The sequence below is a fragment of the Papilio machaon genome, chromosome 25, assembly GCF_912999745.1.
Source record: "Papilio machaon chromosome 25, ilPapMach1.1, whole genome shotgun sequence".
In the NCBI taxonomy this organism is placed as follows: Eukaryota; Metazoa; Arthropoda; class Insecta; order Lepidoptera; family Papilionidae; genus Papilio; species Papilio machaon.
The window spans coordinates 2654878-2794934 of record NC_060010.1 but is presented as its reverse complement, the minus strand read 5'-3'; the positions used below and the strand labels follow the sequence as shown (position 1 = coordinate 2794934).

The following is a 140057-nucleotide window of genomic DNA, read 5'->3' as shown; positions in this document are numbered from 1 at the left end:
ATGTTATAGATAAAAGGTTAAATTTAATACTCAATATATTTCTGTGTTTTTTGTTATCTTACTTCTTAGTTTTACTATAATATTATAAATGCGAATGTTTAGATGGATGGATGGATGAATCATGAGTGTTTTATTATTTATTTAAGCTTTATTTTCCACTTAACAATGAAATAAATATAAAACAGATTATGTAAAACTAGTTTGTGTGTTTTGTTATGTGGCCCCTTATTGGGTAAAAGCCTCCTCCATCCTCTTCCATTTTTCTCTGTCCTTGGCCAAATGCATCCAACTTGTTCCAGCAGTCATTATGATATCATCGGCCCATCTTTTCTTTTGTCTCCCCACACTTCGTTTTCCTTTTGGGCCCACCCATTTAGTATTTCGGTAAGTCCATCTCTCATCTTTATCATGAGTGTTAGCCGTTCTTAATTAAAAAACACAACTCACACCTGTAACCCACAGGGGTAGGCAGAGATCACGGACATTCATTTGGTCAGGCCAAATGAACCTCCGCAATCCACTTTTCGCCATTTCTGGAGACGGAACGTGACGGGTGGTGAGCCGAGTCGCAGTCTTTTTCTCCCGGGAATTCACAAATATGAGCGGGTTGAATCATGATGCTTTCCTTCACTGTAAGAACGTCGGATAAATGTACATATGTAAATCGAAAATCGAAAAACACATTGGTACATAGCGGGATTCGAAACTATTACCTGCAGATTGCAAGTCAAGTGTTTAACCTCTGAGCCACCGACGCTCAGTTCCATTCTTAATTACTTTATAATCATAAGTCACATAATCTAAAACCGTAGAAAAATAAAAAAAACTTGAGAGGTGTCAAGGGACACCCGGATGGAACGAAGTTCCTTTCGATTAATTAGTGAAGGAACCAATGTTTATTCTATGAATAAAAAACTCAAGTCTTCACAAGAAGTACATTTTATTTCTAAGAATTTTTGTTATATATTGTCACGTCGTTGCCATGGTGAAGTAGCGCTCATTCGTCGTTAACATACTTACTATAGCAAAAAGTGTCGTGACAACTTTTCGTAAGAATTTTTTCCGTCTAGCCCCCTTTCACAACGCGCGATAAGGAACTTCGTTCCAAAAATAATCGTCCTAAAATACTATATCCATTTCTACACGCCCATACATAATATTGCTAAATTCACAATTCAACTTGCTGACAAATCAGATCTTTAATTCTATGACAGTATCTTCCATATATTTCTTTATTATTAGACAATAGTTTTCGTGGCTCATTTAATATAACGGAAAAGGGACCAAAAACAATAACGTAAAATTGTTTGTTTCACTTAGGGGAAAATATTTCTACAGCAATGTTTTTCCCACAGTCTACCCCCCATTGATAGCTAGTAGATATAGAGCAGTTGCAATAAGCAGTATTTGGCAATGCTTTGAATATGGTGAATATATACTGGCTTAGTTTATGTGCAAGTTAGTATACTACGAATTGTATTGATGATAAAGTTTTCTCTGATTATATGATATTCCTTTTCTTTTATTTTCTTTTCTCTTCTCTGTACAACATGGATATTAAAATTGTTTCATTTAACTTGTTCTGTTTATTCAAGTCCAATTTTGTAGTTACTCTTGAAAGATTGATCTTAAAATTTGTAGATAACTTCCGAGGATAATACAATTTAATATTAAAAATTTAATTAAAAAGTAAATTCATCAAAATCAATATAACATCGGAACCAACCAAATCATAGCATCTTTTACGTACAAGTACTTATTCTAAAGAAATTTTTGTTCCTTTTAATTTTCAGTCATAATTACTGCGTTAAATTTTTAATGAGGTAACAACCTCATTATAGAAAAAAAGATAACATTATTTTACTAAAGCATTACAAATCACAAACACTCTGGTAGAAGAAAATTTATTACAGTCAAATATTTTTTGCCATACAAAACTGGTCTGATCTATCTACGTTTGTACGTAGTTTCCGACTTCGAAAATAGGTCGACGTTTGGTAGATATTTTCAATATTACCTGCGATTGACATACTCGATGAACGGAACCCTTCATGACGCTTCACAGAAAGATACATTTTCATTCAATAGAATAAAAGACTTTTGCTGCGTGAACATTTTATATTACCTACATTTTTGAAAGTATTTTTGTAAGGTGTCGAGTGGTTTTTTTTTTAATTGTGTTAAAAAAAATTATTACGCATTTTTTTATAGTTAACTGTAAGTGATGTAAATTTGAAAGCATTCGTTTGTAATTTTACTCCTAGCAGTTTTTTTAAACAATAATATTTGAAATTATTGTTTATCGGAGTTTATTGGTTTGTTAACAATTTGCTATCAGTTTAAATCGTTGCTAGTAGTTTTATTAACTAACGATTTTCACAATTAGTTGGCAACACATAACTTATTCCCTTTAACATTAGAAATACTTCATATAGAATTAACCGGCAAAGTTTTAATTAACCGTAACTTAGTTAAATTTGTATTGAAATTTCTCTTCTCAGTAATTCCAGTGGGTCTGAGAAACATTTGGATCGTTCCCTTTTAATTGTGAAATGTACGTTTGTTTCGCCTCAATTCAAACGTAAAATCGTACGCAATATAATCTGGTTATATTATTTTACACGCGTTTAAATATAATATTACTTGACTGATTTATGCTAAGTATTATGTTAAGAGTGTTCTTAAAAAATGACATAAATTGAACATAATTTTTGATAAGTATAGTAAAGTATTTAATTTTGTAGTGTATTTAAAGCAACGTGTATAAAAGCAACTTTTTCGCGTGGTTGTCTTTTGTTTTTACTTATCTTTTTCTTTAAAAGGCGTCGCATGATTGTGGCCTATTCAACCTTCTGGGTAGTTGCTATAACCGTTTCGTTACTATAATAGGTTCATGTTTGCAATGAATTTTTACATAAAAACTTGCTATTTTCACAATTTTTTAAGATAATGAGATCTACATTGTTTATCTTAATTTCAGTTTGAATGTCAACCGTTATGTCTACAAACCATTTTCAAAGTCTCCCTTTGGCAATCATTAAAAGTTAATTCATTAAGGACAACTCCGCACCGCAGATGTCCTCGCGCTACATTTTAGGCTAGTCACCCGCTTTGTTAAGACATGATTGATCATCTAAAATGAATTCCTGATAAACTTTACTTAGTCCTCATTCTCCGTAGAAAACTAATTATCGAGAAGTACTAGTAAATTAAATTATCATTAGGAAAATAAAGACTTGTTTTGTTATATGTTAAGCAATCAGTTGCCTTAATGGCATATGACTAACGCGGATATTCGCGACACCAGAAGCACTGCAGATGTATTTCTAGCATTGGACGTTTTTGTAATTTCAAATAGTTGTAATTTATCAGTTTAAGTTTAATACAGTATTTTTGTTAGGTGAACGCTGCGTTCAAGTGTCGAGGCACGTAGCCGATTTATCTCGCTTTTCAATGTATCACTCGTATCTGTTCCGTTGCCTTTCTGTGCCAACTACACATCACAGTTTGCCAGACGTTTGGCAAGAGCACACGTTTTTATCTACGTTGCGGTATGTGAATTACATTAAAGTTTAATGAAAAATGTATATCATAATGGAATTTACACATTTTTAAGTTTATTTCCAATATATAAATATGGATTTATTTAATCAAATTTAAATACACAACATTATACAAACTCAACAAGACCATTACGTATTTTAAACACACTATTACCTTAATACAACATTTTCCAGTATGCAAACAAACTGAATGATGTAATTTTAAATGGAATATGCTCCACGAAACTGGAATTAAAGACTTAAAATATAATCATTCTTTTGTTTATCTTACTAATATTATAAATGCAAATGTTTAGATGAATGGATAGATGGATGGATAGAAGGATGGATAGATGGATGGATAGATGGATGGATGTTTGTTTGAAGGTATCTCCGGAACGGCTCAACGGCTATTGATGAAATTCGGCACAGGTGTAAAACATTGTCTGGAAGAAAACATAGGCAATTTAATATTTTTTTTATTATTTTGCACGGACAGTATCGCGGGCGACAGCTAGTTCATTAATAATTTCGAACTTGCGTTGGTGCCTCTCCTCTTTCTGTTCGTCCCCCTCTCTGTCGATTAAAGGTCTAGGACTATCAAATAAAGATGTTTATGGAAAATGAGCGCTTCGCTATTTTGGCGTATTCAAATGGCCGTTTATTCGTTTGCTATCTTTTGCTATAAAACAAAAAAGAAACTTAGAACTATCAAACTTAAAATTATAAATATTTACTAAGAAATCCCTTTAATATAAAATTGTTTTAAGTAATCTACACTAAGAGGAAAATAAGTGACCGTTAAGCCAGTTAATATTCTACACGGAATCATTGAAAAATCCGTCATATGTAAACTTTCATAAACAACTTCAAAGAGGAAACGACTTTCATGATTAATGTTTAGAAATATTGTTTGTACTGTACATTTTTAAGCAACAGGCTAACATGTTCATATTCAAGTTACGAGAATGTAATGAAAGAAAAATGTAAAATATATCAAGCGCTCCGCGTCACAGATGCTTTGAACGAGCCAGTATTAAAAATTCAAAATACCATTCGGCGATTCTAAGACTAAGCTAAATCCGATGTCGTATTATATTTTGTATACAAAATTACTAAAAACTTGTATTTATAGACTTCATAAAAGCCAATTAACACAATGCAAGTTTCTTGCCTGCTGCATACAATTAAATTGAAGTAATAAATGTTTTATATATTCTAAACCAGGGATTGTCAAAGGGGTCGATATCGACCTCCTGGGATCGATATTCAACTTAAAGCATTCCTAATTCTCACTCTGTCTTCTTCTATTGACCTAAGTCAGAATGAAAAATAATAATAATAATTGATCCTAAAAGTAGATGCTTCAATTTGAGTATCTTATCGCGGATTCGAAGTACAGATAATAGTAGTCGGAACTAAGGTATTTAGTTATTAACCACTAATTTATAAGTTTAAATTTTGTCGCCTTAAAGAACAGAACTCTGCGGAACTCAGTATTGATTTATAAATGTGCTACTGTATTATGCAACTTTAGGAAAGAAAGTAATACAGAAATATTTTATGCTTGGAACTTCGATGAACAAAACAAAATATTATTTAAAAATATACATTTGACTGATTTATACAAATAATACAATTTTTAATTTTAAAAAGGGTGGGAAGGGAAAGAGGCCTAATTTTAGTCCTCTTTCCCTTCCCACCCTTTTCTTATTAGGAAGGGATGGGAAGGGGAAGTGGATTTGGCGGAGGAGGGGACGCATAGGAAAGAGAAATATCCTCTTTCTGTGCATCCTCTTCTCCGTTGATTAAAGGTAGGCAGCGCATCTGCATTTGCAGATGTCTATGGGCAACGGCCGTTTGCTCGTTTGCCACCTTATGATATAAAAAAAAAAGTAAAGATTTGTAATAAAATAAATTTTTATCACACCACTCTCATAATTCATGCATTTAGGGTTAAAAAATAAAACACCCAACAATATTAAAGGATTACTATTATTAAATATATTTTTTTTAACTCTACTTCTTTTATTTAAGCTTTGATTTTGGATTACAAAATATTCTTATTTTGTAATCCACACTCAGAGCTCATACATTATTCATGGCGTAGAAATTGCTTTGATTTCGTAATCCTATTTTGCGGTTTCACCAAATATTGACATAGAGCATTGAAATGTATGAAACTAACGGTTAAATAAAACTTCTTATGTCACATAAAAATTTACTATATAATTTTGTTTTTAAAGATGTAAGTAAATAATATCGTTATTGCAAATTAATAATTCTCTAGATTCGTCCTTGAAGTTTAATAATATCAACTAATTTGAAAGCAAATTATTAAAATTTAAAGATAAGTCACCTTTTGAAGACTTAGGAATAATTTACAACTTTCCTAAACTAAGTTCGTCGATTACAGTTAAGAAACATCGTATTTTCGTTTTGAAATCACCAAAGGGTTTAGCTAAGACTTTAATTATCCACAATTTTAACCTAATATACAACTTTTGCTAATAACTTAATTTAAGTCATTTTTATTTTTTGACGTCGTATTTTAGTTTAACTTAGGAACTACTATTGTAATATTTAGTGTCACGGAACACATAATGTTGTCAACCGATTCATTCTGCATGCAAATACATATATGCCGATATTTTGAATATGGAAATTCAACGTAAAGGTCACACGTAGTTTCTTTTTTAATTTCAATACATATTATGTCGTAAGTCTTTTAAAAATATATGCATTCAGACAATATAATAATCCTTATTACATTATAAATTATTATCAAAACTCAAACTTTCTCGTTATGTTTATCTACAATAGTACAAATTGTTTTATAACAGGTCAAGTGCGAGTCGGACTCGTGCACAGAGTGTTCCGTACAAACCAGTAACTTATAAAAGTAAAATTTATGTTTTTTCCTTTATCTATGCTATAAGACGTTGTTTCGTACAAAATATCAAGATTCTGAATTCACGGGAAGTACACTGTAGGCTTTGTGTCCCTTGCGAGTGTCGGAAATTTGGGGAAATTTGCAGCATTAACGGCTGTAACTTTTGATTACATTAGCTTAGAAGTTTGCACACAGTTCCAAGGGACAATAGACCTGAGTTTTTGATATAAATTCCAGCTTGATACCTCTTCGAATTAAAAAGAGCCTTGACAAATAGTCAGAAGGACGGACAACATAATGATAATGCTTCCGTTTTTCTTTTTGTAGTACGGAACCCTAAAAAACCAGTACAGTTCCCGTACCATCGTACCCCCACACCCCCACAGTATCGTATAAATACAAATATAAGACAAGAGTTCCTGTTTTATAACTGTAGTAATTAATTATCAAAATACAAATTAATTCTAACGAAACAAGATTTTAAGTGAGCCCATTCTCCTCACGTTCTCGTAGGCTATGCATAATTTTATCATTCCCAACTACTTCAATTAAGCAATGCTTGCGAACTCTTGGGAAATTTGCTATTATCTCTCATTATTTTAATTAAAACAACTTTTCAATTATAACAATTATTAATACAATTGGAATGTATTTGTAACTAATAACGAAAAATCAATCACATTTCGCGAACATTTGCGTTGTTTATAACGAACCTCCAATTTTTTGTCTGTCTGTCTGTACGTCCGCGTTTATTCCCGATAATCTCCGTAACAGCTGGATTTATTTTGACGGGATTTTTACTGAAGTATCGCCAATGTATTCGAGAATAGCTTATGTTAGTTTTTATTTTATTTATTATTATTAATCTGCGCTGACAAAGTTGCTGGCCACAGCTAGTTTAGATATAAAGTCATAAATTTCATCTTTGGATTATATGCGTTTAATATATATAAAAATGAATAAACAGTAAAAGTTCTGTTTAACTTCAGCATTTAGGGTCGTTTACTGGTCAATCTGTGCGGCGGTAAATTTTTAGGATCGCGTGATTGCATTATTATTCTTTTGGGTTCCATTTAGATCAAATGACCTCGATACCTTTTTAGTCCACCGTCAAAAAGCTACGCTGCTTTTCAGACTATTGTGTTTCCATTAATATTACTACCTGCCATAAGGTAAAAGTGAATTTTATTGTGAAGGTTTTCTTCTTTGTATTACAATTTATTGTCCAGTTGTGTAAGCCCGACTGTGTTCCTCTGTAGTCGAGGACATTTATTTCCTACCCAGTTCCGTGAAATGTCATTCATTGTTCATAATGTAATTAGGTTGAAAACTTGTAGCATTGTACACTATTGCCAAATTATTGATTATGATTTGACAGTTTGCTATCGATCCTAAAGTGGGAAGCAAATTTATTTCTCTGCTTATGTGAAAATTATTATAGCTTACCCCTCAGTCGGGCAATGATGATTTCTTGTAAGTATCATAAAACTCTTGTACGCAATTTTGAACTTGTAGTAAAAACGAACTTCAATTCCGAATGAAAGCTCGAGAAAAGTTTTAATTAGTCGATGAGAGTCTTGACTTCCGTATCTGTAGGGCGGTGGGTTTTTCATTAGTGCATATGACTTTGGGTTCTTAAAGTAATCAAGGCATATTATACGTCATCATTTGTTTCGTATCCTGCATTTCAATCAACGACCGACATAGAAAAAATTTAATTCCTCTCATTTACTTTAAAATAGAAGAGATAATAATGTTTCTGTATAGGTGTTTTGAAACTCGCTTTACAAATTGAAACCATTACAAAGGAAAAACATTGATGTCGAGCAATTAAACTGTTGAAAAGTTAATGAACACAAATAAAACAATTATCAAACAATTCAGTATTTTACGTTTTATTCGATGTTTTATTGTTTTTCTTACATTCATTGTTAAATGAACTTTGATGGTATTTGATGGTTACAAAATTGTTCCTATTGATGGTTTAATCCAGGGATCCCCAAACTATTTTGGACAAGTGACCCCCTTTTCCAAAATGAACCGTTACCACTGACCTCCATGGCCAAATTATCTACTTTTAAGATCAATTTTTGTTATTTTTATTATTTTTCATTCTGACATAGATCAATAGAAGAAGACAGAGTGAAAATTAGCAATGCTTTAAGATCGTTATCGACCCCTTTGGGAGTTCCTGTTTTAATCTATACCAATAATTTTAGGTGTCAGTATGTAATATAAAAATGAAATTACGTAACCGTGATATATTTGCGTTACTTATTAATATCTCTTTGTCTGTTGTTAGTACATATTTGTTCGGAGTAGTATCCGAAACGGCTGAACCGATTTTGACGGAACTTTTAATAGAAGGTAGCTAATGCATTCGGGAATACACATTGGTTTATTGTTTTTTTTATTTTATTATCCGAAGAAACACACAGAAAGGGGAAATAGTTAGTTACTTTGACAAAAAAATAACTTACAATAGTTCTCAATAAAATTTGATACTACAGAGGAATCAATACGTGTTATATTATCTATAAATAGATTACAGTAATATAACACGAGGCAGACAGCCAACAACAGTCATAACAACAATTTTTGAATAGGAAAATTAGTATATCTCGTTGAATACAATTCGTTATCACAACTTATTTGTCAAATTATCAGTATTCATTGCTTGTGCGCCGTCGAAAGATTCCATGATATAAATATTAGGTCCTTACATATGAAATTGGTGTTTTGTATGGGAGGAACAAAAAGTCGAATATTTTTTAATATAATATATTTAATTAATCAAAGTATGAACCATTATTTTCTATGCACTTTTGCCATCTCATAGGTAGTTCATTGATTCCTTTACTAAAAAAACCAGTCGGACGGGAATCAATAAAATCTTTGAAGGCGATTTGGACTGCCCCATCGGAGTTGAATTTTTTCCCTTGCAAGAAGTTATCCAAATTTCGAAAAAAATGGTAATCTGTTGGAGCAAGGTCCGGGGAGTACGGAGGATGTCTTAGACTTTCCAATTGAAGCTCTTCTAATTTAGTAGCCGTCTGTTGCGCAGTGTGTGGTCTAGCGTTGTCGTGAAGCAGCAGTGGCGTGGAGCGATTGACCAGCCTAGGTTGTTTAGCCGCTAGCTTTTCCATCATGGTTTGCAATTGCTGACAATAGACATCAGCCGTAATAGTCTGGCCAGATTTGAGAAAACTGTAATGAACAATACCGGCACTAGTCCACCAAACGCTTACAAGTAACTTTTTTGGGGTTAATTTTCGCTTGGGGCAGGATTTGGCTGGCTGGCCAGGATCCAACCATTGCGCTGAGCGCTTCCGATTATCGTAAAGAACCCATTTTTCATCACAGGTAATGATTCGGTTTAAAATACCTTTATTATTGTGCCGGTTTAGTAATGTAACGCAACAGTCGACGCGCGTTTGCCGGTTTGCTTCAGTCAATTCGTGAGGTACCCACCTTTCAAGCTTTTTAATCTTCCCAATTTGCTTCAAGTGAATTAAAACAGTTTTATCACTAACATCGCAGCCTGCAGCTAACTCGGACGTGGTTTGCGATGGATCCGCTTCCACAATAGCCTTCAACTCTTCATTATCAACTTGAGTCTCTGGCCGTCCACGGGGCTTGTTCTGCAGATCGAAATTTCCAGAACGAAAACGTTGGAACCAAAAACGAACTGTGTTTTCTTTTGCAACACGACCGCCATACACATCATTCACCCTTCGAGTCGTTTCCGCAGCACTAGTGCCACGGCGGAACTCGTACTCGTAAATAATGCGATATTTTAAGTTTTCCATTTTGTAAAATGAGTGACGCAAACAGAAAAAAACAGAAGAAAAAAACAAATGAATGACGGTCATCGAACCATAAATACTTGAGTCTATAGCTGCACAAATTTGAATTTGGAATTCCTTACCAAAGAGGAGAAATTCGTGATTAAAGTGACCAGTACGAAAAACGCCAATTTCATATGTAAGGACCTAATATTTGTCACTCTCAAATTTCGGGTCATTGACCGTTTTCTATAGAATTATTATCTCGTTGCTAACTTGTTTTCATCAGTCTAAAATATATTTTGAGGTCATGTAATGATGTGTTTTTTCGATTTTCGAATTTCATATGAATGCGACGTTTTTACGGTGAAAGAAAACATCGTGATCTCATCTGCGCATATTGTTGAAGAAATTCCACAAACCTGCACAGGGCAAGCGTTGATGACTATGGCTTAGTCACCACTAGAGCCTAAGCGTGAGGGCACAGACGACGACGTATGGTTTGATTTGGTCAATTTGGAGTAGTGATCACGATAAACATATAATTATTTTCAATTTGAAATAATAATCCAGCTAAATAAATAATACTTGTTAGGGTTCGTGAATTTACATTTTTATTTAATTAAATTAAAGCGCAAATAGACTAGCTTTCATACCGATAACGTGGTAATTCTTTTAATATCTTGTACTGACAACACTTTGGGATGTATGGGATAAACAAATTAACGAGGTGGAAGAGAGAAGGCGGTCAGTTGAACATTCGAATATCGGGCTGTCGAAGAGGAAGGTTGTGTGAGAATAAAAGGAGTGATTTTTAATACCTGAGTTTTCTTCAGCATATTTACTTAATATCAGTATCACATAATTCATTATTACTTAATATCAGTTCAGTTTATATATCAGAAGTGACACGCTAACCAAACTTAAATCGTAAGTACACGCCCATGGCTATTATTATTTAAATTTTGAATTATATTTCTTATCGTGTTACATATGAATAAAAATTATTATTTTACATGAATCTAAAATTTGTTTAATGCTTGTGTTGTAATGTAACCTGTAATTTATATATTACCAATAAAATTGTAATTGTGTAATTGTAATTGTAACCTACTAGGAGTGGGCGATACAAATCGTATACAGATACGGAATCTAGATATTGGTACAATATCCAAAAATCGCTTACTGACTCGTTCGAAATCTATGTATTACAATATCTGATATTTTAGATTCAACGAATACTCGCTCACTCGATTTACCACTACGCGATACGATACGCGTCGGTCGCATGCGAGTGACAGAGCGCGTGAGACACAAATATTACACTAGTTAGAGCAGTATAGCAATACACAATATCAGATTTTTGAACGGATTGTATTATTATTGTTGAATGGACAGACCAAATGTCAACAAAGCTTAGTTTCAAATAAATATTAATCATGGTATCGATATCCATGATTTGTTTAGATTTTGTTTATTTACGCTTGAACTCGAGCGCATTGTTTTAGCAATATTAAATATTCATTATTTAATTGTGTCGGAATAGTTGCCGAAGTAAGTTTCCTTCGCGACTTTTTATTTACGAATTTAAACGCAAGCTCGACCCTGTAGGACTCACTGGTGTTAAAAACCTGACTAAATAAAGCAACAATAATTATCTTACACAAATTCTTCAATTATATTGTAAACTTAAAAATAAATAAAACCGAATACATTTTGTATTGCCCGCCCAACCGTATAACTCAACAATAAATTGATTTGATACTAAAAATGAACCTTTAAAGTAATTAGTATAGAAATAACTTCTAAGAATACGCTATTCGCAATTGGCTCTTCAAAATGATAAATACAGAAATGACCCCTACCTATCCTACTTAGATATATACAATACCGTATTTTTTCTGGGAATTGTTATTAACCTACCTTCTTTTTCTGCGAGTTTTAAGATCATGGACGAGTCACCAGGACGCTCGAATCGAGACTCCAGTCGGCGTACACTGGAGACACCCAGTCGAGAGGATCGCTGACGAAGCGGCTTAAGTATTCACAATCGGAATCGACACGGAGACGAGCAAAACCTTCTGCTGGGTCGACAGAGGGCACAGATGCTGGAGCAGGAGTTACGCCGAGAGCGTGAGCGACTCCGTGCGACGGAGGACCGTCGTCGATCATCGACACGATGAGTCAGCGAGCGTCGCGAGCCCTCCGGACGTCGGGAAGCCGAGCGTCGAGTGGAGCTACGTGCCAGCGCGCGCCGTGAGCTCTCCAAACGTCGGGAAGCTGAGCGTCGGGCAGAGCCAGGTGCCGAGCAACATAGCAACGCAGAAGAGAATATAAGGTCACGTAGTCCATCTTTTTCTAACAATGATCTTGTTAACGTTTTAAAATTGCTGACAGAGGATCTGTCGTCACAGCCACATAAGCAAAATGCACAGTCGTCTCAAAAGATAGAAACATATTACCTAATTTTGACCCTTCAACTAAAAATCAACGTATTGATATATGGCTGAAAAAGATCAACGAATGTGCATCCGTATATGGTTGGGACGACAGAACTACTACTCACTTTGCAATGCAGAAACTCCAAGGCCTGGCTAAAATGTGGTACGAAAGCTTAAACTCTATTCTTTTCAGTTGGAACGAATGGCAGGATAAATTGATAAATGCATTTCCTTGCGAACAAAATTATGGCCAGACCTTAGAAGATATGCTAAAAAGAAAGAGTAAATTCAATGAGCCTATTGAGGTTTATTATTATGAAAAGCTTGCTCTCGTGAATCCATGTGATATAGTAGGAAAGCGTGCCGTGGACTGCGTTATTCACGGCTTGTCAGACAGGACTCTTAGATCAGGTGCTTTGGCATTACGTTGCAATCACCCTGACCAACTTTTGCAGTTCTTAGTGAGCAATAAAGATACTTTTCAGCCTTCAGCGGACCGCGGTCATTTTCGTAATAAACTTTTAGACAGTACACATCAGACTTATAACCAAAACCAAAAACCTAAAGTTATAGCTAGATCGGGTCAGCCTATTGGCTGCTATAATTGCAAGGAAAACGGGCATACCTTTTTACATTGTCCTAAACCTATATTAAAGTGCCAACGATGCAACAAAATCGGTCATACTATAGAAACCTGTTTTAGCAAGTTAGGGGAAAAGCCAACGAATACTAGCGCTACTATTTCAAAAACAATGCGTATAGATTCTGTCGAACAAGATACTAGAAACACAACCTCCAAGTTTATAAAAGAGGTTATTGTTAATGGGGTGCCCCTACAGGGGTTCATAGATTTTGGGAGTGAGGTTACTTTAATTAAGGAGTCGGTAACCATGGAGTTAGGCTTGTTTCATGATAACACGTCGTCTCAAATGAAAGGTTTCGGTAATAGTGTTGTACAATCTCTTAGAGAGTTGTCGTTCGATTTGAGTATAGACGATGTCAACGCCAGAGTTATTTGTAAGGTAGTGTGTGACGACTTTTTGGAGAAGCCTTTGTTAATTAGTCAGACTTATACGGAACTTCCCCATATAGTTGCTCATAAAAATGCTTCGGAATTGAAATTCTTTGATAACTGCGATAAATTACCTTTTTCTGATGTTGAAATTGAAAGTGGAAACTGTTTAAAGGTTCGCGCTTTAGGAGCTGTTAAATTTTGGGGTCCTATTTCGATCAGAGCCAGCGTTGATTCTACCATTAGTGGCAGTATTTTTCTGAGAAATAGTGTAGCAGGAAAACCCAATCAACAATTTTCAGTTTGCGGAGGACTTTATAATGCGACAAATGGTCGTGTAAGTATATTTGTAATTCCCCATGATAATTTCTGCTTAATTCCAAAGGATAGTATCTTTTGTAGAGCTGAAAAGGCCTATTTAGTTAATAGGGTTGTTTTTGAGACACTTGAACAAGTGAGTGATCCTGCTGATAGTAAATTCGATGAAAGTCAGGTTCGCATTTGCCAAAATATACCTGTTGATACCAGGAACCGATTGCTTTGTTTGCTCCGAAAGTACAAGTATTGTTTTGCGTCATCTTTAAGGGATCTAGGTTGTACTAACGTTGCCCAAATGAAAATAGAGCTTAGCAGTCAACGTCCTGTTGTGTACCGCCCGTATCGATTGTCACATCATGAGCGCTCTCAAGTCCGTTCAATGGTAGATGAAATGTTAGAAGCAGGTATAGTGCGCGAATCATCTGATTATGCTAGTCCTATTCTGCTTGTGCGTAAGAAAGATGGGTCCCTTAGAATGTGTGTAGATTATCGCATACTATAGCAGGCAAACATCGCCGGAAGAGAAGAATTTCCATTCATATGAATTAGAAACTTTAGCAGTAGTTTGTTCCCTACGAAAGTTTCGAGTTTATTTGCTAGGGAAAGACTTTAAAATTGTTACAGATTGTAGCGCTCTTCGGTCTACTTTTACTAAACGGGATTTTATTCCTAGGATAGCGCGCTGGTGGCTGCAATTGCAAGAATTTAATTGCACAATTGAATATAGGGCCGGAACAAAAATGGGTCATGTTGACGCGTTATCCCGTAATCCTGTCGTCGATCCCTATGAGGATCAATCTGCTAATCCTCTAACAGTTATGGCTATTTCAAATGAAGCCTGGTTACATACCCTCCAGCTTGGAGATTCAGAACTTAGAAGGATTAGGGATATTTTGGATAGTAATCTAGATCAGAAAGGCTTGCAAAATATTGAGGAAAATTATTTGGTCAAGGACAACAAATTATTTCGTTTTGTAGGTGAAGACAAGAAAAATGTGCGCTAGGTAGTACCTAAGGGTGCGAGATGACAATTATGTCGAATGAATCATGACGAAATCGGTCATTTTGTAGTTGAAAAGACTTTGGAGCGATTAAAGAAAAGCTATTGGTTCCCAAAAATGACACGATTCGTTAAAAAAATTCGTGAGCGCCTGTATAGAATGCGCATACGCTAAAAATAAGCAAAGTGGTAGGAAAAGTTTTCTTCCTATAACAAAAGTGGAGGTACCTTTTCATACACTACATATTGACCATCTCGGACCCTTTGTTAAATCCAAGCGAGGCTTTTCTTACCTATTAGTGGTCGTAGACGCTTTAACAAAGTTTTGTTTTATCAGACCGGTTCGAAATACGCACACTCAAAATGTAATAAGGGTGCTAGAAGACATATTCAGGGTATTTAGAACTCCTGATCGCCTCGTGAGTGAGCTGCTTCACGTCACATGTGTTCAAAAGATTTTGCCTAGATGTAGGTATTAAACATGTCCTGAATACTGTCTCTAGTCCCCGTGCAAACGGGCAAGTCGAGCGGTATAACCGCACAATTCTCGACTCTATGAAGGCTTTCAGCGTAAAATATGGCGAAAAAGAATGGGACTGTCATTTAGATTTCCAATGAAACCCGCGAATTTACTGATTTACCCACTATACGCCAAGAAGTTAAAAGTAGGACTGACAATGAACAAATTAAGCAAAAACGGTATTATGATAAAAGTAGGAAACCTGCGCACGCATACGCGGAAGGCGACCTTGTAAAAATTACTAAAACGTGCCATTATAATGAAGGGCAAAGTAAGAAACTCATGCCGTCGTATATCGGGCCTTACCGGGTTACAAAGATCTTGGGTACTGGTCGATATGTAGTAGCTCCGGTACCTGGTTTATGCAATACTCAGGGCAAACGCCCAACTACTGTTGCTGCGGATCGCATGATGCCTTGGATCCATATGGCTGCGCTTGATGTAAATGAGAACTCTGAATCTGCTTCCGACACATATAATGATTAGATATACTTAGTTTATATTTTGTTGGCCCTTGAGAGGCATGTAACTACAGAAGGGTTTTATTGTTTCAGATTGGACGCGAGAATCGATTGGTTCGCGTCTGATCAGCTACGAGAAGACTAACCGTTCCTCTTGCTTAATCGATCGGCTTGAGCGAATGGATAGTAAAGTATCCCTCTATTCATCGATCATCGACGGATGCGAGAATCGATTGGTTCGCATTCAAACTGCTGTGACAGAGCTACTCGTTCCTCTTGCTTAATCGATCGGCTTGAGCGAATGGTTAGTAAAGTATCCCTCTATTCATCGATCATCGACGGATGCGAGAATCGATTGGTTCGCATTCAAACTGCTGTGACAGAGCTACTCGTTCCTCTTGCTTAATCGATCGGCTTGAGCGAATGGTTAGTAAAGTATCACTCTATTCATCGATCATCGACGGATGCGAGAATCGATTGGTTCGCATTCAAACTGCTGTGACAGAGCTACTCGTTCCTCTTGCTTAATCGATCGGCTTGAGCGAATGGTTAGTAAAGTATCACTCTATTCATCGATCATCGACGGATGCGAGAATCGATTGGTTCGCATTCAAACTGCTGTGACAGAGCTACTCGTTCCTCTTGCTTAATCGATCGGCTTGAGCGAATGGTTAGTAAAGTATCACTCTATTCATCGATCATCGACGGATGCGAGAATCGATTGGTTCGCATTCAAACTGCTGTGACAGAGCTACTCGTTCCTCTTGCTTAATCGATCGGCTTGAGCGAATGGTTAGTAAAGTATCCCTCTATTCATCGATCATCGACGGATGCGAGAATCGATTGGTTCGCATTCAAACTGCTGTGACAGAGCTACTCGTTCCTCTTGCTTAATCGATCGGCTTGAGCGAATGGTTAGTAAAGTATCCCTCGACTAATCGATCGTTAAGGTAATTTTGAAGTTTATCGCCTAATCGATAGTCGATCACCAGGTATCCTAATTAATCGATCGTTGTGATATGTATCTGACCAAAATTTAATTTAAAATCTCAAAAGCAAGTATTTGTTATGATTTCTAAACTATGTCTAATTTGAAGTTGCTTTTTTATTTTTTATTTTTTTAAGAAGTATATACATACTTACAAGGCATTTAATTTTGTAAATTCTGTTAGTATCAACAATAGTTAATTTATAAATAATCAACGAAGGAAAGAAAATTTGTGTATAATATTATAATTTATAATACTTCTAAGTAAATAGTCAATATAAACATTTCCAGTGTCAAAATTTTTCTATGTTATTAGCATATAATTCGAATTCATTTTGAAATGTATTTGTGTACATGATTTGTGAAGTTTGTTCAACTAACCGAATTCCGAATGTTAGGGTTCCACCGGGTACCGTATGCGGGGACGCACACGACATCAGGATGGTCGAATGTTAGGGTTCGTGAATTTACATTTTTATTTAATTAAATTAAAGCGCAAATAGACTAGCTTTCATACCGATAACGTGGTAATTCTTTTAATATCTTATACTGACAACACTTTGGGATGTATGGGATAAACAAATTAACGAGGTGGAAGAGAGAAGGCGGTCAGTTGAACATTCGAATATCGGGCTGTCGAAGAGGAAGGTTGTGTGAGAATAAAAGGAGTGATTTTAATACCTGAGTTTTCTTCAGCATATTTACTTAATATCAGTATCACATAATTCATTATTACTTAATATCAGTTCAGTTTATATACTTTAGTATTAAAATAGAAATGATTCAAAATGCGTTAAGCATTAAGCAGATACGTTATACAAAGTTTTAATGTCTTTGAACACGCGAGCTTTCGTTCTGAAAGATATTTTAATGAGAAAGCTTTTAGAAATATGCGGCTACCATAATATTTTTAAGCATTCGCATTCGTTGTTGTTCTATACTCTAGTGTATAATGTTCGTGTCTTAATTAAAAACATGTTTTAAACATTTCACGTGATTTATTATATTGAATTAAGTATTTTATTTTAACATTTAAAGATATAAAACCTATTTCTATTATTCTCCTGTTTCTTAAATAATCGTATTAAAAATGTTATTTAATTTTCAATTATTATTATGTTTATATTAATATATACAGCTAAGTAAGTAAGTTTACTCATCAAAAACAGTAGAAGCATTGTCTTTGTACCCGTCTATAATAATAACATAGGTATATATATATTCATATGTTAACACCACAAACCGCTGATCCGACGTGAAGTGCTAATCAGTAATTTGCGGTTGTTTGGGTTTTGGAATTTGATTAAATGCTAAAATAAATAATATAAAACTGATATAACTAATTAACACATTAAGTACAGATTACAATTCGATAGATGGCGTTGTTAAATATTTTTATCACAAAGCATAATGTCACCTATTTTTTTTCCTCTTACTGACTTTGTATGGATCTAAATTGCATTAATGTTGTCAGTTTTGCTAATCAGATAAATAATAAACATATTATGATAATAAAAATTGTCCTCGGAAAGAAACAGTTCGTCTTTTGTTCCAATAATATCAACGATAGGGGCTAAAGTTGTCGAAGGTCCCGGAGCTTATAAAACCAGGGGCTATCTCATCCTAACGAGAGAAATTAGTTTGACAAAGTTATAAGGAACAAGTTATGCCAAACTTTCTCTCAAACTCCGCCTTTTGAATAAATTTTCAACGAATTGTCAAAAATGAGTTTTGATCACTTTCCGTTGGTGACATTAAAACTTTGTGAAGAATTATTTTCTTTGTTTTATTTACACCATTACTGGTGTATGTCATCGACCAATTGTGAAATTTGTCAATTTATTATCGGACCAGTCATAAACTGTCTATAATTTTTTGGCAACCAACCGCTTTACTTTTTTTCTTACACAATTTCAACAAGATATCTTACAATTTAACGATTTGACTATTTGTTCGTATTTTATATTAATATTTTTTTAAGATGAAGAAATTATATCTACTAGCTCTAACACATGTAACTTTATAACCTTAAGCCTTTTGTGTTGGCAAATTTAATTAGAATGTCATAGCATTGAAAGGGCCGATGACGCATATATTTTTTCTTTAGCATTTTTTCCTTATAGCGACGGAAATTGAAACGTCCTTCTGTCGTTTAACAAAGCGCACCCTTTTCACGTTTGGTGCTATCTTTTTAATTCAAAAAACCGTATTAGACCGACCCTAATCTTTTTAAAGAATTTCTTAACGCTTTCATATAGTTTAATAAAAAGAGTAGTTGGTCGACTGACGTGATCGTAATTTTCATGTGGATAAGCATATCATTTATATTATGTAAACTAGTAGTCGCCCTTTTGAGGGTATTCGAGCATGATTCCTATTTTTATTTTCTATTAAAATATCCGATCGCGCAATTTCTTTAAAAAGATATAAAAAGTTTTCGATTCAGGTAATATAATTATATAATTTCATATATGTATGCATGAAGAAATATTTCTGCGTTTCGTCTTTTGAGTTTTTTGTTGAAAAGTTGTTTCAAATTCTATTCCTTCCTTACTTTTCCATCCGTTTTTAATGAGGTAAATATAGATAAAGGATGACTCGACGAATTAATGAATTATTAGCATCAGAAAATCTCTTTTTACTTTAACTTCTCTTCTGACAAATTCTGTTTGAATTTGTTCTGTTCAGAATTTTCTCATATTTTTATCGATGTGTATAAGTAGCGGTCACTTAACTTACGTGACCTACTTACATACAAAATAATAATAATAAAATAAAAAACAGAATATAAGAGAGGTCTTCTACAAACGAGTATTTTAATAAAAAGTGTTTTGTATTTTCAATAACCCGTTTCAATAAAACCCTCTCGATTCTCGACCGCTAACTTCGACGACCGATCTAAAAATAAAAATCTTTTATTTCCATCACCAAACTCATCGAGCGTTATGAGACCGCTTTTAAATTCAATTTCTATTGTTTAACCGCATTCGTATTTTTTTTCTCCTTATCTACAAGTTGCAGGCTCTCTGTCTCTCTCAAAGAACAATTGTTCATTTCACTTGTTACTTTTTAAATTAAAAGTTATTTTTTTTTCAAATATATTTTTGGATCGTTAATTTGAATACCAAAATTTTTGGTATATTATGTATACAAGAATTTTTAAATCTTGTTTGTGATAGAATCTCTTACGTTTTAACAGAGCTAGATACTACAACATCATTATCTGCTCGAAACGATTATGATCAGTGAGCAGAGTTCACTTCGCTATATTAGCGAAATAAGGTAGTCCGTTGCTACTTTGCCACCTAATAGTAAAAGAAATTATATTTCTATTCTATATATGCAATTATTAAAATTAAAGTTTCTTTATATTTTATCGGAAAAAAATCATATTTCGTGAATACATCTTCTACTTGCGTTCCTAATAAAGAAAAATATTTTTTGTACGTCTATTTGCAACTATACGTTTGTTCCGGGTAATCTCTGAAACAGCTGGACCGATTTTGATGGGACTTCTACTGGAAGATAGCTTAGATGTGCGGGAATGTCATTGGCTTTATTTTATTCTGCGCCGACGAAATTGCAGGTGACCGTTAGTAATTAAATATTATATTTTGGTTGGTGTATTTTATCTAACGGAATATCTCTTCAAAGTTTCTGTAATACAGCCTAATTAGGATATTGTAACACAAAATCTACACAATTGTTAAATCTCCTTAACTCCAGTTACTTGAATAAAGAAATTAGGGAACCAACAGTGAATTCGGCGGGAGTTTGCGAGTATTATTTAATTTAGACAGGGATGTTGGTATAATGAATAGCGAGCCCAACGAGAAGATAATGGAGGAAATTGTGAATCTACATTTCCGTATACAATGCTTTAAGTTATTGCTATGAACTGGTTAAATGTATAAATAATACTTTATATAATATAATGCAATACTAGCTGTCGCCCGCGCGGAATAAAAAAAAACAACGTAATAAGTAGCCTATATGTTTAACATCAGTGCCAAATTTGATCAAGATCCGTTGAGACGTCCCGGAGATACCTTCAAATAAATACCCATCCATCCATCCAAACATTCGCATTTATAATTGTAAGATATATCCAATGACTTACTTTTTAAGTTTTTTGTTCGTGTTAAATTACAAATCTTTAACATCACTGTTTTTTAAATAATATATTTTATAATAAATTGAAAATGTATTCAAGTTGAATAACAAAGTAACCTTTTCAGTGAATTTTCTAATTGATTAATTCTTTTGAAAGGAACAATAACAATTCAATAATTAAATTAATACACGATGAAAGACAAAGCGAGATTCCAAAAGTGTGTTTAGTTTAATTGACCTCGTATCAACGCTTGATAATTCATTTTATTAATTAAAATAGCAATTCAATTAAATGAACTGTTCATTTAATTTAGATTTTTATATAAAGTTTCATTCAAAACAAAAATGAACTAGGTTTTAAATATTTTAAATCCGATGAATAATTTACATTTAATCTAGAAAACACGGAATTGCTAATGCTATGTTGGAGATTAAGTGAGACTCCAAACTTTTTTTATAAAAAATATATTAAAGATTATAAAAAGATTACAAAATTATCAATTACGTGCGCCAAGCGCTTTTGGAGGGTAGCTGAACGAAGTTAAGTTTTGCGCGAGCCGCTCGCAGCTCGCGCATCCGCTGCTGTGTTCACGACATGCGACTATCGCGCTCCGCCGTGGCGCGAAGTTCAAGCGTGAACATGCTAGATGAAACACGAAGGGATAAACGTATTACAGTATGTCTGAAAGTAGCACAAGAAGGAACAAATTGTTATCATGGTGCGAGAAGGAAAGAATTACATGTGAAAAGTAGAAATTTAAATTTAGAGAAGATTACTTGAGGAAGGCATGCGTTGGTAGAGATGGAGATCCCGTGAACCCTCGTTACAGATGTGGGTGACCACCATGGTGTTTTAGTCTATGCAAGCCGGACATACATAACTGATCTTAACCCCTATAAAAATTAATATACGTAAGGCATTTCCCCACGTAAAAAGGTAGACATGGATTTCGTGAGAATGATTTAATTAAAGAATGACGACTTCAACACGAATTATTGGTGTATTTTGAAGTGGTAAAAGGACAGGAAAATAATTACTATGTTCAAATTCTTCCACTTTTTTAAATAAAATAGAGAAATTCGTTTATGATCAGGTAACCGCAAAACCGATATCTGTATTTCCTAACAAAAGTAGTTAAAAACCATTTCATAATTTTCAATAGCTAACTAACTTGAACTTTGAGTTGCATTCAACCGTATTTAAATTTCATTTCTTTTGTTAGTGGGAATCCGTTTCTACCTCATATCTTTTGCTCGCAGCCCCGCTGTCAATAAGCCAACATAGAACAATCAATGGCTTAATTCATTCATTTTTAATTGATATTATGATGCACACACAAACAAATACAATTTCCTTTGAAAATTAAAACTTTACTAAGACTCGTCGTAATGATACTCGCTTAAAGTTGAATATACATTTAAAATATAAGACTAAGATAATTTAAGATCTGATTTCTTTATATTTATACTAGCTGTCGCACGCGACTCCGTCCGCGCGCAGTTAAAAAAATGAAAAATAGATGTTGGCCGATTCTCAGACCTACTGAATATGCTCACAAAATTTCATGAGAATCGGTCAAGCCGTTTCGGAGGAGTATGGCAACGAAAACTGTGATACGAGAATTTTATATATTAGATTCCCATTACCGTCACTTAACCATTGTTGATTATCATTTTATTTAAATTAAATGGTTATTACAGATAATGATTATATTTTACCCGCCTAGGTTTAAATTCTCTAGGCTAGTAAGCTCGGTTATACTAACATTTTTTAAACTGAACTACTAATTTTTTTTACCTTAGTAAAATGAGCATTATATTATAAGAATAATTTTTCATCGCATTATCTTCAATATTTCCACGTTAGTTTTTTCGCGATTGTCTTTTGTCCGGTAATAAATACATTTAGGTCAGTCATTACGGTGATATTATATCCGAGAACCCTCATCAAAGTCACAATGAATACTTGACTAGAACAGATTGATTATTATAATATATAGGGAAAAATATACCACTTATCTTGTAGCCCAAATAAAGCGAAACCAAATAAAGGCTTAAGCAGTAGTAAGTATTGTTCTTGACTACTGATTGACTGATTATTGATTGGTCTACATTACAATAGATAGGGTTATTTTATTAAAACATATTTTAAATGTAATGAAAACGTGTTTCCGATGTTTTGTTTTCGCTTCAAATACTTATTGATATAATTAATTCAAGAACGAAAACATAACAACTAAGCGTATAGATTTATGATTATAGACATGGTTGTGAAGGAGACAAATAAAATCGTAAAATTAGTTCCACATAAAATTGTTTTTAACGATGAGTACAATAGTCTAGTCTGTTACTAACTACGAGTACATAACAAAAACCAATGTAGGTCGTCTCGAATAATGACTGGCATTGATTATTGCTTTTAGAAATGAAGTAGCTTATAACACAGCTTAATTTTTTAAGTTGTGAATTGCTATATTGTTGTTATTCTTCAAGGTAGAAAAGCACGAAGCTTACGTGGTGATAAATGGCCACCGTGTATGCGTTTCATAGACTTCAGAATAATCAGACAGTACAAAAAAGCATGTAGATTCTTTAATACGCTACTTACTAAACGAGTAAGCCATTAACAATAGTCCGATGCATTGCTTACCTTTAGTATGTAGATAAATCCGATAAAAATACTTCTACATCACGTCTGCATCAAGTAAGTCGGTCCATTCGTGTTTGTTCTTAAGTCATATAGGAGGTATATCCCATAAAAATTGATATTGATAAATGTGTATAGACAAACATTTTTTTAAGCCTTAACGAACAATACACAATAAAAGGGAGCATCAATTAACGAATTCCAAAAGGAAAGCGTCACCGTTTTAATCGAGTTGCAGATATAAATTACAAAGTTAGTTTGTTTCTCGCTCGTTTACAATTTATTGGGAAATGGGAAAGAAACTTCGGGTCGTGTCTTCACAAATTTACAAGAATAATTATTTCTTTGTCTAACAAGCAGTGAATGGTCCTCATTGCTGTAAGGAATTTCTCTATCCTCTAATACAAAATAACGTAACCAAGATAACGCGAAGATGTACTTTACTAGTTTATGAGCTTCAATAAGGTAATGTTAACAACATCACAATAAGATGAACGTGGGGTAAGACGAATGGATACAAGTAGGTGTAGTCGAGGGATTCTGAAAGTAGGAACAGTGATAAAGAAATTTAGAAGTAAAAGGTTACCATGGGACGGGGATGTTAGGAGGAGAGAAGAATTGTATGTGATTAGGAGAAGAATGGTTTTCGTGAAAGATAACATGATTGAGAAGGGGGTGAAGACAAATGCCGAATGATAGGTCGATGTGCAGAACAAAACCCCAGTGCGAGTTCCACGTAGAGTGGAATAAGGACAGGAGATTTTTTTTTAAATCATAAGGTGGCAAACGAGGAAGCGGTCACCTGAACACGCCTTAATAGCGAAGCGACCGCTGCCAATAGACGTAGGAGGGAACGCACAGAAAGAGGATAATATATTCTCTTCCTTTGCGTCCCCTCCTCCGTCAAATCCACTTCCCCTTCCCATTCTTACAAGAAAAGGGTACGGCACGCACACTCATCAGACGAAACGCGGAATTGCTTCCACTTCACGCCTGTCTTCTGTGTGTATGATAATAATAAAAACAGACAACTGTATTTTACTGATCTAGACTCAAATCTAGACATTTTAATAAAATTGGAAATGTATGAAATAAAAGTTAGCAGTGTATCTAAAAATCTGATTTAAATTTGTTTTTTTTTTCAATCTGCATGAATGAACTTGCGTTGGTTTGGTTAAGCGGTTTACGGACGAATGGCATTGCATAGATCTATCAAAAACTATGATGATTGAAAACAAAATCACTTTAATATATTTGTACTAGCTTTTACCCGCGACTCCGTCCGCGCGGAATAAAAAATAGAAAACGGGGTAAAAATTATCCTATGTCCTTTTCCTGGTTCCAAGCTACCTGCCCACCAATTTTCAGTCAAATCGATTCAGCCGTTCTTGAGTTATAAATAGCGTAACTAACACGACTTTCTTTTATATATATAGATAGATTTTGTATAACACGTGCTTGTATAATGATTTTTTCACATATTTATTTGGATTTGTAATCAAATGAGGGATGATACAAGGAATGTTATACAGTAAAGGAACGTTTATCGATCTTATACGAGTATGTCACATAAAGATAACCTAAATAACCTTTCTTTTGAGGCAGACACCTTTTCGTTGCTTTCGAAATTATTGTTATAAAATTACTAGCTGTCGCACGCGACTCCGTCCGCGCGCAGTTAAAAAAAAACTAAATGGGGGGGGGGTTATGAAAAATAGATGTTGGCCGATTCTCAGACCTACTGAATATGCTCACAAAATTTCATGAGAATCGGTCAAGCCGTTTCGGAGGAGTTCAAGTTCGAACCCCGTGACACGAGAATTTTATATATAAGATAAAATTATAACATAAAATTTTGTTTAGTCATTCTTTAGTTAACATAGATTAGAATTTTAATTATTCAAAAACAAATAAGGTGTATGTAAAAGTACGTAACAACAGTAAAAATACTTGTTTACTGTTGTTTATAAGAAAGTATTAATTAATGGTATTTAAATACTAGAGATTTCTAGAATGTTTTGTATTCAAAATAAATTTGTAACGATTGGAGTAAAAAATGTAAACTATAAAATAATGTAAGAAAATAAAGTTTCCACAAAAGCACAATTTTGTGAACATAATTTATAGGGAAATGTGTATGTCGAGACATAAAGTGTAATAATTTGGCCACTATTGGCCAATTTACCGTCCACCCTGAGATAAATATTCGTGGAGCATACGAGCGGCGGGCATTCAGCCAGCCCTGTTACCTCGCGTTATTACAATCATATTCATTACTTTGCTTTGATTAATCTTTGAAATCTACAGAGTCGTACATATTTAAAAATAGTACAGTACTAAACAGTTAAATCTGTCGAATTTTTTTTTAAATCAGGTTGTGATTTATTAGGTTTTTAAGGAGCGCATTATGGATACAGTACTTTTTATAACGTAGTCTATTAGCCTACGAAGTATGTAGCACGTAGTAGATTTGCTACGAACGTAAATACGAGTATATCTAAGAAAATATAAATATAAAAATAAAATAAAATATATAAAATTCTCGTGTCACAGTTTTCGTCACCGTACTCCTCCGAAACGGCTTGACCTATTCTCATGAAATTTTGTGAGCATATTCAGTAGGTCTGAGAATCGGCCAACATCTATTTTTCATTTATTTTTTTTAACTTCGCGCGGACGAAGTCGCGGGCGACAGCTAGTTATTTATAAGAAACAAGGGCTAGTAGTTAAAGTAGTAGTAGTAATAGGGGATTATAGTTTGCGCAACTCCACGACTAAAAACAATCTCAAACAAAATACACTAAAAAGAAACAAAATAATGTCATGAAAACTTCTTTCTTTCTTTCTTCTCTCTTTCAAAAACCCTCTAAACTCTAAAGAAAGTGCTCTTCTTTCTTGTAACATGTCTATATTGTATAATTATTGTTATTTCGCAGTCGGTGTCGGCCGAAGTAAATAGGTGACATTTTAAATTTGAGATGTATTAGACATACATACGTTTATGTCCCTTTTTTTTTTTTTTTTTTATACAAGGAGGAATGCTTAATGCATACTCCGTGCCTCGGGGAAGACACGCGAGTTATGTGAGATTCTCTCCCCGAATGGGAGCATACCCACTAAACCTCCTTGTTCCCTCATGGCCATACTGTGGGGCGCCACGGGATCGCGTGAGCTTGCCACCGCGACGCCCCACTGACCGCCCCGGGAGGGGCCCTCTCTGCGCCCTTAGGCGCTCCTCAAGACGACACCGTGCAATGCAGGTTCGGAATCCCCGCCTCCCCCGCTGGTGTCGCCAGGGTTTATAGAGACCCACCTCTTGGCCCCCGTCTTGATCAAGACAGGGGCCCGCGGTCCCAGTGAAGCCACCGGGATTACGCGCTGGGACGCAGGATCACACGCCATCGCATAACAGTTCTGCAAGCAGAGTGCTACCGAGGTCGTGCTCCCACGTCCCGACCGACGGCCGCGACCCTAGTGGGCCGCGCCACCCACCACACTCAAGGCTCACCCTCACCTTTCGCTGCCCTGAAAAGGGCAGTTACTCAGCTCGGGTTCGCCGCCCTCTCATGTACGGACCCACAAGTGGGCCCGCACCCTAACCTACCTTAACTAACTTAACCTAGCCTACTCTAATCTAAACCTAAAAGGCGCTCGCCTTGCGGCGAGACGCCGCCCTCTCTTGTACGGACCCACAAGTGGGCCCGCACCCTAACCTAACTTACATAACTAATTAATCTAATAGACGCTCGCCTTACGGCGAGCGCCGCCCTCTTTTCTGCGGGCTCACAAGGGGCCCGCAGCCTAACCTAATGTGCGGGCTCGCATGGGGCCCGCCTAACCTAACTTAACCTAATAGACGCTCGCCTTGGGGCGAGCGCCGCCCTCTCTTCTGCGGGCCCACAAGGGACCCGCAGCCTAACCTACTTAACCTACTTAACCTAGCTTACCCTAGCTAACCTACCAGTGTTTGGTTCGCGGGGCCGAAGCCCTACCCCGGCAGAAGGCCGGGGCGTTCCCCTATCCACCACCCGGGGACGCGCCACGTCGGAGTTCACCTCTCCGCCCACTCGGACAACCGAGCAGGTCCGTGGTACGTTTATGTCCCTACTTAGGCCGAAACCGACTCCAAAATAACAATAATTATACAATATAGACATGTTACAAGAAAGAAGAGAACTTTCTTTAGAGTTTAGAGGGTTTTTGAAAGAGAGAAGAAAGAAAGAAAGAAGTTTTCATGACATTATTTTGTTTCTTTTTAGTGTATTTTGTTTGAGATTGTTTTTTTATGGTACTTTTGAATGCATTTTGTTTGAAATTGTTTTTTTTTTATGTTACTTTTGAGTGAATTTTGTTTGAAATTGTTTTTTACGTTAATTTTGAGTGCATTTTGTTTGAAATTGTTTTTTTTTTTAAGTTACTTTTAAGCGCATTTTGTTTGAGATAGTTTTTTTTTTGTTTTGAAGTCGGCTATTTTTTTTTCTTAAAATGTTTGTTTTATTTCTCAATTTTTAGTGAATTTGAAGTTTAATTACAAATTTCCTTAATACGTATAAGGACATAAATAAGACAAATAAAGAAAAGGACTTTCCTATTTAATATGTGTGTACTTCAATTCAAAAACTAATTTAGAATACACCAGATAACCACTTATCCTTTAAACAATGAAATAATTATCAAAATCGGTATACAAATTGAAAATTAACGAACTAATACATCGTAGCGTGCCTTTAATTTTTTCCAGCCGCGCGCCGCAGTAGCATTTTTCCGAATGCGCGTAGTTTTTAATAATTTAATATCTTCCAAACTATTGATCAGAATTACATAGTTTAAAGGCTAATGTAATCTGCATTTAATACTCTAGCCATCAAACATATTTATTTGGATAAGGATTCATATCGAATATAATATAATAGCGCCGTAAGCTTACGACGCTGTTTTTCGTGTGCAATTTAATCGAAGTTTGTTCATAATAACATGGTTTTTGTGAGACATCCATAGATGATAGATATATGCCACCTGAGACTTTTATTTAGCAAATTTAAGGATCTATAATTACTCGATACATCATTTTAATGTAGGTCATATAGTTTGACCTACGTAAGCCCAGAAAGCAAATTTGTGCTATAAATTGTAACGCGATGTAGCATTTTTCGTTTCCGCGTAATTTTATTCTTACGATATCTCCTAAACTATTAGACAGAATGATATAGTTTCAATTGAAAATATAATCTACATTAAATTCTCTTGATAATGAACATATTTATTTACATAAGGGTTAATACTGAACTTGAATAATAGCGTCGGAAATAGGCCATGAATTTAATTAATGTTTCTAAAGAAAAAAATGGTTATTGTGAGAAAACTATAAAAGATAGATATATGCTATCGCGGACTTTTATTTAGCACATTTAAAGAGCTACAATTCGCCATACATCATTTTTTGTAGGTCCTATAGTTTAGCCTACGTAAGCGCTGAAAGCAAAAATGTCCCTAATTTCCGCAACAAATTTTGAAGCTATATTCAAAATCTACTAGTCTTCTAGTTATTTAAAAAAAAAAAAACAAAAAAATGGGACCCACCTGCAAGCACTTCCTTTCGATTAAAATAATTTTTATCAAAATCGGACCACCAGGGACCGAGTTTCGCGGTAACACACATAAAAAAAAAAAAATACAGTCGAATTGATAACCTCCTTCTTTTTGAAGTCGGCTAAAAAGCGAGGTACGTTAGGTATCGAGTTAAATGAAAATTTATAATTGCTATCTACTACAATAAGAGGTACAGAGCGTGTTTCATTTAATTTAGTTTTCATGTAATGTTCATGTTTAATTTACTAATTAGTATATCATAATTTTAGTGTTAAGGTTATCGCCCATTGCTCCACTCCCCGTCCACCTGGAACCGTTCTGTCTCGCGGTGGCTATCGGTGTCATCCGGGCGGCGAGTAGTTGACTAGTCAGCCTTAACCCTTAAAGAATTTGTTGTTACTCACCATCAAGTATTTTTTTTTTATTATCTGCGATATGTTTCATGCGCATCTAGTATGTCATAAATAACCTCTTAAACGATTACTACGTGTTCAAGCCCGCAAAGGACAGTCATAGAACATCCAAATATGCCTTTCGCGTTGACATCACAAAGCGATACGCAATTGTATACAATGGGTATGTACCCATTTATTATACTAGAACACATAAATACCTGCGTATATCACACAAGCTTTGTCTGCCTTTACTATCTATTTAGGAAATAAGTCCTATACATTGTTGTTATTTATTACTAATGTCATCAAATTAAAATCACTTCTTAGAATAAATATTATTCAATTGAATACATAAAATGTATTTAAATGACATATTGTATACTCGTAGAACTGATTAATTTATAATCGTGACCACGATTTTCTAATAATAATGTACAATAGCAGATATTATATAACAGAAAAGTCAATAACCTCTATAACGCATCGAGAAATAATACGATCGAATGATGTCTCGCACTAAGATCGATTAATCTAATCTACGAGAGATCACGACACACCTTAATACTATAAAGTAGTCCTAGTACTAGTCTTAGTAAGTAGTACTATAAAAAGTCCTCATGTTAGCCAGAATTTTTTTTATACATGTTCTTTTAAGATACAGTCTATTTTAAAATGTTTTTTTTTGCAGTTTTTTTCATTAAGCACTATAAACGTATCGAGCATTTCAATTGGATAAGATATCTCGTGCCAACATCGTGGTAACACAACTTTCTGGCAGATACACACGCTGGCACTTTGAGGCATTTGCAAATTAAAAAGTAAATGTAATTAAAATGTACTGGGATGGTTTGATTAAAATCTTTTTAATCATGTCACCATGAAGTCCTGTCACTACGCAGACTTTTATAAAATCGTTTCGTGGTTGATATAATTAAATTAATATAGTCGAACAAATTGTACAGGACAAGCGAGTACTGGATAAGCGTGAAACCACTTTAAGCGAGAGTCATTGTTCGGTCCCGACGGACGACTTCCATAAGCTTGAAAGTCGGGTAAAAGAGAAACCTCTATAGTTAAACTTTTAAAGTTTGTACGCAAATATAATGTATTTTCCTTCAGTAGAATAACTTAAAAAATGTATAAAGCCTTTCAGTACAAATAATTTTATACGTTTTTCATTTTTTTAACTCAATAGATGAGTTAACAGGGAAGAAATTTCGTGAGCCGGCTAGTAATTATAATTTAGTATCTAATTTTAATAAAATATTGTAATAATTCATGAATAATGTTTCAAAAGCAAATTTAGAGAATAGAAAAAGTTTTATATTCCAATTAATTTAAAACGAAACAGTACATAATTAATTGTCTGCGTTCGAGATAAAGCAATTGAATTTCCAACAGAGTGATTAGGAAAATTAATATAAGTAAAATTCAATTGCTGTCTAAATTGCCCGCAACAAATAAGTCACTTTGATTATTTAATTAAATGATTTTAAATGTGAACCATAGTTGCTTAAAATATTTATTATTTTCTCTATGGTGATAATTTTCATTTTTTAAACAAATTAGAATGATGTTATTTAGTAGAAGGAAGTATGTGAAATAATATTCATAATACACCATAAATAGAGTAACGCTGGCACAAGTGCAATCATTTTTAGGACAAAAGTTATACAAATCTATATATATAAAAGAAAGTCGTGTTAGTTACACTATTTATAAATCAAGATCGGTTGAACCGATTTAGCTGAAAATTGATGGGGAGGTAGCTTAGACCTAGGAGACGGACATAGGAACATTTTTATCTTGTGTGCATTTTTTTATTCCGCGCGGACGGAGTCGCGGATAAAAGCTAGTTTTTTTATAAAAATAAAATGTAGACACAATCAAATGTACAATACATGAAATATTTTATCTTTAAAAAGTTATACATAATTTCAATGGTTATTTAAGTTGATGAAAGAAATATATTATATACATAAATATATTAACTTTAAAGTTTTAAAATCTTGTATAACGTATTACGTAATATATAATGCTCACCAAAGACTGTAGTTCTGAAAGCTTATTCAAGCTTCCATCCTACAGTTTAAGATAAGCCTCATTTACCTACATTTAGTTTGTAAGAAGGTTATTATTTGCGAAACAAACTTATTAAAAAATGGATGCACTTTATACTTGTATAGGATAGTTTTTATCTTAGTATAGCGTATTGCTAAGTTAAGGTTCACACGGTATTAAACTAGTGAACTATTGAACCATTAAATCCAAAGAGATCCTGGTGTTCACATAAAACCAGTCGGTGATGTACGGTGGCGGAAATATTGTGGTTCACAGATTGAAAAATAAAAGAAATACAAATTCATTGAAACCAGTAACATTTTGGAAGGAGTCTACGTGAAAAAGTTTGGTAATCTCTGTATGTATTCACTTCACAAATTTGATTTAAAGTCGTGCATAAACTGTAATAATACGGCTAGTGCCGGCCAATTTGCCGGCATGCGATATACACAAAGCACAGCAGTGGGCAACTCGCCAATGCTGGCCCACCTTGTTATCATGTCCATTTTCACATACGTTCTTATGAACAACCTCCTTATTCGACATAAATAATGTACTACTTAGATGTAATTTTGCCAACTGGCAGGTTCATCGATTATTAGAATACGTTCAAACAGGTTTATTGATGTATGAAATAAACTAATTTTAATTTTGGAATTGGTGTTATCACGTTCTATATAATTATAGTATGTTGTATACTTACTTAATGTATACTAACGTGATTTATACTATCTCATTGTATACTTATATAATGTATATTATCTTTTGTTTTTTTTACTTTAATACTAAAGTTAACATAACAAAAATCTATTTCCAATTAACTGTTAAGATTGCTGAAATAATCCATTTTTGGCTTATAGAAGTAATTATGGCACAAGCCACTTTATTGTCTAATATTGTAAATGATACTGTCCGAGACGACGCTTATATCACTGACAAAATCACATTTAAAGTTCTATTTTGGTATTTGAAATTAACTAACACTTTGTTAATTTTCAATTTAACTTAATTTTTACTTTATTAAATCTAGCTATTTATTCTCTATAAGTTTACCATTTAAATGTGATTTTTTTTACTCAAATTATACACCTGGAAAATATATACTATCGGGCGATTACACTGTTTTAGTTGAATTATATGTATGTATTTCTTAGTGGAAATTAATAAAAGCAATTCACAATTGGTACTTAATCCAAAGTTATAAGCAGATATATAGATTTCCATTTGGGATATTCCTAACATCCCTCTCAGGCAGAAGCCTTAAGTTAATTTCAATAGCCTTAAGTTAAATAATTAAATAGTGTTTTTATAAGTGTGGAAGAATCCACACTTATAAAAACACTATTTAATTATTTAAGTAACACTAACACTATTTTATTATTTAACACTATTTAATAAAATTATAATTTAAAATAACTACTTGTTGACAACCATATGATAAAGGAGCAAAACTTGAATAGTATTTGAACAAATTACAGGACCTGCGACTACCCTCATTTCGCCCTTCTGTAACAGCTATCCGTTCTCTAGCATTCCTATATTTTAATTAAAAGCGAAAGACAAATTTCTGAGGAATTTGTTAGTCGTCTGCTTCTCTTAAGAAAATATTATGGCTGACATAGTTTCGTATTCGAACAAATAGAATTGTTACTAAGAATAAATTGTGCTAATTAATTAAGGTATAATTAATTGTACTAAAAAATTTGTATTAAATATGTGGGTATAAAGTAGGCCAAAAACCTCATAATAATTTTGACATAATCTATGACGATACGAAATAGGTTATAACAAATTCAGTTTTTATTATAATTGTGTCCAGTATCAGTTTTACTGCCTTCTGTAAAGCTAAATAAAACGTTATATTTATTTACATATAACATAAAATCGGTATTAGCTGATGGATACACCCTTTTATACAACTTATCTGATGTTATGTAATAATCCAATAAAAGTACATTTTATATAAACATATTCAACTATATTTTTAGTATCACCATCGACATTCAATCTATTTTTTATATTATAAGGTGGCAAACGAGCAAACGTTCACTTGAATACGCCAAATTAGCGAAGCGACCGCTGCCCATAGACGCCCGCAATTGCAGATGCGTTGCCGATCTTTAATAGAAGGGGGAGGGAACGAATGTATGCTTTTTCTGTACGTTCATCTCCTCCCGTCAAATCCACTTCCCCTTTCCAATAAGAAAAGAGTGGGAAGCGAACGTGAACTAAAATTATGCCTCCGGCACGCACACTAATCAGACGAAAAGCGGAATTGCTTCCACTTCACGTCTCTCTTCTGTGTGGTCGTGGTATTACACCGGTCGACCCGGCCCATTCGTGCTAACCTAACCCAACAAATAATGTTGTTGCGGGATCGACCGCTGTTAAATGAAAAACTGTTACATGAAGTGATGAAAACTGTTACACTATTAAATGAAGTCTAAGACCGTACAGTCACCTATTTTTTTAAAAATATAAAAAAAAATATGTATACTAGTTATTCAGAGACATTAGATAATTATTGTTTGCAATTTAGTTTGTAATCCTTGAACTATCCAAAGCATAACTTTTTGTTAACTTTCCCTCGGCTCGTGCTAACTTCGTGTCGTACTCGAGGGATTTGCCACTTCAAATTGTTTAAATAACTCAGAGTTTCTTGTCTGTAGCTACTTTGAACTCATACAGTTAATAGATTTTGATTTTATTAATTACTAAATGCTTACGAGTTTCGCAATATTAGTCATTTTTTTCATATATTGTAAGGTGACATACGAACAAGCGGAAACCTGGATTCGCCGAATTTGCGACCGTTCAGGATGTATAGACAAAAGATATTTCCCCTTCCTATGTGTCTCCTCCTCCACCAAACCCACTTTCCGTTCCCACCATTTCCTGATTAGTAAAATGTTCGAAGGAAACGTGGACTAAAATTAAGCTCCCCCAGCACGAACACTCATTAGACGAAACGCGGAATTGCTACCACTTCACGCTTGTCTTCTTTGTGATCGTGGTATTGCACCGGTTGAGCCGGCCCACTCGTATACCTAACAAATATTGCTGTTGCGAGCACAACCAATGTAAGCCAAAGACTACATCATATGTAGACGTTTTTATTAATGTCTAAGGATAATAATTTTAATATTTATTGAGTTAAACACATCAGCTACATATCATTGGTTTAAGTTAGAAAAATCTTTTCAGTTAATCAGTTTTAATTCTCTTAAGCTGCATGTATTAACTTGTGGAAATAACTTAAATTGATGAGCAAGTTTAAAGTTAGAATTAGTTTATGCCCAGTTTTCTCACTTCTCTCAACGGTAAGTTTTTAATTAAAAACATTTAAGCTTTAATTGTTCTGATATTTCGAACTGTTAAGACCGTCTTGCTTTTAGTTACTCTATTATTAGTTTTATTTTAATCTTGCAATACCATAAATTAAATATGTATTAATTCATTGTCCATGATTAAATTTGTCCAGTTACTGATAGTTTATACTGGTTACAAACCTGTATAAAAAAATGTTGTCTCTTCTTTTCAAATAGAATGAATGGACAGTGGTAGATCCCAGAACAACAATATTTGTTGGGTGCACGCATGTGCCGAGTCGACCGGTGCAATACGACCATATAGAAGACAGGCATCAAGTGGAAGCAATTCCGCGTTTCGTCTGATGAGTGTGGTGCCGGAGGCCTAATGTTAGTCCACGTTCCCTTCCCACCCTTTTCTCATTAGAAAAAGGTGCGAAGGAAACGTGGACTAAAATTAAGCTCCCCCAGCACGAACACTCATTAGGCGAAACGCGGAATTGCTACCACTTCACGCTTGTTTTCTGTTTGATCGTGGTATTTCACCGGTTGAGCCGGCCCACTCGAGCACCAAACAAATATTGCTGTTGCGAGCACAACCAATGTAAGTAAAAGTGCAAATTTTGTGTAAGCAAAAATTTACCTAAAACAGTTTAATTCACTGTACCAACAATAGACTAAATCATATGTAGACGTTTTTTTAATGTCTAAGGATAATAATTTTAATATTTAATGAGTTAAACACATCAGCTACATATCATTGGTTTAAGTTAGAAAAATCTTTTCAGTTAATCAGTTTTAATTCTCTTAAGCTGCATGTATTAACTTGTGGAAATAACTTAAATTGATGAGCAAGTTTAAAGTTAGAATTAGTTTATGCCCAGTTTTCTCACTTCTCTCAACGGTAAGTTTTTAATTAAAAACATTTAAGCTTTAATTGTTCTGATATTTCGAACTGTTAAGACCGTCTTGCTTTTAGTTACTCTATTATTAGTTTTATTTTAATCTTGCAATACCATAAATTAAATATGTATTAATTCATTGTCCATGATTAAATTTGTCCAGTTACTGATAGTTTATACTGGTTACAAACCTGTATAAAAAATGTTGTCTCTTCTTTTCAAATAGAATGAATGGACAGTGGTAGATCCCAGAACAACAATATTTGTTGGGTGCACGCATGTGCCGAGTCGACCGGTGCAATACGACCATATAGAAGACAGGCATCAAGTGGAAGCAATTCCGCGTTTCGTCTGATGAGTGTGGTGCCGGAGGCCTAATGTTAGTCCACGTTCCCTTCCCACCCTTTTCTCATTAGGAAAGGGTGGGAAGGGGTAGTGGTCTTGATAAAGGAGGGGACGCATTGGACTAGAATATATTATCTTTCTGTGCGTCCCCTCCTCTGTCGATTAAAGTTAGGCAGCGCATCTACAATTGCGGATGTCTATGTGATGGAATAAAAAATTATAAATATAATCTTGATTCGTCTTAAATACGCGATGTCATTTATTCCTTAAGGTTAACACTAGAGCATTTTCTCAAGCATTTCTAGTATAGTAGAAGTAATAGTATTATACAGTTAAAAGGATAGTTTCCAAAGCATGTCTGGTTCGTGAAAGGGTAATACACTAGAAAATAACATAGAGCGGATCGTTGTTTTGTTACAAGTAAATGATCTAGTCTAAACCCACCTTTAGACTCCACGAGACGATTATTGTAGATTGCTTTTGGTTTTTTGTGAATCTCTTTTCCAATCAGTATTTTAATACTTATTGAATTAATTTCCATCTAAGAACCTTTTCTCACGTAAGCCTCTATCAGAACTAATTTGATTTTTTTAAATAGAAGCTTTATTTGTTTATTTGTTATTAGATAAAGATTGTCTTAGGAATTATTATAAAATCAGTATTAATATTTTGCTTATGACCTTTCAAGTGTTTATTTATTAATTTGTGTACATTTTATACTTTCTTATTTAATACCAGTTGCATTAAGATTTTCTAATGTTTTCAATATCACAGTTACAATATCTTACTATCTCACTAATATTATAAATGCGAAAGTTTTGATGGATGGATGTTTGTTTGAAGGTATCTCCGAAACAGCTCAACAAATTTTGATGAAATTTGGCACAGATTTAGAACATAGTCTGGAAGAACATAGAGGCTAATAACTTATTATGTTTTTTTTTTTAATTCTGCACACACAGATTCACCAGCGACAGCTAGTATATTTATAAATAGTCTACTTTATTGAAGAGACAATACTTCATGCTTGGTTAACTTTACAATTCGTATTTCTTTTGTTTCTCGAAAACAATTCTAAAAATTACACCTCGGGCACCGAGTTTTCTATGTATTTAAAGTGCTCAGAGACCTCTATAGCGTGAAACATACTGTTTGTCCTCGGAGATAGGACGTAAACAGAATTGTTTTATCACTCATTCCGTACTCGAAAAGCATACAAAACTTTTAAACAACGTATACAGAAAATAAAACTTATCTTTAAACTAGCAAACAACTTTTAGAATGTTTTTAATCCTTGACAATTAAAAAAATAAAAATAAGAAGGAGACAGGTTGTTGTTTATCTTTTTTTTATATAAAAAAAGAATAATCTTACTAATATTATAAATGAGAAAGTTTACATGGATGGATGGATATTTGTTTGTTTGAAGGTATCTTCGGAACGGCTCAACGGATTTTGATGTAATTTTGCACAGATATATAGCATAGTCTGGAAGACCATATAGGCTACTTTGTTATTAAGTTTTTTTTGACAGCTAGCGTACTATAACTTTGACTACTCGATGAATATGATATGATGCATTTGTAGATATAAATTGAAAAAAGTTCTGCTAGGGTCACTATTTTATCTAAATTATCCGTTTTGATATTTTAAAAAAGTACCTAAAAACCTGTTACAAATTTTATGTAAAACTTAAAACTAATATATACTTGTTTCGAACAACAAAACTATTTGCATTGTTAAATATCTCAAAACTCAACAAATTGAATTGGTATTTAGTAAAGGTAACAAAGGGCGGTCTGTCCGCAAGTTAGAGGATTCAATATAAACTAAATTCAAAATCAAAGAAATCGATTTGTATTAAAATAAAAATTGTTTTAACAATTCAAATGTACAAAAGACATGTGGACATTTTAGTAAAATTTCTTTCCGTTCGCACACGTTTTATAACACCATCGTATAGAATTTGAAACCATTTAAAAAACAGGCAAGAAATTATACTGCGACGGGTAGGGGACTAACATCCTTACTAATATTATAAATGCGGAAATAACTCTGTCTGTCTGTCTCGCTTTCACGTCAAAACTACTAAACCGATTTAAATGAAATTTAGTACACAGATAGTCTAGAGCCTGAGGAAGGACATAGGCCACTTACTTAGGCTATATATTTCGAGAGTAAACGATGGTACAATTCGTTCATAATGAAATGCATAGAAATTCTTCTTTAGGCTGAGTTTCAATTGGCACAATAAGAAATTGGTATTTAAATTCAAATTAGTTCAAACTACAAAGAGTTCATTGTTCTTTGATAGCATGATTTTATTTGACAGTAGAATTATTTTCAAGCTAAGAGTTTGTTTGCTTACGTAAATATATTAAAAAGAATAGCTAGAGCCGAAACTTACTTCTGTTCTCTGTTCTGTTCTTTGTTCTGTTCTTTGTTCTGTTCTTTGTTTTGTTCTTTGTTCTGTTCTTTGTTCTGTTCTTTGTTCTGTTCTTTGTTCTGTTCTTTGTTCTGTTCTTATTTCTGTTCTTTGTTCTGTTCTTTATTCTGTTCTCTGTTCTGTTCTTTATTCTGTTCTCTGTCCTGTTCTTTGTTCTGTTCTGTTCTGTTCTCTGTTATGTTCTTTGTTCTGTTCTTTATTCTGTTCTCTGTTCTGTTCTTTGTTCTGTTCTCTGTTCTGTTCTTTGTTCTGTTCTCTGTTCTGTTCTGTTCTTTATTCTGTTCTCATTTCTGTTCTTTATTCTGTTCTCTCTTCTGTTCTTTGTTCTGTTCTCTGTTCTGTTCTGTTCATTGTTCTGTTCTTTGTTCTGTTCTGTTCTCTGTTCTGTTCTTTATTCTGTTAATTGTTCTGTTCTCTGTTCTGTTCTCTGTTCTGTTCTTTGTTCTGTTCTCTGTTCTGTTCTCTGTTCTGTTCTTTGTTCTGTTTTTTATTCTATTCTCTGTTCTGTTCTTTGTTCTGTTGTTTATTCTGTTCTGTTCTTTATTCTGTTCTCTGTTCTGTTCTCGTTTCTTTTCTGTTCTCTGTTTTGTTGTTTGTTTGAAGATATCTCCGGATCGGCTCAACAGATGATGACATTTTGCACTGATGTAGAACATAGTATGAAAAAACATATAAGCTACTAATAGGTTTTTTTTTAATTCCGCGTGGAGGGAGTCGCGGGCGACAGCTATCATGTCATATCTTCACACACCGTTAAAAACATTACTCACTACAATATATTAACGTTAGTGGGACAAAAAACATACTAATGTTAGTGGGACAATAAATGCAAGTGCGGCTTTACTCAACTCTTTCTCTTGTTATTGAAGAACCCTGATTTATATTTTTTTTTAAATAATCACCCACAAAAGTACCCATTTCATCACAGAACAATAACAGTACTAGACGCCAGCGACAACAACATCTGTTGGACGAATTGGCCGGCTCGCGTGATGTTATACCACGACCACACAGAAGACAGGAGTGAAGTGGAAGCAATTCCGCGTTCCGCGCGCGCGCGCGATGAGTGTGAGTTCAGGCCTAAGGCTTTTCTTATAAGGAAGGGGTGGGAATGGGATTTATCCTATTTCTGTGCATCCCCTCCACTGTATATTAAAGATAGGCAACGCATCTGCAATTGCGGATGTCTATGGGCAGCGGTCGCCATGTTATTTCGACTTATTCAGGCGGCTGCCTGCTCTTTTGCCACCTTATGTTGTAAAAAAAAACCAACCAACATACGGGAATGACCACACTTTCCTTACAATATTAAACTGCATTCAAAAGTATTAGTTTTACAAAACTGTTGCAATTCGCTTTGTAAAACGAGATCAAAGTGAGTCGGAACTGTGCATGGTAACAGCTGCTATTGATAGATACTGCCCGGATATTTTCTTCTCAATGCATTGAATTTAACAAATAAATGTTATATGTGTTTTAAATGTATCTTCTTTTATTCTTCTGATATTCATTATTTTTTTTATTTCAATCTTACTAATATTATAACTGAGAATGTTTGGATGGTTGGATATTTGTTTGAAGATATCTCCTTAGAACGGATCTTGATGAAATTTGGCACAGATGTAGAACATAGTCTGGAAGAACACATAGGCTACTTATAAAGTTTGTTTTTAATTCTATACGAACGGAGTCACGGACAAAAGCTAGTGTATACATACTTGAAGTTTAGAAAACAAAAATTTTCATGTCTTATTTCATGAAGCGTGGAAAAAGGAGGGAAATATTGTTTAAATATGCAAAAAATAATTACCTACTTATCTATGTTCATAAAATTAGCATCGATATTACGCAATATTTTTTTTTGTAGCTAATGGTGGTAAAAAGAGCAAACGGCTACATGAATTCCAAATATCCAGAATAGTGAAGTGACCGTTGCTGTGTTGCAATATCTGCATTTGTTGAAACGTTGCCTACTTTAAATCAACATTAACGAGGACTCATAGAATGAAGATGCTTCCCTTTTTTATGCGTCCCCGACTCTGACAAATTCAACTACCCTTAATTATAAGAAAAGGGTGAGAAGGGGAAATGACTAAAATTAGACCACCGGAATAAACATACACAAAAATTAAGGTAATGACTATCTCATTTTTTATTTTCTAAAATGACATTAATTCTATAACATTTATACGATATGTTCTAAAATCGTGAAGTAACACCAGGGAATATTTTTTTCAAGTGAATTTTAATTAAACCGTTAGAATCCTTGAATAACGGATAGCAATTAAGTTAGGACAAGGAGAGGATTCTTGTGACTTGTTGGAGCGTTGTTCAAATTAGTTTCTTAATATTACACAAACTATTCGTACTGTTTGTTAACTTTCTCACTACTGTGTGATCACAACATGAAATAGAAAAATTGTTTTTCTTTTTAACATCATCACAAAACATTTTACTATTATTATATACTAGCTTTTACCCGCGACTTCGTCCACGCGTAATAAAAAAAATGCACACAACATAAAAAAGTTCCTATGTCCGTCTCCTAGTTCTAAGCTACCTCCCCATCAATATTCAGCTAAATCAGTTCGATCTTGAGATATAAATAGTGTAACTAAAACGACTTTCTTTTATATATATCGATAGATTTACGAAATATCATTTGTTTTCAATATTACATACAGACAGTCCAATTTTATTAATTGTATAGATGACTTAGTATATTTGGACAGATGTTTTAACAATTTAAACCGACAGTAAGAGTCACCGTTGAAATGGTATTATAGCAACTCTTTCGTTGTTAAAGTTCTGTATTTGCGGATCGTTAAAACATCCTATCAGCAAGATTATACCGCAATGATCGAGCCGAACCCTTTGTCAATGTTTGACCAACCCGGGAAATGACCTGAGGGTATTTAATCTTTTTTATACAAATTATATTTTTACTTCTAAAGTGTCTTTATAATATTATTAGTTCATATCATAGAAATACAGTAAGGTAAAGTAAGAAGAAGAATCTAAGTTCGAAGATTAAAATCTTTTAATGAGGATAAGTTGTAGCAACTGAGATTCGAACTCGTTTTACACTAATTTTTAATTAATTTTATTCCTTATTTCCACTGTATCTGTTTTAGGTAATACTGTCTATGAAAATCATTGGAAGAAGACGAATCTTATAACTCCTAAATAGTCAAAATAGCATCTAATACATGTATACATACAAACTCACATACATGAAAACAAACTTACATATGCGTGAAAAACATTACCTTCTTGTCAGTCGGATAATAAAATATGAAATATTCATTTCTTATTCAATGGTTACGTTGTTGTTTGAAGGTACAGATTTCCCAAGTCGATTCCGGCTTGTTCAAATATTGACAAAGAGTATTGCACTGGACTCTAGTGCGGAGACAATCGTACTTTAAGTTTTTAAATAAAGTGAAATCTTTTGTGCTTCTCTCTATTAACTATCCGAAGTATCGAATGGAGTATTTGTACCATTCTATACGAGAATAATAGCTTTAGGGCACACACATTGAATTATCCGTTGTTTTTTTTTTTCATTTCAAACACTGTCTTTTATTCAGCGAAATTTAACCAGGTTTCTTTATTCAGTGGATTGAGAAAAGTTCACAAACTTTTATGTTCGTTCCAAAACAATAGACAGATTTATTTAAATCGTTTTATAAAAAAAACAATACAATAAAAAGAATAAACTTATAAATTAGAATGTTAAATTATGTATATTTCAGAATATAAGGTATTGATTTTGGTATATTTATACATTAGATAGTAATTAAGAACATGTTCCTTCAGCAAACGTTACCCACATCAAACAGAACTGTCTGTCCACTTATCAATAGATTGACGCTTGTTAACATAACGCCTCTTAACTTGAATTAGAAGCTTGTGTCATACAAATATTGACCTTTTACTATATAATTACTAAAGGTTATTGGTCACTGTAATTTTATAGTGACAGTAGCGGTTACTCGCGTCTTCGTCAGCGCGGAATTTAAAAAAAGAAGGTTCTTATAAGCATATATCAACTTCCTTAGACTCGAAAAATAGTAATCGTCTATTTTTCTTTTAATTTCGCTCCTAAAAAAATGTTATTGCCGGTATCTAAAGATATGATAGGGTCCAATGAAATTATCCCTTTGTTTCAATTTACTTTGTTCCAAGACTTATGAATATATGAATAGATAACTGTACAATTGTATTTTAAAAATAATAACAAATCTGAAATACAGAAATAATTTTCATTTTAGTAAGAAAATAAGTTAGAATATTCTAGTAACAATGACCATAGTACATAATGCAGCTCCCAAATTGATTTATCTTAAAAGAAACATAAAAAAAAAACCTTGAGAGGTTTTAAGGGACACCCGGATGGAACGAAGTTCCTTTCAATTAATTAGTGAAGGAAGCAATGTTTATTCTATGAATAAAAAACTTAAGTCTTCACAAGAAGTACATTTTATTTCTATGAATTTTCGTTATATATTGTCACGTCGTTGCCATGGTGAAGTAGCGCTCATTCAACGTTAACATACTTACTATAGCAAAAAGTGTCGTGACAACTTTTCGTAAGAATTTTTTCCGTCTAGCCCCCTTTCACAACGCGCGATAAGGAACTTCGTTCCAAAAACAATCTTAATGTCTACTAAAGAATCTGTAATCTTCATTTGTTATTCCCAGACATCTGTACAAGAACGTAATGTTAAAAATTAATAAATTTGTAGATTAATGTAAAAATGCAATAAAATGTATTAACACAAGTAACAAGTAACAACAACAACACAACAAGTATCAAAGTAATAGTAAGTTATGTTCAACATAAACGATACAACATTAATCTCAAACAATATGAACTTGATAAATTTAACATCAATATATCGTATCACGTTAATAAACTGTCCGCATCGGCTGCATTAATAATACTTAGAGAATCGAGAGAGAGAGAGATTGTGACGTCAGCATTGGCTGGCTCGATGCCACCCTGTCACATTCCATTTAACGCATAACTTGTAAATTACCTAGTATTAGTTGAAATTTGAAACCATCCTTATTTAATGACTTTAATACTAAAGAGATAAATAATAAAACATTGCTGTAGTAGTACATACATACTTAAAGAATGGACAAATAAAACTATATCACATAATTAGCTAAACAAAAGGTTTAAATTTCAGAATCCTATAGTCTAAACAATCTTTTACGTCGTATAGAGTTCTCTGTGAATCTAAAGTACTTTTTAATCTTATCTTAATAGTCGATAGGTGTTGAATATCGATCATATTTGGCCTTCTTTATTTATATTTTGAGTCAAGGACTTAAAACCTATGTTCTCTTTTATTTATAAAGTAAATAAATGAGCAGCGCCAAATAAAAGCGGTCTCGTTTTCAACTACATTTCCGGCTCTCCACAATACTTAGCCTAGATATCAGATGGAAAAGCTTTTTTTTTTGTAATCATTCATTTCTATTTATATTGTTTTCAACAATATGTTGTCTGAATACTGATGAGGTAAACTATGTATTGATAATTTTTGGATTTTTAATAACAATCAGAAGCTACAAGTGAGATTTTATCAGAGCAAAGTTATTGTTAAGTATTTATGTGTGTGTTAAGTTTTAGATCAGCCGTTATTAGTGTGTCCCTTGTCTTATCTTTTTCGAAATAAACTAACTACATTGCCTCAAGTTCAAGTATATCCCCACCGAAGAAGCCTACTTTAAAGTTTACTGTGCTGCTCCACCACGCTGGTCCAGTGCAGTTATGATGTCGTACTTGAATTTTATAATTACTTGCTGCTTGAAAAATATAGTCAAATAAGGGTATCTGGCCGATTAGAGACACTGGTATCGCGATTAGTTCTGTCAGATATTATGTCAAACCTACGCGTGCATGGAAAAAAGGAAGGAAAATACATGACATGATAGGAAAATACATGACTTATACCCATCAGGTTAGATATCTACTTAATAATCATTTTAACTTTCTTACTAAAAGAAACATTTTCTAATCTTCTCACTTGGCTACTGGCCCGTTCGAAATTTAAAAACTTCCATCTTTATAAAATGGCAACTGCAATCCACGTTTCGTTTTAAGTTACTGCGCCCGTTAGACAAATTTATGATACGAGTTTTAATTTATGGTGTACAGCTATACAATACAGTGCTTTTCTAATCCCATTTACTTACGCGGTACAAGTATTTTAAGACGAGAGTATTTTAATATACAGTGGAATAACATCTTCTAATATTATATATGAGAAATAGTGATCATTAAGAAGTTTTTTTTTATTAAAAATTCCTTTTTAATCCACCTATTTCCAAATTTAAAGGTCTCTAATTACAGTTTCTTTATTAAAAATATAGGTAACTTTGTAATTACTCGACAAAGTGTAATAAATTTTATTTAAAAACTAGCTTTTAACCCCGACTTCGTCCGCGCGGAATAAAAAAAATGCACACAAGATAAAAAAGTTCCTATGTCCGTCTCCTAGTTCTAAGCTACCTCCCCATCAATTTTCAGCTAAATCAGTTCGACCGATCTTGAGTTATAAATAGTTTAAATAACATGACTTTCTTTTAGATATATATAGATGTAAAAACCATATCGCGATTATGAGTACATTAAATTAGTAATTCACGACTGAATAATACGCTTTTTGAAACTATTTGATAAAATTACATTGCTATCCAAAGCTAATCCTCATTTATAGTTGGTACATTAAATTAATAATAAACGCACGATATAATCTAAAAACAATTAACGATATAATAGCTATAGTGGCAGCCATTGTTCACTGTCAACAACGTAAACAACGCCTACCTCAATCGATTTGATACTATGGTTTTCGACAGCCGTTAAACTTGTATAGACACATATAGTCATCTCTCTTCTTCTCTTTGTAAATAACAGAGATGAAATGTGTCAATATAAGTTTCACAGCATTAGAATTAAACGGTTAATTGAGTGGAAGATTCAATTAATGTTATTTGTTATTAATCTCGCGATTGAATTGTCTGGTTCCTTGTTAATAGTTAAATAAACAGGGATCTCGAGAGCTTTGTTGTAAGCATTGTGTACTTTAGAAAGTATCAAAATGGGTTAGACTAAAGTGTGACGTCATATATTCAAATGTCATTTTAATTCCTATACAATCCATTCGTGTCTTATCTTTTATGCATTAAAAGTCTTAAAATGTAAGCGTAAAGTGCACACATTAGAAATACCACGAGAAATCTATACTTTGCGACTAAATCATCATCATCTCCTTGACCTTGTCCCACGGTACACCAGGTTTCCGTCCTCCAAATGAATCTGTCTGCCGTCATCTCCATTGTCACCCCCTTTTTGATCATGTCATCTTTCACGCAATACATCCATCTCTTCCTAGGCCTAAATCACCACTAACTTGTGTGTGAGTCCTTGCGTGAATTATTTCGTAGATAAATGAAACCAAATAGGTAGACGTGTCATATTGATTCATATAATATTAATTACTTGTAGCACTTTGTCCAATTCCTGACAGGAAACGTGTTAACAAGCGTGAATCTATTTACATTTGGACAGACAATTCTGCTTGATGAGGGTTATGTTTGCTGAAGAAACATGTACATTACCGTGTGAATCAATTACATCAAATTACAATCTTACTAATATTATAAATGCGAATGTTTAGATGGATGTATGGATGGTTGGATGTTTGTTTGAAGATATCTCCAGAACGGCTCAACGGATTTTGATGAAATTTGGCACAGATATAGAACATAATCTGGAAGAATTCATAGGCTACCTATAACGATTTTTATTTCGCGTGGACGGAGTCACGGGCGACAGCTAGTATATAATAAATTCTTATTAGAAACTTTGTGGTTTTTACATTCAAAGAGAGAAGATTTGTATATATTTAAATGGGTAAATTCTGAAATTTGCTGTACATTTTAACAATTATTCGCACATTTGACTAAAGTTGTCACTTTTATTATTTTTTTTATTTCATAAAATATTTTCAGAATGAAATACAAAATTTCTTTATAAATCTATAACGTGTAGCTATATATATTTATTCCTGTAGATAAAGGATGTTTGGGTTTGGTATGGAAAACAACAAAATCTTGTATTTACCACTGTAGACCAAAAAGTCAGAGCGCTATCTGAAAGCTGTTGCCAGCGTTAGTAATCCTGCTTTGCATAAGCCTCGTGCTGCGTTGAGATGCTCGTGTTTCCTAATAAAAAATGTGCATTCTACTTATTAATAATTTAAATCTCACTGCGTAAGTTAACATTACATACTTCAAATGATTTTTAATCTGTTAGATAAATAATAACTACTGAAATTAACCAGCGTGCTACGAAAAAAATATTTTTTGCCTGTCTGTCTGTCTAGTAAATAAACCAGAATAAACCAAGGAGAAAAAATTAACGTAATATATTTTTTTTTCTACTAAAGTTTAAGTTGTAACAAAAACTCGCAACTGCTCATAGAATAAAAAGGATCAAAACATTTCTATCTCCTTTATAATCTAAGTCTACTAAAGGAAAAGTCAAATGACGCCATAAAATTACTTTTACATAAAAAGCTCGTTGACAAATACGCATTGTGTAGAGATTGAGGTTAGAAACTGGCGTATTGATGACCGGACGAAGGGCATTCGAGGTCACTTCTAACGTGCCCCAGACTAACGGGGACATACTGTCGTGAAGAGTTGACAACATCCAACCGATACTTTTATACCAAAACAACGTTGACGACCAAATAAAAGTGGTATTAAATCATCTATTGTTGGATTCCAGGAACTGATCAGCGGTAACTATTGTTATACGTCGTTAGATACTTATTAATATTTTTTTATTTATAATATTTTATAGTCACAGTATACTATATCTTTTATTTCATGGAACGAAATAAAAGCAAGAAAACTAAACATGATATTTTAAACACGTTTGATTTTCATTCCTCTCTAAAGTTTAGTATATTATATTTTCTTTGATATATTATTTTAATAATTTAAATATTTTAATGTAAAATTTGACAATTTTTGTTGTATTAATTAAAGAACCGTGTGTAGCATAAAAAAGCTGCGTATCATGATAACACAATTACCTTTGACAGAGAGGCGGTTAGTGTTCTTGTTATTTTTGGTTAGCGATTGTAATAACTTTGAGATATTACATATCACTTATTATTTCACTCACATTGTGCTTATAACATTTACGAGTAAGTCTGAATTTAAAAATTTTAAAAAGAGAGAGTGAAATTAAACCAACCAAATGTTTACCCAACATGCATAAGCATATTCTTATCTCAATTTTTCAAAGAGGATAACGATTTGTTTTATCATACATATCATAGCTTTCACCCGCGACTTTGTCCGCACGGAATTAAATCATTCAAATCTATGGAGCCGTTCTGGAGATAGCGTTAACATACATTCATCCATCTAAATTTTTGCATATATAATATTAGTAAGAAACAAGATGGTTCGGCTTGGGAATCCTATATCCTAGGTACTCTTCTCTACATTATGAATATTAAAAATAATCTGATATAACTTAACCTAAGATTAAATCTGTCAAGATTGACTCTCGCAACATAAATTTAACTATCGGATTAAATAGATGATTAATATGAAATAAGATTAATTGAATATCCTTGTTTATTCCATCGATCGCACGCTGATGTTTACTGTTTTGACAGATCAAACAATGAAGATCACTATTCTTGATGAATTATTAATTTACTTAACACCTAAATAGAAATTAAATTAACGAACACTTACAATAGAAAACAGTTACATGTTTGATTTCCAATGGTCAAGATCTTATATATAAAATTCTCGTGTCACGGGGTTCGAACTTGAATTCCTCCGAAACGGCTTGACCGATTCCCATTAAATTTTGTGAGCATATCAGTAAGTCTAAGAATCGGCCAACATCTATTTTTCATAACACCCCCCCATATAGTTTTTTTTTTAACTGCGCGCGGACGGAGTCGCGGGCGACAGCTAGTACTCATATAAATATATGGTCATTTATTAACAAAAGAGATTGCAAATATCGGTATTTGAATATTTGTTTCCAGCCTTAGACGTTCTCAAAATCACTTTTGATTACATTTAGGCAATCTAAGTGCATTTTATGTACAAAAATATGAATACATTGTCAGCTCCTGATTTTATTATTGTGTATTTATAGGTCGCGTTATTTAGTAGCTTTGGTGTTAAATAATTCGTCTCAACCAGATATATATTTGGTACCTATTGATTATTTATTAATATTATTCCAAACATGCCATCAAGATAACAAAAATAAACATGCCAAAAACGAGTAAAAGACAGTTCTTTATCCGAGATTTTTCTATTTTCAATAAGATTTTGGGTCAAACTCAAAAGTTTTGTCACGCGTTTGCCAATCAGCGGGCACTCACGATTGTTTCGCGAACCTCGTACATATATGTAAACACTTAAAAAGTTTTTCGTTGTATTTTTTCGTACAAAGATAAATTGAATATGGCTCTGAGATTTATTTATGTGAAAACTTTTATTTTAAATAAATGATTCCTAAATTAGTTCGAATATAACGAAGACGCGGGGTGTACGATAGCAGAAAATAAAGAGGCTTCGGAAGTTGTCGAAAAAATGTAGCAGCAGGAGGTTCACTGAAATCAGTAAAATTTTAAAAGAGGTATAAAACATAAACGCCCACAAGACCCTAAAGAGGGACAAAATAAACTAAATAAAATAACGATAAAATAAAAACGAAATACATAGGTTAAATTGGCAAAACTCTCGAGCCTAGTTTAAATTTGCGAGAGAGAAATTTACGTAGTTCATTGACTAGAAATGAAGGTGGGAACAACAATAACAACGTCAATAAATATTTGAACTTCCGAACGGTGCTTGTTTGTTTAGTAAAATTGCAATTCGTTCAGGAATCACAACAGCATAGAAACGTCTGCACTCGGCCGCATAGTATTTTCCTTTTCAACAAGTTCGGTAAGCTAGAGTTACAAACAGTTCAGAAGCTTCTTGTTAGGTTATTTGTTCGATTGTGTTTTGTTCTTATTTTTACCTCGATTTTATGTCGTTTTTTTTTCGTTTTAACTTGTCAGATTGTTTTTAAACATCAAGGATAATTATAAAAAAAATAATAAATAATTAAAAACAAAAAAATCTTACAGGCGTACAGTGTCGAAACACCAATAAAAAATACACAGAAAACAGGCGTGAAGTGGAAGTAATTTCGCGATTCGTGAGTGTGGTACCACAGTCGTAATTTCAGTCCTTATTGCCTTCTCACACTTCTCTTATTTTAAGGAAGGGATGGAAAGGGGAAGTGGATTTGACGATCGAGGGGACGCATAGGAAGGACATATATCCTCTTTCCGTGCGTCCTCTGTCCATTAAAGGAAGACGACGCATTTGCAATTGCGGATGTCTATGGGCAACAGACGCTTTGCTATTTAGGCGTATTAATGTGGCTGCTTACACGTTTGTCGCCGTATGATTAAAAAAAAAAATTATCCTCTTTGTAACATATGAGTTCCAAGATCTTCTACATGTTCCATCAACGTTCAACATGTTTCTAACATTCTTTCAACGTGTTCCTAACATATTTCAACATGTTCCAATATTTTATCGTAATATCAAAATATCTTTAATTTCATTAAGTTCACTACGGCAACCATAAGTAGAACGTCAATTGCCAACACGCGGTCGCACATTTTGGCACGAGTTATGTGTCCTGATAAATGTATGCAATATACTGAAAGCATTTTGTAAATTACACCACTTATTTTCAACGCTCGGTTAAACAAACCTGGAAAATATTGTTGTAACTCACGTATTGATAGAGCTAAATTATTTTATTTTTAGACTGCTTTTTAGATTACAAAGATACATACTTTTAGATTTTTAACAGTGTACATAGATTCTCAAGTTCGATTAGATGAAAATCGTTGATACTACGTACTCTTCAATCACTATTATTCTCTTTGTAAAAGTACTGTAGATTTTTTACAGGAGTTAAATATTACATTAAAGTTACGTAAAAATTGTTATGCAATGATTATAATAATTCCTTATTATTTAGAAATTTCTAAACATCAATAATTATAAAATATATTCAAACACATTTTCGGAAACTAAATTCAACAAATTACACGTTATGTTCATTTAGCAATAGATTACAAGTGCAACCACAATGAGCACCATGGCGCCTGCCAAAAAGTGGTAAAGTTATCGAAAGTTGGCATATGCCACCTTATCTAGAAAAAACCTATACTTCGATAGAGCACTATTAAAACGTGACTATATTTAATAATGTAAAAATACTTTTAGTTTAAGAAGTATCCACTTATGTATTTAATATTTTATCATGAATTAATTTTTATTCTTTTGTTACACCTGTGCTATAAATAAGGAAACAGCGAATTTACTTTAAATGTTTTTTTTACCTAAACCATGGAACCGTAATCTTAATATGTTGCCATCGAATTATAAATTAAGACAATTTCTGAACTAATAATTCAAAATTAGACTTGACAGTTTGTAAAATGCTTAGATTGTCATAATATTATGATAGAGAAGTCACATATAAGCGTAAAAGAGTAATTCCAGAATTATATTAAGTCAGGAACTTTTTAAGCTTCGCATACAAGGTTTGAATACCATATAAATCTTATATTGTTGAAATATTTATGTATTCTTACATATTTTGTTGCTGTTAAGAAATATTAGATAACTTTTAAGGCACTTAACATGCTATAACTTTATAAGAAAAGCTACAATATGTCGTCTCGAAACAGAATTTCCCTGAAACTACTGATTGGCTGGCATCGAGCCAAAATTATGCTCTACAACATTTTCTAGTAGTACCAAAATAATCTTTGACTTTATAACAAAGTCTTTTACTTTAGCGGTGTATTTACAAAGACAATGTATTAGCTACGTAAATTCTGCAGAGTGTTTTATTACCAACGCATTATTTCTCTTCCAATATCTATCGTCCCACAAACTTATTTAGCCCAGTGAACGGGCGCTGTAGGAGCAGTTGGTACTGTCTGAAAATATACTTAGGCATAATTAGGTATATACATTGACCGAATTGACAATCATATAATGACAAAAAACATATCTTTTATCTGTGTTTATTAAATTGTAAGAGAGAAAATATTGAAGGCAAGTATCGTTTTGCATTTCCATTCTTCGGGCACTGATATTGCCTTTGTCAGTGATAAAGACAGGAATTATAGATTCAACAAACAATGGAGCGATGATTGAAAATGGAACCACTAAACCAAAGCCAATCTTTGAATAATGAGTTCTCTTAGAGCCCTACAGAATAATTCCTGCGAGAGTTGACTTCGAGCTTTATGAAGTGTTTCGATTGACAGGTTATTGAAAGTAAGTCTACCTTATTATACTAATATTTTGTTACAGAAAATAGTAAAAAATTAACTTATAGGACGCATGTGGACGTGATTTATAGAGGTATATGGTAGGTACTTCGTAGTTTAAAACGCCATAGCTTAACCTTTTTTTAATGTTTGTTTTGATCTTTGTGCATTTTTCATCATTTTATATTCCAAATCATTTTATCAAAAACTCGTTAAAAACGTAACGATCATTAATGCGGTTACTAACTAACGCTGTGCTTGCGAAGATTTCTATCTTATTATAGTTTGTAATATTTAATTTAAATAATGTTTTTAATGTGTAAATTATTAATATGGGATATTTATCTTCTATTCTCTTTTTATATTAAATGTTCTATTTTTCATATAAAATAGGATTTTTACAATAGTTAAAACATCTAGAAATAAATTTAAATTACTGTGCCAAAGCCAAAATATGAAAGAATAATAGTTTCTTAGTAAAGTATACCAAAATACTGTAAACATATAATGGGAATCTTCCAATGAAAATCATATTTGCATTTCTGATTTTTCATTTATATTAAGGAAATAAAATAAAACATTTTTACTTATAATAAAAATTAAATAATAAAATGAATAACTTTTCTACATCCCAAAATCTCTAAAATTAATAAATATAAATCTGTCACTTTGTCATGTAAAACGAAAAAGAAAAGAAAATTAAAAAGTATCAACTTAAAGAAAAGAGGCACTCTTTTCTTAGAAAACCTTTTAGGATAGTGCTTTTTTCGCTCGCCCTTACAAGCCATGATATTACTAATCCACTTGATAGAATGATATTATATCTACAAAATAATATTAATGTACGTTGATAGTATAGTTTGCTGGCACTGGATACAACGCTGTCGGAATCAATTACACCAAATTACTCTACATTTGTTACACTGTGCAGCTAATTCAACACATTACTCTGTGCTGAAACTCTACAACTTGTTCATAATAATGAAAATGTATATTATAATTATATTTATTAAACGATTAATACAAAATATTAGAGCAGATATTTAATTGAAAAACAAATCATATAATACAAATGTTATTTACAACACTTAATTCTTGTTTGGACATACATTTTCAATGAAAGGTAATATAAATATAACAATTAGAAATACAATCAGTCCGTTTTGAATTGAGAATTGTTTGTCAAAGATAAAAGAACAAATTATAGATTCAACGAGCAATAGACGGATAATTGGAAAATGGATTCACAAAACCAAAGTTTACCTTTGTACAATGGATACTCTGAGGACGATTGAATTGATTTTCATTCGTAGCCACAAATGAATCTCTTTTTTCTATCGTCTACAGTCAATTAAATATTGTAATTAATAATCACATACTTGACGTGCATTATACCTTTTGTTAAAGTTGGTTCAATTCAATATTATGTTTAATTTAATTTGAAGTTAACTGTCTTAAGGTTCAGTTTGTATTAACTGAATATTACATTTTCAGTAAAAGATGAGATTGAATCCTAAAATATAACAATGCTTCACTTCTGAGGGTCGTTACTTCTCTTCTTAACTACCCTAATCTGAAATACCTCACTTGTTATAAATAAACACACCGAAAAAAGCCAATTAATCATAATATTGTTAAAACAAGATTAAAAAATAGTTTAAAGTGATTATCTTTCAACATTTAACACCGCTGTAATAAGCCATCAGTGAGAATGCATGGCAAATCTGTAGGTTATTGGACGAGAGCCAACAATGAGAAATGTTGCAATCACAACGTAGGTATAGATAAATTTGTTTACAAATCTAGAGACATTCCTTGTAGACAGTACAGTACAGTAAACCAAGTAACTTTATAGTTTTGAATCCTAGGATTAAGGAACTGCGTATAGTAACAAAAGATACATGATAAGTGTAATTATATTCAGAGGTTCGTATTTGTATTGCATACCAGACTTGCCAAACATTGTCTGTTTAAATTAAATATGCTCCGAAACTACTGAACTGATTTGAAAAACTCCTTTAAAAAAGACGTTTAAAAAATAAACAAGTTTGAAATTAGCATTTATAAATTAAATAATAATAACAACAAAAACAACGACAACATAGTATTATGTTGGTTTTAGTTGTTAGATATATCTTGAGCTTGTTTTGTTACCCTTTAGTGAAGTTTACAGAATGTTCCCGCAGCACAACTTCTTCGAATAGTTTCCTACCGCACAGAAAGGGGTTCATCTTAACTTTATACTGGCTTATTATTACTCATAAGTATAACATTTTTATGTTTAACGATTCAAAGATGGCAGTTTTTTAAACTTTTTGGCCAATCACACTTGTAAAACAGGCCTTCTTGAATCTAGCCGCGTAGTAACTTATCGTGACATGTTAAATGAATAAAAATTAACTAACTACGTTAAAAATTATCAACGCTAACAGTAGAATTGGATAATATGAGTAAATACAATTAATTGAACTAAACACTATTAAAAAGTTGAAAATGAAACAAACTAGTTAGACTTGTTGCCGCAGCATAAACGAGTTTCAACTTTAAACAGTCAGCCGAAGTAATCAGTGAATTCTCCGCGGAGTTGTCTTAACTATTTGTACAGGCAACTTGGAGTACGTCAGAAACTCGAGCCAACTGAAACTTAACAAAAACCGATGCTCGACATAATTTGTGAAAGGTAAATACGAACTAGCTAAAAAGAAAACGATGTTAGCTCTAGTTTTGTGAATAATTTATTATTGTTTTTTTTTTATTAACAAATAGTTCATTCTAATTATCAAATTGCAAAACGACCTCATTAAAATAATTTTAAATGTGGGAAAAATGGGATTTTATTTAAAGCAGGCTTAATTAATTAAAATGGTTGCCATCGGTGTGTTAAACATCTGTATTTAAATTGAAATGTGAATGTCGGATATTTCTGCTCTTGGATTATTATTATTCTTTTGTATTCCGTTAGCCGAGAATTTTTATATCTGGAAACCAGTTCATTATATCATTTTATTCATAAAAAAATAGTAATAAAAAAACGAGTCTATATTTTTAATAAAAATATCAATTTCTATAGAAAATATCAGTTTGTAATTAGTGGATAAGTATAAAGTTGGTTTTTCATTAATTCCTATATTCCTATAGGTTTCTATATTTAACTAGGGTGGTTACTCTACTTTTTTGCATTAGGCGCGCGCCTGGGAATTTGATTATAATGTTTTTATCGGTTAATCTCTACTGTAGTAACACCTGTATTATGATGATTTAGCGATCCTTCTCATTATTTTTGAAACAAACAGAGATAGCAATGCCGTTCATAAAACTAACTAGGTCAAATCATCTCACTTTTCGTATGTATTTAAACTATCAAAGTAAGAGTATTTGTAAAATGAAGATTCTTTTATAAAAATATTAACAATGATTATATATTTATACGTATGTCTGTAAAACTAACGTTAATTAAAAAAAAACGACTCATTGAGGTTCTCACAGATGAAATAACGCCATTAATATATATTGTACGAGTATGCGTTTTAAAACATATTCAACATAAACTAAATAAACTGTACTGTTAAACATATGTAACACTCGAAAACGTCGAAAAAAGATATAGCACTATAAGAAGAATCTGGTGCGTGAGATTTGAACACACTCTATTTGCTATTTTTTGAGAATTTCATATCTTACGTCCACTACATGTGTTTTGTGCTGATTTAGTATACTCTATGACACTCCAAAGAAGACGAATCCAATCACCTCACTCATCAAAATCAGCTCAATTGTTTAGGCTCTAGGCAGTCACAATGGAATTTACGTACATGCAATCTCACATACACTCTCTTTGTCAGTCGGGTATAAAATATGCATATGGTATCGCCTCTTTAGCTCAGTGGTGCACTGGTCTTGTCTCAACAGTGAGTGAACTCGCGGGAGGCATAAAATTATTTTTATCTAAAATGTACCTTTTTGTAAAAGTATCTTATAACGGAGGATTTTCAATATAGTTTGTCTTTTGTTATTTCTCCTTTCTAATCCTTATGCAAATGATCCGTATGTTTTCCTATCTAAGGTGATTAAATTTGGACGTTGCTTTATCTACAATAGAGTTGTATTTCAAATGCTAAAATTGCAATATATGATATAAAACCTATCATTCTAATTTATTATTTTAAGTCTATTCTTGTGATCTTAGAGCTAATGGTTACGTTGCATCTCATGTGTCACGTGACAAAGTAAATTATCTGTATGTTACAGATCGTAGCACCCACTAATTACTTTGACAGATGATTAAGGTATGTACGTCATAACGTAACCACATCGTTATACAGGATGTCCGGGAAAGACATGTACAACAAAGTACCTCAGATTCCTTGGTCGTAGTAAAATTAAGTAGTAAAGTTTTTAATATTAAATTTGACGAACGGTTTTGCCACGGAATAGTAATTTCTAAATTCCTATACGCTTATCTAGAGTAGACTTTTATCAAATTTCATTAATGTTACCTTAGGCAATTGGAGTCGGCAGGGGAGAGGACGTATATGGGAAATACTATATTCCTTTATCCACTTACGGTAGGCAACGCATCGGAAACTTGTTGGAGATATCGATAGACAGCGGTCGCTTCACTATTATAGCGACTTCACTTAACCTTTTGCTACCTTATACCATAAAAAGAAAAAATCTGTAAAAAAAATCTGTTCCTATTTTTATTTATTCCCCTTAATTATTCCAATCGATTCTATTCTTTCAAATTTACTTTCAAAACGTATACGACTCCTATTGATCTTTACGACACACAAATTTAAAGACATTTGGTATTCAAATAAATGTTAATCTTTCCTTGAATCTTCAAATGAAATGTAAATACCTATTCTGTGTACTTTATTTGAAAACTGATGGATAATTTTATTCTATGCGTATTTTTATTATCATCATCAGCTCACTATACGTCCCCACTGAAGGGCTCGGAGCCTACCCCCAAGTTAGGGGTGACTAGGCCATAGTCAACCACGCTGGCCAAGTGCGGGTTGACTTCACATATATTATTGAATTTATTCTCAGATATTTGCAGGTTGCATCACGATGTTTTCCTTCACCGTAAGAACGTCGACAAATGTACATATGTAAATCGAAAATCGAAAAACACATTGGTACATGGTGGGATTCGAACCCAGGACCTGCAGATTTCAAGTCAAGTGCTTAACCCCTGAGCCACTGACGCTCTATTTAACGTTTATCTATTTATATATCGGGACTTAATCCATAATATTTTCATAAAAGTAGATGGTAGCGCCACAATAATCGGCACATGTTCGTAAAACGGTAGTAAAACACGCTTATCAACTTCAAAATTGCTAACCTTGGATTAAACAAAAGGGACAGGAAATGAAATTCAATGTCAAGTAGTAACTTTGGTCTCGACTGCTGTGAAACTTGTATTGGCATATGCTGTCTCTATTTTTTCAAAGAGAATGTGAGGGATGGCAACATGTTGATACAAATGTCACTTCAATCGTATCCCTATTCTATTTATATCTAGTTACTTGGAAAACCCCTCAACGAATGTCTTTAATACATAACATTGATAATATCTCAAGAAAGGTCAGTTGGAATAAAACAAGATGGAGAACAAACGTATTCAATATTTATTGATTTTTACAGTAATATTTGCAATTGCAGAATGCAAAGTGTTTACAAGGTGTCAACTGACAAGAGAACTTCTAAGGAATAACTTCCCAAGAACTTTTATCAGCAACTGTAAGTCTTTTTATGATAAAATGAAACATACAAATAATCATTTTGGTACGAACTGCCACCAATAGTTTAAATTTTACCGATACGCAATAAATCTTTTTCAATATTGGTGAAGCCGTTTACTCTCCATGGCAACTTTACTAGTTGTTATCTTAGTATCATGTACTCAGATATATTAGATGGTACCTTTTACATATACTTAGCTAGACAAGCTGTAGCCCGCTACACCTTCCGCCAGAAATTAAAAAAAACTTAAATCGTACCTTATAACAGCTTCCAGGCTATGTTTTTTTTTGTATCAAAAGATGGAAAACGAGCAAACGGCCACCTGAATTCGCCGTAATAGCGAGGTGACCGTTGCCCATAGACATCTGCAAATGCAGATGCGTTGTCTACCTTTAATTAGCGGAGATGTTCTACATCTATGCTAAGTTTCAGAGAGATCCATGACGCCTTTCTGGAGATACCATCTAACAAATAGTTATAACTTTTCCTTAGTGTGGATCAGAGAGATTTAAATCCTAATTATAGAGCGAACATTGCGAGCTTCAAATATTTTAAATGTAAACGCCATCAGTTATTAAAGAGTCATAAGCACTTCACCCCTTGGTCTGTCAAGCGAAACTGTACCTGTAGTACATCTTTGCTTCGTTCGATTTGCTTCGTGATATCCGAACTTTTGACATATGTATCTATATTCTAATTGTCTTTGATTTGGATTAAGTTTGAGAAATCTACACTAAAAGTGCTCTCAGACAATCTTAAAATTAAAATGATAATATTTCAGGGGTGTGCATGATAGAACATGAAAGCGATAGAAATACCGCGGCAGTTGTTACTAAATCTTCAAGAAAGAAATTTTACGGACTGTTCCAAGTACGTAGTTAAAAAAGTTTTTATTAGATACACCAGTCCATACCTTTCTTCGTTCTTTTTGAGTCACATTAGTATTTTTAGTAAAACCAAGTTACAAACATATTAATTTTCAATAAGTCATCTTTCTTAAGATAAAAGTGTAATAAGTATTTTTTTGTCTTTCAGATAGGAAGCGAATTTTGTAAAGAGGGTCGAAAAGGTGGAAAATGTGATATTACTTGTGAAGGTGTGTCTAATTCATAATAATAAGTAGCTAGCGGTTGAGTTAATAGCCGATGTGTTCGTCCAAACTATGTTCTACATCTATGCTAAATTTCAACGAGATCCGTGCAGCAGTTCCGGAGATAACTTCAAGCAAACATCCATCCATCCGCATCCAAATATTCGCATTTATAATATTAGTAAGATGTATGGCTGCTTATGTCAATATTTAAAAAATTCTATAAATAAGTTTAGACCGTAGTCGTCTTTTGTTCTAAAATTATTTAGGACTATTTTCACTAAGAAATTATTTACATCTAATGCTCGCCTGCTCACATCAACTAACTTCCATCAAAATTAGTCAAACCGTTTGAAGATGACGATCACGAATTATGATTTTTTTGATATTACAAACAGACAGTCCAATTTTATTTTTTGTATAGTTCAAAAAAAGCTACTATCTCTTTTTTAATACAAGCTTTTATTGTCTCAACCTATCTTTAACTTACAGCTCTCCTAGATGAAGACATTAAAGAAGATAGCTTGTGTGCACAAAAAGTTTTTGATCAGGAAGGTTTTAAATATTGGTCCAAATGGGGGACAAGGTGCAAAGGACAGACTTTACCCGATGTTGAAAAGTAAGTTCTTCAGTCAGTCAATCAGAACAGTAATCTAAAATAGTCTACAAAATTAAAGTTAAAGTACACCCGATCTTCTTAAATGATTTGCTTATCATTTACTTCTTGTAAAATATTTCATTATATTTGTTAATTTTTTCCAGATGTCCAGAATGGCTTAATCTGTAAACAATTTATCAAACACAATTTTAAATATAAATATTTTTATCATTATTAAAAACACAATATTATTTTCATGTGCAACTCTTTTACCTTAACAGGTTTTTACATAAAATACGGAATTTCGTTTAATTTCAAAGAATCGCAAAAATTTATGCACCTTATTAATTTGCAAAATATACTAGAGCATAGTAAATGAAACACAAGACTAAAAAAAAACAGCTATAGACCAATAAGGATATCTGACCCGGTGGGCATAAGTCAAACTAAATCATTATAGCTCACTAGCGGCCTCCTGACAATGTCAAAGTTCTTTTCGTACTATAGCTGCCCATGTGAGTTTTATATAGCATTTGACAAAGCTAACGCGACAGCAGCGCCTCTCACATCGGGCTAAATATCTTTGTTCCACTATACAATCGACAAAGATGTAAGTACACTTGAAATTAACATTACGGCTAAACAGTGAAACAAAAGTGAGCTTCACTTTTCCCACCAGGCCACATAAATTTATCGCATTACAAATGAAATTAAGTTTACCTATTTTACTCATATTGAATTCTATGTACATAGAATAAAATTTATTTTAACATATCACTAATGATAAATTATGATCCTAGAAAATGTTCTTAAAGTGATATGCCTCATGCAGAATGTAATTTGGCAGTAGGGAGGAAAGGAATGCCTTGATTAAAGTCATAAAGTATCTAAATGACAAACCAATATAATATGGCCCACGAGAAACTCATAAAAGACTTTGCCAAAGAAATCTCTCGTAATTTCTTACGTTCAATTACATGTAATCACATATATTTGTTCTAATAATATTATGAAGGCAATAGTAATGGATTTGTTTGTACATTTCTTTGTGCAAACTAAACTAACTAAAAATCTTTAGGATTGGTCTTGTACTTGTACAACTATTAGTTATCTACTTACTGTACGTTTTTAAGTTTAAAGATAATATAGTTTTAGTTTTAGGCACTAATAATTAATCGTTGGTTTCTGAGAGCAAAATCCCTGTATAAAACATATCGTCATTGCTCTTATTATCTTTGGCAAAACAGAGATAACAATATGTTTTATACGTAGCTCTTAGTCTCAGAAACCAACTATAACTCAATGTTTTTCTTTCTTAACCTAATAAGATTGCTAAAATGACACTTCTAAGAATAGTTTTTTTTATTACTTTAGTTTTATACTGTGCAAACGAATCATGCGAACAACGCCCGGCTGTAAACCTAGCATAAGAATAAGTTAATAAATATATTGTCTAGATTTATAATAATTAATTTCATTATCTTAATTGGATTTGTAATAAAACTAGCGATTGCTGTGGAAACATTCGTGGAAATTATGATAAGGCCTTTATTTATAGTCGGTAGATAAGAAAGGTCATCATTATGAATACCAACCGAACTATTGTAGAGTTACGTTTATTTTGATTTAATAATCGCCGATTCCCGCGATTTCATAAGAGCAGATTAAAAAAATTACATGTTACACGTAAGCTCCTACCTGTAATCATCATCAGCTCACTATATGTCCCCACCGAGGGGCTCGGAGCCTACCCCAAGTTAGGGGTGACTAGGCCATAGTCAACCACGCTGGCCAAGTGCGGGTTGGTTGACTTCACACATATCATTGAATTTCTTCTCAGATATGTGCAGGTTGCATCACGATGTTTTCCTTCACCGTAAGAACGTCGGATAAATGTACATATGTTAATCGAAAATCGAAAAACACATTGGTACATGGCGGGATTCGAACCCAGGACCTGCAGATTGCAAGTCAAGTGCTGAAACCCCTGAGCCACCGACGCTCTCTGTTATGTTCCCTACCTGTAAATGTTCCGTTAAAATCGGTTCAGCCGTTTCGGAGATTATCCGATCCGATATCGGCCGGAACAATCACGGATTCGCGGACAGAAAGACAGAAAAGTTTTGTACATCACTATGTTTTTCTTCCTCGTAAAAACGCGTTGCATAAATGGACAAATTATATTCTAAAATCAACAAACACATTGGTACGTGGCGAAGATCAAACCTGGAAATGTTGATTACAAGTCAGGTGCCTAACCACTGCGCCATGGACGCACGACGTGTGGATCCAAACCAGATCTGTATCGATTACAAGATTTCGCTCCAAAATGTAGAAAACAAGGTAGAAAGAAAATAAATCTAATTTTTAATCTTACTAATATTAAAAATGCATATACATACATCGTTTGGTAGAACACAAGTCTACAAATAAGTTTTTAAATTGGCGCGGACGGAGTCGCGGGCGACAGTTATCTTACTAATTTTATAAATGCGAATATTTAGATGGATGGATGGATGTTTGTTACAAGGTATCTCCAGAACGGCTCAACGGATCTCGCTGAAATTTGGCATAGATGTAGAACATAGACTGGAAGAATACATAGACAACTAATTACGTTTTTTTAGTATAGCTAGTTTAGTAATAAATTTAAATGTACCAGTTTTGTTATTGATTGAAACAAAACATTATTTCACCTCGTTCTCAAAACTTGCTTACAATTAATTTCTATAAAAAGTTAATAACCATTTAATTACAATAAATGTTGGATAATTAAACACGATATCTTATAAACAACGCTTAAATGATAAGCATTAAGTACAGAGTTGTAATATTTATGCTAACTTATACTAGTTTTAAATGGGGAAGAGTTGCATTGAATCTTCATTCATTGAAATAAACCATAGACTAATAAGAATTTCAATAACTCTTACTTCGTTGTAATATTAAGAAATGCATAAGTTTAGATGGATGAATGGATGGATGTTTGTTATGAATGTCTTGCTGAAATTTGGCATAGAACACCGTCTAGAAGAACACATAGGCTACTAATTTGTTTTTAAATCCGCGCAGAGGTGGTCGCCGGCGACAGTAGCGTCCAATATATATGTAATAGTGAACTAAAGTTAATTAATCTAAGCAAAAATGGAAAGGGAAAAAGGTAAATAAATTATTAATTAAAATTAATTTACTTGTACTAAAATGTATAAAACAAATAACAATTTATAAAAACAATACTGTATTACTTTTTGGTTTGCTCCAAATGTAATGTGAAACGTTTTCTTCTTAAAGCTGATCTTCGACCTCTTAAGGTACGTTTATCTCTAGGCGGCGACGAGCGATTAGATGGGTACTGCCAATCTGGACATCTAAAGAAAAAAATTAAATTAAAAAAAAACATCATTTAATGAAATACTAAAATTAAGGCTAACTTAAGTCTTCTAGTGTGAAAGTAGATGGCGTTGATTTCAATCCGAAATCTTTTATCGTCTTTAGTTCATAGTCATAGTTCTTGGTTCTAAATATGATAATTAGAAATAAATTGAAGCATTGTAATCTTGTTCTTAACAACGAGGTCAAAGATAAAGTGTTCTGTGTAAAGATTTAATCTATTTTGTATCTCTAATCGTTGATTTCAGAGACCAAAATCTCTGTATAAAACATATTTCATTATCTTTGACAAAACAGAGATAACAAAATATTGTAAACGGGTATTTATGTCTCAGAAACCCAAGGTAAAAGAATCTCCAATTATTAATATTTTTAGTTACTTTTCGATATCAGGCAGCACTTGTCCTTTACACCGCGCCTCCCAACGCGACCAGTACTTGAAACCCTCTTGTTCGAACACTTTCAATGCACACATGCCGTCGTCACGGATGTCTTCGTCCAGTAGGGCTGTGTAAAAATAAAATAACATCTTACTAATATTATAAACTAGCTTTTACCCGCGACTCCGTCCGCGCGGAATAAAAAAAAAATAGAAAACGGGGTAAAAATTATCCTATGTCCTATTCCTGGTTCTAAGCTACCTGCCCACCAATTTTCAGTCAAATCGATTAAGCCGTTCTTGAGTTATAAATGGTGTAACTAACACAACTTTCTTTTATATATATAGATTAGCAATTAATAAAATATTAACTTAAAATGTAAACGTTAATATCTAGTCTAAATAGGTTAGTCTCTTTTGTAGGCTATTATTTTATGTTGTATTTTGCCTATTGACAGAAGAGTATTTTATTTGTAAGAGTATTTTTCATTGTTATTCATCTATATATATAGTCAGAAAGTCGTGTTAGGTACACTATTTATAACTCAAGAACAGCTGAATCGATTTGACTGAAAATTGGTGGGCAGGTAGCTTAGAACCAGGAAACGGACATAGGATAATTTTTACCCCGTTTTCTATTTTTTATTCCGCGCGGACGGAGTCGCGGGAAAAAGCTAGTATTTAATAAGTTCGCTTATCGTTCTTATTTGTGTTTACGCATGTCAATATGTATATTATGACATCCGAGGACTCACCTTCGCAAGCTATATCGCACTTGCCACCTTTCCGACCTTCCTTGCAATATTCACTTCCTATCTGAAATAATTGACAAAATGTAAAATATTACGCCGACTTTACTGTGTAATTCCACTGCAGTCAAACATGTAGTAGAACATATTGTTCTCTTTATTATTTCAACGAGAATCAGAGCGATGACAATATATTTATTACAATTCTACAATGGAAAAGCACATTAACTCTAGAATTGCTAATCCACCACTTTCTTACCTGAAAGAGTCCATAGTACTTTCTTCTTGGAGTTTTCACATGATAAGCCGATGTGTTTCTGTCACTTTCCTGTTCTATCAGGCATACCCCTGAAATAAAAAAAATAAAACGACATGTAAATTTAAAAAAAAAAACTTAAAAAAAGATAAGCAAGCTAGCATTGATATTATACTTGTCCATATAAACATAGATAGCGTTTAAACAAGCTTTATATAAGCTATAGCAAACTAGAGAATAGTAGACTAATACAATATGACGCATTTCCAGTGTCTGCCACAAAAAATAAATAATTACAAGCGAATTGACGTATTACACGGATACATTCTCAAATATTGTCTTTATATACTTTCTGTGTCAAGAGATAAGATAAGATTTTATATAATGTTAAAAATTTCTAAACAAAGGTTATTGTAAAATTTAATTAAAGTTTACTTTAAAAATATTATCAATATAACAAAGTAACCTCTAAAGACTTGAAATTTTCTTTCGCTTAGAAAAATAATAGATTGTACATTATTTTTCACTTTTTAAATTTTAATAAAGACTAGCTTTTACCTGCGACACCGTCCGCGCGGAATAAAAAATAATAAACGGGGTAAAAATGATCCTATGTCCGTTTCCTGGTTCTAAGCTACCTGCCCACCAATTTTCAGTCAAATCGATTCAGCCGTTCTTGAGTTATAAATAGTGTTAGTTACACTCATCTATATATATAAAAGAAAGTCGTGTTAGTTACACGACTTTCTTTTATATATATAGATGAGTAGTATAAATGTGAGATTTTATTTCGAATGACGAAGCACATATAGAAAAATTTTGTCTTTTCTATTAATTTCGTCATTCATTGTAATTTCTATAGTCAGTTAGACATAAGTTTGAACAGTCTAAGAAGCATACAATTCCATATTTTATACTTTCAATATTCGTAACAGATCTTTTTAACCATATAATTGAATTCAATGGATATGAGAAATTATATATACACATGTCACTAGTCTTTTGGATTTATTTCGGATCGTTTGCGTGTCTAAATTATTAATTAATTATACATAGAGATATATGTTTTCAATAAATCTGTTATTATATCATTATAAAGGTAATTTCATAGGTTCATTTGTGAATTTTACCCGTTCAAAAGCCTGTGTTTACTCTACTTTAAAACTGGTCTAAATTCTTAATTTATTAAAATATGTTTAGAATCAAATATACTGTATTTTGTATAATGTGACCTTGTTCGGGTTGATTTAAATGTCATGTCACCTACGCACACGGAGTGGCATTTCCAACTGGAATTGTAATACAATAGCTAGACAAACAATACGCTATGTGATGCAATTTAACACAGTGTAAATTGTAGAGAAAATTTAACATAAACTTCGGTATATCGAATAAGTAATAGTTAATTTAAAAACCGAAACTCATGACTGATTCCGTCTTCATTCTCCAGATTATTTTGACATGCTCATAAAAACGTGAACTGATGGAAACAGGAGCCGTTGATATAACTCAAATTGTGGGTTTGTTAAAAATTAAAAAATATATCCTTATGATAAAATGACTTATGATACATTAGATCGTTAGTTCTAATTTGGTAACATAACTAACGAATACTTATCAGCATTTTTATTTGCTTTTAATTGGCTCTAAGAATATTAAAAATTTAATATGCAAATAATTTGTTGTCATCTTTAATTCAAAGCAATTTATCTACAAGTATGACAAAAATACATCTAATAATCGATAACTATGTATGTTGTTTTAAAGATGTTAAAGCATGTTTATGATAACTTTAAAAATATCTTGATAAGATAAAATGATATTGATAAGTAATAGCTAAGTAAAATGTTAACAACCGTTAAATAAATGATCGTAAACTAACTTAATCTTAAGTTAAAGAACAAACAATTGACGAACTTGTATGCACCATTGTATAGATTAAACGTGATTATGTAAATAACATATAAAATGTAATAATATCTATCTATATACTATTGAAAAATGTATTTTGTTTTTATGTATTAAAGAATGTAAACTCACAATTACTAATAAATGTCCTTGAGAATCCATTCTTTAAGAGTTCGCGGGTTAATTGACATCTTGTAAACACTTTGCATTCGATGATCGTAAGTGATAATGCGATTAATAGAATAACTACGACACGTCCGTTCGCCATCGCGGTGTATTTATCACTGACAATCATTAATGTTTGTTGTGAGACGCGTGCGCATGTCAGAGGGAAAATCCCAGCACTCGTAAAACAGACTTCTAATGAGGTAACATTACCTTTTTGTTTTATTTTTTGGTACTGCTTTATTTCTATTATATTTGTTTTGTCTTAGACACTATGAATATACTAAGAGAATATCGTATACTATTAGGTTTTTACACGTTAAGTTATAATAAATAATGTTACTTACCTAGTAGATGCCTAATAGTACCTTTTAATGTAGTAACCAGATGTAAATAATGAAATTCTTAAAAAAATTACATTTTATAAATATTAGCAGATTTTTGTTCGTAATATTCCTTGTAACTATTTCAATGAAGGTTTGCTAACAAATAGGGTGATACAAAGCCTCGACCTTGAGATAGCGTATGGCGTATAAAGTTCTGTGTTGTAATTTTAAATAAAACGATGAATAAAAAGTTAATCTTTATTTATTAAAAAACATAAATTAATTATTTACATTATTTATCGACTAATTAAAGCAGAACCAAAGTTCTTTCGAATCATGTACAGATAAGGCGAAAAATGTCTAAAAAGTATACGCCTTTTTAAATATCTTGGCACATTGCGCAGTGCCTTCTCCGCATCCCTGTACACATAAGGGTCCGTTCACATAGACCGAGTCGGAGAGCAGACCAGATTTAATCGTAATTAAATTATGCATTAAAATGGAGACAATTTTTTTTTCAAATCTTTTTTTACGCTTGCTATTGATAAAAAGACGTACGAAGTATACAATTAAACCATGTTTCAATGGGATAAAGCTCTATTTAAGTTGCGATAAAAAATCTGCTGAGCTCCTCGCCCCGGGCTGTCTGAATGAATTCTAAGACATACTTAACATTGTGTTTTTTGCTGCGACACGTACGATGTTCCGAGCCGCCAAGATATTTGACAACCTCTATACAGTAAATGCTCATTAAATAATTTGCTTATTTACCTTAGTATTAACAAAACGCAAATATATAAAAAAAAACTAACTCGCTATGACTTTGTCATTAACAATTATTTGTTTCGCTAGTCAGCCTCGTGTTATTATATTAATCAAATTAAATAATAAATCTTCACAGAAGATTTTGTTAGTCTAAAACACTCCAAACACATTAACTGTATCACTACAAATAAAAACAGTTAGATTTATAGTTAAACACGTGTTACGATTTTATGGTTAGGTCCTAAGAACCTCAGTCATTTTTCTGACTATCACCATTATTAATTTTAATAATTATTTAATAATTTCAAACAAACAGTATCAAAATAGTCACTTATTTTATAAATAACATATTACATCTAGAACACATTATGTAACATAGCTCAAATTATCGTGTGATATTTTTTTATTATTTTAAATTCCGCAATATTGTCACACATACAAAGTCCATGGAATTACGCTTATTTTAAATTTTACTTAATCATTAGAATATAATATAAAAAATAAACTGTACATAAAAATTAATATAACAAAACAAAAACACAAATAATATAAGCCGAAATGTTACGAATAACGCTTAGGAAAATAAAGCCTTACATTTTGAGGAAGAAACGTTTAAAAAACATTACAAGTTGGTAAAACCCTTTCAAGAACATTGGTATAAAATTCTAAAGATAAGCATTTTTATTATGTTTTACAACTTATGAACAAATACTAGGAAAAACCAAAAAACCAAACAAAAAGTCTTTAAATGCCTAAGATGTCCTGAGATGTCACACAAAAAGTTCGAAGAGTATTGTAAAGTATGTTTAATTTATTAGTAAACGCTTTTTATAGTTATTACGAATGTAAGTTACTTAGTTTTATATACCTATTTGTAGTACAATAAGACATAAATGATTTCAATAATAGTTGACACTTCTTATCAAAGTTCATAGAGGTGATGAGTTTAAATTATGTTCCGGAAAATTTGCCGATACATGAGTTTCTACGAAAACCAAATTAAAATAGATAAATCTATTTTTGTCTTAAACAATATTATTTATAAGATAAAAACACAAAAAATATAATACAAATAAGACACATCCAATAACTTAAAAAAAATATTATAAAACATGAAACAAATTTAAAAAACCAGGTAAATGTATAATTTTGACAAACTTGTAGAACCTAATGTAGATAAAAAAGAGTTGCTTATCCTTAAAGAAAAACCAAGTTACAAAAAATAAGGCAACTACATCATAAATACCTAATGTGCCTCTTGAATTTTAAATAACAAAACTTCGTTTTTCTTTTTATTATTGTACGTTGAAATTTAATATTTGCTAATAGCAAATATTAAACAAAATAACAAATTGCTATTTCGTTAATTATAAGTTAAATTTAGTTTTAGTTTAGCATTTTAAATATAAATCCCGTTTACATAATAAATATTTAAGTTTAAAGTATATTTATATAAAAAGTATTTACAAATATTTATTAATATTTATTTAAGTTGTTCAATAAAATTGGTGAACGTTTTGCTTAAAATGCTCACATTATAGGCAAATTATGCTTAATAATTTTTACATAAATAAAACAATAATTCTAATTAAAAAGACTAGCAAATTATTATCATATGGCATAACTTAAAACAAAAACAATTTAAACTTTAGAAGTAGCCGTTAACATCACATAACTAGCTCTGACATTTTCCTCCGCCACAGGTTCCGGTCTAAAACATCTGTGTGGTTCAAAATTGGCTGGTTTCTTCAAAACCTTCCTTACAAACCATATCAGACAAATAACAATAACCGTTAAACTTAGAGCCACGCCAACTAAAGCAGAATTCAATCCCTTAATTCCAGATTTGATTTCCAACGAACCTAATGGTTCTTGTAATTGAGGCACAACACAAATCGGACGTAATTCATCCAGTTTATTCTTCGAAATCTTTGCACAGACTTCATAAGGTCCTCTTACGAAACCTTCCATCGATATTTCCAAAGTACTCTGACATGGCGTATCTTTTTGAGCTACTAACGATCCTTTCGATAGAACTGCCAGAATTACATAACAATTGCCTATAGCTAGATATCTATTGTCAGGAGAAAGTCTTTGAGAACGTGGTAATACGAAAGGCGAGCGCGGTGAAGGTAAACCCATAACTGATATCAATACAGTTAGTACTCCGTCACTGGTCACGTTGGAACGTACTTCCGAAACCCTGTGAAAGATATTTGACAATTTATCTGCAGAACTCTAGGTTCTAGTTTAAGAGTTTGTTTTTAAAACTTCACTAAAAACAAATATAAAAAAGGAAAATATAACTAGGAGTCTCATATATATGCTGTTAGCCTTTTTCGAAATTTACTTATGTCCAAGTTTATTGCATCAGGTGTCTCATTGGTTATCCATAAACCTACTTTATGCTGTATGTCATTCAAATCAAAGGTCCAAATTAATAATCTATTCGAAACTTACCTGAACATAGGTCTTGTGGGTGGCGTAGTGACGGGCAAGGTTGAGACAGTTATGTACTCAGCGCGTTGTCTAACAAGTTGAGGTAAACTGCAGCCTAATACTAGGGCCATCGGCATATCTTTATTGTCCATTTCTTCTAATGCGATACAAAATCTAAAAGTATTTTTTTATTAATTACAATTTGAATAACCTCTAGTAGTTTAAGCGAGCTCTTTAAATGGTAGTGAGAATCACAACCAAAACTAAACGTTCAATGTAATCTTTGAAAAACAAATTAACTAAACAATGATTAGTTTTTTCCACCGCTAAATTGTAGAAGAATAAACGTTTCGTCTTTATTATTTTTTTTTTGATTCCTGACAATCTTAAATCTAAAGAACTGTTTGACTTATTTTCCTTTCATTTTAGTTTTTTTTTTTCAACAAGCTCCGAAACTCCGCTTAGGTACAGCTACAGTATCATAAATACCACCTTCTAGTCAAATAAATATAAAAACCAATTTAAAAACTCACGTATAATGTTCAAGGGGATCAATTTTGAAACCTCGCAGTACAACATTAGCAGGTGGAGCTCTGTGGCATGCCACGTGCTTGGGCAGACTGCCGCCTCTTGATGCTGTAACACCGGTACAACGAAACCGACGCGTTGATGGTGGGTCCAGCGACCACGATAGATGCACTTCTTCCTTATCATACCAAGCGTCTTCCAACCGCACCTATAATATGAACTCTTTGTTAATCATGATCTCCTGGTAGAATTGGTAGATTAAATTTGTGATCAAATGCTTTAACCAACTCTTTGGTAAATTTTACTTTTTAAATTAAACTGAAATCAAATCAGAAAATAATGTGAATCGAGACAGTATGTTGAGTTTCAGTAGATTGTATTTCCAACCAAACGAATTTGAATAGCAGCCGATTTGATGTAATTTTGCGGAAAACTGCAGCAATAAGAAATATTTCACATCAGTTTTGAATATTTTTAACAATAATGTTTTTTAGGAAATGGGACGAATAAACTGCAACGGCCATAATAATTTAGTGTTACGAAATTAAATTTGTAATAAAATTATATTGAACCTAAATGAAAAACAAACAAGGTCTTTTATTTATTTCAAAGGTATAACAAACTCAACAGCTTGATTCTAAAATAAATAGTTACTAAAACAATCTTACTTTGGTCTTAGATATCGGCAAATCTTCTTCCCCTGGTACTTCTAGTTCTTCATCATAAATATCATCATCTAAACCTTCAGCTTTATCAATATAAATATCTCCATCAACTACTGTTTCATCAACAACACTTAGCTTATCTCTTACTACATCATCAACATCGTATATTTTATTATAATCATAGTTAGCATCCTTTTTTGATTCTATATGTTCGAAATCATCACATAATTTATTTTTCGATAGTCTAGATAGCAGTGCTCCTTCTAAATGAGGTGGCGTGGCGCAGACCGCTGCAGATTTATCAGATTGGGACAAGTTTTTTGCTTCCCGCAACCACCTCGCAAAGCCGGCCATTAAGCAATCACAATTGAGAGGATTATCTGCAATGGATAGGGTATTTATCACTCTAATTAGTGTAACATAGCTGTGGATATTTCAATTAGATTAAGGTCGTTATAGGTAATTATCTAGTGTTGTTGTAGTCATTACATGTCTAAAAAGATCAAATGAATTGTACATCGTAAATGAAATTTACCTTCAATAGTAAAACGACTTAAATTTTTGTGCATTGTTAAAGCACCATCGTCTATCATAGCAATATCATTGTCATGGAGAAGTAAATCAGTGAGTTTTCTGAGAGCCTTCAATGGCTCAGCTGAAAGTGATCGCAGAAAGTTGTGCGACAAGTCCAAGTGAACTAAGTTCGTAAGTTGAGCCAACGAAGCGCCTGTAAAAAAAATATAGTTAATACTTCGATATAAGTTTTTAATATTTGGTAATGTAAGGAAATTTGTATACTATAAAGGAACATTATTATAAGTAATTAGTTAAAAGTGGACAGTGACAGGCCTTTAATAACTTTCATTTAATGACAACGCAGGATTATAAATGTTTGTATTTTTTTATATGTACATTTTCTTCGTTTTTACATATTCATTCGTGATTCGTATCTTTACGCAAGAATTTTAATAGAAAGGTATTAAATAGTAGTGACGCAACACTAAAGATTGTAATTTCTATCAAAGTAAGGTTAGATGTAAAAAATGACAAACAATTTTTCATTTAATATTTCTTACCAGAGACGGCCACAATTTCATTATGCGAAAGATCTAAATGCGTCAAATTGGTGAGATGTCTGAAAGCGTAGTCCTCCAATACATCAACCTGATTATTGTGAAGGTTCAAGTGAGTCAGATTTGTGAGCCCTGTGAATGTAATTTTGTTTATTAATTTTATTCAGTTACAAATGATGTAGCACATAAATCTTTGAAATTAAACGTTTGATACTTATAAATTTATTTTTAATTTTTTTTTATTTATTTAAAAATTGAATGTAATCGACATTAAAACAAAGTTTTAAACACATGTTTTAAAATATTATTACCTTTATCAAATAAAATTATTATAAAAGCTGACAAATTTGCCATAAAACATGCTTTATATTGCTTTTAATTCTAGCTTTTAAACGTTAGAAGAAATTGGAAAATTAAAAGTGTACTACTGATTTTTGACATTGAGTATACTTATATTAATATATATTTAAATTACATTCACCTGACAATGCACCTCGGCGTATACTAGCGAAGGTATTGTCTGAGAGATGTAGTACACTGAGATGGTCTAGCGGAGGCAGCGTGCCCGCTCCCAGGGGACCCTCCAGCGCGTTGCTAGATACATCCAGCTCGCGCAAGTAATGAGCGTCCTGTTACAACAACGTACTATCTGTTTTCACTACCGAAACATCCGCATAAAAGTATACTGCTATCTTTGTTCTTTCAAAGAGAATGAAAGAGACGATAATATGTTTAGTACATCTGTTTAGATTGTGGATACTCAAGGTTACATTTAAATTGCTCTAGAGGTTTCCGTTGTTACGTTAAACAAAGTGAACATTATAACACAATGTAAATAATTTTATTTGTTGCAAATACCTTTTAGTAAATATTGGGAATGAAATATAAACATTCCTTACAATTCTAAGTTGTGTTGGTTAAAGCTTACTTTTCACTTCGTAGTACATTACCATGATTATGGCTTTAGAAGTCACAAATACTTAACGCTTTACATGCCGAGTCTTTTCAGTACCTTAAGGATGGACCAATTGAAATTTTTAAATTATTAAAATTAAAATATTTTAATGATAATACCTTTAAAGACGGCAGAGCAGTTACTTTAAGTAGATTTCCTCTCAGCCTTAAAACAGTCAATTCTGAAAGCGGTTTGAATGCATCCAGCGATATGTCCGTTAATTGATTGTCGCTTATGTCTAAGTACGTAAGGTTTTTAATTCCCTGAAAACATAATTAAACTTTGTTACTACTTTAAAAGCTATTAATAATGTAATCGTAATATTAAGCATCTTATTTCCAATTTTCTTCACACTTCACTTCCATAATGCGCCTAGACATAGTCGCACGGATAGCTGTCAAGTGGAAATGGACACTAAACGTTGAACATTAAAGACTGATTCAAAATTAAAAGTGAAAAATTTATTGATTAATTTTATGTTCGACGTATAAAAAATATACTTTTTTATTAATTTATGTAATATAAAAGTAGGTTTTATGCACTCTTAGTTTACAAAATCAAAGATAAAAATAAAACCTTTGTTAGATTTTATTCACAAAAATTACCTTGAATGAATTAGAGTCGAGCATGTGTATTTTATTATTGGACAAATCCAATCGATCTAAAAGCGTGAGATGATTTAATGCTTCAGTTGGCACTGAGGGCAGTTGATTGTTCGGCAGACCTGGTAATTAAACAACTTTTATTTTACTAATTAAAAAATATCGTAGAATTCGTGTTTCAAATGTAAGATTATTTATTTAGAAACCATCAAAACATCAATGGCTCCTTCGAATAAGGGCCAAGTGCAAATTGACAACTTTTCAGGAGAGGCTCTTAAAGTTTCAACCATATAGGAAAATAGGCCGCTCGCGCCCTTTTACTTCAGCAAAAAATAACTTTTATAGCTGTAAATGTGTATTTTGTTCAGTGCATGTTGTTAACTAAACAAAGAGGTAGCATTTGACACTAAAAAGCAATATTCATCGATTTGTTACTTTGGCCCTTATACATAGGACCCATCGATATATATATATATATATATATATATATATATATATATATATAATTAAAACCGCTTAATTATTTACCAGTTATTAGAAATAAAATCAATTATAAAGATTAATGGTTAAAGCAATTTAATTTTGCCCATACCTTTATTGTCGTTATATGAATCTGCTTACCCAATGCCAGTAACGTTGAGGCGATAGAATTAAAAGCTCCTTGTTGAACTCTACGTATGTCTCCAGATGATATGACCAGTCCATGCAGTCCCACTCCGGCTAGCTCTGATATAGCGGCCGCCGGGAGCGCAGACACACCGCGCAGCGCGCAGTCCAACAGTGACACGGCAGAGTTTTTGTTTCTTGCTTTCTGCTCTCGAAGATGACGACCAATTATCTAAAAAATATGATTAATAAAACAATGTGTAAAATATTTAATATTTACTGATTTCCACTATCAAAACACATCAACACTCCTATATTCTCTTTTAGATAGCAGTAGTAGAATGGAAGAGTTGTACATACTGTGCCCAACCTTCGTAAGGAAAAGGTCAGGTTGATGATGATTTTAAACTTTAAAAGCTTTTAAAAATCAACTACAAAAAGTTGTAGAAAAAAAAAATGCGTACATCAATCGTAGCTTGTCGTTGCGTCGATCACCTTTTAAACGTTGTACTGTAAATAAAGTTATATCAACAGGAACGATCAAAAGAAAATAGACATTAAAATAAAACAATCCTGCACAAAGCTCGTCGACCCGAAAGCCGGTGTAGCAGGAGCCATATTTGTACAGAGCCGCTCTACTTTTATTCCAATACCGCCCTTTTTTGTATCAGGCTCAAATGCTTTTTTAATATTATTTATTCATTCATTCGACCATATCTTATTTACAAACGGACGACAAGCCTTTAAATGGCGATGAATTTTAAAACGTGCGAAATATAATCGATTCATTTATTATTTTAAAATCGGTATTCTACTATTCGATATTCTGCTCATCATCTCCCACTCTCGTGGGGTCGGCACACAATGTTTTATAAACCTTAAAGTTTTGGCTTAATTTTTTACGGCCGGTCGCCTGCCTGTCGCCAACCCTACTTGTGAGAAATATCTTAAATAAAATATAATACAAACTAAGTAATTCAAAGTTACTTCTAAAAATACACCAAAAATAATAATTTTATTTAGCACATTTAAAAAGCTACAATTCGTCCATACATCATTTTTATGTTGGTCCTATAGTTTAGCCTATGTAAGCGCTGAAATCAAAAATGTCTCTAATTTTCGCAACACATTTTGAAGCTAAATTCAAAATCTACTAGTGTTCTAGTTATTTAAAAAAATCAAAAAAGTGGGACCCATCTGCAAGCATTTATCAAAATCGGAGCACCATGGGCCGAACATCGCGGTAACACACATAAATTAAAAAAAAAACAGTCGAATAGATAGTCTTTTTAAAGTCGGCTAAAAATGAAACACATTTTTTTTGTAACTGTACGATACTTTTATTTATTTAAAAACATGTAATCCAATTAGTTCAATTAAATAGCAATGGAATCTGATTCGGTTCAATCAACATCAAAGTGGTGACAAGCACCGATCGTGCACACAATTATCAATGCGTTAATTAGCAACGATTATATTTTCAATTTAGTACTACGCGCAATTATTCGTAATTCTATTATACCTGTCGATGAAATTCAAACAACCGAAACAATATAACAGCGGTAGGTATTTTATAAATTGATTCAAAATTTGTTTACCGCAGATAAAATTCAAATAACAATTACTGTTTAGAAAAAAAAAACAACATTTATCGCCGGTAATTTAAAAGGCTTTATTTTGTTGAGCATTTCTTACTTCTTTTGTGATTTATTTTCTCTCTAGTATCTAATAAGAACCAATTAAATGTACCAAATGAAATATCTAATACCTGCAGTATAATCTTAATATTATTTTATTGTATAAACAATGTGTTAAATCCAAAAACAGAAATACAAATTGTACGATAAACCTCTTATATTTTGTAGATAAAATAGAACACGACGCATTGTTCCAAACGGTCATTACATATTCAATGAACAAACATTTCTATATTTCGATTATTCAAGGCAGTGCCTCCTGATTTCCTATTGGCGCCACTCCAAAAGATAAGAATTCTCTTAAAATGTTGTGATTGCCTTCCGAATATAAATATGTCATACTAGTATATTCTTTAAATACCACTTCTAAAATACACGTAAAACATAAAATTACAGTTTTACTTAAATGCAAATAGTGCCCACACAATTCACCCAAGTTTTGTTTCAGTGTGAACAATTATTAAATACTCTAAATAGAGCGCCTAATAAGAAAGTGCCATTAAATTACGAGTGCTCAAAATTGCTCACAAAAAAAAACAGGCACATATAAAAATATAAAATAGTACTAATCAAAACAATTACTCATTTAGTCCTATTAAATGTAGAAATAGAATATATTTAAAATTTGAGTATATTTATTATAATTATAATAAGCTCGGACTTTTACTAGCTGATGGTAAAGCTTGTCGACTCAAAGCCCATGTCAACTCGAACAGGTGTCAATCGGCTAACGTTTGTTTGACCTATATAGGCGCAGTGGAATATTGATTTAAAGCACGTCCTGCACTGTTATTCAATTCAAATTAACCATCAATTTCCAAGAAACACATGAACAAACACAACTTGATAGGTGTTTTTTTGCCAAAGAGAATTAGAAGATATTAGTTTGTTTTTCTACAATTATTACAACAGTAGAAACTAACTGTTAGGTGAGCATTCGAAAATAACGATGGAACGATACGAAAAAGTAAAAAAATGGATTGAACAGAAAAGAGCCTCTTTAGAAACGGCATGACTTTTAAGCAAGCCATTATGAATTTATCCATTATAATAGCTAAGCTATAGACAAGACACTAGGATACATATAATAATAACAGCAAAATAAATGATAGTTTTAACTTTACCATTATCATTTCTATAACTAATCTAAGTAACTATTCGTACCGGAAGGAATCAAACGCAGTCAACTGTAGTGAAATCAAAGCAAACTTTATTCGATCGGCACCTGCCCGGTGAGTTTGACAAGGGTACAAACAACAGCAGCACGTAGCCTCAATGACCGCAACGTTTCCTCACTCGATAACGAGTCATGGATCTTAGAATAACTAAAGGGACTAAAGGTTGTTTATAAGCTATATCCATGGCTTTTTTGGAGTTTGAGTTTTCTCAAGCAGAATTTAAGAGATAAGAATATATTTCAACGTGAATTTCGCGAGTGGAAAGTCATGGTTATATGACATAAACACTTACGTTTGATACACGTACTTACGTTTATTTCTTTACATATCTCCTAACTCTATATTTTAAGAACGATTTGCTAAATTAATTGAACATCAAGAACTCGAACATTTCAACGAATGTGTTTATTACAGTTCAGAACAATTTAAAAGCGTATTAAAATTATACAACATGATCATATAGTACCAAATAAACGCGTAGAGAGTAACATTAAGATAATCTAATTCATCATAAAAAACAATATATAGATATATAGGTATATTGAACTGTCAAGAGTCTTGCAAACCCTTCAGAAACTTCAAACCCGAGTCCGCATAACGTCCGACAGTCGTACAGTGAAATGTCAGTAGTAATGCAGTGAATATCCAAACAAACAATTAGTTGCCACCTGTGCGAGCCTCACTTTGAGTAGGGTAGCGACTGCCGACTACCGACGTGAAGTGGCCAAGCGCAATCATCCCGCCTTTTACACGTTGGAGAGGTTCTGTTCTAACACGTTCATTGAAACTTTACACTGTAATTTAATTTAAAAAAATATATATATATTTTAAAGGAATATTTAAAAATTAAAAACATTAAGCTCTAGTTAAGTACTTATAATTTAAACAAGATTGTCATAATCCATTTCAAACTGAACAAAGAAACCCTGAGACTCAACTGCCAAATACCTATGCAAAACATATTGCTATCTTTGTTTTTACATAGAAAATGCAAGGAACAACTGCATGTTTTTCAACAGTAGGGATCTACGGTAAGTACACAGTAGATTGAGGACATCCTCGAAGCTACACTTCGTGACAAAAGAACGTTTCATTGAATCCAATGTAATAAATTAAATTAAAAATATAACGTGCAATATTCAGTAAATACTCTTTGAACTATATTAACATTATTTTCCACTAATGGCTTCATTCAATTCCTATAACAATATCGGATGTTAATAAATAAAGAGGGTGCGTAATGACAAAAGCCTATCGACCCAACAAGTGACTTAAGAGTAAATCAAATTAACGTAAATTCATTGAGTAATTCTCTATTCTTGCTGACGTTAGGCTAATATCTTTAGCGGAGACAGAAAATCGGTTCGCGTATGGCGAACATGAACTATTGATCGATCAGCACCGACTGCTTGTAATAGTCTGTGTACGGCCTTACCGTATGCTTAAATATTTTGTCTTCAAGTTCATTTCTTATTGTATTTCATATAAACTTAAGCTAATTTTGATCAATATTCAATCATAGAAATAACATTGATCTATATAAAAACTGCAAATAAAATAACAATATCCAAGATTTAATCGATTTACGTTTTGAACATGTTCCAACGTGATTTTGTAATAAAAAGTAACAGAGTAAAGGTTTAGTATTTAGAAATCAAGTAGCAAGTACCAAGAACGTTTAGCGTTCCTTCTAATCTAAGAATAAATGTAATTTATCTATCGTTCCACGTTCACGTCAAGTGAATGTTGTTTGCTTTCCGCTCGGCCGCTGTTATTGGCGATTGCTATTGTTTCCCTTTTGCTCTTCCCATTCGCTACGAGCTACGTAAACACTCTTATAGTTTATTTATAACATATAAGAGAATTTTCTTGGCCAATACAATCATCCTCACTATACACTCTCAAATACGTACTATGGAGTGATACAGTCACGTCTGACACAGCTCTGTACTGCTTTTTTTTCTGTCGTTCTTTCACTCTTATCCTATTTAGTCAGACAGATCCATCCAATCTATTTGGTAGCTAGAAATTTTGTACGAGACGCTGCACGGTGCACAGCACTACGCTCTTTTATGCACCCTCAGTGCCCAGACATGCCTCGCAGCGAATTACGAGCCGCTATTAAATCTGAATCTATAATACTTTTTGCGAAGTATTTACTGTATAGTATTGTATTATCTGTGATTACAGTCGATATAGTCATAATTTATTAAATATAGTAGTTTTAGGCACTTCGACCTTCATTAATATAAGTATTGAGTGTTTCAATCTTTTTCGGTCGCCGATATTGAGCTGCATACTGCGCAGTACGCTTACAGTCAAAGTTGTGTTGTGCGCAGTGACTTGTACAATGTTGCTGGACGCCAACATGTTTGTATGTATGATGAATAATAGTATACCTGTAGAGCAGTATGATCGCCGGCGCAGCGCAGCGTATGCGGCAAGTCGCAGGCGCACTCCGCGGCGGGCCTCGCGCTCAGCTCCGGGCAACGCCACTCCGCGCCCGCGCTCCACAAGCAAAGCGCCGCCACCACGCACACTCCCCACATTCTGATAAAGAAAAAGAACTTATTAAATTTAAAATCTAAAAGACAAATAAGAAGAGTTGATTCATAATTGAATGTTTTATGATGAATTTGCAAGCGGTTCAACAGATCTCATTCTAAGTTGCAAAAAACTTGTCGTCTATTGGTTACTTATGCAGTCCTTTAATGTTGTTTTTTTAAAACTTAATCTATGCTAAGGTACTGCTTTATTTACAAGTTAACGTCTCTGAGTATCATAGTTGAACACATAAGTATAGCTACAGTTGTTTTTCATAATGGAACTTCGAAGAAAATAGATTTTTTACAACTATTTCTATCATTATGCACTCGGTCATTACCAAAATACTTAAGACATTGTTAAGTGCAGATTTAGAAGAAATTGGCTAAGTTTTATTGTGTAGTAACATAACAAACACGACTTTCTAGAATTCACGCTTAAATTCATCGAAACATATTTTCTTATAAATCAAAGAGAAATAACAACGAGAAATGAAATAGAAACCATCTCAAAAGGTAATTCCGTTCATATCCTCTGGTACTTGTAAAAGAATTGTTACTGTAATGCGTGTGGCTGAGACGTAATGGGGCATTTCCACTGAGTGACGACCGGACGACGGAGTTTTACTGAGGCACAAGTTACAAGCGCTCGGTGGGAGTGTATATTACACGATGTAGTTTTATGAGTTTTCACTGTCAAAAATTATACAAAAACATTTTGTTATCTTGGAAAATCAGTGATAACATTTTTAAAGACGAATTCAACGGAAATCAGAAATTATTTATATATACACATTTCAATGGTTGACAAAGTCATTTTTTGTCTTTGTATTTGTTTTGGAAAATTTATGTGTATAAATTGATAATACAAAGAAGTCTGTTTTAATATCTGAACGATTAAAGTCTTACACAGGTAAAATTGTTTAGGATTTAATTTTTCAGTCTTTAACAGTCAGAGCTTTGGCAAATCAGTCTTTTATCAATCGGTAGCAAATATAAGTGTTTAACGCGGTTCACTATTTTTTTATGAATCAAATAAATCATAGAACCAAATCTCTTAAAAAAAAGAAATACAGGAAACAACGAAAACCCATAGTTAAAAAAAAAATCATAATACTCACCCGCTTTCCTTCACTCACTTGTACCATACGTTCAATACGCTGAGAATAAGAACGAATTACACGACTATTGATAACAGTGGGTGACGGACGGTCATTGGCCTACCGCTAAGAACCCTTAGTTAAAAATGGCATTCAATATAATCTTCTATTCCATTCATTCTAATACATAACGACTATAATATCTTGACATACATAACTTCTGAACCGTGAGAAAGGTAGAGGCGATAGAAAAAGCGGTACTTAAGAATAAATAAACCACAATTTGTAGAATTATTTTCATACTTAGATATTAATTTGTCGATCATAATTCATTTTTTTTTATTACTCCTTTTACATTTCCAAACTACTACAAAATATGGAGACATTTTTTTTTGTCAGATATTTCCAAATATAGATGTTTATTTTCATAAAATAAAAGCTAACGACTGTACACCTCACACTCTAGGGAAAAAACTAATTTAATGAAATCTCGTAAATTTAATGATTAAAAAAACGACATTTCATTAAAAATATTACCGTAAAATTCCGAAATAAGGTTGTGTAAGTCTTTATAAAAATGAAACGGTCACGATGAATTGTTGAAATTGTTTACAAAACTAAGCCTACCCATTGTCACCTTAATGTTGTTAAGCCCCTTAAGCGTAAAAGGGCAATCTGTGCCAACAAAGGATCCCCTGTAAGAACTAATAAAATATTTGTAATAGACCGCCTCTTAAGGCCCCGCTTTCGTAAAACTGACCAGCATAACTTGGAACACGTTCATACTTCATTCGCTGCCGTCGTAAATATTTTTTCGTTCAAAGAAAAAGGGAAAGGAAGATCATGTATGACTAGTTCCAAAGCCCTGACAATATATCACCGAGTGTTTGTGGTTTTGACACAGGGAGCGTCGAATACACAGCTTAATGTGCAAATAATGCTTAATAGCGTATTTCGCGCATTTATACATAAGAAATTATTTTAAAATGGCGATGTCTTTGTTTGTTTAAATAAAAATCTTAAACATTATTTTCGTCATATAATCAAAAAGTTTGCTTAAGAAAATATCACCCTAATATTGAACGGTTTACTTTAATTTTAAAAATATAATCCCATATTAGTTAGTATTAGACAATTGTTCCTTATCTGATTGTGTCATAAATATTATACATACTTATTATTAATCATTTTATTTATTGTTTACTTGTCACATAAAAAAGTTTATCATTATACTCTTAGAATTACTAAAAAAATAATAATTTCTTGTTTTAAAAAGTTTTTCCGTAAGCGGTTTTTGCACCCGCATAGATATTTACATAACAATAGGGAACAGGAGAGATAGCGGCCGAGCGTTGTAAGGCAATCGAAACATAATTGTGGAATAGCGAAGCTAAAAGCTTGCAGGCATTGATTTTTTAGCCGCAAACTAAAAGATCACCTTTTTTACGTGGGTGGCACAGATATAAAATATGTAACATGTTCGTGTAAAAAGTTTAAAAATGTGTCAGTCAAAAAATATGCTTCCACTTAGGTGTAAAACCAAAACCGTGAGTCGCCAACACTTTTTTACCTACCTCACAAAATTGAAATTTATAATTAATTCAAAAAATTATACAATATATTTCCGGACGTCGCGACGATGGGGTTAAGGGGTTAAGCACTTGACTTGTAATGTACCAATGTGTTTTACGATGTTCGATTTACTTATGGATATTTATCCTATGTTTTTACGGTGAAGAAAAACATCGTGATGCTTGCATATCATACATATCTGAGATGAAATTCAAAGATATGTTTGAAGTCAACCCGCACTGTGCCAGCGTGGTTGACTATAGCCTAGTTACCCCTAACTAAGGGCAGACTCTGAGCCCTTCAGGGGGGACGTATAATGATCTGATGATACTGACAATTAGAAATTAAGCTCAAAAATATTTACATTGAAAAAACAGTAAAGAGTAGTTTAGCCTTAAGTGCGTATACGCATGTGAGGCGTATAATGATATAAATTGATAAAGTGGAGGCGAAGAGAAGATCTATGCAGTTGCAACGCGCAGCCACGCACGATCGAGTCACAGGTGACTTATACTTTTTTTTTTTTTTATAATCAGAATTTATAAGGATTTTTTTAAACCTGCAAAAAAATTTAAAAATGTCGCTTTTTTAAAAGAAATAACTTTTTGTATTTTTTAAAAGTAGTAATTTTAGTGCATAACCATAACGTCATGTCAAAACTAAAACAAAAGACGCTAATTGGTCTAATGTGGAAAAAGCAAAAAAACATAATGTCAAGCATTTGCTTTATGGTAATAACCTTTTAAAACAGTATTATTCGCCCAAAAAAACGGTGTTAAATAAACGAAATTCATTTCCCTTGTCCGCGTTGACACCACTCTCTAATTTACACTGACCCACTTTTCTGTTCCTCACACAATTGTGTAAAAAATTCAGTCAAAAAGAAGCAAAGCTAAGGCCTTTATACTGAAGCCTTCACATAACTGTGCTAAGAGTTTTACACATTTTTTCCTTTGTATACGTTTAAAAACTAAACAGAAAAACAATTACAAGTCAAACATAACAAATGATTAAATGCAGTTTCGCAAAATGTAAAATTTTGATCTTTTTATTACAAAAATATTTTTATAAGCATTATTCAACGGAAAAAATAAGGTTGAATGAAATGAAAAAAAAATGAAAATGTTTTGGATTTTTTTTGAATGGTTTGATTGACGTCAAAATGTACGAAACCTGAAAAAGTTATTTTGAGCTTTCGTGTTAAATCCAAATACTGCAGCATATCGAATACTTTTTAACGTGGTTAGTTATTTCTCGCTAATCTTTGAAAACAGAAAATTAGACGACCAAATCTATCTCTTAATTCATCTAACGAAGCAAGATTTTCGAATAGATCCATAAAATCAATGCCCACTTGTGAAAGCTAGCGAAAATTAATAATCTTTGTGAAAATTTTCTAAAAATAAACAAAGACAAAGTTCTTTTCATCGATTCTCTATTAATATTATTATAAACATTACGCTAGAAATAAATACAAAAATGTATGGAATTAATCCAATTTAAACTGATGTTACTTACTGTAAAAACTTTAATAATGAGCTATGGATATATAATATCTTGAAGGAAAACTGACGAAATTCGCTGCATTTTTTATTTCTTAAATATAACAGTTTCCAAAAAAAGATTTTTTTAATAATATAGGTATATTACCTAATTTTGACATCCAGTTAAGTTATAAACCAGAAAAAAATATTCTCATAGTGGCATCTGCATTAAAATGTCGCTTTGAAAAAGCTTCTATTTATTACGTCAACACATTGATACCCATTTGTGAAAAAAGTTTATTAAACTGCGTTCGATTAAGCTTTTGTGAGCTTTCAACGCGAACATATTCCGCCAGATAAATCGAGCGAACATTTTGTTGTATTGTTTTGTTTTCGCCTTGTTTTCATATGTAAATGCTGAGCATGCATATTGCATGATACGTGACACGGAGTTTGTTGGAAAACGTTCTTGGTGTGTGTGCGAAAGTCAATTGTTTTACAAGTTAACTCTACACCGCGACTTTCCATATATATCTATATCAATTTTCTCGGGAAATAAATTTATTACATTTTAAACTTGGATTAAATTACCAAAGAAACATAGTATTAGCATATTTAAACGAAATGTACGAATGGTTCTATATTGTATTGGTTTGATGGTTACAAATTGATGATTTGTGGGAGTAAATTATCCACGAACACAAAAAGTATCACGTAAATAACTTCTGTCTTCTAAACTGCAACTCTATTATTTACAAAAAATAAGTTACAATTTTACATAGTGTTATTTCTTTTATTATTACTATTATTATTTTAAAAATAAAGTTATATTTGACCGATGATTCCCTTTAGTATTTTCAATGTACAGTTAATATAAAGTTTTCGCATTCTCTGCGGCGAAGGTAAACAGAATTGTGTGCGGCCAAGCCAACTCCGCTATTGAAACTCGACCCCAAAGAAAAGTTAGCAACATAAATCAGATGTTTTCAATACAAATTCAGTCGGCAAGCCTAATATAAAGTTCATACAAATGCCGAGATAGTTCACTTCTGAATATTAATCTTTGATATAATAAAAAACATCAATAAAGATTATGTTAAGTTTTACTAAATCGAATATCTTACTTATATTAAAAATGCGAAAGTTTTTATTGATGGATGTTTGTTTTAAACTATCTCCAGAACGGATGCATGGATCTGGATGATAGATGTAGAACATTGCCTGGAAAATATTACTTACAAGGTTTTTTTTAATTCCGTGCGGACGAAGTCGCGGGCAAACGATAAAATTAACAAAATATGCGATAAAGTGAAACATGACGCCATTTTTAAGCGCTTTTTGTTACACGAAGCAGATGAAAAATAGAGAGGAAAATTTGTTTCAAAGTATTAAATAAAAATATACATAAATTTTAAGTACTGCGTTAACAGAATCTGTCTTATTTATTTAAGACGCTTTACTTCAATCAATTCTATCAATACTAATCTGAAAATCACACATAGCAATGTCAGAAATCGTTTTAAACAGAAAACTTTTTCATTTTTCAGTTTCATTCAAAAAACAATACACACAAACTTGTGGTCTTCGTTAGCGTCAATTTCGCATCGAATCTCCGAGCCTACGTTGTCCTTTGTGTGAACGATTTCGGCGTGAAGTTTTTTAAAGCGGCTTCACCGCGGCTTTTGCGAATTTGCGACGTGAACGAGATATGAATTGTACGCTGTGAGGATTTTCTTCTAAAAATTGCCTTTTGCTGTCATAAATAGCTTTTCACATATGTTTTATATTTTTTTTATCGCAATAAAAGAAAGATAGATAGACGGGTGAAAGAATAGGAGAAGACCCAGAATAATATAGATGGGACAAATGAAAGACATAGTGGACTTCGTACCGTATCATGAAGTCAAGAGAATGGTTCATGACGGTCTTACGATGATGATAAGCAAATTGCTGCAATATCACTAAATCGAGGTCTTTAATCATTATAAAATATAATAAAAAAAAATATTTTGAATTAAAATTGCGGATGTTTATAAAAAATTAAACAAGCTCATTACATATGTTTATTGGGTTTTAGTTTACTACTATGAGTTATACTCCATCAAATGGTCAACGTATACTGACGTGTTTATCTTGACTTTTGTATCAAACAAAATGTGTTGTCTTTAATTTCCAAAACAAACATGGCCGCCGCTTGTTCACAAACTACCCTCCGGCGTTAGAAACGTCGACTGACAACTTTTGCACTCCCAAATAACGAGAAATGCTTAAACAGTTTTCGCAAAAACATTGCACCAAAACCATCGTTATCTCTTAGTTACTACGTTATTTTATCCCTTTTTGCTCACCTGATATTTTTAGCGGGTAAACGAGTATTTAAATAAAACTTTTATAGTCTAATTGTGAGACTTTTTAAATTTTGGACAGTCTGATACAGGAACACTAACATGTCCAAAACTAGTCTGTACATACACCAGACTATACGAGATCTTGCATTGAGGTACTGCGTACTAATATAGTTCAATGTAATTCAACCGTAATTTAATTAGTTTAAAACAGTACAACAACGCTAAAGATCTAATATAATTGGAACTGTACAAAAAATACTTTCAAATTCTATAACAAATTTGTAAAACCCCTCAATAAATATATCAATTCTCACAAATCTGTCTGTCATGACTACACAAACAAGCAATCAATCTATGAAACGACTATAAGAAATGTTTTTACTACATAGATCATCCAGACAGACAAATTGATGAAACATCATTCATTTTATATGAGTACTTTGATACAAAAGCGTTTTGATATACCAGTGCTATATATTATTTTGTTTTGATTTATTTGAAAAAATTCCTCAGCATATAAATATAAAAACATTTTATTAGAGCGATATTTTTTGGTTGTTGATCTAGAGGTAAATTCAAAATTACCAAATTTATTAATGGTTACTTTAACCAAAATCATTTAAGATACTAATAAAAATCAATAATATAAGTGTAGTTGCTAAACACAGGCTATTTCTTATATATAAAATTCTCGTGTCACGGGATTCGAACTTGAACTTTTCCGAAACGGCTTGACCGATTCTCATAAAATTTTGTGAGCATATTCAGTAGGTCTGAGAATCGGCCAACCTCCATTTTTCATAACATCCCCCCCATTTAGTTTTTTTTTAACTGCGCGCGGACGGAGTCGCGGGCGACAGCTAGTATTAATGTAAAAGTTTGGATGAATAGATAAGTATTTGTTATGACGTAACTTCAAATCGGTTGAATGGTTCAGGACAGAATTAGAACAGGGATAGATTAGAATCTGGAATAACGCATAGGATACAAGTATTTTAATTTCGCGCGGACGGAGTCGCAGGCAATAGCTACGTTTTATATTTCGTATTCGCCATTTGTTATTCAAATACAGAAATCACAATTAAGTATAACTTTACTAATTTTATCCTCGTGAAAAATGTCTTAACTGAAATTAAACGTCCCCGCTTACTGGCAGCGCCAGCGGTTGGCATGAGTAGGGTGACAATGATTTTACATTTATTTATAAATTTTAAGGAATTTAATACTGTCACAAAAACCAATGCTTAGATTTTTTGAATTGAGTTAAAAGTGCGCATGCAGGAGGACAAATTTATGTCTTCTATCCACCCTAAGGTTAGGATGGGTTTAGGAATCGAATTTGTCACGAGAGAGATGAAGGGAAAGAAACGCTTTTTTATACAATCTCTTCTCTATATAATAAAGATTCTGCAACTTATTAACTTATTGCAGATGTCTATGGGCAGCAATTACTTTGTTGTTTTAGCGATACCAAATGACTTGCTCGTTTGCCATCTCTTGATAAAAAGTTCTGATTTTGATCCAACATATCATGGTCATAGTACTATAAGAACAATAAACGCGCAATTATGGATGCAAATTCGAAAATAGGAGATGCTCATTCCGAGGTAACTCTGTAAAAGTCTCTGTCGACAACAATATAGAGTTTCAAACGACTTGGAAATTATTTCTGAAGGAACTGGAGGTAATTCCGGTTCGCAAATAATAAGGCGGCGATTTCCATTCGCTTCACGGTTCTGTGTGATTTTTCTCAATTAAATGCCGTCATTTATTTTTCGAGCACTCGTCTCTTAATAAATTTATTTAAGTAGGTAATTTGTATTATTTTACTTTCGTATTTCAAGATATTTTATAGTAATGGATCACTTAAAATACTTTTATGTATCTGACCTCAATTTGCAACAATGAAACTGTCAATTACAAATTACTATTATGACCAAGGAACATACAAATTCAGCTCGCAATACAAGCTACATACAGTTACAGTTACAAACTACATAAAGTTTCGCGTGACGACCTAGAGGCTAACTCTAGGAGGTGAGTGGCAATACTGTACAGTCACGAGTACTATACGGTTATACCAATGTGTTAAGTCTTAAACCGTTATACAAAACAAAACATAAATGCATAGAGACAGGTATTATTATAAATGGATTCAAACAAATTAACTTTTGAAATAATAATTATTTGTTCACAGACTTTTAAAGCCAAAGGACAATGGAGAAACAATCAAAAATGCTGTTACTGCTTGCAGTACTAGCTCTCATCCAGGGGTCAAAAGGTCACGCAAGAACCTTCACACGATGCCAGCTTTCAAGAGAGCTTTTACGATACAATTTTCCAAGAAGTTTAATACCAAACTGTAAGTATTAATTTTATTACAAGATTACCTAGAGTTTCCATCGCTGAAGTCCCTTTATAAAAACTTTATATTTCTATTTTACACAAAGATAATGACAGAAGAGAAAAAAATGGCTTTGTAGAGCTATTTCGAAAAATGGCTTAGAGAAACCTGAGGTTAAAATATGTTAATTCAAAATTACTTTAGCAACATTATCCGCACTGTTATATACTTCTGCACATTAATCCTAGCTACGTTTAACGCTAAATAAGACTTTCTCCCGAAGGCATTGAGGTAACGCAAACTCGACACAGTATAACACTTGCATTAGCTACTGCAGCAGTTAATCAGGTGAAGCCTGTGTGTTTCTAACGTTAAGTGTACAGTCACCTTTCTTCACGGTGTTCCAGTTACAAAAATATTGAGTAATTTTGCAAGAATGTTAATTCGCTTCTTCTGGGTTACGACGCATTATAAAACTATTGTTTTATTTTTATAATCTGGTGAAATTATCTTCAAAGTGACTATGTTATGAATCGGGTATACGCGGGCTTGGAATTAATAGGATAGTGTATCTATGTGGTATTACCGATGTATTGATAAAATAAAAACAACTGTGGGATAATGTAGTGTCCCAAACACTATATTATAGTAACCACACTGTTGTCTACTATGAAGACAGTACTTTCAAAACAACTGACGGGAGCAGACGTCATCAAAATAGAATACAGGTGATCTACACCATTTGTTTAACTAATAACATTTACCGACGATAGACGATACACGTTATAAAGTATTAAAACGATTGGCGCTTTTGATATGGAACACCACCAAATACCGCGACTGTACGTTAAAATTATAATTATACGCTTTGTTATAGTTGTAAAGGCTCGTGAATTAGTCCACACTAATATTTGATGCGCTGCGCAACACAGGTTTAAATGCGATTTATTAATTATAGGGGCTATGTGAATGAAGGTTTTACATTGTCAGTGAAATAATTGGTCGTTATCTTCATTTAATTTTGCGAGAAAAATGTATATGAAATAGAATTGCATAGGAATATATCTAAATTAGAAACAGATTATATTTTATATTAGGGCAAGAAAAGTAAAATAGGCTCAATAGTTTTTTTTTTTTATTTAGAACAAAGACCTAGAATTAGAAAGACCAAATTCACTGTATAGAACTTATCGTCATCCCTGTCATTATCCTTAATAAAAACAGAAATAGCAATATGTTTTAAACGGGGATTTTGATTTCAGGAACCCTCAATTAGTAACATAAATTATAGTAATGTTATACTGTAACATATATGTAAATACGTATACATATATTTATGTTATTAGTTGGCAAACACATCAGCACTATTCTATGTAGCAACGAATATATGTTTACATAGATATATTGACGTCTTCGTTGTGTTCAACAACCGGGAAGGTCGCATCTCATTATGCGGCGTCAATCTGTCGCCCTCTACCGCCAGATATATACAAATTGTATAATATATTGAATAGTTTGATTCAGGAAGTGAAATCTCAATTATAACATGAAACAAATCGATTGAAACTTGTTTGTAAGCGAGTCCTAACCGTTTACATTATTTTATGTTTAGTAAAACAATGTTTTTGGTGAATTTGTGGATAAAAATGCAAATAATTCGGATTATCTTTTTTATTTTTATTCCAAACGAAATGTCTTCTATTTATAAGCTCTTGTGATTTCTTCAAGATTAAGAATCAGACAGCAAATGTCCGTTTTTGATTCAAGGCTTGTATTAATTTGAATTAATTCAGATTAGATTGGGTTGGGTTGGGGGGAAGGCACTGCGGGTCTGTACTGTGTCAATTAAGGCGGTGCCAGTTAACAATTTTAAACTTAAATGAAAGGGGATCTCGAAATGTTTTGTCATCTGAATGATGTCCCCTTTTTATGCAAATACAAGATCTGTCCCCGGCGTTCGGAGTTTGTGAATGCTTATAGAGGTCGCTGAGAGCAATTCATTTGGTTTGCGCGGCCGACTTAATGTTATTATTTGAATTAAGAATTTCGGAAGTAGACGAATTTAATTTACTTAAACAACTGACTGGCTTTTATATTCTTTATTTTTTAAACAAAAAAGTAAACGACCTCCTTGTTTGTGCGGACTTAAAGCTGTCAGAAGTTTCATTTGACTTATATATTCGAAATGAAAATCGTATTCATCGCTGGCATTTTTTTAAAGTGTTTGATAAATTAATTGTGCTTGAGAGGGACTGGCTTTTAAGTCGCGGACTGCGAGTGGCGCTTATTAATTATTTAAAAAGCTCTGCTAACTGTCTTAATAGACAAATAACTTATAAAAGTTTGATGTGGTCCGGACAATCTTTAGATGTGTTTTTTTCTTTTTTTTTGACGTAATATAATTGATTAGTTTCAGAGTTAAACAGAGCTTAAGTATATACAATATTGTTTGTAGTAACCAATGCCGTGTTTTGTGTTAAGGGGTGTGCCTGATTGAGCACGCTAGCGGCCGCACGACCGACAAGGTGACCAACCACAATAACGCCTACACCAGCTACGGTCTGTTTCAAGTAAGTTTATATTCATTATTTTTTATTAAAGTGTTAAATTTTATATCTTCTTAGATTAACCCGGTCATATAAAGATCATGATATCGAATTGGCAAAAATCACAAGATAATTTCAACTAATTAATTATTCTAGAAGACACAGATATAAACGCTATCTAACTACAGCATTCACTTGTTTAATGTATACACAGTCATAGTAATCTACGATCTCACACTTAATCTATACTAATGAGCCATAATGATAATCATACTCTGAGTACAGAACTAAGTTTTATATTAAGATCGATAATAGACAAATAGATGCAAGTTATCAAAACACTTTATCCCCGTTAGAATATGTTATGGCTGATCGCAATTCAGCTGAGCGAATCAGTAGTTTGTCACGCAACGTTCATAAATTCATGTTTGCTAATTAGAATCCACGTGGACTACGCACCGCAACACTGTCCGTGCGTAAGCATTAAAATGTTTAAATTTAAATTACGCAATTATACTACATATTTATTTCTTATTTACTTGCAAATTTAATCCTTCATTATTTATACGAGTATAATAATTCCTATCATCAAAAGAATATTGCATTTGTTTTAAAAAAATAATAATTGTTAATTCTTTATTTTCTTTATTTGTTACTACATTTACAAAGAGCAGAAATTCGTCTCCGGAATCTTGTGAGGAAAAAACAAGTATGCATTTTTAACCTCACAAGATTAATATAGTCTAATTATCTTTAGTATTTAGTACCTAAATTGTAAGTCAACATATCTAAATATGGAGATGGAGATCTATATATATTTCAATATATTTCAGTATAATCAAATAGAAATACAATTAAGGATCGATATTTAGTATTAGGGGGTTTATACCGCTCATGGGGGGCGTGATGCGCGCACTAATCTGTCGTTAATATGTTAATGCCGTAGCGTTGCGAGATACGCGCAGCTATTTAATTGGTCGTGCTATTTAAATTATGCAGATTTCAACATCAATGAGTTTCACCGAACCTTTATCGCTTTTAATTGTAACGTTATTCGTGTTTATTGTTTCGCAAACTTATAGGATAAATTAATAAAAATATAGTTATAAATCAATAGTCTTTCTAATATGTAATTTATTCGATCACAAAAACATGAAATGAGTATAAGATGGCATTACAGTATTGGTTTGAGTACATAGAAAAATGTATTGGTACTAAACTAACATCTTAAATTCGTAGCGTTAGAACGTATCAGGGTCTTCTCGCCATATTATCTTGGATCTATACCCACCACTCTAGTCTAATTCTTTTCAAATATGTTGACGGCCCAAGGTCATCGCCACACTGCGCAGTGCCCTTCCCCCGCTTCCCCCTATGCACCGCTACACCTAACATTGTTTTCTGTTAAGTGTAGCAAGCCAAGATACCTTAAAACTACTATACAATCGAGGATCCTTGGACAACATATTTAATAATACTCGTATAAAATTAACAGATTAATTCTTTGATGATTCGGAACCTGTCTTTACATTAATAAGACGTAACATATTACTGGAACCATCACACGTTCCAGTGGTGGGTTGTACTGGATAGAAATAGCTTCCATTAAAATATTAATGTATCTCTAACTTTATTCATATAACAAACTTAATAAGTGACACGTAGTCGTCCATTACGACCGCCGTCATTCATAAGTGTCACGGCAACAAAGTTCACAACTCACTCGTATCGCCTCCAACTAAAACGTGCCTCGCGTACAACTCTACAATTAGCTTTGGCGAGCGGATTTGCATGATTCAATGATAAAGCCAGGCGTACACTAGCGTTTTGTACAGTCAACTGCATAAATATGTATACATTTATACAAAAAGCATCAGAAAAATATGTATGCACGAATCGGTCCCTATGCTTCTATCCTCATGGACTTGTACTCATGTACAAGTTGTTGACGAATATGTGCATATGTATTTTTAAAACCGACAGACTATTATTATAAGTTTCTAAAGTTTTAAGAATGATGGCTTCGAAGCCATCTATTTAAACTACGGTAGATCAAATATAATTTTCATTCCTAATCTAACGTTCTTTCGGCGCGGAATAAGAAACGCAACTGTAAACCTGGCCTTAGCTTTCCCGTGTGAAATTTGCATGATTCAATGCCATAATCGTGGCGGCGTCACTACAACGAATTCAATGATAACGTGTTTAGTGCGACAAACTTTTATGGCTCGGTGAGAGAACTGCTACTATTATGATTAGTTGTGTCAGAAAACATGTGAAATTAAAGCGTAGAAAATTACACTCAATTTATAACATCTACAGCAGGGATCCCCAAACTATTTTGGACAAGTGACCCCTTTCCCAAAATGCACTGTTACCTAAGACCCCCCCTTATGCATAATGGTCCGCTATATCTTAAAACAACTGCTACAGAGTGTTATTTTTCATTCTGACTTAAGCCAATAGAAGAAGACAGAGTGGGAATTAGCAATGCTTTAAGTTAGCAGACTATTATTATTACGTGTCGATTTTTAGACCTCGGCGACCTCCAAAATAAGTTTTGGTTTATATCGACCCCTTGGAAACCGATATCGACCCCTTGGGAATCCCTGATCTACAGTGCGACAATTTTGCGACACTTTTTGACATTGAAAGGGGAGCGCTTATGAGCTATTGTAAATTAGTTTAACTTATAACCACCGGGTCAGTTAAATTTGGCGTTTTATAGTTCGTCAGTCTATCCGGCTCGAATGGTAATTGAAAACCAAATCGCATTGTTTGTTCTCCTTTGACATTTAGTACAATAACATGTCACTACTATACACTAATTACGTATCTAAATTAGCAAGGAGTGACATAGATGAGAAATACAAACAACAAATTATTATTTGTAATGCAATAAATTCTTGGTTCATCTGCAAGTAAATATTGTTTTGTTAATTAAAGTTAAAATGATGTATTGGAAAATTACATCGGTAATATATGATATAATTATAATATAATACCAATTAAAGTATAAATAAAACCTTAAATTAATATTACAATCTCTAAATGAGAAATTATTTTAATCTAATAAAATTTATTAAATAAAAAATCGGATTTAATCTAATTAAGTCGGCCTAATTTTAGTCTTCTTTCCCTTCCCACCTTTTTCTTATAAGGAGATGAGGGGAAGTGAATTTGACGGAGGGGGGAATGCATAGGGAGGAGAAATATTCTCTTTCTGTGTGTCTTTCCTCGGTCGATTAGAGGTAGGCAACGCATCTACAATTGCGGATGTCTATGGGCAGCAGTCACTTCGCTATTTCGGCAAATCAAGGCGGCCGCTCGCTCGTTTTCAACAATAACAATATAAAAAAAATATATGAAGTACAGTTGAATATGTTTATGCAGTATCCTAAGTATTCCCAGTACAGTGAATATTTTTTTTTTTTTCAAAAATATAAAAGCTTAATTATACACTTTTACGTGTTAATTTCCAGTATATTCGTGCACTATCAATAGTTATTTTACGTATCTGTTGGATTCATGGTTTCACAACAATCAAGTATGAACTCTAAGCATTAATACTTGCAAATTCGTAGACCCACTACGGCGTAGTACTTCTCTGTAATGCAAAGAGTTGTAAAATTGAATGAAAAATTAAATCATGTCGAATTAGCATTTCACTTTAAATCCATTTTAAAGACTTTAAGAACCGCGATCAAAGTCAGACGAAATGTTAATTAATGAAATGCTAATCTTTAAATCTAAGCTTTTAAATCGTTTCAAGTTCGAAAAGCTCTTATTAAACATTCCCTCTGAAAAAAACTGAAGCTAGGAACAAATGAGTACAAAATGTTATATTCATTTGTTCAATTCCACAAAATTTTAAAGTAAAACTTAGTAGTTAATTTAAAAAAAACTGGCTCAGCCATCATTAGTATGAGAAATTGAAAAACCCAGCTGAATTGTAAATTTTTTTCCGATGTAGCTAAAAAATGGTGAACTTATCTCACGACTTTCTCTACGTACCGTTATTAAGACGCTCCCAAAGTCCCTCTCTGAGGGATTAATTATTTTCTTGAGCGAAGCAACGCGATACATTTGTTGGGACAGTTTTAAATTATAACTTTAATACAAATACGAAGAGGAAAATGTTTGGGTAATTTATTTCAGGCGCATAATTTATTTATTAACAACTGCATAACTTGATAATAATTCTGAGTAAATTATTGGTATTATATATTAACTAGCTTTCGCCCGCAACTTCGTCCACGCGGAATTAAAATAAACCTTGTAGCCTATGTGTCCTTCCAAACAATGTTCTATATCTGTGTCAAATTTCCTCAAGATCTGTTGAGCCGTTCTAGAGATACCTTCAAACAAACATCCATCCATCTAAACATTCGCATTTATAATATAAGTATAGAAGTATAATAATATGATTAGTTTCCCTTTCTGATAACTCAAAAATATAGTCCTACAAACTTCTCTGGTCCGGTTTAAGTGGTACTGTTATTACATATAGTTCTGTCAAAAAATAAAAGGATTTTCTTTGATCTTAGCACACTTTTGACAATAACTTTTGCCCACCGTTAGATAAGTTTTGATATACGATGGGCTTCACTGATATCAGTGTAAATAAATACTGGTTACTATAAGTATCAATTAACAACAATAATTATCATTCAATTTATAATGAAATTTGTGAATGGTAATACATTAACAATCGGCCGTATCAAACACAGAGATTCAACGTAACAATTGTCACAAATTAGCAGATTGGAGCGGAATTGTGATCAGAGTATCGACACCGGCCATATCGTATCAATCAATGATTACATTTCACACAATCTATCAAATGTATTGAACAAGCCCATTCTATCTATCTAACCTTCTTTCTCTAATTAAAAGTACTGCAGAAAAAAGTAACAAATGCCTGACTTTTTCACTCCGCGAAAGAATACAAATCGAATGCTACTTAAACTTTAAAATTAGTAAGGGCATTAAGACAATGAAACGATTTTATATATATACTCTCATATTATATACCTAACATACAAACATACTTTTACATATCCGTGAAAAAAACGTTGCTGTCAGTGGGGCAATTTCTTCTTGTGCGTCTCCTCCTCTGTTGTTTAAAGGTAGGCAAGATATCTGTAATTGTAGTAATCCATGGGCAGCGGTCGCGTCGCAATTTCGGCGGATTTAGATGACCCCTGGCTTTTCCACCTTATTAGAAAAGAAGATTAAAATTGGCACGTACCAAAATTACCATTAAACAGTTTTAACTATTTCCCTTATTCAGAGAAGTAAACAAAACACGACAATGCGTTGTACACTTGAAAATGTAACATGATACAAAATAAATTTGAGGCTACACCCATTAGGCGTTCACAATGAGCCATTTTATTTGAAAGCTGGTGTAATCATAGTACTGCTATTATGCACCATACAATCAGTCGCGAAATGACAAAGGCACTGTTTTGTATACCACTTCGACCGCACTTGGTGATAGCTATTGTATTAAATAAACTGCATTACTTTTATCTTCATTTAATTATGTAATCTAAAGTACTAATATTTCTAATATCAGTGAAATTTTCAGTCAACAAAAGTATGTTAATTGTCAACTTAATCGTAAAATTAAAATAAAAAAAGTCAACTATTTGCAGATACAATCATCCACATTTACAGATCCGAAGGAAGGTATGGACCTTTAATCGACAAAGGAGGGGACGCACAAAAGATCTGATATATGTCCCTTTCTCTGCCAAATCCACCTGTCTTTCCCATCCCTTACTTATAAAAAAGAGCATCAAGGGAAAGAGGATATAAATTAGATCTCTGACACCCACACTCATCATAAGAAAAGCGGAATAACTTCCAATGGACACGTGTCTTCTGTGTGGTCGTAGTGGCAAGCCGGTCGATTCGTGCAAAAGATGTTTTTTTTTACACTAATATACTAACCTCCTACCAAGATGTTTAAAATTTAAGCATACTGTTGTACGGTTCTTGTAAAATAACTAGACTGACTGACATTCTGACTAGTCTATCACGATTATCTTCAATTTAATAGATAAAGCTACGTAAATCATTGCTCAACAGTGTGAAATTAGCATAATTAACTGGGTAATAACTAATTAATACGAGTCTCGACGCGCATATTAGTTATCTCTATAACTAATTGACTAATACATTACAGTGGATTTGGCGGAAGAGGGGACGCAAAGGAAGGGTAAATATACTCTTTCTGTGCGTCCCCTTCTCCGTTGATTAAAGGTAGGCAACGCGTCTGCATTTGCGGATGTCTATGGACAAACGGTGGCTATTTCGGCGAATTCAGGTGGCCGTTTGCTCGTTTGCCACATTTTGATATAAAAAAATACTTGTCATTTTTGAAAATTATTGTAAGATTCATAAAACAAATACATTTTTTTAAACAATAATTATTACAATGCACTGCTTGAAAATTACTACAATTATACTATTGTGAGATCTTTATAATTGCCAAGGCCATGCTTTACCTTAAAAAGAAATTGGCTCTAATATATGGTTTAACTGTTGGTTTCCATAGAGACAAAAACTGTGTTTGGAAATTTGTAACACACACTCACATGCATATTTTCTTAATTTTAATTTTCTTTGGCAAAAAGAGACTGCAACATGTATTAAGACAAGTTTCACAGCAGTTGAATACCACGGTAATACAGTGAGTCTTGGCAACCAACTTTAGTATCTTGTTCTTTGGCAGAACATAGGACGCTTTATCGATAGAAGCGATAACAGCTTTACATAAAATACTACATCCCATAATCGTAAACGAAGAAAAATGTTTTACTTCAGTTATGAATCTACCTAAATAAAAGCTGACTAACTAAATTCTGGTCAATTTGCTTAGTGCTACATGAAACGTTAGCAGGACCAAGAATGTTATACAAAATTTCTTATGTAGAAAGAACAGAAAGTCGACATTTATTTGGGAATAACGGTCTATTTCCGTTTTTCATGGATGGACATTTTTATAAGCAATTTATAACAATAATAAGTATAGTTAATGTCACTCAAGACTAACGTAACAATTAAAAGCTGAATGAAAATTTTGAAACAAGAAAAAATACTAAAGTAAGAACAAGTGATAAAATCATCACAGTAGTTCATAGATTAAGTAGTTTATCATTATAGGCTTTGGTTAATTTTTGTCTTTATCTTTCGTAAAGAAAAACAACATATAAAAATGATAGTTTACTCTGTACTATTTCTTATCTACTAACATATGATGTTATCGGTTTCATGCAATGCATTTTGTATCAATTGCTCGTAACACGATAATACAAGGCGTTGCAATGCCATCAATTTGCTAACCTAAGAACGGATGCGAAGTGTTAGAATAGATCAGTCGCGATAACTGTAATAGAAGTAGGTCGGGCCAATGAACTTATCCGTCTTGGTGCGAAGTCCAATGCGTATGATATCTTAAGATAGAACCCAATAAACGATCCTTATATGACAATTGTTATAATTAAATTATATCAAATCTAATATATAAAATTCTCGTGTCACGGGGTTCGAACTTGAACTCCTCCGAAACGGCTTGACCCATTCTCATGAAATTTTGTGAGCATATTCAGTAGGTCTGAGAATCGGCCAACATCTATTTTTCATAACCCCCCCCCCCATTTAGTTTTTTTTTTTTTTTTAACTGCGCGCGGACGGAGTCGCGGGCGATAGCTAGTATTTAAATAAAAAAACAAAAGAAACGGCAAAGTAAAACAATATTACTGAGAAATAGAATGATCTAGTTCCTACATCTTGGGACGTTTTTCAGTCGTTCACTGGCGAGATTGGTAATCCCAGCCGAAAGTATTAGCTCGCAAGACGTTATTTACTGAACGCCCCGCCTCATTTCAATCGACTTCGATCACGAACTCGATTTAGTGATGTACATTCTAGCTCAAATATCGATATGTTATTGATTGTTATTGATTTAAAGTTTACAGATTACTTTATATGTTTTTCCTTTGAATTAATATAACTATAGTAACAATATTTAAAAATATTCATATTATCATCAATGGGCATAGTTATATTTCGTGTGTGCGAGGCAATTTTGTGATAAGTATGAGAGTAGATAAAGAGACTGAATGAACAAAACAGATATGTCGATTAAAAAAAATTTGTTCGCGCCCGAGATGCGGGCAACCCTATAAGCGAGCGAATTTGAGTGACGTTTTTTCACCTAATAATATTTAATTAATGAGGTTCGAAATCTCTTCAGAATTATCCTTTGAAATTAAACAAAGTTAGTGGTAATTAGTTTTAGTTATCTCCAATCATATACCACCTGACTTAGTTGTTTGTAATTTCAAATGAGACAACTTTATTCTAAATGTGCAACGTATCACTTGCTCGCAGTCGTAGCTATGAGATGAAAGATAGATTAAGTATCAGCAGTTTCGTAAAAAGAATTCTGCATTTAAATAAAACGAAAGAAAATCTTATTTCGATTTGCATAAATTACACAGAAGTTTTAAAAGTCTCGCATCTACTTGTATTTAAAGTATTATTCTAATTGCAAAGACTATGCAAAAGCTAGGACAGATAAATTAGTATCGGTTACGCATTTGAACAGGTAGAGATTACAAAAACGCATTTTTTGTAGACTTATAAGTTCACCTATTAATTCATCGGATTTAATAATTATCTTTTGAATGTTATGTGTAACTTGAAATTCTTCGAAGTATTAATAAAAGAGCTTTCTATAAATGAAGATTCAATAGTTTCTCGACAATAGTTCGTTGAAGCAATCTCGCCCCTACGTCTGTATTACGCGACGGTGTCTAGACGAATGGTAGCTGAGTGATACACTTCCCCCTCCACAACGAATAAATTGAAGCAACGTGAACCGCGTAACGAGCGCGTCCCTGCCACAATGCAAATCGTACCTCACTGACGTCGCCGCGGGCTGCGGGAATCGACTGATTCAGCAACGTTCATGTCAAATGTAGCGGTAAATTTAAAATTTTAAAGCTTTCAATAGAAGATACAATGACACCGCAGTATCAAAGATCGTTTGCATAGCATTTATCTTAGACTAGCTGTGACCCGCGACTCCGATCGCGCGGAATAAAAAAAACATAATAAGTAGCCTATGTGTTCTTCCAGGTTATGATCTATATCTATACAAAATTTCATCAAGATCCGTAGAGCCGTTCTGGGTATACTTTCAAACAAACATCCATCCATCCATCCATCCATCCATCCATCCAACCAAACATTCGCATTTATAATATTAGTAAATAATCATAAAGTCGAAGTTAAACTTGCATATAAAACAAATATAAATATTGCATATAAAACCTCAAATTAGGAATTAAAATAACATACTATCTAACTATCTTTGAAAGACAACTGTGACTATTTATTAAGTTTTATGTTCAGAACACAGAATTATTGAATAAGGATTACGATCACCTATATAAGATACCACGTAAAGTAACGTTACTAGGAAATTTTCACCACACATCAAAGATGCGTATAATAATTATTATGTAGATAAATACGGCCATACATTTGAATTGAAGACGTTCACAGGAGTGTTTGTTATAACACAACTCCCAAATACTGAGCATACGTTGAACGCTCTGTTTATAATTACTCTGTGGTGTTCTTGTGAATATAACCGCAACCACTTCCTCAAGATGCATAATTAAAGTCGCTTTACATTCGTAGTTAACAAACGCAAATTAACAGTAAGTTAAGTTCTATACGCCGTCGACAAACAAATCTCAAATTTGTGTTCGCAAGTTAAAGAATACCAAATGGTATAATGATTTTGTACACGACTTTGTCTAGTGTCTACATAGAATAATAATGAATATTCTTTCGTATTTCCTTAAAAAATTGTTCATTTATTAATTGAGTAGCTGTCGCACGCGATTTTGTCCGTGCGGAATTTAAATAAATTTCAGCGAGATCTGTTGAGTCGTTCCGGAGATACCTTCCATTTAAACTTCCGCATTAATAATATTAGTAAGAAGTAAGGCTATATAAGAGATTAAGCCACAAAAGAATATCTTAAAAACTTCATAGTAAATCCTTTTGAAATCTTTTAAAGCCTTTGTGAAAATGTTCAATGAAGTCGGGTTTAAAGATGACAAGGCATAGTGCGGCAGACACGCAATAAGAAATAGAAGATCGTCCGGAGCTTAGTTCCGGACGTTTATTCGACACTTGATACTTATTTCCTCCGCTAGATGTCGCCGCATGCGATATGGTTCCATTGAAATTGCATTTCGGACTACCTTTCGTTTTACAATGTGACGTAATTTTCGCCATAAGTTGGAAAATTGGAGTCAGCAATTTCATAGACGTTTTTGATTTAAGATGTTGTTTGTCCCATTTTTTTTACATTTCATATTGATGTTCCAGGATTTGCCATAATGATCCAAATTACATTCTAATGTAAGTAATGTAATGTAAAACTTTTGTTTATATTATTTTAAAAAAATGGACGCCGCGGTTGGTTCGTAGGCTAAAAAATGTCTTGTGCGAAATTAATTTTATATTAATCCCTATACGAAAGAATATAATAATAAAATCAATCTAATTTTTTAAAACAAATACAAAGTCTAAAAAACATGTAAACCTCAATGATCACTGTAATACTTAATCTATGAACATTAACAGATTTTAATGTTGCAGAATTCAAGCAATTTAATATTCAATACTGACACACTTTTGTCGTACCCCGATGACCAGTCACTGACTAAAACAAAACACGATGCACATTGAATGGGGCTTTTAAAGTTTTCTTGTGCAACGCAAGTATCGCCAAATGTTTCTTTTGTGAATCGTTATAGTTCCACGATGTGAGAATTTTAAAACAACATCTTATTAAGTGACTTTTAGCTTGTAATGGGTAACAAGCGCATTGCAGACATGATATTCTCCTTTAAGATTCTTAATAAAGAAATAATAACCTTTATTTAAGTTCAAATCTCTGGTTTTTATGTGTTGTTATATCAACTAAATGACATTTTTAGTAGTCACACATAATATGCGTCAGTTGTGTATTTGGGAAAACCAAAAACCCTATTATTGAATAAAAATACTGACTCTCATCCTTAATAGATATATAAAGTTTCAATTTAATTATTTTTGAAGGTGAATAAAATTCCAGCAATAGTATCCATTGAAATATGTTTATTTCGCTTCTGACGGAAAAAATAAAAAACGCCCAAGAGGACGCAATAAATAATAATTAGAAGTAATAAAGCAATCCTCAGAGACGGCTAGATATTTCGTAATTAATTTCAGCTAATTAATTATATTAAATATTTCGGACATTAATTATTCAAATGACACAGTCAGCAGTTATTAATCAGTTGTGTGTTAATTTAAAATTATGGTCGATAATCAGTGTGTGGTCCATGCTGAATTTAATAATAGTAAATTATCAAGGGACATGCGGATTCGGTTAAAATTTCGAGTGTAATCCGATGTCGCGTTTGGAGATCCGCAAAAAATGATTGTCCCTCATTAAGCTCTGCGGTTGAGATATTAATCGTTTAACCGCATCGAGTATTGCATTATTTCACAGCGTTGACGACTATAATTGAAAATGGTGTAAATGTTTACTTGTATTTTTAAAATATTTATATATATTTAAAATGTCTTTTCTCTTGCCCCCAGTAACTATAAAGTGTACGAATATAATTTCAGATTCCCACTATCGTAATTATAAAGTATATTAGAAGGATTTAATAATAAAAAGATATACGATTTATCAAAATACAAGTACATGTGTATATACTGAACATATCTAGTGATATAAGCAAACTATAGGTACAGATTTATATTTGTACTGTCTTTCTTTTGGTACAGAAGGTTTACATACCATTTTGTACACAAAAACCTATCGAAGTAATGTGATATTTGATATTAATACGGCATACCATTCAGTCTGTCTTTCAAAATAACTTAAAATAAAATTAGCATTAGTGAAAAAAAGACACTTGGTTTTATTCTAAGAAAAAAACAAGCGTAAAATCAATAAGTCCAGACTTGACCTATTTAATTTTTGCGTAACGAAATTCTATTTTCTGATCCAAAGCAAATTTAATAGTCCGTGGTCAAATTATTTGTTGATAGAAAGCTTAACTTGGAACGAGGAATTTATTCTAGGCGCGCGGTGAAGTCATTACGTTGACGTTCCCGAAAAAAAAAGCTCGTTTAAAAATGGCCGATACGCATTTCTCCATTAGGGGCGCGATAAAAATGCAAATTCCCACCGACATGGCCGCCCCGCCTGCATTTTGTATTTTGTCAGCAAACACGTTTTTAATTAATTCGCTTATTTATTTGAACGTCGCATTGACGATGCCTACGGGCGATATTATCCATATCGTTTTATGTTATGTCGTTTCGGGATTTTCACGGGGGATTTTCTGTACGCTCATTCGACCATTTTATTGTTGTATTTAAACCTTAATTAAAATAGCACAAATTATTACAACCTGTTTGTTTATCTTTATTTAATGCGTAATCTCATTATTTGCTTGTTTAGTCGCTGTATTATGATATTATTTGATATGATATAATGCAATTACAAGTATATCAATTTATTATACAAAAAACAACTGCTAAATGTAATGTATTCATTATTAATACGAACATGCGAAAAATGCATCAGTTATACAATGCAGTACTTTAAAACATAATTACTGGCATTGGCTCAATAAAACGGTTATTAAAAATACGGTAGAGTGCACCAATAAAAACGTATACAGATTTATATTTCGGTCTTCATTTAGAAATCTACTGTTAGTACTTAAAAAACAAACATATGCAATGAAACAAAATATACCAATGACGTAGCTCGAAATCAACTATAGAAATCGTTCTAAGTATAAAATATCTTGAAGAAATATATTTTCCAACTAATTAGTTCAATATAACATTATATTAGGTCCTTACATATGAAATTGGCGTTTTTCGTATTGGCCACTTTAATCACGAATTTCTCCTCTTTGGTAAGGAATTCCAAATTCAAATTTGTACAGCTATAGACTCATGTATTTGTGGTTCGATGACCGTCATTCATTTGTTTTTTTTCTTCTGTTTTTTTCTGTTTGCGTCACTCATTTTACAAAATGGAAAACTTAAAATATCGCATTCTTTACGAGTACGAGTTCCGCCGTGGCACTAGTGCTGCGGAAACTACTCGAAGGGTGAATGATGTGTATGGCGGTCGTGTTGCAAAAGAAAACACAGTTCGTTTTTGGTTCCAACGTTTTCGTTCTGGAAATTTCGATCTGCAGAACAAGCCCCGTGGACGGCCTGAGACTCAAGTTGATAATGAAGAGTTGAAGGCTATTGTGGAAGCGGATCCATCGCAAACCACGTCCGAGTTAGCTGCAGGCTGCGATGTTAGTGATAAAACTGTTTTAATTCACTTGAAGCAAATTGGGAAGATTAAAAAGCTTGAAAGGTGGGTACCTCACGAATTGACTGAAGCAAACCGGCAAACGCGCGTCGACTGTTGCGTTACATTACTAAACCGGCACAATAATGAAGGTATTTTAAACCGAATCATTACCTGTGATGAAAAATGGGCTCTTTACGATAATCGGAAGCGCTCAGCGCAATGGTTGGATCCTGGCCAGCCAGCCAAATCCTGCCCCAAGCGAAAATTAACCCCAAAAAAGTTACTTGTAAGCGTTTGGTGGACTAGTGCCGGTATTGTTCATTACAGTTTTCTCAAATCTGGCCAGACTATTACGGCTGATGTCTATTGTCAGCAATTGCAAACCATGATGGAAAAGCTAGCGGCTAAACAACCTAGGCTGGTCAATCGCTCCACGCCACTGCTGCTTCACGACAACGCTAGACCACACACTGCGCAACAGACGGCTACTAAATTAGAAGAGCTTCAATTGGAAAGTCTAAGACATCCTCCGTACTCCCCGGACCTTGCTCCAACAGATTACCATTTTTTTCGAAATTTGGATAACTTCTTGCAAGGGAAAAAATTCAACTCCGATGGGGCAGTCCAAATCGCCTTCAAAGATTTTATTGATTCCCGTCCGACTGGTTTTTTTAGTAAAGGGATCAATGAACTACCTATGAGATGGCAAAAGTGCATAGAAAATAATGGTTCATACTTTGATTAATTAAATATATTATATTAAAAAATATTCGACTTTTTGTTCCTCCCATACAAAACGCCAATTTCATATGTAAGGACCTAATACTAAGAAATAAAATTTCAATCTAGTGAGTACCATCACTGACAGAGGTTAGTACGAATTAAGTTCTCAAATAGAATTTGTAGCGAATTCCGAGATTAATCAAATTAGAGCCAACAGACAGACAATCTGAACGTCCGGGAATAATATCGGAGACGGAATATTATTAGAAGGTTGTCGTCGAGACCGCTCTGCGGGAGCCGGTAGTTGCAGTTAGCTTGACAAATGAACCGGTTTTCTTTGACAATGAAATAGAAATTAATTTCAAATTAATTTAATTTTGACATTGTTTTCAAACATAATGAAAATAGAACTAATAAGTATAGCGCGATTGACTAATCCTGGTCCAATTGACGAAAGTGAATTTTAGGGTGCAATTTCATTAGTTGATAACTCGGTCATTATCCAGTATTCAGGGAGTCCTAATGAAAATGAACGGTCGATGTACAGCAAGCGTCGTGCAGGAACTCAGTTGACGAGCATAATGCGAGGTGAGGAAAACTAAGGACTATCGCCCAACGTATACCGTAACTATTTATGAAAACAGTTTTCACATGCGACCACTGTAGCATGTTTGAATAGGAAATCTATCGCACCACGCATGTGGACGCTAACAACGAATGAAACTGCGCCTTAAAGTAGATAATGTTTTTTTTTGTTTTACAGATAAACAACAAGGAATGGTGTAAAAAGGGCAGGAAAGGCGGTCACTGCAGCATGAAATGCGAAGGTACATAGAACATAATCCTCTAATCTAATTAACACGCCTCCAATTCGGTGCCACATCTGTTGCCGAATGGAGATTCGCTTTTAGCATTATCTATGGCTCGCAGCGCGCAGCTAACCTCTCACTAATTCTCTTTTAATTTCGATAATTTGCGAAATCCCCGCGCGAATGGTCTTCTAATCTTTATTTATTAGTAATTTAACGATACAGTTCTGGTTGGTTTTATAAACAATATAATGTTTTTACTCGTTTATTTCAATTTTAAAAGATCACATCGATTAGATTTAATTAATTATGTTATAATAATTTAGAGTCTTACTTACAAGTAGGTTAATGATAGCTTAATTAAGTTTTTAGCTTGAATTTGTAACTAATAGAAATCTACAAAGAGAAATCAAAATCTATATAGCAAACATAAAACCTTAGAGAATTTTGAAAGATGTTCGCCCAGTGAAAGTGTACCTTAATACAAGCCGTCTTTAGATAATACATCGTATCGTCGTCGAATATGTTATTTTCACTCACGTTGGAGAAACTTGTTATTTAAGTCAAACAACGTGATTCACGGCAGCAGCGCTAGTGTTAAGTTGCGAGCTTACACTGCACCCTACTTTGTTATTCTATTCATGTTTCTCGTGCCGTGTTTCCACTGCAAAACACACGTGAAAAAACAGTCTCTTCTCTTTCATTAACTTGAAAAAAAACAGATATAATGTGTTTATCTCCATTGACAGCAGGGTAATGTTTTCTATGAGCTGAACCGATTTTAAGTGAGTGAGTTTTCATTCGATTCGTGTTTATACCCGGAGTGTCATAGACAGGACACATTCAGACTGGCTTTCTGACTGACATGTCTTTTTATTGGAAACTGCATACAATTATGTTCAGTTAGTGTAGATAATTATTTTGAAACATTTATAAATAAGGTTTCATTATGTTCCAGATCTGGTGAACGAGGACTTGGCTGACGACGTGCGGTGTGCGAAGAGGATCTACGATAGAGTCGGCTTCAAGGCCTGGCCCTCCTCCTACGCTTATTGCAAGGAGAAGAGCCTTCCCGATCTGTCTCGATGCTAATTTTTTTTTACATAATGTCCACAAACTTCTTGAAATGACTATCGTAAGCTAATTTTCCATAGATTTTGGTCTAAATTATACTCTGTTTTATGTATACAAAAACACAATATAACAGATAAATTAATATTGTTTTATGTCATATTGTTATCTCTGTTTTGGAGAACGATATATTTTTGTCTTAGTGTTTCGGTGGTGGAAACTCATGTCAATATTTAAGAAGTTTGCCGACATATGTATTGCTAAGGCCTTGCGCGCACTATTATTTATCGCGCGATTTTTTGGTTTTATCAAATAATGCACACACAAGTGACATAAAAATCGCTGCGATTTCATTTTATAAGTGTGTACTAGGCCTTATAGTAATCATTTTTACTTTTACTAACATTGCTTTTTCTGAAATAAAAGTGTTGAAAATAAATGTGGTTTTTATTTCTGTAAACGCTTTGACTGAATTAACTAAATTTGATATGGATAGCAAAAGGTGGTAAATTCATTTGCAGATGTCTATGAGTCACTGTCACTTCGCTATTTAGGCGAATTTATGCCTATCTCTAATCGACAGAAAACATACCGGACAGGACAGTAATCTCTGTGTCAAATTTCATCCATTTTCGTTTTGGAATTACTCGTACCTGTAAACAAAAATCCATCCATCCATCGAGCTAAACTTTTACATTTATAATATCAGACCGGATATAGTAACAGATTTTTATTTTTTACAGCTGCACTCAGAGTCAAAACTATTTTAACATATAAATTATCTAATACTGTTTCAGAATTATTAATAACTAATACTGTAAATTAAACGATAAATTTATTAACGACAATTATTTAAGTAATCTGAGTGAATATTTTAATGAGGCATTTCCTTTAACAAAGCTTTGATCATTACCCCAATGTAATTGTCTCATTATTTTATCAAGAAAAATAATATTTAGCCGCGAGGTAAATTTTATATCTAAATCTATGTTTAAGTAATATTATACAGAATGTCAAAGTCACTGGCTGACAATGTTATTTTTTGTCAATGGATTTGTTAGAATATACATTTAATTTTAGAATATACTAGCGTTTACCCACGACTCCGTCCGCGCGGAAAAAATATAGAAAACGAGGTAAAAATGACCCTATGTCCGTTTCCTGGTTCTAAGCTACCTGCCCACCAATTTTCAGTCAAATCTATTCAGCAGAAAGTCGTGTTAGTTACACTATGAATAGTGTAACTAACACGACTTTCTTTTATATACCTATACCTATATATATAGATGTAAGAACGTTTCAGTGTTTAAATTGATGACTGTTTATAATAAATCTGTGTTCACGTGATATTTAAGTCTTTCAACATAATATCTACTTAAGACGGTTTTAATCTATTACAGTTCGCTTGTATCATCAAAATTGAGATTTCAATAGAAAAATTAAATAAAAAATCTTACTAATATAAATGTGAAAGTTTAAATGGATGGATGGATGTTTGTTTGAAGGTATCTCCAGAACTTAATATAATTCCGGAATTTAGTATACATGTAAAACATAGTCTGGAAGAACACATAGGCTACTTAATAAGTTTTTTTTTAATTTAAATTTCGCTTGGACGAATTCGCGCGGGACTAAAGACTCAGTACCTTAACAATAATTTTACAAAAGATATGTTTTCTTAGATCCTTTTGGAACGAAGTTCCTTATCGCGCGTTGTGAAAGGGGGCTAGACGGAAAAAATTCTTACGAAAAGTTGTCACGACACTTTTTGCTATAGTAAGTATGTTAACGACGCGACGTGACAATATATAACGAAAATTCATAGGAACTTCGTTTCATCCGGGTGTCCCTTGACACCTCTCAAGTTTTTTGTGGTTGTTTTACGTAGTATAGAAGCTTTTGTTTTAATTTTAATATAGTATAATAACTTCCTAATAAATTCAATTAAAGTTTGCGATATATGTTGAAGAACTTTACAGACAGTAAAGTACGTACATATTAATATGTTTCCAAGAACCTCTTACCGTGATTAGCTTAGCAGATAGTTAAGTAAAATATTTAATGTAGGTACATGTGATGTGTACATTGTTAGAATTAGGATAAAGGATAATATTGTATTGTAAATTATGACAAAAAGATAACACAACAGACATTGCAAATTAAAATTTCTAATAATATTTTAAATTAGTTTCATACGCGACTGTTTTAATAAGAAAGATTTTGAACTTATAAGAATTATATTTCATTAAATTGGTAATAAATTTCTCAACCAACAATAAAAACTATTGTAAATTTTTCAGGATTTTTTAAAATTTACAGTTAAGGTGTCTTGTAACGACCATTAAATCACTACGAGTAACACACAGCTGTGGGTATAAAGGGCTACTCTTATTGTGGACTTAGTATGAGAAATCTTTACTAAAGCACTATTTAAGTAATCATTAAAATATTCTGAATGCGTCATATTATATCATAATCGCTTACAATTTAATACAACGTGTGTTGCAATAGCAAGTAATAAGATGGTGCCATTTGTGTTCGGTACAGTATTGTTGCGGCCGTTGTTGCTGACTGTACCGCACGATGCTAATTACAACATTCACTATAGTTAATTGAATACCACTGTACACGCTCTTTGAACTGTTTCATAGAACACTGATTATAATTAAAACTAGTCGGCTATAAACTTCAGAAATTTGCATGCATTCGTTACCATCGACATATAATACAGTATTAAATCAAATTTTACCCGAAAATATTAATGAAAAAAAGAAAAATTAATATAAAGACACTGTCTTATTTTTTATGCATGAAAGTATAACTTAAAATCAATTTACTTAATTTAAATACTCATAAATTACGAACAACAATAATAATGTATTAGTCTGCACTAAATTAACGTAACAATAAATCTAACTAATAATATAAATGCGAAAGTTTAGATGGATGGATGTTTGTTTGAAGGTATGTCCGGTATGGCCAAACAGATCTCGCTGAAATTTGGCACAGATGTATAACATATTCTGGAAAAACACATAGGCTACTTAATAATTTTTTTTACGACGACGGATTCGCGGTCAAAAGCTAGTTCCGTATAATTAAAAAGTCAAAAGTATTCGACAGCATGTCTATGACTTCATTAAAAACTAATAACCACTTATAAAAAAGCCACGTGGATACGTAAAAGTTAGCTATCCCTGCCATAATCTTACATGCAAAATAATCATTGTATATTACATTACAGTTTGTACTTGTAATTAGTCGTAGTTTGTAATTACAATGCCTTTCGAATTTAGCATTTGACATTAGATCATTTTGTGGCGGGAAAATAGGTCAGAGAGACATACGATGCATATGGATTAGAATTGTTCAACACATGTACTGAGCAACTTTACACATTACATAATAACTGAACACAATATGTCCGAGTAATCAATTATTGTAGTTACATAAAAAAATCTTTGAATCATTCAAGCAAAAGATTGTGAAAATATGCCTACATAAGTTGTAGACAACCATTAAATTACAGATGAAATAACTTTTACATTTAACTAAAAAGATTTTAATTTAATATTTACAATTATTTTCACTCTTTTCGTTTTTTTAAGATGTTTAAAAAATAATGAGTCGTGACAAAACAACACAATTTCTTATTCAAGTGACTAGTATAAGGAGGGTCTCCGCGACAAACGTCTCTAGGGTGAAAATAAAACCGGCATTCGTCCTGCCTACACTTTATTTCAGGGTATAAGGGCCCGCTTAACCCGGATTTGTTGAGCATTGAAACAATTGCACGTCAACTTTGCTCGAAAGCGGGGAAACTTTAAATTATTTTTACATTTTCCTATTTAATTATTTTTTTAAACCAATAAGTGTGACTGACTATTTTTATATGAATAAACTACGGCTCCAGGTAAAATATTTCATTATTACACATATCCACAAAGCAACTAAGTCGTACTGAACCTGGTTTATTATTTTATAAAATTTTACATTTATCATTTAATATTACTGAGTTTCTGTAATCGCTCGTCTACCCGGACTTACTTGGTTTTAAATTTTATTCCGAAAATGAATTAAGGAACCGAGGCTTACTTTAAAATTTCATTCGCCCTAAGCGCCTGACATTTTATTAAATCCAAAAGAAGCTGAAATGTTATTTGCGACGCAAAAACTACAGGAGTATAATTTTATACTTAAAGCGATAAAAGTTGTACATAATATTTAGGTAAAATAACTAACTTACATATTAGAGATGTGTACTTGATTAGTACATGCTTTATCTGTACCAACCGTTCTGAGTTAATTTTCTTTGAAAGAAATTCGCTAAGAAATCTACTACGGATTTGATTACTAACTTATTAAAAATGCTGAAGTAAGGATAGGAATTGGACAAGACAGGGTCAAGTTAAATTAGATTAAGTAAATCCGTGACTCAGCACAATTACACGATGATTGCACGAGGAGTGAGAGCGACCAAATTGAGTTGACCTTTTTACATGAGCAGACTATTGTACGTTTTACACGTTAATTTTAGTTTTTTTTTTACACTTTAATTTGAGAAAATACTTATCATGACAAATTAACTTCCTAATAAATTGATACTTAGCCTCTTTGGTGAAATTTAAATACCATTAATTTAAAATTCGAAACGAGTAATTACAAAAATCATTTTCAACTTAATCATTATTTTTTTAAATATCATTAAAACACTAGAATTTTTACAATGAAATCCTTTTCTTCTTTAGCTACAAGCATTCATTAAAATTAACTTATATTTAATTGATATTTAAAGAGATCGAATCTATAACACATGACATTCCAGACCACAACCTTTAAAGTTATTTTAAACCCTTAAAAACATATCAACATGTATGACACGTACTCTAAATGAATATCCGCAAATTCCTTTGCCGCACCGCGTAAGCCGCGACTGATGCTTGTGTTACAGCTCTCAAAGCTCCGGATATTACTTCGATCCAATGTTTTGCTTTTTATTTTACAGACTTCAAATAGAATTTATAAATCCGTATTTGACATATAAATCCTAGAGCCAAGTAATATTTCGTCAATCTCTATTAAAACCTCATTTAAAATCGTTGACGGAAGATAGATCGATTAAGGGCGAACCATGGTGCTCCGATCCTATGTAAATGGGATAAATACAGGAATGATGGTGATATTCATGTGTTCACAACTAAAATAAATGTGTCAATCTTTATAAAGCGTATGACGAGTTTGATCACTTGTCTCCGGAACGGCTGGACGGATTTTGACAGGACTTTGGCGGGAAAGTAGCTCATTCGGGCATAATGTAGACTACTTTTTTAATTCACGACGACGTCGCGTCGCGCGCTACCGCTAGTCCAAAATAAATTCGTTTCTTTAGCTATTGTTATAGATAACGGCAATTATTTATATTACAATTTATAACTGCATTTATAAATCTAATATATAAAATTCTCGTGTCACAGTTTTCGTCACCGTACTCCTCCGAAACGGCTTGACCGATTCTCATGAAATTTTGTGAGCATATTCAGTAGGTCTGAGAATCGGCCAACATCTATTTTTCATTTTTTTTTAACTGCGCGCGGACGGAGTCGCGGGCGACAGCTAGTAACTTATAGAATAATTCATTAGATAAACAATTAACCTTTGACATTTATTCAAATTTTTATTGTTTTCAAATACAAGATAGTTTAAAATCAATATCTTTATGAATGAATTCTTGATTTCAAACTTTATTAATAACATTACATAAATTATAGAAAACATATACTTTTATATGTGCATAAATGAATAAATTTTTACATATTATTCTTTTCCACGTTCCAATGATAAAATACGATCGTTTTCCCATAGGAAACCACTGTTTTATTACAACTTGCTATGGGAAATGCAATCTTTTTTCTATTGTGTTAATATGCATATTCGTAAATTCATGTAAGAATCCAGTCTTACTTGACACTTCGTCTTGTATTCTTTTTTGTTTAATAAATAGGAAATTGAAGGTCAAGATTATTTTGTGGGAACTGAAAATAGTCAACTACTTGTCAAATATGGAATTAAACAATTTGTTTACTTAAATAAAATGTTAAACATAACCGTAGATTTTAAATTTAAATACAGAATGGTCAGTATTTTTGTACCAGTATTGTTGCAATGGAAATCTTTGTTATAAAGTAATACTTGATATGTCTCTTACATTCAATTTAAAATAAAAACAAAATTAAAGGTCAAAACTGCTCGATCGGCAGTAAAAAGTGCTAACAATGCTGGAGGCAGGAGAAGTATCGTCATCCAGTCAGGATTCCCACGTCGTCACGGGTCGATGACATTCGATCGATCGTCGGCTGTTTGCTGATGTTTTTTTTTTTGCAATCGCCATACCCGCATCATGCCGGAACGCTAACGAGGTAGATTTCTTTGTCTGAGAGATATCTTCAAGAAGGACATCTAATGTACCGCAAGAAAGGAGAGATTCCTTTGATAGATGAAGCGTAACATATTTAAATTTCTTTTGAACTCCTTTTTTAACCCCTAAAGAGATAGACATTAGAGGAAGTGGAAGATTAATGTAATCCGAAATCTCTAGATGCATTGCGTAAAAGATAACCATGATTAAGAAAAGCGTGAAGACTGAAAGATGATATATCATTGTTGAATATGACAATACAGAATTAATACAATATGAATATGAATTAAAAATAATAACAGAAACCTTTAAAGTACAAAAATCAGGTTAAATAATATCAATCAAAAAGAAAATTCGTTTTTGTACTACTCTTTCGTCCCCATAAAGTAAGATGTTTATATATTCTGTATATAAAAATCTTATTCTAGCATTTGTAATACAAATTTTGATATTCAAATAAATTTATAAAAGGTGTATTAAATTTTTAAGGTGGGTGGTTAGGTGAGGCCGACCGGCGACTAATACGCCGGATGGGGCCTTGATGTCAATGTGATTTTCGACTGCATTGATACTTGTATTTAGAAAATCTCTATTTGTCTAAGACAATGGGATGACAATAAGTAATTATAGGCTAATAAGAAATTATTGAAAATTACGATTGAAATGTTAAACAGTTACACTACACTATAGGTCTTCCGAAAATATTATTTTTTACTAAACACGAGTAGTTATCCGCGAATACGTTGGATTAAAAAAAAATCTAGTAATAAATATAGCCTACACCACTCACGTTAGACTAGCTTCCAAACAGTGAAAGTAGTTTTAAAGCCCAATTCAATGCAAAAAATAAACAAACAAATAAGAAAATCTTTCCTCTTGTTACATAAAAAAACGTTAATACATCAACTTTGAAAGCGATCACTTTGGATAAAATTCGTATAACTTATTAAGAAATATAATTAAACATTACACTCAAAATAAAACATATAATACCGCTTGTGCCGCCAAAAACCATCGCAGCATACTTGATAAGGCCGCCCCAACACGCATGGGAACAATTCCGAATAAAAAATCGCTTGCGCGCCTTACGTACTTTTGAATGAATTAATACACGATGCGAGACATGACATGCGTACGATATTCGACTTTATGGTCTCCGAGTCGTATAAAACCTACTTTCTGTATTCCAACATGATTCGGTATTGTCCCATACAGGGCGGTATGTCACTCGAAAAATTCCATACCCTTGTACATTCGTCTTTTAGTGTTATTAGACAGGTATTTTCTAACACGTGTTAGAAACAAAGGTTGTAAGGTAAAAAACTACACAAGGTCCTTTTTAATTGCTGTCAGAACCTTTGAGGTTGAATTTAATTTTGACATTGCAATGTGTTTGTTGTTTTTATTGAACTTCATTCCATCGCATATTTGTAATTGTTTGATTTGTTGAAAATTTTTGTTTCATTTCACTTTATAAAAGACTAGCTGTCGCCCTCTACTCCGTCCGCGCGGCTTAAAAAAACATAATAAATTGCCTATGTGTTCTTTCAGACTATGATCTATACATCTATGCCAAATTTTATAGAGATCCGTTGAGCCTTCTGAAGATACCTTTAAAGAAACATCCACCCATCCATCCATCCAAACATTCACATTTATAATATTATTAAGAATAAAGATTTAATACTGACAGTGCTTGTATTTTTAAAATTATTAATATTAACTTAATGACATGATTCAATGAAGTGATATCTAAGTACAAAAATCTTAATATTAAGTAACTTGAATATAATAATCGATGGAAGAAATCCAATAACTTACTTCTTCTGTGACCCTATCAGTTTTAGAATGCTATTTAACGCCGCTATTTGCTTTAGTTTTTTGTTTGTACAACTTTACGACAACGAAGCGGCAACACATTTTATGTTCTTGCTTCCCTTATCTTTAGTAGCAATAATTCTATGTATACTTGCCTTCTGCTAGCCATAAACTGTTTACAACTTTACTTTAATTAACGAAAAACTTCAAACAGATATACAAACTATGCTTTCCAAAGAAAATAATTTGGTCCGTTTTTAAAAAAATAACTCTGAAGTCATCATAAATTAACATATTAGAGAAACTTCAAGCATGTCATGTGTCACACTAAAATTGGAAAGTAAAGGTACATGCATACTGTGTTCTGCGCCCACGGCTGCGTAGGCGCAGTTGACAAAACCACAGACGACTCAGGTACGTTGACTGAATCACATACTGCGAGCATAGACATAAACGTAGCGGGGAGCGATTTAATAGTGGCTTGATGCATACGACTTTACAATCCCAAAGGCCTTCATATAAGGACAGCTTCAAGCAAATAAAAATAGTACTTGTCCACATAATAATGAGATATGTAAGCTGGTTTTGATGGATTAAATATAGTAGAGCCACCGTACACAGTCAGCTTAAAACCAGCTAAAGACTAGTTGCGTTTAATTGCCATTTTTCAGTTTCTATCCTATACTTATGGATGGTAGAATAAATCGAACCAATAACCAAGCAATTAATAAAACATTTACAAAATATTTAAACAAATCGCTTATCGCTTCTGCTTATTGTTTGTACCTACTCCTAATATAGAATTGATGCCTCTATAAATATATGAATGTATTCATAAAACTAGAAACATCTTATTCACGGATTCGACAGATGTGGTCCAAAGGAACATATGGCAAATTTATCGTATAAATTAAATGAACTGGTTTAATAAAAGTATTTCAAGCTATTGTGTATTTCCATTGTTATGTAAAATATTCATAAAACCTGTATCAAGTCAAAATTATTCTTATATGTGTATACTAATATTACGAAGAAGAGAGATTTGATTGCTTCTTTGTTTGTTTGCATAGAATAGGCTTCGAAACTACTAAACCGATTTGATAAATTCTTTCGCTGTTGGGAAGTTACACTATCCCAGGGAGTTAGGCTTTATTTTTTTTTTTGTATTTCCGCGCGACATCAGCTAACCTTTTATAAAGTTTTTAAAATAATAACATCGATAAAGCGTATTTTAGAAACATATTAAAACAATTTAATATTTGATATGTATGTTAAGATATTTTTATCAGATTTAGTTTAAAAATATTGGGATTTTTAATTTCATTAAAGGAATCTTTTCCCAACCATATAGTATATGATTTAGAATGATATTACAAATACTACTGACAAAATTCTTTAAGAAAATGAGAAATAGATCAGCCCCTTAACTTTTTTTCAAAAACTTGAAGTAAGACTCATCATTAAAAAGCAATTAATTAAATCGTAAGATCATAAATTTTATAGAAAAGTGATAAACTGAGAATAATTTTATCATTATAGAACGCCGACAAATTTTTTTATATTAAAAGGTGGCAAACGAGCGAGCGCCGCCCACCTGAATTCGCCGAAATAGCGAAGCGACCGCCGCCCATGGACATCCACAATTGCAGATGCGTTGCCTACCTCTAATCGACAGAGGAAGAGAGGCACAGAATTTTTATTATTTCCCATTCCTAAGCAACCCCTAACCGACAAAAACTTTCATTAAAAAAATAACTGATATTTAAAACACACCAGTACTAAAATAAAGCTTTCAACTGCTAAACTATTTTTTTTATCCACTATAGTGTTTCAATGACAATTCAGTACGGAACATACAATCAAATATTTCTCTTTAAAATTACTCATAAGATTGTAAAATCACAATTGTAAAAAAAAACTTAGCAACTTGTTTAAAATATTCTTATTATAAAACAACTTCAACAAACAAATTAATGTTTACTTATTGTAGCTTATGAGTGTGAGATGAAATTTTCTGATGCAAAAGAAAATTAGACCGTGAAGAAAATTAGTAGTCAGAGGTACGGTGAGACTCTTATATTTATTACTTAGATTGAACTTTACATTTTTAAAATTGCAGGCAAATGAGACTCGAGAAAATTAACTTAAAGGCCAGTTACCAGTTCAGCCATTTAATACAGCCCTGAATTACTACTGGAAAAGTTAACACACACTGTAATTCACTGTGTGAGTGTTTATGATCGTTAATCATTAAATCTTACTAATATTATAAATGCTAATGTTTAGATGGATGGATGTTTGTTTGAAGGTATCTCCGGAACGGCTGAAAGGATCTTGATGAAATTTGACACAGATGTAGAAGAACACATAGGCTACTTATTACCTAGTCGCGGGCGACAGCTAGTTGTAAATACTTTGAAAAATTTTAAATGTTTGTCTAAGTTATTGGACAGTATGCGGCTATGTTTGACACTTTCGTCCTACACGTAACCACAATTATTACTCTCGATCAACGCATAACTTGTTATAATTTGTAACGACATATCTATTCTAGTGTTCTAAAATGCGGAACGCAATATTATAAGCAACAAGTTTCATTGATATCCGTAAGGCGGCCATTCACGTCCCTTACGGCGTAGGCCAACCGCCCGCAAATCCATTGTTGTTCCATGCGTGGGCGCCTTTAAAATCGTATAATTACATGTCGACATGGAAATTAACACGTTGTTTTGAAATTCTATACTCGATGATACAAAATAAAGTCGCTAAGCGAATTTTAATTAAGAGATTCGGTAGATTACGACCCGATTTAGTTTCAAAGTACCAATTAGACGGCACATACTCTTAATTTAGTTTTAAGACAACGCCGATGGCGCATTTCCTACAATGTCATTATCGTCTCACTTAAAGTGTTTGAAATTCTGCCAAAAGCGAGCTTTTTTAAAGGCTCTTGAAAATTTTAAGATATTTAAGTAATCTTATAAAAACGTCAATTTTATCTGGCTTGAGGCTTAGTTTATTGTCACATGAATAATGGTAAGATACTGTACGGATATAGTGCGGCTGATGATACGATGCTGCTTTGTTTGTTAAAATAAAGCATATGTTGGAGATTTCTTTGATGACCTATTTCATACTAGCATTTCAGCAATTGTTTCGGCCCCATTTTTAATTGAAAGAAGACCTTTTTATCAGGAAAAATATTTTAGAACAAGTTTAGTCATTTTTAAGTTTTATCTGTAACAACTATCTAATCTTTTCACTGTCACCAGAGCAAAAAATACTTAATACATCGCCCACTACATTTGAACCTAAATTATTCCATAATATTGCCGTCAATGAGTTGATAAAAATTAACTGGAAATAACCGGTTACCTCAAATGGGACATCGAGTTAATTGTTCAGCCAGTTTCTCTTATCGTAATAAACAGAAATTTCATAATTTAACTACATGTAAATTTGTAATCTACCCACATGTTTACATGAATTATTTATTAATACTATTTTAGGTAACAGTTTAACTTCAAATTTGTGAGCAATAATTTTTTAGTGTAATTTTTCAAAAATACTCGTAAAGTTAATTAGATTATCTGCTTTTGTCGATTCCGAAGATTCAGAAAAAACTAAATCAGTAGACAGAAAGCAGAAATCATAAAAAACCACTTTACCCAAACATACTACAAGTTCGTTGCACTTACAAAATATCCAACTTTATAATCTTTATGTTAAACAGACAAAAGCAAAATCCAGATGAACATTTTATCAATATTGCTCAGCAGAATCTTGAATTACGTCATGTATACAGCAAAATGTTTCCAGTTAATTCACAGCTAAAACATCTTTTTCACTAAGTAATCAAACTTTGCCTTCCTTGTAACACGGATTCTTTACGCAATGGCATGGCGCGTGTTTGGCCATTGTGTTGTTTCAAAGGTCACATGCGGCTAATTGCGTAGTGGAAAAGGGGTTTAAAGGATACTGTAACTCGAGAAGGATACCTGCGCATGCACGATACGGACACAGGTGCAAAAGGTCAAGATATATTCTGATATATTCTGATAGATATTAGGGTCCGGTGTAATTGAGCTCAAGTTGGTAACTTGTGGAGGTTCCTATAATCCTTAATGTATTTTAACTTATGTTTTAAGGGTCAAGGGCGTTTTACGTTCAAATGTATTAAACTTTACTAAGCTTTTCATTCCAACGGCTTTATGTTTATAATATCAACTTTTCTTGTTAACTAAAAGAAAAAGTAGAAGGATAAAAATGAGGAAACATTGAAAACAAAAAAGCCTTTTCAATTTTCTAGATTTTTTTTTCTATTCAAAATTCTCAATTTTAGTCAAAAAAATTTAAGTACAAAAATGATTCAATACAATATGTCCAGTTCGTTAAGAATACTTGAGAGACCAACAAACACCATTTTTTTATTTATATAGAAGATTTGAAAGCATCAATAAATTATTCAAGAGAGATCGTAGGCTTAATAATGGATTTGGAACGCCATTTTGAACGCGTGAAAATTGATTATAACGATGTTAAATCGAGCAAGTTCCTCGTGTGTGGGTGAAGTTATATCTTTACAACCATAAACCACACAGCCTACAGCTGGCCGTAAAAAATATTGCAATGAAAACCTACTCTAGAATGACATTAGAATAACAACTCAATGTCTTATTAGAAGAGAGGTCATCGTGTGAATTTTTAAAAAATTCTGGAAAAATCTTTTCTTGACATCATGTTCATTAAATGTTAACACCTAAGAAAGCCAAAGAAATATTAACCACCAACTCACATCCACCTTATCAGTCGTCACTCCCTTCTTAAGCAAAGCGCTTCTTCTATTTGTAATGAGGCATTATTGTTAATAACAAAAAAAAAACTTTTGTGTAGATGTAGAATTGTAATTCTAGAAGTCTGATTTTGTCTATGCACATATTTTAGAAGGTTTAGTTAGTTGTACCTTGTTTAGTTACTCCTGTCTCGATGTTTTTTTTTTATCAAATCTTGTAATTTTAATTTAAACCACTTTACGCTTACTGATTGAGCTGAAATTTGGCATGAATTCTTCTTTTTCTTACGGTGCCATCTTCTCGCGAAGGTCGGCGATCATTAAGGCAATCTGCATTCTCGAAACCGCGGCTCTGAATAACGAACGGGTACTTTTTCCGAACCACTGGCGTAGGTTTTTTAGCCAGGAAATCCTTCTTCGTCCAACACTTCGCCTTCCCTGAATCTTCCCTTGGACGATGAACTGCAGCAGTTCATATTTTCTGTTTCTCATTATGTGGCCTAAATATTCCAGCTTCTTTTTCTTTACTGTATATAGTATTTCTAGTTTTTTCTTCATGCGCTGTAGTACGGTTACATTTTTTACTTTGCATTGGCATTTTTGGCATGAATGTAAAAATGCAATATTATTATAAATAATATGAAACAACACAACCTCATCGAGTTTGGGCTCATTTGAATGATCTTTATGAGTAGTTTGTCATTTTTTTTTGTTTTTTAATTAACAAGAATATACAATAATTAAATAATTTAATTGTTAACTTTAAGCAGTATGTATTCATTATATAGCAGTATATATTATGCCCTAAATCTAAGAAATTTTAGTGAATCTTATAATATTATGAACACTCGACTGCTTCAAACATAAACGTGTGTGGGAAATGCACTTTAAACGAAGCATGTTGCATATAAAACTAATGACAGAAATGATCATGCGTTAACAAATGCCACCTCCAAACGTTTCGAAACTCCACGTTATGACACGCCTCTGCATTTATTTCGCACGACGCGACGTTAACAATAGACCACCTAATGCAGTAAATATATATCTATTAGCCTAATATACAAAGATAAAATATTACGGTTTGGGTTTTTTATCACATTTTGAATATACAGGATGATCTACCTTATTGAATATTACATTAAATACTCATATACGTACGATGAATTTTGGAACAGACCCTACTCCATAATAATTTGTCAGAAAATTAGGATTTTAAGTTTCACTTTGACAGATATCTTAATGATATTGGTACCATTATCATCTTCTACCTATTTCATTTATTTCTCTAAAATTTGTTTAGATTAGATACTTTGAAATATTTTTCAATTCTATTATTAGTAATAAATCTGCATCTTAAGATCTTTTCAATATCATAAAAAGATTTGCAAACGCACAGCTATATTATGGTAGCTTTTGAAAAAGACAAATAGCATTCTCTCAACTAATAGTAAGCCACACATAAGCCACGTAGCTGAGAACAATTATACCAGCAATCCATCAAAAGAAGGCGGTAATTCCTGCAGCTCGCTTGATCGATCGCGCTCGAATGCCATTAATTAGGGGACGTCTATGGTTTTTCAAGAGGATTTCATATCCTTCTTAATTAACCCTAATGCCGACCCCCTTTAACTTGATCACATGCTTACAATCATTATAGAATGTTAGAGAAGCGTATTATATATAAAAGACTGCCGACTCAGAATGGTAAAGGATTCTTCTTTAGTAGAGTTCTAGTTAATAAACCAATACGCATTAAAATGAAGTTGAAAAGTTTAATTTACGAAAAAGTGAGGTTCAATTTCTAATTTGTGTTGTATGAACTCAAAAACTATTTAAAATTATTTATCCTTTTAAAAGTACTGTTGTCGAGAAGTTACTTTAACTATATACTTTTTCTTTCATATCAAAATATGTACTGTATAGTAGACAGAACGAAATAGTGGTTGTGAAGGAAAAATAAAGTAAAATTAGTACAGACAATAATCGCTTAACACTGTTTAGCACTTTTTCATTGTTACAAATTCAAAAATAAACCTTAACAAATAACAGATAAGATTGTAAGTCAATTATCATGCTTCTAAACTTTCGGTGGCAAGGATAATGAAAATATCAAACAAAGATCCCGTAGTCCCTAACTCCCTAATAACAGTCATGATATTGGTACAAGTTTCTTCCCACGTTTATTACAACGGCCACATTTGCATAGGAATCGTGACCTTATCGTTAAATAATTACAAGGCGCTGTGTTTATATTAATATAATACGGCAGAAGTACATCGCTTAACCTGAATACCTGAGCGGAGTTTGAAAGGCCAATTTACATGAACTAATTGTGGGCGAAATAAACTTTATTTTCACTATGCAATGTATACGATATACTGGACCGACTTTGATGGGAAGGTAGTACACGCGGGCAAATTATAGGCTACGTTTTCTTTTAATACTGCGCTGCGCTGACGAATTGGCAGGCGACCGCTACTTTCTTTATAAATAACAAGAAAAACCTTTAATCGTACATGTAAATTTTTATAATCGCGTTATGGATTAACATTTCACCTCTGGTTTCAGACTGAAAGATGCTTGAAACGCACCATAATTTTAGATAAGTAGCCAAAAACCTGAAGAAAAACTCTTTAAAATAAATATCGTGTATCCTAATTTAATGGAAACTCACCTTAATATTAAAGCAGCCAAAAATTGAATAATGTTCTTATATCTCGAATCCTAATGGAAGCGTACCTTAAGTTGAAGCCAGTGTTAGCACGTGGGCGCGACCCACTGAGTACCCATCGATCATACCTGCGTGCCGCCGAGCTGCGGAGAAATCGACAATTTCGTCAAGCCGATGGCATCGCGCCTTAAATATGGATTTAGGGCCCTTTGAATGATTAATGGACTGTTACGTACACACTAGACGCCCGTCAATTACACGTGAGTGAATTAAACGACATTTACATTTAAGAACAAGGATTAAAAAGACTACTAAAAAAAGATTAAAGTAAGCTTGAAAACGGCTTTCACGAGGTTAGGTAGTTTTTTTTCTATTAAATGTGCTTATAAGGTTTTTGACACGCTTTTTACATGAAACTAGGAACCAAGTTTTAGTGCCACACTCAGAGTCTTTAGATGGTTACTAAGAGTGGTCCTTAGTATAGATTTAGTATTTATTAAAAATCTACACTAATTTGTTATTTTTTTTATAAGAAACGGTGTTAACTTTATCTATGGCATACTTTTATTTACCAACCAGCTTATGCCCGCGACTAAAAATACATGTATCAATTAAAACACTATGAAACTTTCCAAAATAAATCCATAGACAGTATTGAAAAATGACATTTAATAAAATATTTTAACAAAAATATCCCGATTAATTTCACAAAACAACTATTTTGTCCTTTACATAAAGATACTGGCAGAAAATAAAGACGGTCTTAAAAAAACAAATGACAGCCTCAGCCAGGTCATAGAATAAACAATACGAGTACAGATAATCCTAATTGAATTCACTGAGGTCTAAAGTGAGGAGCGTCAGTTTAATATTACATTACAGCGTCCTTTACAGCTTATCACATATTAACCGTTAGTTTCTACTGTAGAAAGAAACTACAAATTGTTTTTATATTAAAATTTTAAAACAAAAACAAGAAGTTGTGAATTAAAAAATTTGCCTATCGTGATTTATGTCATAAGATGTACTTATAGTTTAATATATGCTATTTTCTACTAAACTTAGTACATCTTCGTCCATCCGACCACAGAATATCAATAGCTGTCACCCGCAACTCCGTCCGCGCGGAGAGACCCATCCAGCCGTTCTGGAGATACCTTGTAACAAACATCCATCCATCCACTCATCCAAACATTCGCATTTATAACTTTAGCACGATTAAGTATACTACAAACTACAAATACCTATACGTACAGTTGTAATCGCTTAATGCTAATCGTTTAGATGTCGTTATAAGTGATTTTGACTGTATGTAATTTCTTGGAAAAGCAAACAGAAAGACAAAGAGTCGTCTATTGAAGTACAAAGCAATCGTTGCGTAAACAGCCTTTGGCATAAAGTTCTGTACATAGCAGCATACAATATAAAAGCAACTATTTATCTATAGTACAGGATTGTATCAATATTTAGACTTCTTGAAACGCTACATTAAAGTTTTAATGATTCGCAACCGAAGATTAATAACCTCCTTCTTTTTGAAGTCGGCTAATAAGTACGTTTGCATCTGAAACTTTTGAAGAACTATAAATTATTGGCAAGGACTGAGTTTATTTTTACAAAAGTTATAATAATATGTCAATATGGTTTTTAAAGACTATAAGTTAATGTATCATCATCAGCAGCCCATTATACATCCCCACTGAGGGTCTCAGAGCCAACCCTAAGTTAAGGATGACTAGGCCATAGTCAAATATTGTGCAGGTTGCATCACATGTCTACCTTCAACTTAAGATCGTCGGATAGATGTACGTATGTAAATCGATAGTCGAAAAACACATTGGTACATGGCGAGATTCCAACCCAGGACCTTAAGATTACAAGTCAAGTGCTTAACCCTGAGCCACCGACGCTCTAATATATATCGACTTTATTTTATTTTTATATTTCATTTAAGATATTTCAATACGCCAATGCTTTAGTACAGGATAATCTTTTTTATACCTTTGATGAACTTTTTAAACTCTGACAGTATTATATTTAAAAATACAAGCTTCCACATTATTTTAATTAAACCATTGTTTGCACAGCGAAATATTTAATCCGGCATATTTTTTTTAAAATGCTGTCGGAATTTTGTGTTGCTTTAATCTGTAATGGATTACTACATACATCAAGCACACAAATATTAATTGATTATATACAATTTAATGGAAACATATAAATATTCAGAATTTGTCAATTTTGATAATTAACAAGCTAAATTGAATATCTAAAATGGAAATTATTCGCAAAATTACAACATAATCAATCTAGTTAAAGTAGTTTAAAAACGCATAATTGTCAAACAGATTGACTATTTATATATGAAACTAACTGACGCCCTCGACTCCGTCCGCGCGGAATTAAAAAACAACTTGATTAGTAGCCTACGTGTTCTTCCAGACTACGTCGTTTCGGAGAGCCGATCCATCCATCCATCCATCTAAACATTCGCATTTATGTATAATATTAGTAAGAAGTAAGATAGTAGGTAAATTCATATAAGTGTTGTCGAGTACAAAACGCTATATTATGTATGAGAAAAAGAACCTTCACAAAAAGTACACATACTCGTTGGAATAAATTTGTTAAGAAATTTACAAAGTATCGAACTGCAAAGCACCTTCGTGGTTTTTCCAGCAAACTATATTATGAATCAATATGATATTTTTCTGGAACCTTACACATGCTTATTTCTTAAAAATGACTTAGTGTCAGTTAATATTTAGCAAAAGTTAGATTTTAGATTTCTGATGTAGACTTATAAAATAAAATATGCTCTTAGGTACTAATATTAATATTCGAACATGAATTTCAAGACAATACATAATATGTGCACACCAATATAAATAAAGATGGAAAAGCATTGTTTTGTTAACTTATAACTACTTTCTTCGAAAGCCTAGTAAACATCGTTATAAAGTTATGTTTCATTTAGTCATTAATCTACAAAAGTGAAGCTGAGGCAAGTTACCAGTATGAAAATGAAGCTAAATTATTAAATATACAAGTGAAGACTTTGAATTCGGGGTACAAAGTCAATTAGAAATGTGATTTTAATTTGCGTAAACACAGCGAACGGTTGCTTCTATCACAAAGAGCCCCGCGAATACAGCCCGCGGCCTCAGACTCGAATACGAGAACAAACATAACACAGAGTTCGTTAACCTCTAAAAACACTGATTATCTTTCGATTTCAGAGTAATATCTATTATTTTATTAATAAACATTAAGCTACAAACTTGATGTTATTTACAAAGGAACATTTAGATTCAAAACCTAACAGACAAGAGCGTTGACAAAAGCATCAAACTTATAGTGTTACAAGTTTATCTCGGCTTGTAAGAGACCTCTTTTTGACATCAAAAGGGGGGGCGCTGTGAGCTATCTTATTTTTGACTGATGACCACCGAGTCATATAACTTTGTCGGTTTATAAACTTAACCTAAGTAATTAAATCTTTTTGCACCATTAAACTTTGTATTTACAATTAAAAGCTACTAATTCACTCTATACCTTGGAAAAAATACAACAAACAAATAGGTTTTAACAGTGGTAGACTTGTAGATCCCGCAACAACAATATTAGATGCACGAATGGGCCGAATCGTCCGGTGATATACTATAACCACACAGAAAAAGGCGTGAAGTGGTAACAACTCTGCGTTTCGCCTGATGTGTATTCGTGTCGGGAGGCCTAATTTCAGTCCATGTTGAAATTATGGGAAGGGGAATAGGATTGGTGGAGGAAGAGGCGTATAGGAAGAGGAAATATCTTCTTTCTGTGAGTCCCCTTCTCCGTTGATTAAAGGTAGAAAACACATCTGCAATTGCGGATGTCTATGGGCAGCGTTCGCTTTGCTGTTTCGCGTGAATTCAGTTGGCCGCTTGCTAGTTTGTCACCTTATGGTATAAAAAAATGTTAGGAGTGCATCACTTACCTTAAACAATAGTGAGGCGACCTAAATAACGGTTCACTGTTATTCGCTATTATAATATTTTCGCGGGACTCGTGTGCGGAACTGATTGGACGCATGCCGTGTGAACGCGATAAACGCTAAATTATTGTTTACGATGTTGTTAATAGCGGTCTTGTTTGGTTAACGTGCATTATTATGTGTATGTGTGGGTAACTACGGAATAATGGTTTCGACGCTTAAAAGCTTTCGCGGATAATCACGTTGATTATTTTGCATTATAGCTCCTGCAACATAAAATAATATGAAATGCCCGATTATTTTTTGTGAAATTATATACGAGTATACCCTTTCTATATATGTATTCATTTCGTTTTTCAATGTTGAATCGTAAATTCATTGAAATTTAAAGTTATAAATTAAAATTACGAGCCAAACCCTATTTAATTATAACAATACTAGCTGTTGCCCGTGACCCATTCGCGCGGGATTAAAAAAAATACTTTACAAGTAGCCTACGTGTTCTTCCAGACTATGTTCTGCATCTACGTCAAATTTCATAGAGATCCGTTGAACTGTTCTGTAGGTACCTTGTACCAAACATCCATCCAAACATTCGCATTTATAATACTAGTAAGATATGTTTTTCTCATTAACTTTACTGATACATTTAGAGCCTGATAATATGTTGTTGTTTTTAACTAAAATAAAAACTAAAACATACTACAGTGTGTTTATCTAAGAATTGCTAAGCATTTATTATATGAACTATCGCTTTAAATATAAAATATTCACTTGAAACTAATCTGCATAACATTACATCGCCTGATAAAATAAACAACACAGTCACGTGGTTTATAACATGAGATGTTTAAAATACAGCATCCTACGGACAGCTTCCAAATCGGATTGTAGTCATTTAGGCGCCGCCAACGTAATGGGCCCGCGGTGTTACTCGGCGTGACGCCAAATACAATACTCAATATACAAACCGTCTCCCAACACCCTACAATCTATTGTTATCTATTATTCATGTTAAGAAACATTTCAAACACCAGAGGCCACAGATAAATTGTGCTCTTTATAAAAATAACTTATATTTAGCAGTTATTTTTATCGTTAATAACGTAACGCATATTATGTTTCGTTGATCACATAATTTTTTTAATTGCTTTAACTTTGTATAGTCTACGAAGGGACATACAAAAAATTAGGGGAATACTGTTATTGTACATAGAAATAAAACGTAACTTGTTTCCGATGTTTCGAGATCTTTGTGTTGCAGTGATCTGTATTATGTCAACGCTAATTTGGTAGTATAATGTGTGGGCGACTTCTGACTGAATAACAAATTCTATATGAATGCAATGGAAAATACCTCATCATTGGACTTTTAAAATGTTCGGCTTGTTGTATGGGCTCAAGAAAAATTATGAAAGCCTATATAAATCATGTCCAACACCTAGAGGATTAGGCAGAGATAAGCAATCATGGGTCATTATTTTCTTTGAAAAAAAAAAAACAAGAGATAAAGTTTTGTACAGATTTTTCGTCACTGTAATTATAATGTTATTTGTATAGGATTGTGATCCTACGAACAAACCCTTATTGCTTAGATGGTTTTGCATTAATATTGTAAAGTTATGACATACAGGTTGCGGCATGATCTATAATAACATGTTATAATTAAACGAAAACTTTACCGCGTCTAATGGAAAATGTTTGTCACTTAAATTCTCTGTTGAATTTAATGTAACTTCTAAAATAATATCTGACAGTCTATCTTACTAATATTATAAATGTAACGCCTTAACGGATCTGGAGGAAATTTGGCATGGATATAGAACATAGTCTGGAGGAACACATAAGCTACTAATTAAGATTTTCTTTTAATTCCGCGCGGATGGAGACGCGGGTAACAGCTACTCATTATCATAAAAAGGACATTAATGCCTGGCATGGCAATAGATGACGCTATGGAGAAAATACGTATCGAATGAACTGAAAATCGGTATTTAAGGTATGACCATCGTTTAGAGTAATTCCCAATGTTGTCTAGAATGGTAAACCTGGAGCGTTATGCGATGGCGGAAAATAAAATTAAAGATTCACAAGTTGAAGAAGAAATGTAACAGCAGTAAGTCTAGCAAAACTAGAATTCGAATTTTGAATTTTGGTCTACGAGAACAAATAGTTTTGGGTTTAGAATCTAAATCATTAGTCTATTGACGGTCAATAATAGATCGACATCTATATATATAAAAGAAAGTTGTGTTAGTTACACCATTTATAACTCAAGAACGGCTGAATCGATTTGACTGAAAATTGGTGGGCAGGTAGCTTAGAACCAGGAATAGGACATAGGATAATTTTTACCCCGTTTTCTATTATTTTTTTTTATTTCGCGCGGACGGAGTCGCGGGAAAAAGCTAGTCTATATATATAAAAGAAAGTTGTGTTAGTTACACCATTTATAACTCAAGAACGGCTGAATCGATTTGACTGAAAATTGGTGGGCAGGTAGCTTAGAACCAGGAATAGGACATAGGATAATTTTTACCCCGTTTTCTTTTCTTTTTTTTTTTTATTCCGCGCGGACAGAGTCGCGGGTAAAAGCTAGTTTATAAGTATTTAAAGCAAGAGTAACATATTCTATTGTAGTATGGAACAAATTCAATAGATGGCGACACTAATTTAATACGTGCTCAGGAATCCGCAGCCCGTAATATATTAGTTTCAGATTAAAGCTATCAACACGAGTTATGCTGTAATATCTTCCATATTGAATATTAACACATTATATAATTATGTACGTTATTAATTTATCAATGTTCCTTGTTAGGAAATAAACAAATCTTTATATAGCTGATTAATTACTGCAACACATTTTTGATCAAATATTTAAGTAGATTATTTAGATCTGAATAAAGTAAAAAATAATTAACAGGTATATGAATAAAAATCGTGATCAAATATTTAATGGAAAAAATATAAACTAATTTTGTCACAATGATTTTATGAACGAAATTTTATTCGTAAATACGAAAAGTAAAAATCTGGATAGTTTAGGTCAAAGCATGATGATTCAAAATGAGAATATTGACTAGTAAAGATAGAATACCGAAACTTTCTTATCTATTAATTCCAATTAAATCCAAAAACCTTCCTTTCTTCCTTTCATAATTACATTTTTGCATATTATATGATGAATAAATATTTCTAACCTAACTTTTTAAGATGCCTTATCTTAAGAATGATTCAATCAAATTAATATTAAAAGCGTATAAAATATTAGGTCCTTACATATGAAATTGGCGTTTTGTATGGGAGGAACAAAAAGTCGAATATTTTTTAATATAATATATTTAATTAATCAAAGTATGAACCATTATTTTCTATGCACTTTTGCCATCTCATAGGTAGTTCATTGATCCCTTTACTAAAAAAACCAGTCGGACGGGAATCAATAAAATCTTTGGAGGCGATTTGGACTACCCCATCGGAGTTGAATTTTTTCCCTTGCAAGAAGTTATCCAAATTTCGAAAAAAATGGTAATCTGTTGGAGCAAGGTCCGGGGAGTACGGAGGATATCTTAGACTTTCCAATTGAAGCTCTTCTAATTTAGTAGCCGTCTGTTGCGCAGTGTGTGGTCTAGCGTTGTCGTGAAGCAGCAGTGGCGTGGAGCGATTGACCAGCCTAGGTTGTTTAGCCGCTAGCTTTTCCATCATGGTTTGTAATTGCTGACAATAGACATCAGCCGTAATAGTCTGGCCAGATTTGAGAAAACTGTAATGAACAATACCGGCACTAGTCCACCAAACGCTTACAAGTAACTTTTTTGGGGTTAATTTTCGCTTGGGGCAGGATTTGGCTGGCTTGCCAGGATCCAACCATTGCGCTGAGCGCTTCCGATTATCGTAAAGAACCCATTTTTCATCACAGGTAATCATTCGGTTTAAAATACCTTCATTATTGTGCCGGTTTAGTAATGTAACGCAACAGTCGACGCGCGTTTGCCGGTTTGCTTCAGTCAATTCGTGAGGTACCCACCTTTCAAGCTTTTTAATCTTCCCAATTTGCTTCAAGTGAATTAAAACAGTTTTATCACTAACATCGCAGCCTGCAGCTAACTCGGACGTGGTTTGCGATGGATCCGCTTCCACAATAGCCTTCAACTCTTCATTATCAACTTGAGTCTCAGGCCGTCCACGGGGCTTGTTCTGCAGATCGAAATTTCCAGAACGAAAACGTTGGCACCAAAAACGAACTGTGTTTTCTTTTGCAACACGACCGCCATACACATCATTCACCCTTCGAGTCGTTTCCGCAGCACTAGTGCCACGGCGGAACTCGTACTCGTAAATAATGCGATATTTTAAGTTTTCCATTTTGTAAAATGAGTGACGCAAACAGAAAAAAACAGAAGAAAAAAAACAAATGAATGACGGCCATCGGACCACAAATACATGAGTCTATAGCTGTACAAATTTGAATTTGAAATTCCTTACCAAAGAGGAGAAATTCGTGATTAAAGTGCCCAGTACGAAAAACGCCAATTTCATATGTAAGGACCTAATAAAAATAAATATGGCAAAGATAACAGAACTATTAAAAGTGTCATACTATCAGCTCAGATTTCTACTGCCGTGGGACTTGTATTGATACATATTGCCATCCCTTTCATTTTCCTTGACAAAACAGAGACAACAATACTTGTGTCACTGCAGTCGAAGTAAGAAACGCTAAAGAAACCGGGCACAGTTTCGTAATGTATCGCTCGAGGCGCATTATACCCACGCACAAACATTCACATGTTTTATATGTAAGTAATTTAAATAGCATATTTGTTCAGTTACGCCTTTATATATGATAGTTAAGTTATTTCTAAACTGCAAAGTAGGAAAAAATGTTTTTTAAACTAACTATATTTTATTCGAACCAAGTTCATTTTGTAGAATTGAAAAAAGAAAAGATTACGTACTTTTGGGAGATAAAGATTATTTTTTTAAATAATTTGAAAGTACAACTATTACCATTTATGGATCGAACTAGCCGTCGGCCGCGACTCTGTCCGTGCAGAATAAAAAAAAACTTAATTACTAGCCTATATGTTCTTTCAGACTATGTTCTATATCCATGCCAAATTTCATCCAGATCCGTTGAGCCGTTTTGGAGATACCTTCAAACAAACATCCATCGATCCATCCGCCTAAACTTTTACATTTATAATATTAGTAAGATTTTTGAGGTGTAATCTCATTGCTTTGGTTTTAACACATTGAAAAAGCGAAAAATCACAATATAAAATTAAACAATACCTACCGACACACAATTATATACTAAATTTTAAAATGTAACTAAATTGATTTATTCAAAAATATATAACCTAAAAACTATATTAATAAAACCAATAATCCTACAGTTTAAACTTCATAATCACAATGTTAAAATAATTTACTTACATAATGATCCTCACATTTCGCGGCAAATGCAGTCGAAGACACTATTTGAAGCAAAAAAACTGTCCCGGGAATAGATGAATTGCAAGTATCTGCTTTAATAAATCCATTTTTCACATTTAATTGTGTCTGAACATACGAAATTGATCACTAACTACGTTTTAATATACCTTAAAAAAAAACACTACCTTGCAAGGTTGTCACAAAATTTGACAGAATCAATTTGATATTTATTTTAATTAATTTATTAAAATCAATTAAATCTTATTTTAAATATAAAAAGAAATTGTTGTCTTTATTTTTGAAATATGTTATCGTTAGCTTTTTTAATATGCCATGATATTTAATTTCCTTTTTTCAATTGGTAATTCATGCACACCTATGCACACATTTGAGTAAATCAATTGATGTCCTTATTATTTTGTAGTGATGTGTGGCTTTTGAATATTTCTACGGGTAACGTAAAAGGTTGCAAACGTTGATAATATTGTTATGTAAACAGTGCAAGAACCCATTAGCAATTCACATTCTCCTCACCTCAATTTGCTTAGTTCGCTTCGTCCTTTACTACGGAAATCAATACTTAATTTAATGTCGAAGAATATGGTATTAGTAACACAAGTAGGATATTATTACAAACCGCGGATTAAAAGAAATGAACACAATATAAAAAAAGTTCCTATGTCCGTCTCCTAGTTCTAAGCTACCATTTCATCATCAATTTTCAGCTAAATCAGTTCGACCGATCTTGAGTTATAAATAGTGTAACTAACACGACTTTCTTTTATATATATAGATACATTTGAAATATCAAACTAGCGTAATCCTTTACTTTAGCTTAGGTTCTGAAAGGACTTTTCTCTCTTCTTTAAACATCATTGTGTCTTCTACCTTACTGCAAACTTTCTTGGAACTTATCTACATAATTTTATAGTCATTGCGAATATTTAGAGCTATCAATTCAATCTGACTCTGTTTATAAGCTTAGCACTCATGATAACCGCCGCGGTGCTAGATTCGATTTTCAAATTTGTAAATCTAATTTAAGGTTGTAAAGGAGATAAAATGGTTTCTGTTATTGGTTGGTGTTAAATGATAATATTAAGGTGTATTCAATGATATTGTGTAAAAGTAACTTTTAAAATGTAAACATAATTATGTTTTACAATTGCGTTTAATAAGTCAAAAATCAAGAACTGTTTATTTATGTTAAACTGATATATTTTATTTGTTTTGATTAATAAACGCCAAACATAAACAGTGAAGGCAGAGTTTGAACACATTGTCAGCCGCGATAAAGCCGTGAATGAATGTAATTCAACGCAGTCTAAACAAAATGAATCGTTCTTTACACTCACCTTTCCGCTCTAACGACCGCTCATTGTCGACAAAGAAGTGCCCACCGGGCCGGCGCGGGCGCAGCACTATGCATCACGTCACTTCCTATCCCATTCCATTCATAAAACACAAAACATCCGTATAATGTGTTATTCGATATTCGAAAACTGACACCTCGAAATTCGTGTCACTGGCAACACTGAAGCACTTTTATAACTGGTTTTAAATACCGTTCCGAATTTCTTTTTGTATTTTGCTTATTTAAAAAAAAAGTACTTTTTATCGAAACGTGTGTGTCAGTCGGCGCGCGCGCACGTTTGAGCGCGAAGCCTCCGTATTCGCCCCCGCGATTTTTGACGCGTGGGCGCCAAAACCTACGCGGGCGGGCTCAAGCGAATTTGCGTAATAAATTTAAGCAATAAAACACACCAAACCGTCCGTATTTAATACAAATACGCTTTATTCGATGCGCTCGCAGTCGGGTAAAGACGACCGCCGACAGCAGGGGACCGCATGAAAATGGCGAACTCTCTTTATAAGCGCATGTTAGAATTTTAAATGAGTATCGAATAATGCATCGGACATAAAAAGCCATCGTCGGCAACTAACAATATTATGTGTGCTGTTGCGTTGGGAAGCGGCCCGTCGCCGAGGACCTTGTATGGTGAAACGGGTTCGTCTGCAGTCCCACACGTTTCGACTTTTTGTCGTGCGTTGCAGGAAAGAGCTGGGAATCGATGTCCACCGTAACATGATCTCCCTCGCACCCTCGGCATACGGAAGCCTCCCAAATAAATTGAGCAACAAAAGGACTAGTGGGTGTCTCGTTAAACTGGTCACTTTACGCCAAGGAAGGAGCATTGTACAGGTCGTGTGCTTGCAAGCCACGTCCCTGTGCTGGCTTCATACATTCGTAATGAAATCGTCGCCCGCACTCTCGAGTCCTAATTAGAAGTTCTATTTCGCAACTACCCGTCGCCGAAGGGTGCCTTTGGTTCAGAAAATCGCTCGGGATTTGAGAAGTGGATTCTGTTTCTGTCACAGAACTCTACGTAGATGAATACTATGACTGGCTTTATTCGGTTCTTTAACTAAATTACTTTCTTAAATGTTATAATTGGACTCAAGTTAATTCTTTTAAAAATAACGCCTGCAATATTTTGATAGCAATAATTATGCATTGTGTTATTACAATTTACAATACGTTTAGTTTTTTGTAATATCAATGACATTTACGATGGAGGTTTTAGAGTTTAAGTCTCTCCCTTCTTTTGTTTTTTATTATCTATATATCTTTAAAGTCACGTTTGAATGTAATGGATGAGTATCTAACACAAACTGACCGGCTTGTGATCAAGTTGCTTCATGTCATATAAATTGTATTTTTGCTATCATTTTTTAATAGGAGCCTTGAAAAGTAACCTAATATTTTTTGCACATTTTCTGTTACGTATATATTAAGCTTACCTTGTATGAAAACTAAAATAAATTAATAACTCGATATTAAAATAAATTATTGAGGTAAAATAAAATGGATGCGTACTTATCAAAATGGCCGATACAAACGATTACTTAACTAATTCAATCGTCGAAAACAAAACGTGATCCAACAAGGACGCCAGGCGGTCGAATACTTTCTGGGACATAATACTTTTTATTCTTGCACTCAATTGAACTTGTAAAAAAATTGTAAAATTGACTTCAGTTTTATCCAAAAGAAACATGACAAAATCGTAATATAAGATATAGATGTATGCTTTTAATTGAAATTTAAGATATTATTTATTTCTATATGGAATATAACTTTCACTATTTTTTATATGTACATTTATTAAAAAACTAATATTTGATGACAAATTCCAACAACGTGTTGTGTGTATTTGCTAAAGATCCTTGCATAAAAGATAAATAAAATGGTCACCCTCACCAATAATCGAGTGACATCGTTATATTGACTGTGATATCAATGAGTCACAATATGTACATACTGGTCACAAATACAATTAGGAAGTCTGAATACAATCAATATTTAATTTAATCATTTCAGATTAATCTAACCTTAAATATAAATTCGTATCAAACTTAGCTGTATAACAGTCATGCCAATTATTTAGTTTATAATTACATACCTAAGATCCCGGAACAAACGCGGACTTGCGGACAAACAGACAAAAAATTATAAACTTAGATTTTTGTAGTAAGCAACGCAAGTACATCATGTTGCAGATATATATATTTTTTTCAATATTACATACATACACTTTAAGTAGGGTTGGCGACAGGCAGGCGGCCGACCGTAAAAATTGAGCCAAAAAATAAAACTTCGAGCACCGACTCCACGTGAGTGGGTTAAGGCCAAGGAGATGATGATGAGTCATGCTAATAACCCATAGGAGTTGATAAACATTACAGAATATTCGCGACCCTAGCACACCTCTTTCACCTTTACAACCTATATATCTACGCATACAATGTTGTCAGTTACTGGATCGTATTAGCTTAGGTTTCCACTGCAGGAAAGTCATAAAAAAACGATGTCATCCCTCTCATTTTCTTTGAAAAAATAGAGATAACTAATTGCTTACAAGTATCATAACAACTTAAGAAGGGACTTTGAAAAGTAATTTTTGTACATCAATGGAAATCCACGGTTATGACCTTTCTATCAAATATCACTTTCTAGTGCTTTATCAGTTTATTTTTTACTTATTTTTGATACAAAAAATAGATAGCTTAGAAAAATAGTGTAAATGTTTGACTTACTTTTTTATATATAATAATTCGTAATAAGTTTAATAATTTGATTTAAAATTCTTTTTGTTCATTTTTCTTAATCTTCTACTTTAGGTAAGGAATTTTTACATTTGAAGACGCAATCATTCTTGTCCAGTCCGAAAGCTTTTTATTGCTTCGTATACCTTAAAAGTGAATACGAATGACACAACATAAATTTATATTATTTATAATATACGTATAAAGAACTTAATATATTCCAACGTGTTTTGTTGTCTAAGTCAATTTCCATTTGGGGAACTGATTATATTAGATAGCTTTTGCCCGCCACTTCGTCTGCGCAGAATTAAAAAGTGGCTTACTCTAGTATGTTCCATATTTGTGCTTTTAAGTAAGATGTGTTAAACCGGATAGGAGTTATCGGGCAAATATATGAATCAAACGTGTCCCACGGGAACATTTACGGGATCATCTGGGATCCTATGTGGTCTTCCAGACTGTGTTTTAGATCTATGCCAAATTTCATCGATATCCTTTCAGTCGTTCTGGAGATACGTTCTAAAAACATCAATCCATCCATTCATACAACCATCGAAACCGTCGTATTTATAATATTAGAAATTTAAGTAGTTTTCATAATTTAATATCTACTATTTTAATATTTAAATGGCCACATCGTGCACTCAATATTCAAGAGATTTTTTTTTAATTTTGTTTTTTTCCTTTTTTAAAGTATTTTGCTTTTTAATTTGTCTTACATAAAAAGTGGTCTTCGTAATCGCATTACTTAAACAAATCGAGATAATATCTATGAATGTATTCGACCATATGTCAATCTTATTAGAACTTGTACTTACAACTGTGGGGTATCTGCAAACAAAACTGAATTAACTGTGTCAGACTGTGTGTGTAGCTGCCCTTATTGATTTGCGTTCCATCGGAAGGTCAATTAAAGTGTCAAACTACGTTATACTTTTCTTGTCACAATCTAAAATAAACCTTATTCCTGAGGATTTACAGTTGTAGTTATGTGAAAGTTGTAAGTTTGTGAAATGGCATATCTGTTCCCGTATTCTCGAGCCAATCAGATGATTATTGACTTGCGCTGTTGTCTCGTTGTTGGACGTATCAGTGAAAATAGGAGCCGTATTTTTTTACCTTCGCCTTGAAATAAAATAAACTTTTACTTTTTTATCATAGACTATTTGTTTACTGGACACCAATCTATAATCTATAATCAATTCTGAGTGGCAGTATATCTGTGAATAGTCAAACAAATATTTGGATGGAGAAGGAGGCGCAGCTACTATATTTAGTTTGTCAGAAAATATGAAAAACCTACTTAGGCATAGATAATTAAAGACATAAAAGAAAATAATATGACAAGATAGCTACAGTACCATAGGGATCTTGTGACATAACATTGACAGGGGGGCGCTAGTGAGGTATAATTTAGTTTGACTTATGTTGACCGGGTCAGATAACTTTGCTGGTCTATACTATCACATAAAATTCACTTGCCTCTATAACGATTAAAAAATAACAAAGAATACAAAAACAATCTTTCAAACTGCACAAAATTTGAAAATATAGTTTTTGACTTTTTGATATAAAATAAGTCTAAAGGTATGTCTACATAATTCAATTTTTCGACACAAAATATTGATTTAATATCATGTATTAATACATTATGAATGTAACATGAGATAATTTTCGCGTTAGCAGCATTCGGCATACAAAATAAAACAGATCGTATAAAAACTACTGAAAATTATCATGAGTTTAACACATTCAAACAAACTCTAGGGTTTCGTGAAATAATAGCTATATTTAACTTTTAGTTATATAATTTTAAGAGTCAACTTTAAACAAACAAAGGTTTTGAAAAAGATATTGCGAAGGATAAAATATGTTTTTGTGTTAATAATTAGGCCAGAAATATTCTTCATTGACTAGATAAATACGATATCTTGTAGGATACACTGTAACTTATTTGTATTTTATTTTAAACTAGCTTTTACCCGCGACTCCGTCCGCGCGGAATAAAAAATAGAAAACGGGGTAAAAATTATCCTATGTCCGTTTCCTGGTTCTAAGCTACCTGCCCACCAATTTTCAGTCAAATCGATTCAGCCGTTCTTCAGTTATAAATAGTGTAACTAACACGACTTTCTTTTATATATATAAGACTTGAATTTTCCAATTAAAAGCCGCAGGGCTGAGCAACTTCATTAATCAAAAAAATGTTTTAAAATTTTCTGTCTAAAAATTGACAACCCTGTATAATTTTTCGAGGCACTCCGGAATATCTTCACGTACAAATACCTCGCCTTATCCATACGCGTCACTCCATATAGCCGAAACAACAATTGCATCTCAGTCAAGAGATTTTTTACACAGCCCGCGTTTGGTGCAAGTTTTTGTGTTCAAAATTTCCTCGATAACTGGAACTAAAAAGTCAACATGGATACACTAATTTATTTCGACGTTTATTGTACACAGACCTTTTTAAGGGAATTTACATCGTAAATATGTACTTATTATAAAAATACCAGTTGTCGCCCGCGATTCCGTCCGCGTGGAATTAAAAAAAAAAACTTAAAGATTTACCTATGTGTTCTTCAAGACTATGTTCTACATCTATGCCAAATTTCATCAGGATACGTTGAGCCGTTACGGAGATACCTTCAAACAAACATCCATCCATCCATCCATCTAAACATTCCCATTTATAATATTAGTAAGATTAAGTTTTTTACAGTCCATAAATTAGATTATTCGGGAGTGTAGTTAGTATTAGAGTGTAAAGTGTAATAATGAATATTAGCATGATTCTTATATCATATCAAATATTTCTTTAAAATAAACAATATAACAACAGAATATCTATGTGATAACGAGTATGTGGACCTGAGTCTCCTAAGTGAAAGTATGGAATTCGGGAATCGGTTACAAATGTTTACCCGCGACTAGTCAAATCGCAGGTTACGTATTCGGGAATGAGGAGATTTTACTGTATTACGAAATTAAATATTTCTAATATGATTTGGCGATGTTATAAGCATTAATAACTAAACACTTTCTGGTCTCCTAGTATCTATTCTTTGACGATTCGTTCATGACTTTGATATTTTAAAAGATTAAATCCTATAATTTATTAATATTAAGCAATATTCCTTGTATCTCAACTTAACGTAACAGCTTATTTTACAGATTAAAAAATAAAACACTAGTTAATAAGCATTAAATTATCGATATATTTTGAAAGTTATAAGTAAACAACCAGGCAGAGTTCCAGGAAAGCTATCAGTTATTTATTTCGACGAACTTCAAATTAATCAAAAGCGAACGGAAGCTCTAATCGACTTGTAATGACAATTATTATTGTTTTGTACACAACTATTAACTTGAGACATAACCTGGTCGCCCATTGTTCCAAATTCGAATATAAGTAATTTTTTTTTTAAATAATTTCCTTGAATATGGGTACAAAGATTAATATTAATATTAATCTTAATATTATATTAATTAAACTTTAATACTTTGTATTTTTTTCTTCAGTTTATTTAAATCTGTTAAGATTATGCAATAGTCAGCCACAAGATATCCTG

At 32.9% G+C, this 140057-nt stretch overlaps 4 protein-coding genes across 6 annotated transcripts; 3 read left to right on the top strand and 1 right to left on the bottom strand.

The window, feature by feature from the left end:
• Positions 1-10815: 10815 nt before the first annotated feature.
• Positions 10816-15592, top strand: LOC106718776. 3 transcript variants are annotated; one of them, XM_045684197.1, is made up of 2 exons: positions 10816-11150; positions 12167-15592. In XM_045684197.1, the coding sequence occupies exon 2, from the start codon at positions 12793-12795 to the stop codon at positions 14491-14493; it is 1701 nt and encodes a 566-aa protein (XP_045540153.1). In that variant the 5' UTR covers positions 10816-11150; positions 12167-12792; the 3' UTR covers positions 14494-15592. The 3 variants fall into 3 exon arrangements, with proteins under 3 accessions (XP_045540153.1, XP_045540152.1, XP_014368433.2); XM_045684196.1 differs by having other exon boundaries at positions 12160-15592; XM_014512947.2 differs by lacking the exon at positions 10816-11150 and adding an exon at positions 11275-11774 and having other exon boundaries at positions 12160-15592.
• A 42200-nt stretch (positions 15593-57792) lies between these two features.
• On the top strand, positions 57793-59865 carry LOC106710993 (lysozyme). Its single transcript, XM_045684198.1, has 5 exons — positions 57793-57932; positions 58717-58805; positions 58971-59031; positions 59518-59644; positions 59788-59865. Exons 1-5 carry the CDS (start codon positions 57797-57799, stop codon positions 59810-59812), a joined length of 438 nt encoding a protein of 145 aa, XP_045540154.1. The 5' UTR covers positions 57793-57796; the 3' UTR covers positions 59813-59865.
• A 2954-nt stretch (positions 59866-62819) lies between these two features.
• On the bottom strand, positions 62820-134300 carry LOC106711010 (leucine-rich repeat-containing protein 15). Its single transcript, XM_045684201.1, has 17 exons — positions 133734-134300; positions 79704-79854; positions 74445-74661; positions 73827-73945; positions 73341-73484; positions 72748-72895; positions 72270-72398; positions 71729-71920; positions 71197-71573; positions 70534-70736; positions 70022-70174; positions 69499-69764; positions 66438-66506; positions 64401-64489; positions 64148-64208; positions 63394-63520; positions 62820-62991 (listed from the first exon to the last, which is right to left on the bottom strand). Exons 2-17 carry the CDS (start codon positions 79851-79853, stop codon positions 62865-62867), a joined length of 2571 nt encoding a protein of 856 aa, XP_045540157.1. The 5' UTR covers position 79854; positions 133734-134300; the 3' UTR covers positions 62820-62864.
• LOC123722428 (lysozyme-like) lies at positions 88567-107298 on the top strand. Its single transcript, XM_045684200.1, has 4 exons — positions 88567-88713; positions 91177-91265; positions 106145-106208; positions 107149-107298. The coding sequence occupies exons 1-4, from the start codon at positions 88569-88571 to the stop codon at positions 107280-107282; spliced, it is 432 nt and encodes a 143-aa protein (XP_045540156.1). The 5' UTR covers positions 88567-88568; the 3' UTR covers positions 107283-107298.
• Positions 134301-140057: the final 5757 nt, after the last annotated feature.

Bases quoted from the DNA above. Each gene is read 5' to 3' on its own strand.
- LOC106718776 (XM_045684197.1), top strand. From the start codon at position 12,793: ATGCAGAAACTCCAAGGCCTGGCTAAAATGTGGTACGAAAGCTTAAAC.
- LOC106710993 (XM_045684198.1), top strand. From the start codon at position 57,797: ATGGAGAACAAACGTATTCAATATTTATTGATTTTTACAGTAATATTT. The intron at 58,806-58,970 runs GTACGTAGTTAA...TTTGTCTTTCAG, and splicing joins AATTTTACGGACTGTTCCAA to ATAGGAAGCGAATTTTGTAA. The intron at 59,032-59,517 runs GTGTGTCTAATT...TTTAACTTACAG, and splicing joins ATGTGATATTACTTGTGAAG to CTCTCCTAGATGAAGACATT.
- LOC106711010 (XM_045684201.1), bottom strand. From the start codon at position 79,853: ATGTGGGGAGTGTGCGTGGTGGCGGCGCTTTGCTTGTGGAGCGCGGGC. The intron at 69,765-70,021 runs GTAAGTTTCGAA...TATCTTTCACAG, and splicing joins CCCACAAGACCTATGTTCAG to GGTTTCGGAAGTACGTTCCA. The intron at 63,521-64,147 runs GTGAGTCCTCGG...ATTTTTACACAG, and splicing joins GTGCGATATAGCTTGCGAAG to CCCTACTGGACGAAGACATC.
- LOC123722428 (XM_045684200.1), top strand. From the start codon at position 88,569: ATGGAGAAACAATCAAAAATGCTGTTACTGCTTGCAGTACTAGCTCTC. The intron at 88,714-91,176 runs GTAAGTATTAAT...TTTTGTGTTAAG, and splicing joins AAGAAGTTTAATACCAAACT to GGGTGTGCCTGATTGAGCAC. The intron at 106,209-107,148 runs GTACATAGAACA...ATTATGTTCCAG, and splicing joins CTGCAGCATGAAATGCGAAG to ATCTGGTGAACGAGGACTTG.